Raw genomic sequence first — 144,179 nt, 5'->3', positions numbered from 1 at the left:
TGAATTTTCTGCTTAGTGTATACTAGACAAGACAGAAAGATGAAACCTGTTGCCTAATAACGCCAAATAAAGCATGCCTTCTACCAGGACTATATTATGATCTATTAGAGGATTCTAAAACTTAGCTTGAATTTTTTAAGTGTTTTTGATTGTGATTTAAATTTTCCCTTTACCTTGCTCTGAAAATAATATAGCAAATAAAACCCAAAGACATGTATCAACTCATGATCAAAGACAAAGATGTTACAATTATCTTGGAAAATAAATTGAGACATAGTGGTTAGGCTTTTTAATAACTGTTTTAGTTGGATCTTGAAATACCTTTAATAGCTTCGCTTAGGCATGGGCAGAAATGGTCTTCAGATTAATGATGTTCCTGATGTTCCTTGATGTTTCTTACTCCTTGAATTAATGAGATGGAACAAACTGCTGCAGTCAGCAACAAAAGTAAATATTGTACATCAATTCAAGGGGAAACTCAACAAGTTTTCTATAAGGAAGAAATGCAGCAAAGTTATTGCAACTATGTTTTGTTTTGATGTTCATTTGGAGGCCCAGAAAATAGGATAACCATACTTAGCTTATATTTCAGCAATCAATCATATAGTTTATTTTCTTTATCTATATTACTTTGCATATTCTAATGGCTTTTGTTTTACCATTTGGGGACTACATTGTTCAGATAAGTATATGCAAAATTAATAATTATTGAAGAAACAGTTTCAGAGAGACATTTATCATCAAAGTTTCTGTTAAGTTAAATAGTAAAGATAAAGTAGTATCTTGTGGAATCATATTTGGTGGAAATATTTGATAAAAAATATACATTTTGTAATGTTAACCCTATCTTGAGTATTTTAAATGGAATAAATACTTCTTGGCTATATTGCTTCTGTAAAAACCTTTGATTATTTAATAGAGAAAAGAAAATCACGAGCACCATGAAACAAAAGTTACTTTCACTGCATATTATTGGTGATAGAAACTTAGAAATTTATTTTCTTTGTGCTACATTTCATAAAAATGTTTTTGCTCTCCTAAGATATCTATATGTAAATATAGATAGCCATCCTTTCTTATGCATCTATTATAGCCATCCTTTCTTATGCATCTATTATAAGAATAAATATCTATTCTAAGGATAAGAATGTTTTAAAAATAATGATAGTAGCTGTGAAAGACCAGGAGTATAATTAATAGTTTAAAATGTACTTTGGTATAAATTGGAATTAATTTAATTTTAACATCACAAACAGAATATTATATTGCAGCTCTACATCATTAGTATAATTTTAATAATATGTACTAGAGTATACTACATATAGCAAATCTGGTGGCTGATCAGCAAATTATTTCTGATTTCATCCTGGGTACCACAGACTACATTTTCAGGACCCCTTACAGGTGTAACCATGTGACTGAGTGCTGGCCAATGAAACACCAATGGACACGATGTATACCATATCTACAGCTAATACACAAAATGATTATGCAATCCTCCAAACTTAATTTCAGCTGCAAGATAGAAGATTTAACTGAAGACTCCTGGAGTCTAGGGTTAGACAGAGTTGCTTGATAGAAACCTATACTCCAGAATGGCTAGATGGAGCAGAACCACCACCCATGCCCTGCCCTGTTAATTTGCACTGGTCAGTGAAGTAGACACAAAGTTTAGTTGTGATAAACCATGGAGATTTTGTGATTGGAACTGCACTAAAGTTAGGTATGCTAACAAACACAGTGAGAAATGTACATAGGATTCTAATCAGGAAAATAAGCATACAGGATTCAAGGCCACATTCCTCTTAACCCACTGGCCCTGTGAGGCAATTGCTGCTATCTGAATTCCACACAAATTTCTCCTCTTTTCCAATAGTAATGTATACCCTATGTTAAAGCCTTAGTATTTGGCACATAGCAAAATTCTACATTTCCTATTCCTAGTATTCCTTGCAGCTGGCTGTGAGTCTAAGTGTCTACAGACTGATCTGGAGCAGAAAATACAGGTATAATCTGCAGGTATTCTTAAAAACCTTTCTTGCTTTTCATCTTTGTATAGGCTGAGTCTTGGACTTGGAAATGTACCAGCTTTTACCACATATATTAAGAAATAATATCCCGGCCGGGTGTGGTGGCTCACGCTTATAATCCCAGCACTTCGGAAGGCCAAGGTGGGTGGATTACAAGGTCGGGAGTTTGAGACCAGCTTGGCCAACATGGTGAAACCCCATCTCTACTAAAAATACAAAAATTAGCTGGGCGTGGTGGCATGCCCCTGTAATCCCAGCTACTCAGGAGGCTGAGGCAGGAGAATCTCTTGAATCTGGGAGGTGGAAGTTGCAGTGAGCCAAGATCATGCCACTGTACTCCAGCCTGGGCGACAGGGCAGACTCCATCACCAAAAATAAATAAATAAATAAATAAATAAATAAATAAATAAATAAATAAAATAACATCCTAGTCAATAGCTGAGCAGTCAAATGGCTGAATTTTTTTTTTTTGTCCCTAAATGACAATGTGGTCTAGACCATATGAGAGGGAAATAAATTGCTATCTTACTAATGCTGCAGTATATTTTGGCCTCATCAGTATGGCAACTGAACATCTATCCTAACAAATAAATACATCTTATATATCAAGATAGTTTACCTCATTTGTTCAACTCTGAATTTGGATGAGGAAGTTCCAGAAATGTCTCCTGAGTTTCTAGTATTATCAATTTCTCTTAAACCCTGTTGTCCGCTGCCTTGGGTTGACTAATCTTTCTGATTAGTCTCCTTAATATATTGAAAAGAAAAACCACAACGTTCTCTTGCATATTCCAGAATAGATAATATTTTGTCCATACCTGCCTTTTTTCCTCTCTTCTTCTGAATAATTGTCCCCTATGACATTTCCCTCTTTTCTATTTACAAACTTCTTAAAAATATATGCCTTTTAGCTGTTGTAAGAAAAATTATTTCCTTCATTGGTATAGTATAATAGTCCATGAACACTATAGGATAGAAAAGGGAACAATTGCGGAATTGCTTAATTTTTAAAAAATTTTTGATGTAAATAAGACATAAAGGAAAAAAACACTAATCTTGTTGATATAGACACTTTACAGAAAAGAGATGACCAGAAAGTAAAAAAGATCCTGAAGATAAAGAGTACATCTACTTTCCCCTGTCTATTTAACTCATTACATCTAGGAAATATTTATTGGTTAAATTATTACTAAGCTTATTTGTCATTATCCAATCACTTATAATTTGCTTTCTGTGTCTGTGGTAGCAATGACTTTTGCTGTGAATAGCTCAGATCACTTCTAATGTTAAAAATACCTTAATTGATTTCTTACCATATTCCCTCAAGAAAAGCTTCTAATTACTACTGGTGTCATTTTTGTTCCTTCTTTGATGTTTAACTTTGATAATTGAGAAAAGACAAGCTCCACTGAAATCATTAAATTACAACGATCTTCTACTTTTCTAGATAATTTAGATTGAAGGCTGCATTTTAAAAGACACCATTGTATGTTATCACTGTTGACCTTCAAGTCAGAATACATGAGCTCATATTGGAGACTGTCACAAATCCGCTTTTAAAAATTATGTTTCATAGCACCAAACTCTTTAAAATGAAGGCACTAGACAAGATGATACTTATTTTTAATTAGTTGTTGAATGTATACAAGAGAATAATTCTAAAATACATCTGAGGGTCAATAAAACAATGAAATAAATGTCCGTGTGTGCATTCAGGTTAAAAAATTGATCAGGAAGTCCTAGCCAGAGCGATCAGACAAGAGAAAGGGATAAAAGGCATCCAGATTGGAAAAGAAGTCAAACTATCTCTACTTGCTGATGATTTGATTATATACCTAAAAAACCATATACACCAACAGTGTCAAAGCTGAGAATCAAATCAAGGACTCAATCTCTTTTACAAAAGTTACAAGAAAAAGCAAAGAGACAAACAAACAAAAATATACCTAACCAAGGAGGTGAAAGATCTCTACAAGGAGAACTACCAAACACTGCTGAAAGAAATCACAGATGATGTAAACGAATGAAAATATATCCCTTACCCATGGATTGGAAGAATCAATATCATGAAAAAGACCATATGTCTGAAATTATCTACAGATTCTATGCAATTTTTATCAAAATACCAAAAGTATTTTTCACAGAATTAGAATAATCCTAAAATTTATATGGAAACAACAAAGAACCCAAATAGCCAAAGTAATTCTAAGCAAAAAAAATCTGGAGGCATCATATTACCAGACTTCAAATTATATTACAATCATATAGTTACCAAAACAGCATGGTACTGGTATAAAAGTAAATACATAGACCAATGGAACAGGACAGAGAACCTAGAAGTAAAGTCAAATACTTACAACCAACTGATCTTCAACAAAGCATACAAAAACACAAATTGGGGAAAGGACACCCAATTAAATAAATGGTGCTGGGTAAACTGGATAGCCATATGTAGAAGAATGAAGCTGGATCACTACCTCTCACTGTATACAAAAATCAACTCAAGATAGAACAAAGACTTAAATCCAAGATCTAAACCCATAAAAACATCAGAAGAACACCTAGGAAAACTCTTCTGAACCATTGATCTAGGCAAAAAATTTATGACTAAGACCCCAAAAACAACAAAAATAGAAATAAATAATTGGGACGTAATTGAACTAAAAAGTTTCTGCACAGCAAAAGAAGTCATCATCAGAGTAAACAAAAACCCCACAAAATGGGAGAAAAATATTTGCAAACTAACAAATGCTAGCAAGGATGTGGAGAAAGGGAACACTACCACACTGTTGGTGGGAATGTAATTTAGTACAACCGCTATGGAGAACAATTTGGAAGTTTCTCCAAAAATTAAAAACAGAACTATCATGTGATCTGAGTATCCCACTGCTGGGTACATTCCTAAAAGAGAGAAAATCAATATGCCCAAGAGTTATATGCATTTCCTTGTTTGTTGCAGCTCTGTTCACAATAGCCAAGATTTGTGAGCAACCTAAGTGTTCATCAACAGAGAACTGGATAAAGAAAGTGTGGCACTTATACACAATGGTGTACTATTCACCCATAAATAAAGAATAAGATTCAGTCATCTGCAACAACATGGATGGAATAGGAGGTCGCTATGTTAAGTGAAATAAGCCAGGCACAGAAAGACAAACATCACGCATTCTCACATATTTGTGGGATTTAAATCAAAATAATCAAACCCATGGAGAGTGAGAGTAGAAGGATGGTTACCAGATGCTAGGAAAGGTAGTGGGGGCTGGGGCGGGAAGGAGGCAGAGATGGTTAATGGGTAAAAAAGATAGAATGAATGAATGAGGTCTAGTATTTGATAGCACAACAGGGTGACTATAGTTGATAATATTTTAATTGTACATTTTTAAATAACTAAAAGAGTATAATTGGATTGCTTGTAATACAGAAGATAAATCCTTGCAGAGATAGATACCCCATCTTCCATGATATGATTATTACGCATTGCATGCCTGTATCAAAACATCTCATGTACCCCATAAATACATGCATATACTATGTACCCACAAAAATTAAAAAATTAAGAACAGAAAGAAAATATTTGCAAACTGTACATCCACAAAGGACTACTATCCGGTATTTACAAGGCGCTCAAACAAATCAGCAAGAGAAAAACAAAAATCTCATCAAAAATGGGCAAATGACATGGACATTTCTCAAAAGAAGATAAATAAATGACCAACAAACATATGAAAATGCTCAACATCACTAATCATCAGGGTAAATCAAATTAAAACCACAGTAAGATATCACCTTACTCCAGCCAGACAAGTCCATGATTGAAGGTTAAAAAACAATAGATGTTGGCATGGATATGGTGAAAAGAGAATTCTTATACACTGCTGTTGGGAATATAAATTAGTACAACCTCCACGGAAAACAGTATGGAGATTTCTTAAAGAACTAAAAATATATCTACCATTCTATCCAGCAATCTCATTACTGCGTTATATACCCAAAGAAAAATATGTCATTATATAAAAAAAGACAACTGTATGTGAATGTTTATCACAGCACAATTCACAATTGCAAAGATATGGGACGCACCTAAGCACTCATCAACTGATGAGTGGATAAAGAAAATGTGATATAGTGTGCCGTGGAATACTACTCAGACATAAAAAAAAATGAAATAATGTATTTTGCAGCATCTTGGATGTAGTTGGAGGCCATTATTCCAAGTGAAATAACTCAGAAATGGAAAAACAAATACTGTGTGTTCTTATCTGTAAATGAGAGTTAAGCTATGAATATGCAAAGACATACAGAGTGATATAACGGACTTTGGAGACTCAAAAGTGGGGAGGGTGGGAAGGGGATGAGGGATGAAAACTACTTATTGAGTACAACATTCGCTATTTGGATGATGGATGCACTAAAATCTCAGACTTAACCATTATACAATTTATCCATGTAACCAAAAACCACTTGCATCCCAAAAGCTATTGAAATTAAAAAAAAAACACACCACGTGCCCCCATACACACACCCCCACACACGTGTACATACATATGTAATAAGTCATAACCATTATCTTTGTGGTCCCTATTGACACACCTCAATCCATTGCCTCTCTGACTTTTGAGAAAATATGACTATACTGAATTTTACATATTATTGGCATTCATTTCTATATAATTTTATCATATATCTTAGCAACTTGTACAGTGAAACAATTTTAGCCTTTAAGAAATTATAATTGTCAGTCTAATTGTATATCTATCCAGATCCATATCTATATCTGTATCTATCTATATCTAATCTAGAAAGATCTCTTAAATTTTTGACACTTTTAGGATTTTTCTGTAGTGGTCATATTCCCTGCGTATGAATTCTTTTCTATTTGATGACTTGGGATTCACTGGGATTTCTGAATTGGAGGATTACTGTCTTTCATCTATTAGTTCTGGAAACTTCTCTGATAATACTTTTTTCCTATTTTCTTTCTCCTCTTCTTTTCATAGTATCCTCCATAGTACCCAATCTCTTTTGCATGGTTTCTGTGCCTATCTTACCCTGCACTGCATTTGAGATAGATTCCTCAGGACTTTTTTCCCATATTAGTTTTATTGCAGCTATGCCTAAACTTATAATTACATCATCATTTTTATTTTTTAAAATTCTGTTCTGCCCAAATTTACCTAGGTATTTTCTATAGTTTCTTCATTTCTGACATTTACTCATACTGGAAATTCCCAGTTTTATTCAAGTACCTAAATTTTTTTTAATGTGAAATGTACTACGCATGTAGAAAAGTTTATAAAATCTAAATGTAGAAATTGATAAGTCATTCCAGAGTGAGACTTGTATGATTTTCACCGAGGTAAAAAAATAGAACATTTTCAGCACTCCTTTCCTCAAATCCTTTCCAAATCATGATATCCTCTAGATCCTGTAAATATAATTACTATACTGAACTTTATGGTGACCACTTATTTTCTGTTTTCTACACTTATACACACACCTATCACATATATAAATTAATGCTGTTGATTTTTGACACTAAATAAATAGAATCCTTTGACTTTATTCTTTTCCCTTAAAAAAATGTGTTGTAAATACTGGTGAGAATATGGAGAAAGGGGAACTCTTACACAACATTAGTGGGAATGCAAATTAGTACAGTCATCATGGAAAGGAACATTGAGGTTGCTCAAAAAATTAAAAATAGAACTCCTATTAAATACATAATCCAGCAATCTCATTAGTGGGTATATACCCAAAAGTATTGAAATCAGTATATCAAAGAGATATGTTTGTCACAGCATTACTCACAATAGCCAAGATATAGAATCAACCTAAATGTCTATCAACAGATGCATGTATAAAGAAAATGTGGTATAGCTACACAATGAAATATTTCCATTTATTAGCTATCAAAATACAATAAATCCTGTTATATAGGGTAACATGGATGAACCTAGAGGACATTATGTTAAATAAAATAAACGACAGAAAAAGACAAATACTACATAAACTCATTCATATGTGGAATCATATGTAAATTCATATTTGGAAAGTTGATCTCATAAAAGTAGAGAAAGCATAGTGGTTACCAGAGGCCAGTGGTTGGAATAGGGAGATGCTGATCAACAAGTACAAAGGTACAGTTAGATAGAAATAATAAGTTTTTGGGTTCTATTATGTAGTAGGGTAAACACAACTAATAACAATGTATTATATATTTCAATATAGCTAGAGAAGAGGATATGGAAATTATCACCACAAAGAAATGCTTAAGGTTTAACTTTTAACTTGGTGGACATGCTGACTACCCTGATATGATCATTATGCAATATGCATATGCATTGAAACATCACACTGTACCATACTGTGTCCATTACAAAGTACAATTTTTTAAAATGTGTTGTGACATTCATTCACCTTGTTGTGTTTGGTAGGAATATTTTCATTTTTATTATAGTATTAGATGGTGAAAATACCATAGTTTATGAATATATCTGATTCTCTGTTGAACATTATTTTGTTTCCTGTTTGGGGTATAATACAAAAATATTATGAATGTTCTTATTATGCCACTTAGAAAATATATAATAATTTTATTTTTGTTAATTTCCAGGAGTATAGTTACTTTCTCATAGGATACATGGAACCTCATTTTTGCTAGATGATGCCAAACTATAATCCAAATTAGCTGTACTTGTATCCACTCCCATCAGCAGCATATGATTATTTCCACTGCTACACTGTCACAAACACTTAGTGCTATCATTATTTAAGTTTAGCCATCTATATAGTAGATTCTTATTTGGGTTTTATTTTGTATTTTCTAGATTATGAATAACATTGAGCAGCTATTTATGTAGTCACCAGACATTGGATTTTGTATCTATTGAACTTAATATTTAAATTTCTTTTTCATTTTGTCAAATTTGATGTTTTAATGTTTTTAAAATGTGTGTTATTAATCACATGTTTTGTATCTATCTTTTACTCTCTGGCTTGTCATTTCTCTCACTGAATGGTGTTTTTAATGAAATAAGTTTTTAGTTTTAATGTTGTTCAAATAAGCTATATTTCTTTTAGGGTAAATACCCCCCCCCTCACATTTGAGAATTCTTTCTCTTTCATAGTTCATTACAGTTTCCTCTATTATCACCTACAGATTTTATTGTTTACTCTTTCACAAATGTCTACAATGCAACTAACATTGAAATCTGGGTGTACTATGTGTGACAAGTCTCTTTTTTTTCCACGTGAAAATACAATGTTTCTAGCGACATTTATTAAAAGAATGTTTCATCACTGTCCTGAAGTGATGACTTTGTTATAAATCAACTCTTATACATGAATGGGTCAGATTCTCTCTCATTGCCTAATTGTTCTATTCTAGTCCACTAGGCATTTCTATGTTTTCCAGCAAGTTTTGACATCCAATAGAACCAATAATCTGACCTAGTTCTTTAAGAGTCTTCACTATGATTGACTCTTTATATTTTTGTATAAGCCGTAGAATTAATTTTTGAATCTCTTCAATAAAATCTGTTGAGATTTTGATTTGTATCACATTGTATGAATAGATGAATGAGGATAATTGATATCTTTATAGTTAATGTTCACCTACTTATTTAGGTTTTCTTCTTTTGACTGTTTTATATGTTTTTGCATAGAAGTCTTGCAAAAATTTTGTTAGATTTTATTCTATACATTTGATGGCATTTGATGTAATTATAAATGGTATTTTGTTTAAAAAATTTCTAGAAATTTTTATTTGTGCATGGTAACACAAATGATTGACATATTAAACTTTTTCCTGAGAAACATGCTAATCTCATTTATTCCTTTCAATAATTTGTCAGATTATTTTGATTTTTTAATGTATACAGTTGTAATATCTGCAAATAATAAATCTTGTATTTATTCCCTTCTAATACATACCCTTTATTTTTCTTGCCTGCTCTACTGATTGGTGATGCCAATTCAATGTTGAATACAAGTGGTGAGTCAAATTGTTTTATTTCCAATTTTAAAAGAAAAGTTTTCAAGATGTTATTATTAAACATAATAGGAATATTTGTAATTTATGTAGATACACTTTATCAAATTAATGACATTATCTTGCATTCCCTATTTTACAGTTTTTAAAACATCATATATGCTTATTTTTAATCAAAAATAAGCTTTTCTGCAACTATTAAAATTACTAGATATTATTTCCTATATATAATGTGATGAATTATATTAGATGATTTTCTAACATCATGCTGACCTTATGCTATTGAAATAAATTCAAACTTTTCATCATACATTACCCTGTATATTATCTTTTCTGAATTTGGTTTTGTAATATTTTAAGATCTGTATATCCACACTTGTTAATAGTATTAGTTCATAATCTTCCTTTCTTAAAATGTTTTCTAATAATAAACAGTTTTCTGGAATCCTTTATTAAAATTTTATTTTTAACAAATTGTCTGGAAGAGTTTGGCAAAAATTACAATTTTTAATAATACATTTTTGTTTGAATTTGCTAGTGAACCTATACAGGCTTATAGATAGCATGGTGAGATTGCTTTATTAATAACGGATTTAATTTATTTAATAGTTATACGTTCATGAAGATTTCCTATCCCTTTTTCAGCCAGTTTCATAAACTTTAACATGCCTTTGATTTGCCCATATCATGTATATTTTATAGTTTATTCACTTAAAATTGTTGATTTGTTTGAATAATTAAAACAAAATGCTATAGAATTTGGAGCAATGTTCCTCGTCATTCCTAAATCCAACTATTTGTTTCTTATCCCTTTTTTCTTGACTAGTCTTTTACTTTTATTGCATATTTGTCTTGTATTTTATTAATTCTAATTTTCATTATTTTTGTTCTTCTACACTCCTTGCATAGTCAGTATTTTTTTGTTTTCCTGAGACAGCCCGTTTGTTTTTATTATTTATTTATGCCTAAAATATTTAATTAGAGCAATAGTGTTTCTCTAAGGATGGATTTGGTTGAGCTCAGAGGTTTGATTTTTTGTATTTTCATTATTATTCGACTCCAAGCATTTTCAAATTGCCACTGTGATAACTTTTTGATCCTTGTGTTATTTAGACATATATTTCTTTATTTCTAAACACATAGGAAATGTGTTTCTAGATTAAAGGTAGTGCATTTAGAGAATATACTCTGTATAAATTCAGTATTTTAAAAATGATTAAAATATGCTAACATGTAGTCATTTCTGTGAAAAGCCCATATGTGCACTCTGCTGTTGTTGGACACAGAATTCTATATACATAAATTAATTTATTAATGATGCTGTTCAAAATTTATATATTGTTTCTAAATATATATCTACTGTTCTATCAGTAATTAAAATACTCCATTACAGTTGTGAATTTGTCTATTTTTCCGTTCAGATCTACAATTTTTATATATTTTTAATACTGTATTATAAATTATATAAAGATTTTAATAGCTTTAAAATCTATGGATTTAATTCTTCATCAAGATGAAGTGTCACCTTTATATGTGATGTACTTATGTTCATTTCTTGAATTCTCTCAACATAGTTTCATGGACTTTCTTTTGGTTAGTATTTTTAAGTATATTATTTTCCATTTTCTACACTTTCTGTAAACTTGTATTTTAAATTACTTGCTTATAAGTAGTATATTGTTTGATTTCTATTTTACATACAGCTAGCAATCATTGTCTTTTCACTGATGACTTCACTTATTTATACTTAATATCATTATTATACATTAATAATATTAATATTGTAGATGAATTTAAATGACCATGTTATTGAGTATTTATACACAATTTCTTGAAGTTATAGTAAAATTTTTAACACTTTTGTAAAGTTGTAATATGGAGTGAATTGTGTCTTCACAAAATTAATAGTCACCCAATGTGACTATATTTGGAGATAGGGTCTTTAAAGAGGTAATTAAGGTTAAATGAGGTGTTAAGCATGGGACCCTAATCCAATAGGACTAGAGTCCTTATAAGAAAAGGAAAAGGAATCATGTATGCACACACCCAGAGAAAGGGCTACCTGAGGACACAGCAAGAAGGTAGCTGTGTGCAAGCTAAGGACAGAGACCTCATGAGACATCAACCCTGCCAGCACCATGATCTTGAACTTCCAGACTCCAGAACTGGGAAAATAAATTTGTCATTTAACCCACCCAATCTGTTGTATTTTGTTATGGCATTCCTAGTAGACTATACAATTCTTATTCAAGATTATCTTTAATTAATGAGCCTGCTCTATTATCTATATTCTTTTTTTTCCCCTTATATGTTGGACATTTTCACAATATCCTTTATGTCTATTTTAACATGTATCCTAGATTTTTCAATTCTCTTCATTCTTCATTCAGTACTCTTTCTACTAAATTAACTTCTAGTTTACTAATTTCTTTTTCAGCTGTGTCTACTCTCTTGACATTCCCACTAGCTTATTTCTGGTTTGTCTTTACTTTTATAATTGTCATTAGATTATGTTTATTTTAACATTTCCAGGACACTGATTAAATTGTCAATATACATTGTATTTCCTTGAATATAATAAGCAGTAATTTTAATATCTTTTCCATCAATATATATCATCAGTCCCCATGTATCAGTTTGATTATTTATTACTGCTATTGTTTTCATATCTTTTACCTTTAACAGATGACATGATTGTCTATACAGAAAATCCCAAAGAAACAACAAGAAACTGATGGGACTAATAAATGAGTACACCAAAGTCATAGGACAGAAGATCAATATACAAAAATGTATTGATTTTCTCTATATTATCAAGGATCAATTGGAATAGGAAATTTAAAATTAATACTATTTACAATAGAAGGTAATATAAAATAGATATAGATCTAACAAAATGAGGAAATAATCTATATGCGGAACTACAAAAAGAGCTCCACTTTTTTTACTCCAAAGTAAAAGAAATCAAGGATCTATATAAATGGAGAGATTATTTGTTAATGGAGAGAAAATTCAATACTGGTGTGTCAATTATTTTCAGAATGACTTACATATCCATGCTATCCCAATCAAAATGCCAGCAAGCTATTTTGTAGATGTTGACAAACTGATTCTAAAGTTTATATGAAAAACAAAAAAAGATCTACAATAGCCATCACCATACTAAAGAAAAACAAAATTTTAGGATAGAGTTTACAGCATACAATAAAGCTATAGTAAACCTGACAGCAAGGTACCATTGAAAGAATAAACATAGATCACTTATACAGAGTACAAGACCCAAGGGGAAGAGGATACACACACACACACACACCCCCCACATATATTATTTAAATTTATATTCATTTTATTATATAAAAATTAGTTGAATATATTTATATACAAAAGAACAAAGAAGTGCAATCAATTCAATGGAAAAATGGTAGTCTTTTCAACAGATGGTACTGAAACAAATCAGATGCCCATATTTAAAAAAAAAAAAAAGGAGTAGGAGGAGGAAAAAGAGACCATGTTCATCATCATGTAGCAGACCCGATACCTTTCACACACAAAAAAATCCCCTGAAAATGGATCATAGATCTAAATATAAAATGTAAAACTATAAAATCTCTAACTTCTAAAAGAAAATGTTGGAGAAAATGAGATAACATTGGGCTTAGTAAAGAATTTTTACATATATACAAAAAGCATGATCTATGAAAGAAAAAATTAATAAGTGAAAATTAAATAAACATTTCTGCTCTGCGAAGGACATTTAAAAAATTAAATATTAACCAGAAGTAGAAGAAAATACTTACGAGACATATACATGGCAAATCACTTGTATGTAGTATATGCAAAGAGGTCTTACAACTGAACAATAAGAAAACAAACTACACATTTTAAAATGTGCAAAAGATCAAAACATCTCAATAAGAAGATATGTAGATGGAAAGCAAGCATATGTAAAATGATGCTCAACATAGTTTGGCATCAGAGGATTGAAAATTAAAACAAAACTGACATAACACTACACACCTAGCAGAATGATTAAAATCCAAATATCTGACAATGCCAATTGCTGGTGAGGATGTGGAATAAAAGTAACTCTCATTCATTGCTGATGGAAATGCATACTGGTGCAACCATTTTGGATAACAGTTTGCAAGTTTGTTACACAGCTAAACAATTTTACCATACACTCCGAGATTTGTACTCCTATGTATATATCCAACTGATTTGAAAACATGCCCACCACAAAAACCTGCTCCTGAATATTTGTGTGAATAAACAAATTGCAGCACATTCATACAATGAACTCAGGTTTTTGACTAAAAAAATGAGCTAATTGAGTCATAAAAAAGAAAACATGAAAGACTCTTAAATGCATACAGCTAAATGAAAGAAGCCAGTCTTAAAATGCTACATGATGTCCAAATGTATGACATTCTGAAAGAGAAAAAGCTATAGTAACCACACAGATATCAATTGCGGCGTATGAGGGGAAGATGATTGAATAGATGAAGAATAAGTAAATTTTCAGGTGGTAAAACTATACTTCATGTTACAGTAATATTGGATATAAGACATTAAGCATAGAATTCTCCACCACATTGGGAGGCCGAGGCGGGCGGATCACCTGAGGGCGGATCAGCCTGAGACCAGCTGGACCAACATGGAGAAACCCCATCTCTACTAAAAACACAAAATTAGTTGGGCATGATGGTGCTTGCCTGTAATCCCAGCTACTTGGGAGGCTGAGGCAGGATAATCGTTTGAACCTGGGAGGCTGAGGCAGGATAATCGCTTGAACCTGGGAGGCTGAGGTTGCAGTGAGCCGAGATCGCACCACTGCATTCCAGCCTGGGCAAGGAGAGCAAAACTCTGTCTCAAAAAAATAGAAATTAAAATACATATATTTAATAGTTGCAGGGATCCCAGGATGGAATACAAAATGGGACAAAAAAATAACACTCTATTGCAAATGTAAGAAACAATCTCATTGAATGTGTGGGAGAAAAAGAGTGCTGACAAATTACTTCAAAAATGAGCAGAGTGTGTAAGACTAAGGGCAATAGAAGCTGTACATAAATTCTATACTCCAGTTGATAAAGATATTTCCCATAAGGGTACAGGCTAAGAATTCTGATGCCTCTATATATGTATACTGAAAATAAATGGATGGATGATGGGAGTCAGATTTTTCAGTCTTGGTGTGGGAGGTTACAAATAAGCAACAAGTGTAGTCTAGAAAGATCTACATAGTGGGTATGAATTAGAGTTAAAGACATCAGTACGAACTCAAATTTAGCTTAATATTGATACAAGTAGGGATATGCAAAAATATTTATATAAATGTGTGTTGTGCGTGTATGTATGCATACATACATTCCCTTGCTGTGTCAGATAACAGGACCTAGAAGAAACGACATTCAAGTAGCAGTTAATCCACATAGCATCTAGATTTTAGTTTTTAATATCATTCTCTGTATTAGTCCGTTTTCACACTGCTATAAAGAACTGCCTGAGACTGGGTAATTTATAAAGGAAAGAGGTTTAATTGACTCACATTTCAGCATGGCTGGGGAGCGGTTAAGAATCTTACAATCCTGGCAGATGGCACAGGGGAAGAAAGACACCTTCTTCACAAAGTGGCAGGAAGAACATTGAATTCTGGAGAAACTACAAAACATTTATACAGCCATCAGATCTCGTGAGAACTCACTCACCATCACGAGAACAGTGTGGGAGAAACTCCCCCCACCCCCGATTTGATTATTAATACCTCCACCTGGTCTCTCCCTTGCCCCATGGGGATTATGGGGATTACAATTCAAGATGAGATTACGGGTGGGGATGTAGCCAAATCACATCCTTCTCCAATAAAAGAAACCCATGCTTCTTGGAGAAATTGCTAAGTCTAGAACAAAGGCAGAAAAATAGGTAGCATGAGCTTTGAGCATTTTGTAGTGACAGAAAAAAAGAAAATGCTCCAAAACAAACAAACCAAATTGTTGGAAATATGTCAAAGGGACATTTGAGCCAACTGAAAGAGCTCCAATAGCCAAAGCTGGAGCAATTTTTATGAAAAAATATATAAAATAGTATTGAATTACATCCGAAAAAATAAATATTCATGAGTCCTACCCAATATAAATTAATGATTTAATAAATAAATAATTGAGAGAGAAGAGACAATGTTCCATGCAGAAGAATTTCAAGTAATATATGTTGATATTTTGCCCTCAAGGAGATAGAGCATATAACTCCCCACCTATTAAGTACAGAGTGTGACTTTCTTCCAAAGAGTACAGTATGGATAAGGAAACAATAACTAACAGTGGAGAAGAATGACAAGTACTATATATATCAGCTAGGTGATCAAGGTCAACATCAACAGTGATGAGTCATGCTAATTATATGTATCTTTGACGAAGAAGCAAAACAGATGCTTATTACCCACACTGTCTTCTGACTTAACAGTGGCAGATAAAGTGCTGGCTCCTCAAATATTTCCAACTCTAATCCTTGGAACCTGTGAATACGTTCCCTTACATTGTGGAGGAGGCTTGTTTACAGATTGTGATTAAGACTACAGACGCTGAGATAGATAGAGGAGTCTGGATTATCCAGGTGAACCCAATCTAATCACATAGGTCATTAGAAGTGGAGAATTTCGTTCAGCTGCAGCCAATTGGAGAGATTCAACATAATTGACCCACCTTTGGTGGTTTAAAGATGGAGGAAGGAGGACATACCAAGAAATATGAAGGTCTCAATAAACTGTTTCTGGAAGAGATAGATTCTTCAGTTGGGCCTCCAGCAAGAAACATGGCCTCATTACTACTTTGATTTTGCCCAAGAAGACACATGTTGGACTTACAACCTATAGAACTGGAATAAAAGAAAATTGTGTGTGTTTGAATGATGCTTTATATTTTTAAATTTTTAATTGTAGTAAAATATACTTAACATTAAATTTACTATCTTACCCAATTTTCAACGTATAATTCAGTAGTGTTATGTACATTCACATCGTTGTGCAACCAATCTCCAGAACTCTGTTCATCTCACAAAACTGAAACTCTGTACTCATTAAACAACTTCAATTTTCCCCTCCCCAAAGCCCATGCCAACCACCATTCCACTTTCTGCCTCTGTGAATATGGCTACTTCAGATACTTCATGTAAGTGGAAGCACACAGTCTTTGTCTTTTTATGACTGCCTTACTTTACTTAGCACAATGACCTCAATGTTCAATCATGCTGTAGCATGTGTCAGAATTTCCTTCCTTTTTAAGGCTGAATAATATTTCTATTCATATATATACATACATACATATATATGTACGTTCCATTATATTTAAATGTACACATACTACTTTTTGTTTATTCACACATCAATGAATACTTGGGTTCCTTCTATCTTTTGGCTATTGCAAACACTTGGGAATACAAATATGTATTATAAGCCACTAAGTTTGTGAAAATTTGTTATGGCAGAAATAGAGAATTAATATTTACTTTGTATGTTTTAGATCCTGTGTGTATACCTTTGTTTAATAGATCCTAAGTCACTTTTATATATTTAGCCATAAGGGAATCTGCTAAATGTAACAGTTAGAGTTTTAGTCTCCACAGTTTGAAGACTAGCTAAAATATAATTTGAATTGATGCTAAAGTATCACTCAGCAATAGCAACATAAGAATTATTGATGTAAATATGGTAGTTGCCACCACAAATGTGGATTAAGACTAAACAAAAATTTCATTTGTCACTTTCTATGGATTGAAAACAATAAAGCAATATTTCAAGGTAAAAAAGCATAGGACAAGGACCCAATTCATGTATCTAAAAAACATTTTCAGAATAAATAAATACACACACAGACATGCGTACACACACGAGGCAGGGGAGATGAATTAGAATATAGTGTGGAAGTCAAAAGAATAAGTTTGGGAAGGGTCAAATGGCCCAAATTGTCAAATAAGATTCAGAAAGGTAAAAGGCAGCTGGTGGGTGAGAACAGTTTCTAGAACTTGTAGAAACAGAAAAAGATTTTCATTGAGGCTAAAGAATGAGGGATGGAAATACCAGGTTGCAGTGTACTCCTGTGGGACTGCTTGCCTCATGACAATACATGGCGAACACTTGCACATCCCAAAGTGAGGTACTGGACTACCTATTCAGGACATTCAAAGAAGGTAGCTAGAATCCTTTCTGTGCCCCTTGGCCTCAAACACCTAGGGTTATAAGAGTTACATTACAGACAAAGAAGAAAAATTCAACCTTTTCTATCACGGAGAAGGGTGGTGGTTTCTTCTCTTTTACCCCTGGCCTAATGAGAGTAACTTCCAGGACTCAGTGATGGAACATTCCACAAAAGAAAAACATCAGCTTTAAACATACTCCAGTCTCATTGAACAGTGTTGCTGCTCAAAACAGCACCAGTGCAGTAGGTACCAATCTTTCCTTCTCCTTCATAAGGCTGAAAATCCAGAAAGAGTTGAGCATGTCGTTTTCTGCATGCCCCTACTTCCAGACTGTGCTAGATTTAATTGAGCGAAGGGGGAAGCTCTATCTTTGAATAATTTCAGAATTTCGATTATTATACTGGACTGAAGATACCTATTACAGAACTAAAACGTTTTTGACTCAAGTGACCTGAGGTCTTATCATCTAAGAGTGAGCAAATCAGCTTTGGAACCAGCTAGAGATTTTATTCTGGGGCAGAATAAATTTATTCCTAGGGAACAAATTTCAAAACAAGTATGAGGGAAATATATTTGTTTTATGATGACATTATATGAATCTTGCTCTTACAACAAACTATATATACTAAGCTTTTTCCCTTGTCTAAGAACAAATGTGTATACAGAGAAAATACTCTTCATCTCCGATATTGCCTCAGATTTTTCTCTTACTAATCTGTGTTGATCTTCTCTGGCTACCTACTTTCTTGTTTAAACATTGACTCTATTTTTCAGTTTTTCTGATCTTTGCTCAGTTAGGTTCCTGCTTAACACAGCTCTTCAGCACCAAGTGTATGTAACTACAGAAGAGAGATGCTCTCGCTGCCCACAATGGTGCTGAGTCATTGATTTGAACAAGCCAGCTTTCCCTGCTAATACTCCGCAAAACTCTGCAAGTGGAATATCCCTCACAATATATTACTGACCCCCACACATCAAATCCAATCAAATTAAGAAAACTCATCTGATTAGCAAGAAAAGCTATACCTCAGGCCAATAAATGATGTATACTTCCTTACTTGACCTGGTCTCTTGCATTTTTTTTTTTTTTTTTTTTTTAACTAAAGAACTGAAGAGGAGAGCTACTCTGGACACAGTTGCTTAATTTTCTTTTTTATTGGATTTTGTTTTATTCTCTGATTTAAAAGAAAAATGAGAGTATGGCTCTGATTGTGACAGTGTAAGTCATATGAAGAAGATGTTAAATATTTTTCCAATGGAAGAAATTTGTTCTTTAAGCCTCTTTTCAACACATAGCATTAAACTTTCAAGATTCCCTCATCTAATGATATATTTTGTTCAGTTCACCATTTACATCTGTATTGGCAATAACATTCAACACATTGCCAGCCAGGGCACACACACAAAAAGTGATGGTGTCACTTTGAAAACTGAAGTGTCTGTTAAATTTGTTGTGGAATTTTTTACATTATGTACAAGAAGCCATAATTACTGTTTTACTCCTTTATTTGAAATATTGAATTGGTACCTAGGCAGGTTCAATGCACATTAATATATTTTGAAGGGTTAGGGAAAGCACTATCTACTGTAAAATCTAAATGTAAAAAGTTAGTGGTGGGCAATACTCATACATTCTCAAATCTGTGCAATGGAACTCAAACCTTTACCCTTCTATACATTAAGAAAGGAGACTTTACTTCCTGAATCTCATAGCAAGCCATCTGGGAAGATTTTCTCTGATCACTTGTGTAGAATAAGGTTAAACTACTTATCACCTCTTCTCCAGAGAGTTTCTACTTTTGAACTGTTATCTTCTTTGTTCTCATATTCTCATTTTTCTATCTGAGGAAGGAGAGAAAGCATTGTAAAGGAAAAAGTTTTACTTTCTCTCCCACTTGAAGCCCAGTGTAGCTAGCAAAATAAGCTACTGCACTACTCTCTGTTTGCTATCTATAGCACTCCATTTTCTTAAATGTGCACCACACACACACACACACACACAGACACACACCCCTTGCAAGGCAAATTTTCTTTCCTTCACTTTTCTAACATCTATTCCATGTCCTACCTGAAATCTACTACGGTTACAACCACTCATCGCCTCCAAATAAAATTGTCACACTTTGTGCTACCGCTAGGAATAGATCTCTGTCCATTTGGTGGTACTTTACTACTACTTACATTGTATGACATAGTGGATTTTATGTTATAAAAGACAGAGCATGAGGTAAAAATGATATTTGACAACAAACAGATTCTTAAAAATCTAAAAAATCATTTCTGAAGTTGTTGATTATTGTACCATACTTCAGTAAATCCAGCACAACAAAATGTTTCAAAAGTTGTAATATGTTGTTTATTCTTAGTTGAATAATTAATACAATAGGGATCCATATTTGGACAAAAAGTTATCTGAACACTTGATGCACCTGTTTTCTGCAAGATGTTCACCCTGGTAAAGATGAGGGAACCGAGATAGGCTGAGAGGATTGCAGACTCAAGCTCTCACTTCCCTGAAAAAGCCCCTTGAGTTTCATGACAGGCAAAGAATTTCGCCATTTATTTATTTATTTAAATTGTTTTTCTTTCTGCCTCCTTTTGCCCAATTCTCTCTTCTTTCTCCCCCAACCTTCTGTCATTCTGAGTGTTATATTCTTTCTGCTGATTATATACCTGCCACTCTTATCTCTCCTCCTCAACTTCAGTCTTCTCAAGGATAAGCCCTGTGTCTGAGCTTTTATTCTTCCACATGCTTAGCAAAGTACAGGTATTCCAAAGACAATTATAGAATAAATGTTTACACTTTCAGAGTGACAAACAATAGTTTTGGAGTCGAGTGTGTTAAAATTTTACTAGGAAGTGACTTTAGCCTCAAAATCTTTGTTAAAATTAAATCATATAGAATATATATAGAAATAGAATATAGATGGAAGTAGAAAGGCAGTGATTAAAGTAAGATGGAGGTGGAGAGGGAGGACTGGAGACCATTATGGTTATATCTGCTCTCATTTGGAATCTCTTCCTCAAAGGGGCCCTTCAGAACTCTAAAATGATCAGGACTACAGTTTGGAAATCACTTTCTCAGGGTAATTACTTGTCTGTAAAATAGGCATTAATGCCTTGTGAGGGCATAGAGAAAAGAGGAGCTTTAAATTCAATGGGAGAAATCAATAAGGAAAGAAAACATTTTGAGAATTACAGGTAATGCAAATAAAAAAAAACTTCAAATGGAGTATTCATATTTTAGGCCTAAATTCTTGAACAAATATTTATGTCATATCCTCTATACAAAATACACTTACAAATGGCACAGTAGCACATGACATTCAAATGATTTGGAAACGTACTGCCAATAGGAAAAAGTGTTATTTCAAGAACAGCAGAGTATATAAAATTTTCTATTACACTGTATTATATCAAAATTAGAACAAATAACAAAATATAATAATTATGGAACTAAATATTTTCTTTCAAAGATATGTTACATCTCTAAATATTTAACATCTCTAAGCCTCAAGTTTTCTTAGAAGAGATAAGGAAAATGGTATCTATTCTGTAATGTTTCTTTGAGCAACATCAGTAAAATGAAAAGTAACTATTTGTCACATAGTATTTCCTCCATATGTAAAATTGTATTTTTTACTTTTGGAAGAAAGAGAGGTTTTGAACACATTAATGTTATAATTATTATTAAAGTATTAGCAATTAAAACTTTGAAAAAATACAGTAGATTTATTCAAAAGATATAAATCAAGACTCATCTTTGTATATATATTTTTTAGTTTTGGGGAAATATATATACATTTATAAGTTGTGTTTTAAAAAATGTTTACCATATCCTATATTCTTATATACTGATAATCATATGTGTGTATATTTATTCAAAAATACAGATACATAGATACATATATATAGAGAGAGTATGTGTCACTTAATAACAGGTATATGTTCTGAGAAATGTGTTATTAGGCACTTCGGTTTTGTAAACATCATAAGCTGTATGGTACAGCTGGTATAGCCTATTGTTCCTAGGTTATAAACCTGTATAGCATGTTACTGTACAGATTATTGTAGCCAATTGTAACACAATAGCAAGTATTTATATATCTAAACATTTAAGCATAGAAAAGGTACAGTAAGCATTGGTATAAAATATTTTTATAATGGTACACCTGTATATAGTATTTACTATGAATAGATCTTGCAGGACTGGAAGTTGCTATAGGCGAATCAGTGAGGGAGTGGTGAGTGAATGTGAAGTCCTAGAACATTACTGTACACTACTATTGACTTTATAAACACTGTACACTTGCACATTTGGGCTAGACTAAATTTATTTTTTAATATTGTTCTTCAATAACAAATTAACTTTTTTTTATTTTTTTGACTCTGTGATAACACTTAGCTAAAACACAAACAGAAGTAACTACACAGCTGTACAAATTATCTTCTTTTTAAATATCCTTACTGAATATGCTTTTTACTATTGTAAGTTTTTTCTGAACTTTTAAAACTTTATTTGTTAAAAATGAAGACACAAACATAAACATTAGCCTAGGCCTACATAAGAGCAGGATCATCGATATCACTGTATCCTACCTGCACATCTTGTCCCACTGGAATGTCTTCAGGGCCAATAACAGGCCTGGGATTGTCATCTTCTACAGTAACAATGCCTTTGCCTGTAATACCTCATGAAAGACCTGCCTGTGGCTGCTTTATAGTCAACTTTAAGTAGAAGGAGTACATTCTAAAATAATGATAAATCATATAGTAAATACCTAAACCAGAAACAATCATTTATTATCATTATAAAATATTACATACTATACATACTTGTATGTGCTATATTTTTCTATGAGCAGCAGTGCAGTAAGTGTGTTTATATCAGCATCACCACAAACACGAGTAATATGTCGCACTATGACGTTATGACACCTATGACATCACTAGGTGATAGAAATATTTCAGCTCCATTATAATCTTATAGAACCACTGTAGAATATGAGGTCTGTCATTAATTGTTGTTACGAAGTGTTTGACTGTATATCATTACATAAGGGTATCCAATGATAACGTAAATGTGCTCGTGACTCATTCATAGTCAATCAGAAAACATGGGGAAATGCTACTTATTGTGAAGCACATACAAAAATAAAAAGACAAATATGAGCATTAAATACTGCTGTCTATAATTGTTTTCACCTATTTGTATCTTTTACCTTTATTAGACTTGACAGGAGCTGTGTATTGGAACCACAGGGTCTGTTTTCCAGAATAGCCAGGCTTTGATCAGTTCTCTCCTTTTCTTTTCAAAAGAGAGTGGCTTCTTTTTAAAATAATATTTTTTTGCCATGGTTTTAATTAACTCCTTCATGCAGCTAGAAGGAAATAAAAGTACTTTCTTATGTGCTTGTTTTTGCTTGTCAAAACAGAAGCATATTCTGCTACTGCGTGGGTTCCATTGTTGCCAATTAGTCACCCATTCCCAACTCTGGCTTAAAATGATGGTATATGACTCAGCAGCACAGCTTTTGTTGTGTATATTTGAATATTTTCATTTTATGATGAAAATGTTTAAATGTAAGAAAGTAAAAATGATAGTATAATAAACTGGTCATATATTGAACACCTAGTTTCAACATTTATCAATGTTTGCTAATCTCTCTTCTATTTCCCACATATTTTATTTCAGTGTTTTAAAGCAAAACCCTGACATATCATTTCTCCTATAAATTCTTCACAATGTAATATCTCTAAAAAATAAAGTTTTTTTAAAGCTAACCACAACACCATTATCACACTTAATCAGGTCAACAGTATTTAATGTTAATTGATACCTAATCTGTGTCCAAATATTCCTGATTTTTGGTTTGATCAAATTAAGATTCACATCAGCTCAACTTATTGCATTTGCTTAAAATGCCCCTTACATAGTTTCCTTTCACCTGTACTGTCCCTATGGCCTTGCTATTTTTTCACAGCATTTATTTGTTGAAGATAAACTTATTTGTCTTATAAAATTTCCCATGTTCTAGATTTGGCCTACTGCTTCCACATTAGGTCATTGAACATGTTTCTTTAGCCCCTAAATTGCCTGTGAATGGGTATATATATTTAGTGGCATAAGACTTAGGTTGAATATTTTTTAGCAAAAACATATCATAGGTGGTAGTGTGTATTTATTGCATCATACCAGGAGGTACAGCATGTCTTATTGTCACATATTTAGAGATGTTAACATTAGTCAGTTTATTCAGATGTTGGCAGTCTAACTTACCATTGTAAATCTCACAAATTGAATTTCTTACTTCGTTTTATTCATTTTCTTCTTGGATCTGGATGTCCATATCCCTCCCAAAGTTTGGAAAGTTTCAGCCAGTATGACTTTAAATAAACTTTTTGTGCCTTTTTCACCCTCTTCACTTTCTGAAACTTCTATAATCTGTATATTTGTATGCTTGATAGTGTGTCATGTTTCCTTTATGCTTTCTTTACATTTTTATTCTTTTTTCTTCTTCTAATTGCCTAATTTCAAATGACCTGCCTTTGATTTTGCTAATTCTTACTTCTACATGATCAAGTTTGCTGTTGAAGTTCTCTATGGATTTTTTTTTTATTTCTGTCATTGTCTTCTTCATTGCCATAATTTCTGTTTGGTTCTTTTTTATAATTTTTATCTCTTTATTAAATTTTTCATTTTGTTCATGCATTATTTTTCTGTCTTTATTTAGTTGTCTATCTGTATTTTCTACATCTCATTAAGTTTCTTTAAAATGGTTATTTTGAATTATTTTTCAAGCAAGTTATGGATCTCCCTTGTTTGGAGTCAGTTACTGAAGCTTTATTAGTTTTATTTAAGGGTGTCACGTTTGCCTGTTTCCTCATTATTGAAGTAAACTTGCATTGTTGTCTCTGAATTTGAAAGAAGAATAACCTCTTTCAGTCTTTACAGACTTGCCTAGGCAGGTAAAGGCCTTCTCCTCTGAGATCCACAAGCTAACAGGATTGCTTCCAGGATCATGGTCAAGTAGAGTTGGAGCCAGATCATGTGGCTGCTGCTGAGTTTACAGTGGGGTCCTCACCTGGCAGGCCAAATTTTCATGGACTGTGGTAAGTGTGGATCCTGTCTGGTCTTTGGGGGAACTGAATTACCTCCAGGACCTTGGTCTTTAGAGTTCGCACTGGAATGAGGGTCTGCTTCAGAATCCACAGACAGTGGTCACATCTGTGCTATCTGATAGCTATCAGGTACACAGATAGCTATCCCTTTCTCTGGATCCCTGAGAGGGCTCCCAGTGGGTCATTTGTGGAGTCCCTGGATAAGGAATACTGGCCCAGGATTGTGGCTGAGAGAGCTTAGCACCAAGTCACAGGGATACTTTAGAGTCCACAGCCAAGACCAAGCTCTGCGGGCCTGCCTTGAGGCCATAGGCAGACATGTCTCCCAGTTGATCTCTTTTCAAACTGCAGGTAAGAGGTGTTGAAGTTGAGTTTTGGAGTTGTTTCAGGACCTGCTATAGAACTTAAATCAGCAAGACTGCCCTGGCGATTCATATGGACAATTTTTCCTTTGCATCCTGTGCAAACAGGCCTACTCTCAGACTGTAGTTGAGAGGAGCTAAAGCTGAATTTCAGGGCCACTTCAGGGTCAACTGGGACAGAGATTGGCAGATCTATGACTTGAGACATAAATGGGTGTGGCTTTTCCCAGTTCTCTCGAGAGGATGATTCTGGTAGCAGGATCAAAGCCAAATGTGCATGTAGCTAAGTCCACAGGGGGATGTAACAGTTTTCTGGTCTGGAGGAGGAAACTCACTTGATGATTCTACCACCTGGGCATGGGTCTGCCTTCTCAGAATGCCCCTCTTAGGTATTGTGGTCCTCTGGGCTTTCACAACTTCCTGTCTGAATACCAGGGCTCCCACAAAGGCACTTTAGTCCATGGATGTCTACAAAATTATTTTTGCTGTGGAAAGATATGAGTAGGGGACTTTCTCCTGCCCTCTTGCTAATGTCACTCCTCTCTATTATACTTTAATAAACAACACCCTCAAACCCTTTTCCACCAATTTTCATTTTCAGTCTTTCCCAGGCTATTCTTGCATAATTATTTTTCTGAATAAATTTTAAATTTGACTTATCTAGCTTCTAGAAAAAATGCATATTTTATTGTGATTCAGTCATATTTATAATTTAACATAAAAAACTAGGGACAATTGACATTCTATAAAGTTCAAATATTCCATACAAGAATACTTTGTTTCTTGCAGGCCAGGTTCAGCGGTTCCTGCCTGTAATCCCAGCACTTTGGGAGGCTGAGGAAGGAGGATTGCTTAAGCCCAGGCATTCAAGACCAGCCTAGGCAACATAGGGAGACTCTGTCTCTACAGAAAACTGTAATGATAATAAAGAAAGAAAAAAAAGAAAGAACATTTTCTTTCTTGCAAATGCTTTTCTTTTGTTCAACTATACTCTTGTTCCTTTCAAGAGCATTGTATTGACTTCCTTATTTGTTGTTTTATCCCCTCCACAGTGCCTATTATCTTTATACTTAGTTGATTTTTGTTTCTGTATGAGGAATTTTCTCCATTGTATCATTTAACTGGCTATTGTCTATGTATATAAATATCCTGCATTTCAGTGAAACCAAATTTTCTTCATATTAGTTGATTTTTTTTTTCCTGTAGGAGGAATTTTTTCCTTCATTGTATCATTTAACTGGTTATTTTCCGTGTACGTAAATATCCTGCATTTCAATGAAACCAAATTTTCTTCATCACAATCAACAATCCGTATCTGATTATAAATACACTTCTTCAGAGTTACAGTTTACCATGGCTCTTCCATATGATTGAATTCCATTTTTTTTCATTATACACATTTTTTTAAAATCCCAGCGAAAATTATTTGGCTTTTTCCAATTTTAATATATAGGTAGAAATGTATGTTGAAAAAGGCAATCTTCTGTGCAGTCTTTTGACCTCCTCTCGGTCACATAAGAATGGAACACTTTCCAACCAAGAGTGAAGAGGCTTCACACCCCGCGCCATACTTAACACCTTGTATATGAATCTCTTTTCTCGTTTTAGACTCAATGTATATGTCTTTGTTCTACTTTAGCATGCGAATTATATGGCACCTGGCCAACTACACTACTATGTCTGTCCCCTGTGGGGAGTGGACAGAGTCCTTCTGTTGCAGCACAAGAACAGTGTGCAGGCTAATTGCCCCGTGTCAGTTCCCAGGACCTGCTGGCCATGCGAGACCAATGCCTACTACTGAAGCTGATCTTCCTCTGTCTCTTTTCTTTGTGAGTAAAGTGTATTTACCCAGTGCTCGACTGCATTGTGTTTTCCTTGGCAACTCCAATACTCAGATGCAGTGGGGAGAAGTATTCCAACTTCTGCTTCTGATAACAGGCCACAGACACCACTTGTTTGACAATATACCATTGGATATGTTGAGGTAGAAGATTTTAAAGTCAATGAGAAGATTCTGAACAAAGTTCTTATTAGTATCTTTAATAAAGTTTTAAAGTTGATGTAGTGTATTAAACAGGAGTATTGGCTTGGATTCACTTTGTTAAGTAGAGAAAGGTAAAATGTATTCAAAAAATAAGGTGTTAAAATTTTACCAGCCAGAGAACATTGATATTTTGTGGTGATAGAAATACTTTCAAAACATATAACTTGGGCCATAATTTAAGAAATTATTATCTAAAAAGAAAACTTTTATTTTAGGTTCAGGAAAACGTGAGGTTTTGTTACATAGGTAAACTCAAGTCATGGGAGTTTGTTGTACAGATTATTTTATCAGTCAGATATTAAGCCCAGTACCCAATAGTTATCTTTTCTGCTCCTCTTCTTCCTCCTACCTTCCCCCTCAAATGGACCCCAGTGTCTCTCAATTCCTTCTTTGTGTTCATAAGTTCTCGTGATTTAGCTCCTACTTATAAGTGAGAACATATGGTATTTGGTTTTCTGTTCCTGTGTTGGTTTGCTAAGGATAATAGCCTGCAGCTCCATTCGTGTTCCTACAAAAGTCTTGTTCTTTTTTTATGGCTGCATAGTATTCTATGGTGTATATGTACCACATTTTCTTTACCCAATCCATCATTAATGGACATTTAGATTGATTCTGTGTCTTTTCTATTGTACATAGTGCTGCAATGAACATTAATATGCATGTGTCTTTATGGTAGAATGGTTTACATTCCTCTGGGTATATACCCAGTATAGGATTGCTGGGTCATCTGGTAGTTCTGCTTTTAGCTCTTCGAGGAACCACCATATGCTTTCCACAATGGTTGAACTAATTTACCCTCCTACTAACAGTGTATGAATGTTTCCTTTTCTCTGAAACCTCACCAGCATGTTATTTTTTGACACTTTAATAATAGCCATTCTGACTGTTGTAAGACGGTATCTCATTGTGGTTTTGATTTGCATTTCTCTAATGATCAGTGATATTGAGCTTTTTTTCATATGCTTATTGGCTGCATGTATGTCTTCTTTGAAGGTAGGTGTTCATGTCCCCTGCCTACCTTCTAATCAGGTTGTTTGTTTTTCTCTTGTAAATTTGTTTAAGTTCTTTATGGATTCTTGATATTAGACCTTTGTCAGAGGCATAGTCTGCAAATATTTTCTCCCATTCTGTAGGTTGTTCACTCTGTTGATAGTTTCTTTTGCTGTGAAACAAACTCTTTAGTTTAATTAGATCCCGTTTGTCAATTTTTGTTTCTGTTGCAATTGCTTTTTGCATCTTTGTCATGATGCAAAGACCTGGGCATCTTTGCCCATTCCTATGTCAAGAACGATATTCCCTAAATTGTCTTCCAGGGTTTTCAGAGTTTTGAATTTCACATTTAAGTCTTTAATCCATCTTGAGTTGATTTTTGTGTATGGTGTAAGGAAGGGGTCCAGCTCCAATCTTCTGCATATGGCTAGCTAGTTATCCCAGCACCATGTATTAAATAGAGAGTCTTTTCCCTATTGCTTGTTTTTGTCAGCTTTATCAAAGATCAGATTGTCATAGATATGTGGCCTTATTTCTGGGCTCTCTATTTCTGTTTCTTGGTCTATGTGCCTGTTTTTGTATCAGTGCTGTGCTGTTTTGGCTACAGTAGCCCTGTAGTATAATTTGAAGTCAAGTAACATGATGCCTCCAGCTTTGCTCTTTTTGCTTAGGATTACCTTGGCTATTTGGGCTCTTTTTTAGTTTCGTATACATTTTAAATTTTTTTTCTAGTTCTCTAAAGAATGTCATTGGTAGTTTGATAAGAATAGCATTGACTCTGTAAATTGCTTTGGGAAGTATGGCCATTTTAATGATATTCCTTCTTTCTATCCATGAGAATGAGATGCTTTTCCATTTTTTAAAAATTTTTTGTCTTCTCTGGTTTCTTTAAGCAGCATTCTATAATTCTCATTGTAAGATCTTTCACTTCCCTGGTTAGCTCTATTTATTAGCTAAATAAAATTCCTAGTTATTTTATTCTAGTTGTGGCAATTGTGAATGGGAGTGTTTTCTTGATTTGGCTCTCAGTTTGGCTATTGCTGCTATTGTTGGTGTATAGGAAGGCTAGTGATTTGTATGCATTGATTCTGTATGCTAAAACTTTACTGAAGTTGTTTATCAGCTGAAGAAGCTTTTGGGACAAGACTATGGGTTTTTCTAAATATAGAATCATGTCATCTGCAAGTAGAGACAGTTTGACTTTCTCTCTTCCTATTTGGAGGCCCTTTATTTCTTTCCCTTGCATGATTGCACTGGCCGGGACTGTGAATACTATATTGAATAGGAGTGATGAGAGAGGGAATCCTTGCCTTTTGCTGGTTTTCAAGGGGAATGCTTCCAGCTTTTGCCCATTCAGTATAATGTTGGCTGTGGGTTTGTCATAGAAGGTTTAAAAATAATTTTTAAAAAGATGATTCTATGGGGCCCTTTGGCTTTCTAGGCCTGACAATCATTAATGAAATTAAAGTAAAAATCCCTGGAAGAAATCAAACATTGCTTTTTTTGGATTGTTTAATGATTTTTGTTTTATCTACAAATGCATGTAGAAATTACTATTGATAAAAATGATATCTGTACAAACAACATATTTTTAATTACCTTTGCCTTTATTCAATGCGCTTTTGTCCCTATTCATTTAAAAATTGTATCCAAATTCATACATGTAAATTTAAAGAAGCTTAGTTGTCCTTATAGGAATATCACCTGTGAATAATTCCTCATATTACATGACATCTGCAGAGTTCACTATGCACTTTTGCTTACAATGCCTACTGCCTCAAGTTCTCTGTAGCTTCATTAATGTATCTGTTTATTAGTCATGTTTACAACTGAATTTCCACAGGTAGAACTGGACTCTGTGTTGTACTAGTGACTTGATAAAAGAAGTAGGGCAGAGAAATGAGAAAAATATCCAAACACATTAAAATATACAAATGAGAAAAGTATACAAACACATTAAAAAAGATATTTAAATACATCTGTAAAAATATATTACTATACATAAATATATATCAGTACAATAAAACTATGAAAAAAGTTAATATTTGCTTTTTTAGAATTAAAGGGTATATGTCTTATAGACTTAAGAGATTTTTGAAACACAATTCTGGCTATGAAGGATGTCTAAATTTAGCACCCAATCCATATATAAGATATGCTTAATTTGTACATGTAAACTCGACTTTGGAAGGGAAAGAAGTTGACTAGTAAAGAGGAGATGCAATAGGAGATAGCACTCTCTCTTCAGACAGACTCTTAATCTTCCCTGGTGGTCCTTGCTTTAGGAACTGCACTTAACTATAGATGATGAAGTTCACTGGACTGTAGTAAATAATTCTATTCAGCCCATACATACCCTTTAGGGAGAGGGGGGAAGATAGTTTAGCTGAAGGGTGCCTCTGCTCATTTATTCCTCCATAGTCACTACTTGATAAATGGGGCTAATCCTCTACAGAAATGTTCCAATCACCTTTGTAATTACTTACTATATGGAAACACAGTGAATGTGGCCCTAATTATAGTGCTATAAGATATGAAGTCTGAAATGCATTGTTATCTATATAAAATGGAAAGACATTGTGTATTCATAAAATCGAAGATTATATTTAGTGTGAACTGGTTTTGAAGGTCATAAGCAAACTTGCAAATTAAAAGTGACTGATAAGACCTACTCTCACGTTTCCCTTTCTATATAATAGAGTAAATAGTAAGATTTAAAAGTCATATTTCCAGGGTTAGAATTTGAAATCTGTTAAATTTGACTATGCTGAAATTCTTAGTCACATGAAAAATTTTAAATTGGGTTATTATCGTTAGCATTTTCTCCCTTAAACAGTCTACATGATTCAGTGTATCAGAGACAATGGAGACGCTCTAAATTAAGGTGAATTAATAATTCTGATTTAGAGCAGAGGCAATTTTAGCCTGGCTAATTTTTCATATCTGCTCAATTAACCTCACAGTGCTTTAGAACAAAAGGCAGCGTGATGAGTATCATTTAAATTAAACAAATGTCATTTATCTGTCAAGGTACTGAATTATATCAGCCACTCCAAGCCAAAACCACAGTATCAAATGGAGTGGACAAGCAGTGGGCCACTGGGATTTAATTCTCCAGCATTTGAGAAATCATGCGTAGCATCATATGTGAGTCTTCCTATTTAATGAGCTCTTCGAGATCATCTAGAAAAGCAAGACTAGGTTATCTACCCAGTAGCATTTGTAAAATACCCAGTTAATATTCCATTGTGACCCTTGTCACCAGGGAGAGGCACTTTCTTCTGAGAGCGATGTCAATGATTTCTAATTAAACATTATACCTTTCATTTTACATTCAAGGCATTTATTTTCAGAAATTGGAAAACAGATACCATTACGGGGTTGCCTGAGTATCTTTCTATTTAGCAGCTACAGTCACCAATGATGCTTTCCCAATAAAGCATTTCTGTTCCAAACAGATACAAAATTTGAAAAGAAATTAATTGAATATCACAGTTTACTAGAAAAGAGAATTAATTACTCCTACTCAGCATTCACACTCTTCATATGGACAGGCATTATACAGTTTAAAATCATTATCTATGTTTTGATAGTCAATAGTTTATTTATTATAGTCTGGTCTCTTTTTCAGTAATTTTTTAAAAGTCTGTCAAACAGAATTTGGAATAAAGTTTCACTCAGTAATCATTTTGTAGATACCCAGCTATATTTTGAATTTTAACACGAAATATCAAAATGCATTTTGTCACAGAGCCATTTTTATCTCTGTTCAATAATATGACATTTTCTTCAAAAAACCTCTATTAAACTTGTGAGACCACACAGCCAGCCTATGAGAAAGGCTGACTAAGATCTAGATGTGTGTAGTAAACATGACTAATGAACATGATGAGGCAGGAAGGCAGAGGCCCTTACTGAACAAGACCTAGCAGCTTCCCGAGTTTGGTTTAAGCTAGGAGGTAAGACATCAGAAGAGAAGGTTGATTATCTGTTTCTCAACACTGCTCCCTAATACGTCCTACAGAATCAAGTTCAACCCCAGTAATCAAGATTCTACAAACTAAAATGTACTTCTCTAAATTTCTGTGAAATGTTGACTGCCATTTAAAAAGGCATCACAAATTGAAGATAACAGTTATTCTGCTGCTGATGAACATAAGCATTAATCATAGAATTTCAACTGGTTTTTACTGCAGTGTTTGGGGCTCTGGGTACTGGAAGCACCAGGAGCACCAGCCATGACCTCCCAATATCAGAAAAAGTGGTAATTTTAGAGAATTCGGGAACTGACTTACCACTTTGGATAGCAGCAATATTTCAAGATAGTATCAAGTTAGGAAAGGAGAAATGGAGAATTTCATCTCTGTACATTACAGATTGAGTTCTCTTAGCATATCTCGGATAATCACTCATAGGTGATTCCAGAAACATTGGGGATGAACTTGCACAGGACTACAATCTCCAAGGGATCACTGGGGACAGAGCTAGAAAACTTTAGAGCTGTGCGTGGTACTCTTGTGCGACTTCTTCAAAGAGTACGAAGTGAGAAATGGCAGTTTGTCCAGAAAATTTCTGTTTTCATTTATTTATTTGTATAAGGTAGCACATAAAGACTACAATTATTTTTTAAGACTGTTTAGTATCTTATTAAAATGTCAAGTGCTGAGTCTAATCTCTTATAATCAATACTTCACTAAAAATTTGAGCAACACTGAATATATTAAAGATATTCAAGTGTATGTTTTTCAAATTTCTACTAATATATACTAGTATCAGCTTTCCCCACTCAACACTGGAAATAAATGGAGAAACATTACAAATTTAAATAAGCTAGGTTTTTCACAATTACTAAAAACCACAATTATTTTTACTACGTTTGTATATAATCATTTTTAAATTATTTTTTCACTTTGGATTTATAGGGCACAATTACATAATTTGAATTAGATATTTACTTAGGAATAGATTTAAATGTTCATGTTATTCAGAGAAACAGTTATATAAATATTAGAATACTAGGGACAACAAAAGATAAACCATCTCAAAATAATGGGTCTTCATCTATTTATATAGCTCAGAGTATTATTTCCAAATGACACTCATTACATAAATATATTATCCTGAAAGGATGGCTTATTCTATATTGCATATAAATTTCAGGAAAATCGAATAGGAAATAACTCAAATTTGATAGGGTAGGACAGTGGGAGTTATAGCAAGAAAACACAAGAATTACCTAGGTAAGTGAGTTCTTGCCGGATTATCAGGCAAAAAAAACATGAGACTAGAATAAGGGGAAATTTAAAAAAATGAGTAGAGGTATTAGAGTTATAAATTACAAAAATGAATTAAAATCTTGCACACAATGGCTAATACATTTTATTTCTTATGCCAGTCTTGATTTTTATTTTTTATATGAGAAATATCTAATGCTGTATTCAGATCAAATGGGAAAACATACTGGAATCAGTTATTGGTGTGTTTCATTGATAAGAGAGATAGTTGGTAGAGCAGTAGGACTGCATGTTTGACCTCCTTGGTATCGATATTCTTCTGTAAGAAAAACTCAAAACATATCAGGAATTCTATAATTCCATTTCTCAATAATAATACTTTTTTTTTTTTTTTTTTTTTTTTTTTAGATGGAATCTTGCTCTTTCGCCAAGTTGGAGTGCAGTGGCATGGTCTCGGTTCACAATAATACTTTCTATTATACATCTCAGTTCTATCATAGGTTTGGTTCTGCAAGATCTGGCATTTATTTAGATACATTTAGACTCTCCTCTTGTTCCCAGACACATAACAGTAATAGACAGAAAAGAAAAAAAAAAAAACAGATGAACCGATGAGAGAAGGAAATAATCAGGCTTATAAAATAGTCGTATCTCTGTGAACTAAATGGGATAGAAATGCAAAGTGGTGAGTTCTGAAGTGAGCTGAACTATAAGCAAGTTGGCCTTCATGTTGTTTAGAAGCAAGTGGACAGATCCAGCATGAACTTCCTCAGAGTATTAGATGTAGAAGTTGCTTTATGCAAGGCAAGGGCTCAGAGTCAAGTTGACACTTGAAACAAAGATTGAGACTGGTCTCAAGGGTTCAGTAGAGAAGGCTGAAGAAATCTATTGCAAACCTTTACCTGGGGCTATTCTTAAGTGAAGCTGCTGGCTTACAGAGGCAGGAGGAAAGGTAGTCTCATGACAGGAACTCAACACCCCATTTATTAAATCAGTGATGGAGTTTAAAACATTTTGCAATATCATTGCACTAGAGGAGCACTAATCTGTCAATAACAGGCCTGGTGAGGAATTTGGAGTCTAAAAAGATGTGAATAATTGAAAAACCAACAAAAGGTATGTAAAGTCGAGACAAAATAAAAGAGAGAAATATAAGCCTGCAAACAAAAATTCAAACAGAAGAAGATAGCTAATGTTCTGGGAGACAGAAAATGAAACTAATGCTCACTAGATTAATTTATTCAGATTAAATGAATATATTAGAACTTTTGATAAAGGTTTTGAAGACATGTTATTTAAGGAACACAGAGATTACAGAATACATGTTAGTGGTATTATAAAATGAGAACAGGCAGAAACAGGACAAGAAGAAGTGAAAATGTAGAAGGGAGGGAGATATGTAAAGGGAATAAAAGGGAGCTCTTCAGACTGAAATGAAAGGACACTAAACAGTAATTCAAATCTACATGAAGAAATAAAGAAATTCAAAAAACATAGCTACAGAGATAAATACAGGTATTCATAGTAATGTAGTCTAGTTTTACTACTCTTTATTCCCTAAAGAACAAATGCATAAAACAATAAGTATAAATGAATGGTGATGGACACAAAATGTATAAACAGGTAACTTGTGACAATAATTAAATAAAGAGATAGTAGAGCTATATAGGAGCAAAGTTTTGTACACTATTGAAAGTAAGTTGGTATTTATTTGAGCTAAATTGTTATAAATTAATACATTAATTATAATGCTTAGGCAATGACTAAGAAAATAACTAAAAATTATATAGTTTAACAAATGAGAAAAGGAATTGAAATGGTACAATAGAAAATATCTACCTAATAAAAAGGAAGACAGTAATGGAGAAATTGAGCAACAAAAAGACATGTAAAATGAATAGCAAAATGGCAGAAGTAATTCCTTTCTTACCAGTAATTACATTACAACAAATGGATTAAATGCTCCAACTTAAAGGCAGAGACTGGAAGAACGGCTTTTAAAAAATGATCCAACTATATATTGTCTATAAGAGACTCACTTTAGATCCAAAAACCCAAATAATTTAAAATTGAAAGGAGGAAAAATATATCCCATACAAACAGTAACCAAAAAACAGCGGTATGGGCTATACTAATGTTAGATAAAATATATTTAAATACAAACATTACTATAAGAGACAAAGAAGGACATTATATTCATACCCCCTTATCATGGAGATATGTTCCGATATCCCCAGTGGATTCCTGAAACCACTGATACTACCTATACATAGAGCAGAAATCATTTTTATCTTCTCCACAGTTTTACAGATATAACATTCATTTTTACTGTAGATCTTAGAAACCTTAGCATACAATTTTTTGTTATTAAATGTAGTACTTTCACCTTTACACTTAAAAGAAGCACTTTACAGCTTCTCTTTGGCATAACTGAATTGCTGGCATCACTACCTTAGTGCTTTGGGGCATTATTAAGTAAAATAGGAGTTACTTCAACACAAGCACTGAGATACAGTAACCATGGATCTGATACACAGCTACCAAGTGAATAACAGGCAGGTGATGTATACAGTGTGGATACACTCAACAGAGGGGTGGTTCCCATCCTAAGTGGGACAAATCTTATGATGACACAAGATTTCTTCACGCTACTCAGAATGCTGTCCCATATGAATTACTTATTTCTGAAATTTTGTATTTAATAATTTTGGGTCACTATTGACCACAACTGAAATCACAAAAGGCAAAAATTTTGGATAAGGAAAGATTACTGTAGGTAACAATAAAAAGGTCAATTCATCAAGAAGATATGACAATTATGTTACATTTATGCACCTAATAAGCCTCAAATATATGAAGCAAAACCAGACAGAATTGAAGGGAGGAATAGATAGCTCAATAATAATAGTTGGAGACTTCGGCACCTAACTTTCAATAATGGGTATAACAATCACGAAAAAAAAAAGAGAGAGAGAGAGAAACAAGTGCATAGAAGACTTGAACAATACTATAAACCAATTAGATCCAACAAACATATAGAGAATGCCCCACTCAACAGCAAAATACATATTTGTTCTCAAGTGCACATTGAATATTCTTCAGGATAAAATATTTTAGGATGCAAAAATCTCAAATTTTTAAAAACTGAATCATATAAAATATCTTTGTCAATCACAGTAAAATGAAATTAAAAATCAATAGCAGAAGGAACTATTACAAAAATGTGGAAATTAAACAACACAGTCTTAAAGAATGGATCAAATGATAAATTATAAAATTGAGAAATACTTTGAGCTGAATTAAAATATTAATTAATATTATAAATATTATTATTGTTTAATAAAATTGATATTATAATTAATATATTATATTAATATCATTTGATGATGTTGATATTATTAATATATTATATAATAAATAATATTATTAATAATGATAATATTAATTAATATTGATATTAATAACCTGTGAAAATAGTAATCAGAGGAAAATCCTTAGTGCATTTGAACTGCAATAACAAAACACCATAAACTGGGTGACTTTATAAATTATAAAATTTATTTCTTACAGTTCTGAAGGCTGGGAACTCCAAGATCAAGACACTGGTAGATTCAGTGTCTAGTGAGGGCTCACTCTGTGTTTCATAGATGGCATCTTCCAGCTGTGTCATCACATGCTAAAAAGGGGCAAAGTAACTCTCTGGGGGCCTACTTATAAAAGAACTGATCCCATTCATGAGGTTGGCTCCACCTTCATGACCTAATCATTTTCCAAAGGCCTTACCTTCTAACACCGTCACTTTGTTGATTAGGTTTCAACACATGAATTTTGAGGAAACACACCTTTCAGGCCACTGCAGAAATTTATAGCTATAAATGCCACATTAAAAAAGAAGGAAGGTCTTAAATTAACCTAACTTTACACCTCAACAAGCCAGAAAAAGAAAAGCAGACAAAATCAAAATCCAGTAGAAAAAAATAATAGTGATTAGAGATCAAATAGTGAAGAGAAAAATAAAAGGAATAAACAAAACCAAAATTGGCTATTTGAAAAGATTTAAAAAATCGACAAACTTTTAACTAGTGTTAACTAGAGAAAAAAAAAGACTCAAACTACTAAAATCAGGAACGGACATGAGGATACTACTACCACTATTATTGAAATTAAAGAGGATTATAAGAGAATAATGATATGAACAATTGTACACCAACAAATTGCATAACCTAGATGAAATGGATAAATTTCTTAGAAACAGAATCTATCAAAATGATTCAAGAAGAAATATGAAACTGAATAACCCTAGAACAGATAAAGAGATTGATTAAATAAGCAGAAAACTTTCAACAAAAAAGAGCCCAGGGTCAAATTATTTAACTGTCAAATACTACCAAATACTTAAAGAAAAATTGACACCAATGTTTCTCAAACTCTTCTGAGAAATGGAAGTGAACATTTCCTAATTTGTTCTATGAAGCCAGTATTAACCTACCACCAAAGCCAAAGGTATTACAAGAAAACTGCAGATCAATACTATTCATGAATAAATACAAAAATCTTCAACAAACTGAATCCAAAACATATTAAAAGATTTATACAGCACAACCAAGTAGGGCTTATGCCAAGTATACAGGTGGGTCAACACAGGAAAATTATTATATCTAATATGCTACATGAATAGAATGAAGAAAAATATCAGATCATCATAATCGATATGAAAGGCATTTGGCTTTTTAATTAAATATTCAAGATTTGAAATAATATAATTATTATTTGTATTTCTTGAAAAGATCTCCAGAGGAAGAAAAACTATAGCAAACATACTAATAAGTAAGCAACGCCTCTCATTTGCTGAAAGACTAGGACTACATCAAATGGGGCATTGTGATTCTAAAAACAAATGTGAGTGTTGTAAATCCAGACAGTAAGAATCTCAATGTTGTAAGTTGAAAGTGTAGAGAAAGATTGAGAAGGTAAAAATTAGTTTAGCATGGTTATATATGCATAATTTATACTTTGAGGTCAAATATTATCTTAAACTGATAATTAAAGTGAAAAAGTGTAATCAATTAAAATAGCATGGTAGCAGGGAAGGAACTTAAGAAGTAGAGGTAGGGAGGAAAACACTATTTTTATTAATGTTTCTAGAGAATAGTCTACAAATATAGTCCAAAAATATAAGGTGTCATATCATATTGTGGCTATAAAGTTAGCTTCAAAATACAGTACATATACACCATGGAATACTATGCAGCCATCAAAAAGAATGAAATCATGTCTTTTACAGGGACATGGATGGAGCTGGAGACTATTATCCTTTGGAAACTAATGCAGAAACAAAAAAACACATAAGTGGGAGAAAAATGATGACAACACATGGACACATAGAGAACAACACACACTGGGGCCTTTTGGGTGGTGCAGGGTGGGATGAGGAAGAGGATCGGGAAAAATAACTAATGAGTACTAGGCTTAATACCTGGGTGATGCAATACTCTGTACAACAAAACATCATAGCACAAGTTTAGCTATATAGGAAACATGCACATGTACCCCTGAGATTAAAATAAAAGTTAAAAAATAAAAAATAAAAAACATAAAACTGTTTATGTCCCCTTTTCTCAGTGGACTATATAAAGTTGTTAAAAAGTGTTAGATACCTCGGAGGAGCCAAGATGGCCGAATAGGAACAGCTCCGGTCTACAGCTCCCAGCGCCAGCGACGCAGAAGACGGGTGATTTCTGCATTTCCATCTGAGGTACCGTGTTCATCTCACCAGGGAGTGCCAGACAGTGGGCGCAGGTCAGTGGGTGAGTGCACCGTGCGCCAGCCGAAGCAGGGGCGAGGAATTGCCTCACTCGGGAAGTGCAAGGGGTCAGGGAGTTCCCTTTCCAGGGGTGACAGAGGGCACCTGGAAAATCGGGCCACTCCCACCCGAATACTGTGCTTTTCCGACGGGCTTAGGAAACGGTGCTCCAGGAGAGTATAGTCCGCACCTGGCTCAGAGGGTCCTAAGCCCACGGAGTCTTGCTGATTGCTAGCACAGCAGTCTGAGATCAAACAGCAAGTCGGCAGCGAGGCTGGGGGAGGGGCGCCCGCCATTGCCCAGGCTCGCTTAGGTAAACAAAGCAGCCTGGAAGCTTCAACTGGGTGGAGCCCACCACAGCTCAAGGAGGCCTGCCTGCCTCTGTAGGCTCCACCTCTGGGGGCAGGGCACAGACAAACAAAAAGACAGCAGTAACCTCTGCAGACTTAAATGTCCCTGTCTGACAGCTTTGAGGAGAGCAGTGGTTCTCCCAGCACGCAACTGGAGATCTGAGAACGGGCTGACTGCCTCCTCAAGTGGGTGCCTGACCCCTGACCCCCGAGCAGCCTAACTGGGAGGCAGCCCCCAGCAGGGGCAGACTGACACCTCACACGGCCTGCCAGGTACTCCAACAGACCTGCAGCTGAGGGTCCTGTCTGTTAGAAGGAAAACTAACAGAAAGGACATCCACACCAAAAACCCATCTGTACATCACCATCATCAAAGACCAAAAGTAGATAAAACCACAAAGATGGGGAAAAAACAGAGCAGAAAAACTGGAAACTCTAAAAACCAGAGTACCTCTCCTCCTCCAAAGGAACGCAGTTCCTCACCAGCAACGCAACAAAGCTGGACGGAGAATGACTTTGACGAGCTGAGAGAAGAAGGCTTCAGACGATCAAATTACTCCGAGCTACGGGAGGATATTCAAACCAAAGGCAAAGGAGTTGAAAACTTTGAAAAAAATTTAGAAGAATGTATAACTAGAATAACCAATACAGAGAAGTGCTTAAAGGAGCTGATGGAGCTGAAAACCAAGGCTCGAGAAATACGTGAAGAATGCAGAAGCCTCAGGAGCTGATGCGATCAAATGGAAGAAAGGGTATCAGCCCTGGAAGATGAAATGAATGAAATGAAGCGAGAAGGGAAGTTTAGAGAAAAAAGAATAAAAAGAAACGAGCAAAGCCTCCAAGAAATGTGGGACTATGTGAAAAGACCAAATCTACGTCTGATTGGTGTACCTGAAAGTGACGGGGAGAATGGAAACAAGTTGGAAAACACTCTGCAGGATATTATCCAGGAGAACTTCCCCAATCTAGCAAGGCAGGCCAACATTCAGATTCAGGAAATACAGAGAACGCCACAAAGATACTCCTCGAGAAGAGCAACTCCAAGACACATAATTGTCAGATTCACCAAAGTTGAAATGAAGGAAAAAATGTTAAGGGCAGCCAGAGAGAAAGGTCGGGTTACCATCAAAGGGAAGCCCATCAGACTAACAGCGGATCTCTCGGCAGAAACCCTACAAGCCAGAAGAGAGTGGGGGCCAATATTCAACATTCTTCAAGAAAAGAATTTTCAACCCAGAATTTCATATCCTGCCAAACTAAGCTTCATAAGTGAAGGAGAAATAAAATACTTTACAGACAAGCAAATGCTGAGAGATTTTGTCACCACCAGGCCTGCCCTAAAAGAGCTCCTGAAGGAAGCACTAAACATGGAAAGGCACAACCGGTACCAGCCACTGCAAAATCATACCGAAATGTAAAGACCATCGAGACTAGGAAGAGACTGCATCAACTAACGAGCAAAATAACCAGCTAACATCATAATGACAGGATCAGATTCACACATAACAATATTAACTTTAAATGTAAATGGACTAAATGTTCCAATTAAAAGACACAGACTGGCAAATTGGATAAAGACTCAAGACCCATCAGTGTGCTGTATTCAGGAAAACCATCTCACGTGCAGAGACACACATAGGCTCAAAATAAAAGGATGGAGGAAGATCTACCAAGCAAATGGAAAACAAAAAAAGGCAGGGGTTGCAATCCTAGTCTCTGAGAAAACAGACTTTAAACCAACAAAGATCAAAAGAGACAAAGAAGGCCATTACATAATGGTAAAGGGATTAATTCAACAAGAAGAGCTAACTATCCTAAATATATATGCACCCAATACAGGAGCACCCAGATTCATAAAGCAAGTCGTGAGTGACCTACAAAGAGACTTAGACTCCCATACATTAATAATGGGAGACTTTAACACCCCACTGTCAACATTAGACAGATCAATGAAACAGAAAATCAAGAAGGATACCCAGGAATTGAACTCAGCTCTGCACCAAGCAGACCTAATAGACATCTACAGAACTCTCCACCCCAAATCAACAGAATATACATTTTTTTCAGCACCACACCACACCTATTCCAAAATTGACCATATACTTGGAAGTAAAGCTCTCCTCAATAAATGTAAAAGAACAGAAATTATAACAAACTCTCTCTCAGATCACAGTGCAATCAAGCTAGAACTCAGGATTAAGAATCTCACTCAAAACCGCTCAACTACATGGAAACTGAACAACCTGCTCCTGAATGACTACTGGGTACATAACGAAATGAAGGCAGAAATAAAGATGTTCTTTGAAACCAAGAAGAACCAAGACACAACATACCAGAATCTCTGGGATGCATTCAAAGCAGTGTGTAGAGGGAAATTTATAGCACTAAATGCCCACAAGAGAAAGCAGGAAAGATCCAAAATTGACACCCTAACATCACAATTAAAAGAACTAGAAAAGCAAGAGCAAACACATTCAAAAGCTAGCAGAAGGCAAGAAATAACTAAAATCAGAGCAGAACTGAAGGAAATAGAGACACAAAAAACCCTTCAAAAAATAAATGAATCCAGGAGCTGGTTTTTTGAAAGGATCAACAAAATTGGTAGACCGCTAGCAAGATTAATAAAGAAAAAAAGAGAGAAGAATCAAATAGATGCAATAAAAAATGATAAAGGGGATATCACCACCAATCCCACAGAAATACAGACTACCATCAGAGAATATTAAAAACACCTCTACGCAAGTAAACTAGAAAATTTAGAAGAAATGGATAAATTCCTCAACACATACACCCTCCCAAGACTAAACCAGGAAGAAGTTGAATCTCTGAATAGACCAATAACAGGAGCTGAAATTGTGGCAATAATCAATAGCTTACCAACCAAAAAAAGTCCAGGACCAGATGGGTTCACAGCCGAATTCTACCAGAGGTACAAGGAGGAGCTGGTACCATTCCTTCTGAAACTATTCCAATCAATAGAAAAAGAGGGAATCCTCCCTAACTCATTTTATGAGGCCAGCATCATCCTGATACCAAAGCCTGGCAGAGACACAACAAAAAAAGAGAATTTTAGACCAATATCCTTGATGAACATTGATGCAAAAATCCTCAATAAAATACTGGCAAACAGAATCCAGCAGCACATCAAAAAGCTTATCCACCATGATCAAGTGGGCTTCATCCCTGGGATGCAAGGCTGGTTCAATATATGCAAATCAATAAATGTAATCCAGCATATAAACAGAACCAAAGTCAAAAACCACATGATTATCTCAATAGATGCAGAAAAGGCCTTTGACAAAATTCAACAACCCTTCATGCTAAAAACTCTCAATAAATTAGGTATTGATGGGTTGTATCTCAAAATAATAAGAGCTATTTATGAGAAACCCACAGCCAATATCATACTGAATGGGCAAAAACTGGAAGCATTCCCTTTGAAAACTGGCACAAGACAGGGATGCCCTCTCTCACCACTTCTATTCAACATAGTGTTGGAAGTTCTGGCCAGGGCAATTAGGCAAGAGAAGGAAATCAAGGGTATTCCATTAGGAAAAGAGGAAGTCAAATTGTCCCTGTTTGCAGATGACATGATTATATATCTAGAAAACCCCATTGTCTCAGCCCAAAATCTCCTTAAGCTGATAAGCAACTTCAGCAAAGTCTCAGGATACAAAATCAATGTGCAAAAATCACAAGCATTCTTATACATCAATAACAGACAAACAGAGAGCCAAATCATGAGTGAACTCCCATTCACAATTGCTTCAAAGAGAATAAAATACCTAGGAATCCAACTTACAAGGGATGTGAAGGACCTCTTCAAGGAGAACTACAAACCACTGCTCAAGGAAATAAAAGAGGATACAAACAAATGGAAGAACATTCCATGCTCATGGGTAGGAAGAATCAATATCATGAAAATGGCCATCCTTCCCAAGGTAATTTACAGATTCAATGCCATCCCCATCAAGTTATCAATGACTTTCTTCACAGAATTGGAAAAAACTACTTTAAATTTCATATGGAACCAAAAAAGAGCCCGCATCGCCAAGTCAATCCTAAGCCAAAAGAACAAAGCTGGAGGCATCACGCTACCTGACTTCAAACTATACTACAAGGCTACAGTAACCAAAACAGCATGGTACTGGTACCAAAACAGAGATATAGATCAATGGAACAGAACAGAGCCGTCAGAAATAATGCCACATATCTACAAGTATCTGATCTTTGACAAACCTGACAAAAACAAGAAATGGGGAAAGGATTCCCTATTTAATAAATGGTGCTGGGAAAACTGGCTAGCCATATGTAGAAAGCTGAAACTGGATCCCTTCCTTACACCTTATACAAAAATCAATTCAAGATGGATTAAAGACTTAAATGTTAGACCTAAAACCATAAAAACCCTAGAAGAAAACCTAGGCAATACCATTCAGGACATAGGCATGGGCAAGGACTTCATGTCTAAAACACCAAAAGCAATAGCAACAAAAGCCAAAATTGACAAATGGGATCTAATTAAACTAAAGAGCTTCTGCACAGCAAAGGAAACTACCATCAGAGTGAACAGGCAACCTACAAAATGGGAGAAAATTTTCTCAACCTACTCATCTGACAAAGGGCTAATATCCAGAATCTACAATGAACTCCAACAAATTTACAAGAAAAAAACAAACAACCCCATCAAAAAGTGGGCAAAGGACATGAACAGACACTTCTCAAAAGAAGACATTTATGCAGCCAAAAAACACATGAGAAAATGCTCACCATCACTGGCCATCAGAGAAATGCAAATCAAAACCACAATGAGATACCATCTCACACCAGTTAGAATGGCAATCATTAAAAAGTCAGGAAACAACAGGTGTTGGAGAGGATGTGGAGAAATAGGAACACTTTTACACTGTTGGTGGGACTGTAAACTAGTTCAACCCTTGTGGAAGTCAGTGTGGCGATTCCTCAGGGATCTAGAACTAGAAATTCCATTTGACCCAGCCATCCCATTACTGGGTATATACCCAAAGGACTATAAATCATGCTGCTATAAAGACACATGCACACGTATGTTTATTGCGGCATTATTCACAATAGCAAAGACTTGGAACCAACCCAAATGTCCAACAATGATAGACTGGATTAAGAAAGTGTGGCACATATACACCATGGAATACTATGCAGCCATAAAAAATGATGAATTCACGTCCTTTGTAGGGACATGGATGAAATTGGAAATCATCATTCTCAGTAAACTATCGCAAGAACAAAAAACCAAACACCGCATGTTCTCACTCATAGGTGGGAATTGAACAATGAGAACACATGGACACAGGAAGGGGAACATCACACTTCGGGGACTGTTGTGGGGTGGGGGGAGGGGGGAGGGATAGCATTGGGAGATATACCTAATGCTAGATGACGAGTTGGTGGGTGCAGCGCACCAGCATGGCACTTGTATACATATGTAACTTACCTGCACGTTGCGCACATGTACCATAGAGCCTAAAGTATAATAATAATAATAATAATAATAATAATAATAAAAAGAAAAAAAAAGTGTTAGATACCTCTACATATACAGGTGTTAAAGAACTTCTAGATCAAGGATCAGCAATTTTTTTTTTTCTGTACAATACCAGATAGTAAATATTTTAGCCTTTGGAGGTCATAAGGTCTCTGTTGCAACTATTCGGTTTTGGTGTTATAGCATGAAAGCAGACATAAACAAGACAGCAATAAATGAGTGTGGCTTTATTCTCGTAAAACGAAAGATGGGCTAGATTTGATCTGTGAGCTGCAGTTTGCCAAACTCTGTTACAGCTAAAATGGTAAGAGAAACAATCAAGATACAAAATAGTGTGTATAAATATGATGTCATTTATATAGAGAACAATATGTATATACTTATCTATGTATTAAATAAAGCTGTAAACACAAACAAAAGACTAGTAACAGTGATTTCCTCTAGAGAGGGTAACAGAGCTCAGGACAGGCTGAAAAGACAGCATACATTTTACTGAATACCAACATGCACGTTTTGAATTTTATATGATGTTCATGCATACCTAGTCTAAAACAATAGCAAATAAAATATTTTTTAAATAAAATAGAAATATATAAAATAAAAAAAAATTAATATAGAGTATTAACAAAGCCAAAAGTAGATTTTGAGAAACTGATAAAATAAACACATTTCTGTAGGATAGATGTTAAACAAAAGTAGTAGAAACAGGCCTCAACAAAATTTGCAATGTTTTTATTCATTAAAGACATCTTAAGCAAATTAATTCTCGTGACAGGTGCACACATTCCATGTAATTAGCAGGGATGCCTGATGAAACTCGTAAAGTGAATTAGCCATAAAAGTTACCGCGAACTTTTCTAACTAGAGCCATTTTGCATATTCCATTATTTATCCATAGAATCAGTCTCATTATGTATTTGTATGCCACTATGCCAAGGGACAACATGAATAATTTTGAATTTAATGTTAGTTTATGCTATGAATGTTAGTGAAAGTTTTTTTGTGTATGTTTTGTTTTGTTGTCACGGTAGGGTACATCACTAAGAAGCATTGATGTAATCTATCAGGAAATGGCGTAAAAAAGTAGACAACATTTTCCACACATTTTTCAATCCAAATGAAAAAAAAAATCCAGTACTAAAATGCAGGTTCCTTTATATTTTATTGGCTCTTTTACTATTAAAGTAATGCAAATAAGATATTCGGCAATAGTATTTTAGCCAAATATGGTTATTATCTTTACTTATATAAGAAGTGGTAACACAGGCAGATTTATCTTATTTCTTTCTTTCTTTTATACAGTACATTAGAGTACCCTTTATAGTCTCATTTAATTCATCCTCAAAACAACATTTGAAGATGGTCACACATTTTAAAGTTGCACATTTTACAGATGAAAGGTGGTTACTCAAATTATGCATCATGTTATTGCTACAATTTTGGTAGGGAGATTTTAGGCCCTTGATGGTAGAAGTAATTAAAAGCCTTCTGTGGGCAATTCACTTTGAGATAGACTGCAAAAACAGCAATGACCAAGATAAATTCCCCTGCCACATCAAAGTGAATCTGTCTCTCTCTCTAATTATTGTACGAGTTCCACTTAATCATTAGAAAAACAATCTTGCACGCTGAAGTTGTAAAAACCTTCTATTCCACAGTGAGATCAAAGGCCAAGCCACTTTGATCCCTTCACACCACCATGTGTTCCTAGGGACTGCTGAAACTTGACCCAGCTTAATCAACTGTGGCCACCACTTCTGCGCTGGCCCTCTTCATCCCCTCCCCATTCATGATACGATCTGCATTTTAAGATAAGAATTATAGAAGTCATTTCTCTCCAGTGGTGGGGAAAGCTCTGGAGGTCCTCCCTATTTCTCCCTATATGTCCATCCATGTATCTTGTATTTCCCCCTTTTTAAAATAAGAAAATCCATTCTGAAATTAGATGACATTATTATAAAGTTAGGTGGACCATGTGCTAATCATAGTTTGTCAATCTCATTTTTCTCTTTTCTTGGTACTACTAAAATATCTGGACAAAATACCCGCACGTAAATACTGATTGAATGCTACATGTTTTGGTTTTCAGATTGCAAACCACAAATAAGAAACTCATGTATCATTTTGTAAAGTCAAAGTCATCTTCAACAGAAAGTTTTTTTAAATGAAAGCAGTTGATACTATCAGTCTGTTACTAATTAATATGAAGCATTGATTGAAATGCTTTATTTTGGAAAATCACTTAACAATAGTATTTTTAACCTTGAAACAATATTTTATCACATTGATAATACAAGCCTAAATTAAATTGAATAGTATCTTGCATTAAATCTATAGATTGCTTTGGGTAGTATTGACATTTTAACAATATTGACACTTCCAATTCGTGAACATAAAATATTTTTCCTTTGTGTGTGTGTGTGTGTGTGTGTTCTCTTCAGTTTCTTTCATCAGTGTTTTGTACTTTTCACTATAGAGAGCTTACACTTCTTTGGTATAATTCCTAGTTATTGAATTTCATGTGTGCCTATTGTAAATAGGATTATTATTCATTTCTTTTTCATATTGTTCACTGTTGTCATATAAAAACGTTACTGATTTTTGTGTGTCGATTTTGCATCCTGCAACTTCACTGAATTTGTTCATCAGTTCTAATAGTTTTATTGTGCAGTCCTTAGGTTTTTCCAGATATAAGATTATATCATCTGCAAACAAGAATAACTTGACTTCTTCATTACTAATTTGGATGCCCTTTATATCCTTCTGAGGCCTGATTGCTCTAGCTAGGACTTCCAGTACTATGTTGAATAACAGTGGTGAGTGGGCATTCTTGTTGTATTACCAATCTTAAAGGTAAGGTTTTCATTTTGTCCCCATTCAGTATGATACTAGCTATGGGGGGTCTGTTATATATGGCTTCTATTATGTTGAGGTATGTTCCTTCTACCCCTAGTTTTTTTTAGGGTTTTTATCATGAAAGGATGTTAGATTTTATCAAATGCCTTTTCAGCATCAATTGAAATCATCATATGGTTTTTGTTCATTCTGTTGATATGATGCATCTCATTGATTGATTTATGTATGTTGAACAATCTTTGCATCCCTGGGATAAATCCCACAGAGTCAGGATGAATGATCTTTCTAAGGTATTTTTGAGTTTGGCTTGCTAGTATTTTGTTGAGGATTTTTGCATCAATATTCATCAGAGATATTAGCCTGTGGTTTCCTTTTCTTGATGTGTCTTTGTCTGGTTTGGTATCAGGGTAATTAATACTGACCTTGTGCAATGAGTTGAGAAGCATTCTCTCCTCCTCTATTTTTCAAAACAGTTTCAGTAAGATTGCTATTACTTCTTTAAATGTTTGCTACAATTATAGCAGTGAAGGCATTGGGTCCTGGGATTTCTTTCCTGACTTCAATCTCGTTACTTGTTATTGGTCTGATCTGGTTTTGGATTTCTTCCAGGTTCAATCTTGGTAGGCTGTATGAGTCTAAGAATTTTCCATATTTTCTAGATTTTCCAATTTACCATCATATAGTTGCTCATAGTAGCCACTAATGATGCTTCGATTCTCTGCAGTATCAGTTGTAATGTCTCCTTTTTCATCTCTAATTTTATTTACTTGGATCTTCTCTCTTTTTTTCTTGGTTGGGCTAAAAGTTTGTCAGCTTTGTTAACTTTTTCAAAAGCCAATTTTTTGCTTTATTGATCTTTTATATTGACTTCTTCATTTTATATTCATTTATTTCTATTCTGATCTTTATTAATTTTTTCCTTTATTAAGTTCAGGTTTGGTTTGGTCTTCCTTTTCTATTTCTTTAAGATGTATTGCTAGATTGTTTATCTGAAGTTTATCTTCTTTTCTAATGTAGGCACTTGTAGCTATAAACTTCCCTCCTAATGCCGTTTTTTCTATATCCCATAGGCTTTGGTATGTTGTGTTTCCATTATCATTTGTTTCAAACAATCTTTCAATTTTCTTTTTAATTTCTTCATTGACCCACTGGTCATTCACTAGCTTATTGTTTAATTTCCATGTATATGTATAGTTTCCAAAATTCCTCTTGTCATTGATTTCTTGTTTTATTTTATTGTGGTCAGAGAAGATGCTTGATATTATTTCAAATTTTTTGAATGTTTAAAGACTTGTTTTGTGACCTAACAGATGGTCTATCCTTCAGAATGATCCATGTGTTGAGGGAAAAGAATACGTATTCTTTAGCCATTCAATGAAATGTTCTGTAAAAGATTAATTTGGTGTATAGTGTGAATTAAATTTGATGTTTCTTTGCTAGTTTTCTGTCTGGAAGATCTGTCCAGTGCTGAAAGTGGGGTGCTGAATTCTCCAGCTATTACTGTATTGGGGCCTGTCTTTCTCTTTACCTCTATTTTCTTTATATATCTGGGTTCTCCAGTGTTGGGTGCATATATATTTAAAATTGTTATATACTTTTCCTGAATTGACATCTTATTATTATTATATAGAACTTTTCTTTGTCCCTTCTTATAGTTTTGGTCTTGAAATATATTTTGTCTGAATTAAGTATAGCTACTCCTGCTCTTTTTTGGTTTTCATTGGCATGAAATACCTTTTTCATACCTTTTTTTCAGCCTATGTATGTCTTTATATGTGAAGTGTGTTTGTTATAGGCAACAGATCATTGAGTCTGTTTTTTTCATACCATTCAGCCCCTTCAGCCACTCTCTGCCTTTTTATAAGCGAGTTTAGTTCATTTACATTCATTCTTATTATTGATAAGTGGTACTTACTTCTGCCATTTTTTAATTTGTTTTCTCATTGTTTTGCAGTCTTCTTTTCCTTCTTGTCTTCCTTTTGGTGAAGGTGGTTTTCTCTGATGATATGATTTGTTTTCTTCCTTTTTATTTTTGGTGTATCTGTTATATGGTTATTGGTTTGAAATTACCATGAGGTTTGCAAATACTATCTTAAAATCCATTATTTAAAACTGAAAACAAGTTAATATTGTTTACATAAACAAATAAACAAGCAAAAAGGAAATTAATAAAGACTATGCCTTAACTTTGTTTCCCTGCTTTTTAATGTTTTGCTGTTACTATTTATATCTTATTGTATAGACTATGTCTTAAAAAGTTGTTGTAATTACTATTTTTTATTGGTTCATCGCTTAGTCATTTACTTAGGATAAGAGTAATTTACACAACAATGATACAGTGTTATAATATTCTGTTTTTCTTCATATTTACTATAACTAGTGAGTTTTGTGTCTTATTACTTATTGCTCACTAATGTCCTTTACTTTCTGACTGAAGTATTCCCTTTAGCATATCTGGTAGGACAGATTTGGTGTTGATGAAATCTCTCAGCTTTTGTTTGTCTGGGAAATACTTTATTTCACCTTCATGGCTGGAGAATATTTTCACCAGATATGCTATTCTTAAGGTAACAGAGTTTTTTGTTTGTTTGTTTTTTTCTTCAGCACTTTAAATATGTCATGTCACTCTCTCCTGATCTGTAAAGTTTCCACGAAAAGTCTACTTCCAGATGTATTGGAGCTCTATGGTTGTTATTTGTTTCTTTTATCTTTCTTCTTTTAGAATCTTTTTTTTTTAATCCTTGACTTTTGTGAGTTTGAGTATTAAATGTCTGAGGCAGTCTTCTTGGGTTAAATCTGCTTTGCGTTCTATAACTTGTACTTGGATGTTGATAATATTTTGAAAAATATTGGATATTGATATCTTTCTCTAGGTTTGGGAAGTTCTCTGTTATTAACCCTTACTTTCTACCCCTATTGCTTTCTCTATATCCTCTTAAGGCCAATAACTCTTATATTTGCCCTTCTGAGGCAAATATTTTATTTCTTCTGATCAAGTATTTTCAAATAGCCTGTGTTCGAGGTTACTAATTCTTTCTTCTGCTTGATTAATTCTGCTATTAAAAGACTCTAATGCATTCTTCAGTACATCAATTGCATTTTTCATCTCCAGAATTTCTGCTTGATTCCTGTTATTTTAATCTCTTTGTTAAATTTATCTGAAGGAATTCTAAATTCCTTATCTGTGTTATCTTGAATTTTGTTGAGTATCCTTAAAAGAGCTATTTTGAATTCACTGTCTAAAAGATCACATAGATCTGTTTCACCAGGGTTGGTCTCTGGTGACATATTTAGTCCATTTGGTGAGCTCATGTTTCTTGGATTATCTTAACACTTTTATATGTTCATCTATGTCTGGACATTGAAGAGTTAGGTATTTATTGTAGTCTTTGGAGTCTTGGCTTGTTTGTACCCATCCTTCTTGGGAAGGCTTTCGAAGTATTCAAAAGGACTTAGGTGTTGTGATCTAAGCTGTATCTGCTTTAGGGGGCACCCTAAACTCATTAACACTGTGGTCCTTGCAGACTCGTAGAGGTAGCACCTTGACAGTCTTGGCCAAGATCCAGAATAATTCTCTGGATTAGCAGTCAGAGACTTTTGTTTTCTCCCCTTAATTTTTCCTAAACAATGGAGTTTCTCTCTCTGTTCTGAGCCACCTGCATCTGGGCGTGGAATGACCCAAGGACTCCTGTGACCACTGCCCCTAGGATTGCATTGAGTCAGACTTAAAGTCATCACAGCAATGAGTCTCACCAAAGGCCCACTGTAACCACTCCCTGGCTACTGCCTATGTTTGCTCAAAGCCCTGGGGCTCTAAAATCATCAGTTGGCAAAACCAGCCAGACTTATATTCTTCCCTTCAGGATGGTGAGTTTCCCCAGGCCCCACGCAGGCTCAGAGGTGCTGTCTGGGAGCCAAGACTAGAGTCAAAAACTTAGAAATGTACTTGGGGTTCTGCGGTACTGCAGCTGAGCTGGCACTGAAACCACAGGTGGCAGTTTTTCCCACTCTTCCCTCCCCTTTTCAAGGGCAGAGGAATCTTACTCCTTGGACACCGCTAACTGAGACCCACAGAGAGTACCTGCCAGACTACTGCTGATGTACCTTGAAGGCCCAGTGGCTCTTCCATCAGTTTGTGGTGAATGCTGCCTGGTCTGGGACTCAACCTTCAGGGGAGTGGGCTCCACTCTGGCCCTGGGTAGTTCCAGAAATCCTGTCAAAGACCCAAGTCCTGGAGTCAGGGAACTGAGGAATCTGCTTGGTGCTCTACCTTCTCTGGCCTAGCTGTTACCTAAGGTACAAGTCAAAGTCCCATTTACCTTTCTCTCCACTTTTCTCAAGCAGAAGGAGTCTTGCCCCATAGCCACCACAGCTGGAAATAAGCTGAGTCTCACCTGAAGCCAACGAGTCTCAGTATCTCACCCAGTGCTCTCAATGTACTTCCTGCATATCACTGCTGGTTATTTAGAGTCCAAGTTCTCTTAAATTAGCAGATGACAAATTCTGCCAAACCCAGGTGCTTCCCTTATAGGCACCAGGTTCCCTCCCCATGGCCCAGGGTGTCTAGAAATGCCTCAGAGCTAGGGCCTAGAAAGTGAGCCTCATGACCCTGTATGGTGCCTTATCTTGCTATGGATGAGCTGGTAACCAAGATGCAAGACAAAATCCTCCCCACCCTTGCATCTCCATCCCTTAGGCAAAAAGAAAGAGTCTCTTTTGGAGCTGTGAGCTGTTCAGACTGAGGTTAAGAGAAGGGTGATGCCAGCACTTCTTTAGCCACCCTGGCTGGTATCTCAGTAGGTCATGTGAACCCCCAGTCCACTGTCTCTGGGCCCAGTTCAGCCCTAGGACTCACTCAGATGTTGCAGTCTTTGTGGCCTAGACTGATTTTCAAGTTTATTCGGGGCTCCAGAGTACTTTAGCCCATGGTAACAAGATTTGTGGAAACTCAATGTCCAACCCCTGGGACCGGCAACTTCCCTCTGGCTAGGGCTGTTTCAAATGTTCCCTCTCTGGGTGGAGTTTAGTTGAGTTTGGTATAGTTTTGCTTTTTCCTATAACAAAGGCAGTGCTGAGTTCAATGCCTTACAACTGCTGGCTTTCCTTCATTCCAGGACACTGAAATGCTCTCCGCATAATGCCGCCACTGTTGGAGGATTAGGGGAGGAGTGATGTTGGCGATTCAAGATTGTTTTCCCTATCTCTTCAGTGTTTCTTTCAGTGATATGAAGTTAAAACTAGGTACTGTGAGTGTTCACCTAATTTTTGGTTCTTTTGAAGGTTTTTTTTTTTTTTCTGTGTAGGTAGGAGTTAAATTGATGTTCTTGTGGTGGTATGATCAGTGGAGCCTCTTATTCCACCGTCTTGTTCCATCCCCTCCACATTAAGCTTTCTTATGTTCTAATCTCTGACTTTGCATTTTCCACTTCCTAGAATACTCTGTTATCTTCTTTACTTCTTATCCTGAAAGATTTTCAAGGATAAATTCCCTCCTAGAATCTCATTTTAACTAGGTGTGAATCTGTTTTCTATTATAAGTTACATATAATATTTTACATTTCCTAGAAGTCACATTTCAAAAAGAAAACAAATAAATGTGATTTAATAGTTTATTTTACTTAACCCAATATATACAAAACATAATTTCAACATGCAGTTATTATGAATATTATTTATGAGACATTTTACTGCTGTGTACTATGTTTCCAAAATCCAGTGTTTATGTGGTGCTTAACAATTTTGGAGTAGCCTCCATTCAAGTGCTTAGTAGCCACATGTGGCAAGTTTCTACTCTATTAGACACCATAGACAATATTATACAAGTAGAAAAAAATTTCCATCCAGGCTTCCTTCAGTGTTTTTGAAAATCAACTTTATTGAAGTATAATTTGCATACAATTAAATACACAGGTTTTAATTGTGCAATCAGTTCATTGTGATGAATATATACACCCATGTAACAACAACCTATTACACAGTTCCCTATTGCTGCTGTAACAGATAGCCACACTTAATAGTTTAAAAGAACATACATTTGTGATTATAACTTATACTGAAGTCCAGAATCCTAAACTGAGTATTATGATGCTAAATCAAGCTTTGGGCCTGGCCGGTTCCTTCTGGAGGCTGGTGGGGAGAATTAGTGTCCCTGCATTTTCAGAGGTTGTCCTTCTCTTCTAGAGGTTGTCTGTATTCCTTATTACTTGGCCCCTTTTTTCATCTACATGTCTTCGGTCATCGTATTTACATTTCTAACTTTTCTAACTTGCTCCATAAGGAGCCTTGTGATTACTTTAAGTCAAGCTGAATAATCTAGGATAATCTCCCCATTCTCAAGATCCTTAATCTAATTGTAGCTGGAACTCTCTCCTGACATGTAAGGAAACATATTCACAGGTTCTGGCCATTAGGACTTAGACAACTTTGGGGAATCATTCTGTCTACCACACACCACAAACAGGATAGAGAACATTTATGTCATAACATAAAAGCTCCTTATTCCTTTGCAGAAAATCCTCACCAACTCCTAAGCCTCCAAATCACTGATATTATTTCTGTCACTTTAGATTAGTTTTGCTCATTCTACAGCATCATACAAATGAAATCATAAGATACACACTATTTGTGTCTAGTTTCTTATACTCAGCTATAGTGTTTTTGAAGCTCATTCATAATTTTGTGTATATCAGCAATTTCTTAAACTTTATTGCTTAGTGCTATTCTATTATATGATTATACCAACATTTTGTTTGTCCACTCACCTATGGATAGACATATGGGTTGTTCTCAGTTTGTGGCTATTTTGAATATAGCTGCTATAAGCATATACGTACAAGTATATTTGTAGATGTATTTTCATTTACCTTGTGTAAATATTGAGAATAATTTTTTGTTTTATTATTTAAGTTTTATGTTTTATTATTTTGTTTTAATATTAGAATTTTAGCTTTTATGATTAGGCCTAGGACAACCTAATTTATTATAGAAATAAATTAGATGTATGTTTAACTTTATAAAAAACTGAAATGTTTTTCAAAGTAATTTTACTAGTTTACACTCTCAAGAATGATGTAGAAGGATTCAGCCTTGCCACATGCTTGTCCACAATTGATATTTTTAATCTTTAACTGTAGCCATTGAAATGAGTTTGAAGTAGAATATCACTGTGGTTTTAATTTGCATGTTGATGATTAACAACTAAGCTTCTTTCCAAGTATTTATTGACCAATTGTATATCTGCTTTTGTAAACTGCCAATAAAATCTTTTGTTATTTTAAAATTTTATTATTTGTTTTTTATTTCAGAGTTGTAGCAATTCTTTGTATATTCCACATACAAGTTTTTTGTCAGAGGTATGCATTGCAAATATTTCCCCCCAGTCTGTCATCTTTACTTCTCATTTTCTTTTTTTTGAGACAGAGTCTCGCTCTGTCACCCAGGCTAGAGTGCAGTGGTGTGATCTCTGTTCACTGCAAGCTCCACCTCCCGCGTTCACATCATTCTCCTGCCTCAGCCTCCCGAGTAGCTGGGACTACAGGTGTCTGCCACCAAGTCCGGATAATTTTGTGTGTGTGTTTTTAGTAGAGATGGGGTTTCACCGTGTTAGCCAGGATGGTCTCAATCTCCTGACCTCGTGATCCGCCCGCCTCGGCCTCCCAAAGTGCTGGGATTTCTCATTTTCTTAAGAGTGTCTTTTGAAGATCAGATGTTTTTCACTTTGATGAAGATCAATTTTTCTCTTCTATGATTTTGGTGCTCTAAAGAATCTTGTCTTACTTTAGTATTATAAATATTTCCTTTTTTATTATAATAATTTTAACTTTTATAATTAGGTCTAGGGCAATTTTTAAACTAAATTTCTTGGTGGACTGGGGTAGGGATAAAGGTATATTTTTTCTTTATATGTATATCCAACCAATTTAATACTATTTGATACAAATATTTCCATTTTCCCCTTAAATGAATGGTTATCTTGGCAACGTTGTCTGTTAACTTGCATATGCCGGCCTTTTACTAAACTCTATGTTTGTTCCATTCACCATTTGTCTACCATTATACCACCATATTTTCTTTCTTAGATTTTTAACTATAACTCTTTTTAATTTTATTTTAAAGGTTCTTCTAGGAATTACAGTAGACACTTTTAAATTATTACAGTCTACTAAAAATTAATAGTTTAGCAGTTCATACTTCTCCAATCTTCAGAGTCCTAAGACTCAGACAATGATACACATCCATTTATGATTCTCTGACTTTTTGGCTATTGGTGTTTTACATTTTATTTCCACATATAAAACTCACCTAACAATTATAATATGTACTTTAGTCATTTGTCTTTTAAGAAATTAAGAAAAATAGTTAGTCTTATATATTTAACTACATACCACTTCTAACACTCCATCTCTTGTTATAGCTCTCATTTTCCACGTACCACCCTTTTTAGTTTGCCTGACAAGCTTCTTTCAGCATTTCTTGTATTATAGGTCTGCTGGGAACATATTCTCTCAATTTTTGTTTATATAAAAATGTATTTCACTGTCATTTTTGAAGGATAGTTATATTGTCTGTAGGATTCTAGATTGACATTTTAAGTAACTAAATACATTTTTAATAATTATTAAAGCCTTTTCTGCTTTCCAACATCTGGGAGGTCTTGGAGTTGGGGTCTGTTTCTATTGATTACATTTTTTCTCTCTATACAGCACATTATCTTACCTTTTTGCATGTCTTATTTCATTATATACTACATGTTGCATATTATATGTTACAAGAAGCCAACTTTTAATAAGTTTCTAGTTTTTTCTGGAAAACAGTCACTTTACTGAAGGCTTCATGTGTTTCTTTCAAATACTGATTCTAAACTTTACAATGGAAACTTGAGAGTAATCCTTACTCTAGGGCATGGTCATCATTTCTAAGCTGCAATTTTTTTTAGTGTTATAGCTAAATGACAAAGTTTCTCTACTTCGGTTGGAGGAGAACTCCAAAGTTTCAGAGTACTGTACAACCTCGAAGATTTCCATTTGGTCTCAGTGTTGTAACAACTACACTTTGCTAATGCTCAGTGTTTAATCCTGAGCTTGTACAGTTCAGCCCTAAATCTGTGGGGAATCGCCTCAGAAACTTTTTTGCTCCTTCTCTGCTTGGTTCCCTTCTCTCCCATACTCTACCCACAAGTATTAACTACTTTACCACCCAAACTCCGATCTCTGCCTCCACAGCTCAATGGGATTCTGCTTAAGTTCTACCTCCCTATGCCACAATCAGGAAACTATAACCAGATAGAGATCTAAAATGAACAGAAGGCTTATCCATGAGTTCTCTCCACTCATCAATTTTGTTTCTCTACTTCCTATTGTTCAATGCTTGAAATTGTTTACCTAATATACATTTTTCTAGTTTTGTAATTTTTTATAGAGGGACGACAAGTCTAATTACCTCATCATGGTGGAAGAGGAAATATTTTCATGAAGAAATGTACAAACATATGTAATCTTTATTTGTAAGTCTCCTTGTAAGAAAGTAGAAATACTATTTGACAGGACTGTGAAAAATATAAGATCATTTTGCTGCATATGGTATACTGAATATTTAATAAATGAGTGAACAAATGAATGATTTAGGATTCATTCATAGATTATTTTGTATTCTTTTTTGCTAATCTCTCATATTTTTGTTGCATGACTGCATTAATCACATCTCAGGCTAATGAAAAGTAATGTGTTACTATATTTACTTTTAAATTGTCTTGTTCCAAACTTTCCTTCAATGAAAATATACAATTTTTTTTAAAGAAAGATCTTCTCATCTGATTCTACTTAAATAAAAAGCAAATATACATCATTCCAAGATGGCCAAATAGGAACAGCTCCAGTCTACAGCTCCCACTGTGTGTGACACAGAAGATAGGTGATTTCTGCATTTCCAACTGAGGTACCAGGTTCATCTCATTGGAACTGGTTGGACAGTGGGTGCAGCCTACAGAGTGTGAGCCAAAGCAGGGCGGGGCATTCCCTCACCCAGGAAGTGCAAGGGTTCGGGGAATTCCCTTTCCTAGCCAACGGAAGCCGTGATAGATGGTACCTGGAAAATCGGGGCACTCTCACCCTAATACTGCACTTTTCCAATGGTCTTAGCACACAGCACATCAGGAGATTATATCAGTACCTGGCTCGGCAGGTCCCATGCCCACGGAGCCTTGCTCACTGCTAGCACAGCAGTCCGAGAACAAATTGCCAGGTGGCAGTGAGGCTGGGGGAGGGGCATCCACCATTGCTGAGGCTTGACGAGGTAAACAAAGTGGCCAGGAATCTCTAACTGGGTGGAGCCCACCACAGCTCAATGAGGCCTGCCTGTCTCTGCAGATTCCACCTCTGGGGGCAGGGCATTACTGAACAAAAGGCAGCAGAAACTTCTGCAGACTTAAAGGTCCCTGTTTGACAGCTTTGAAGAGAGCAGTGATTCTCCCAGCACGGGGTTTGAGATGATCTGAGAACGGACAGACTCCCTACTCAAGTGGGTCCCTGACCCCCGAGTAGCCTAACTGGGAGATACCTCCCAGTAGGGGCTTACTGATACCTCATACAGCTGGGTGCCCCTCTGAGACAAACCTTCCAGAGGAAAGATCAGGAAGCAACATTTGCTGTTCTGCAATATTTGCTGTTCTGCAGCCTCCACTGGTGATATCTAGGCAAACAGGGTCTGGAGTGGACCTCAGCAAACTCCAACAGACCTGTGGCTGAGGGTCTTGACTGTTAGAAGGAAAACTAACAAACAGAAAGGAACAGAATCAACATCAACAAAAAAGACATCTACACCAAAACCCCATTTGTAGGTCACCATCATCAAAGACCAAAAGTAGATAAACCCACAAAGATGGGGAGAAACCAGAACAGAAAAGCTGAAAATTCTAAAAACCAGCATCTTTTCTCCTCCAAAGGATTGCAGCTCCTCACCAGCAACGGAACAAAGCTGGACAGAGAATGACTTTGACAAGTTGACAGAAGTAGGCTTCAGAAGATCGGTAATAACAAACTTCTCCGAGCTAAAGGAGGATGTTTGAACCCATCGCAAGGAAGCTAAAAGCCTTGAAAAAAGATTAGAAGAATGGCTAACTAGAATAAACAGCATCAAGAAGACCTTAAATGACCTGATGAAGCTGAAAACCATGGCACGAGTACTACATGATGCTTGCAGATGCTTCAGCAGCCGATTCAATCAAGTAGAAGAAAGGGTATCAGTGATTGAAGATCAAATAAATGAAATGAAGCAAGAAGAGAAGTTTAGAGAAAAAAGAGTAAAAAGAAATGAACAAAGTGTCCAAGAAATATGGGACTATGTGAAAAGACCAAATATACGTTTGATTGGTGTAACTGAAAGCGACGGGAAGAATGGAACCAAGTTGGAAAACACTCTTCGGGATATTATCCAGGAGAACTTCCCCAAACTAGCAAGGCAGGCCAACTTTCGAATTCAGGAAATGCAGATAATGTCACAAAGATACTCCTTGAGAAGAGCAACCCCAAGTACATAATCGTCAAATTCACCAAGGCTGAAATGAAGGAAGAAATGTTAAGGGCAGCCAGAGAGAAAGGTCAGGTTACCCACAAAGGGAAGCCCATCAGACTAACAGCGGATCTCTTGGCAGAAACTCTACAAGCCAGAAGAGAGTGGGGGCCTATATTCAATATTCTTAAAGAAAAGAATTTTCAACCCAGAATTTCATATCCAGCCAAACTAAGCTTCATTAGTGAAGGAGAAATAAAATACTTTACAGACAAGCAAATACTGAGATTTTGTCACCATCAGGCCTGCCTTACAAAAGCTCCTGAAGGAAGCACTAAACATGGAAAGGAAAAACTGGTACCAGCCACTGCAAAAACATGCCAAATTATAAAGACCATTGACACTAGGAAGAAACTGCATCAACTAATGAGCATAATAACCAGCTAACATCATAATAACAGGACCAAATTCACACATAACAATATTAACCTTAAATGTAAATGGGCTAAATGCCCCAATAAAAAGACACAGACTGGCAAATTGGATAAAGAGTCAAGACCCGTCAGTGTGCTGTATTCAGGAAACCCATCTCACATGCAGAGACACACATAGGCTCAAAATAAAGGGATGGAGGAAGATCTACCAAGTAAACGGAAAACAAAAAAAAGCAGAGGTTGCAATCCTGTCTCTGATAAAACAGGCTTTAAACCAACAAAGATCAAAGGAGACAAAGAAGGCCATTACATAATGGTAAAGGGATCAATTCAACAAGAAGAGCTAACTATCCTAAATATATATGCACCCAATACAGGAGCACCCAGATTCATAAAGCAAGTCCTTAGAGACCTACAAAGAGACTTAGACTCCCACACAATAATAATTGGAGACTTTAACACCCCACTATCAACATTAGACATATCAATGAGACAAAAAGTTAACAAGGATATGCAGGAATTGAACTCAGCTCTGCACCAAGCAGACCTAATAGACATCTACAGAACTCTCCACCCCAAAATCAAGAGAATATACATTCTTCTCAGCACATCACACTTATTTCAAAATTGACCACATAGTTGGAAGTTAAGCACTCCTCAGCAAATGTAAAAGAACAGAAATCGTAACAAACTGTCTCTCAGAGCACAGTGCAATCAAATTAGAACTCAGGATTAAGAAACTCACTCAAAACCACACAACTACATGGAACTGAACAACCTGCTCCTGAATGACTACTGGGTAAATATCAAAATGAAGGCAGAAATAGATGTTCTTTGAAACCAATGAGATCAAAGACACAACATACTAGAATCTCTGGGACACATTTAAAGCAGTGTGTAGAGGGAAATTTATAGCACTATATGCCCACAAGAGAAATCAGGAAAGATCTAAAATCAACACCCTAACATCACAATTAAAAGAACTAAAGAAGCAAGAGCAAACACTTTCAAAAGATAGCAGAAGGCAAGAAATAACTAAGATCAGAGCAGAACTGAAGGAGATACACAAAAAAAACTACAAAAAATCAATGAATCCAGGAGATGGTTTTTTGAAAAGACCAAAAAAATAGATAGACTGCTAGGAAGACTAATAAAGAAGAAAAGAAAGAGGAATCAAATAGACACAATAAAAAATGATAAAGGTGATATCACCATCGATCCCCCAGAAATACAAACTACCATCAGAAATTCAACCTACACAAATGCACTAGAAAATCTAGAAGAAATGGATAAATTCTTGGACACATACAACCTCCCAAGACTAAACCAGGAAGAAGTTGAATCCCTGAATAGACCAATAACAGACTCTGAAATTGGGGAATAATTAATAGCCTACCAACCAAAAAAAGTCCAGGATCAGATGGATTCACAGCTGAATTCTACCAGAGCTACAGAGAGGAGCTGGGAACATTCCTTCTGAAACTATTCCAATCAATAGAAAAAGAGGGAATCCTCCCTAACTCATTTTATGAGACCAACATCATCCTGATACCAAAGCCTGGCAGAGACACAACAAAAAAAGAGAATTTTAGACCAATATCTCTGATGAACATCGATGCAAAATCCTCAATAAAATACTGGCAAACCAAATCCAGCAGCACATCAAAGAGCTTATCCACCACAATCAAGTGGGCTTCATCCTGGGACGTAAGGCTGGTTCAACATATGCAAATCAATAAACATAATCTATCGTATAAACAGAACCAAAGACAAAAACCACATGATTATCTCAATAGACACAGAAAAAGTCTTTGACAAAATTCAACAGCCCTTCATGCTAAAAACTCTCAATAAACTAGGTATTGATGGGATGTATCTAAAAATAATAAGAGCTACTTATGACAAACCCACAGCCAATATCATACTGAATGGGCAAAAACTGGAAGCATTCCCTTTGAAAACTGGCAAAAGACAGGGATGCCCTCTCTCACCACTGCTATTCAACATAGTGTTGGAAGTTCTGGCCAGAGCAATCAGGCAGGAGAAAGACAGAAAGGGTATTCAATTAGGAAAAGAGGAAGTCAAATTGTCCATGTTGGCAGATGACATGATTGTATACTTAGAAAACACCATTGTCTCGGCCCAAAATCTCTTTAAGCTGATAAGCAACTTTAGCAAATCTCAGGATACAAAATCAATGTGCAAAAATCACAAGCATTCCTATACACCAATAACAGACAAACAGAGAGCCAAATCATGAGTGAACTCCCATTCACAATTGCTACAAAGACAGTAAAATACCTAGGAATCCAACTTACGAGGTATGCGAATGACCTCTTCAAGGAGAACTACAAACCACTGCTCAACAAAATAAAAGAGGACACAAACAAATGGAAGAGCATTCCATACTCATGGATAGGCATAATCAATATGAAAATGGCCATACTGCCCAAGGTAATTTATAGATTCAATGACATCCCTATCTGCTACTGATGACTTTCTTCACAGAATTGGAAAAAATTACTTTAAAGTTCACATGGAACCAAAAAAGAGCCCACATTACCAAGAAAATCCTAAGCCAAAAGAACAAAGCTGGAAGCATCACTCTACCTGACTTCAAAGTATACTACAAGGCTGCATAGTACTGGTACCAAATCAGCATAGTACTGGTACCAAAACAGAGATATAGACCAATGAAACAGAACAGAGCCCTCAGCAATAATACCACACATCTACAACCATCTGATCTTTGACAAACCTGACAAAACAGGAAATGGGGAAAGGATTCCCTATTTAATAAATGGTGCTGGGAAAACTGGCTAGCCTAATGCAGAAAGCTGAAACTGGATCCCTTCCTTACACCTTATACAAAAATTAATTCAAGATGGATTAAAGACTTAAATGTTAGATCTAAAATCATAAAAATCCTAGAAGAAAACCTAGGCAATACCATTCAGGACATAGGCATTGGCAAGGACTTCATGACTAAAATACAAAAAGCAATGGCAACAAAATCCAAAATAGACAAATGGGATCTAATTAAACTAAAGAGCTTCTGCACAGGAAAAGGAACTGCCATCAGAGTGAACAGGCAACCTACAGAATGGGAGAAAATTTTTTCAATCTACTCATCTGACAAAGGGCTAATATCCAGAATCTAGAAAGAACTGAAACAAATTTACAAGAAAAAATCAAACAACCCCATCAAAAAGTGGGCAAAGGATATCAACAGACACTTCTCAAAAAAAGACATTTATGCAGCCAACAAACACATGAAAAAATGCTCATCATCACTGGCCATCAGAGAAATGCAAATCAAAACCACAATGAGATACCATCTCCCACCAGTTAGAATGGCAATCATTAAAAAGTCAGGAAACAACAGGTGCTGGAGAGGATGTGGAGAAATAGGAACACTTTTACACTGTTGGTGGGACTGTAAACTACTTCAACCATTGTGGAAGACAGTGTGGCAATTCCTGAAGGATCTAGAACTAGAAATACCATTTCACCCAGCGATCCCATTACTGGGTATTTACCCAAAGGATTATAAATCATGCTACTATAAAGACATATGACATGTATGTTGATTGTGGCATTATTCACAATAGCAAAGACTTGGAACCAACCCAAATGTCCATCAATGATAGACTGGATTAAGAAAATGTGGCACATATACACCATGGAATACTATGCAGCCATAAAATGAATGAGTTCATGTCCTTTGTAGGGAGATGAATGAAGTTGGAAACCATCATTCTAAGCAAACTATCACAAGGACAGGAAACCAAATATCACATGTTCTCACTTATAGGTGAGAATTGAACAATGAGAATACTTGGACACACGGTGGGGAACATCAAACACTGGGGCCTGTTGTGGAGTGGGGGAAGCGGGAGGGATAGCATTAGGAGAAATACCTAATGTAAATGACGAGTTAATGGGTGCAGCACACCAACATGGCACATGTATACATATGTAAAAACTTGCACGTTGTGCACATGTACCCTAGAACTTAAAGTATAGTAAAAAAATAAAAAATAAAAATAAAAAAATAAATATCACATTAAAAATCAATCAATAAATAAAAAGCAAATATTTGGTAATGATGAGAATTAGTTCCTAAAACTGATTTTTTTTTTATGGCTGAGGATTTGCCCCACATACTCTTTTCCTTTTTCAACATTACTCAGATTTACAGTCTTACAGTTATTGTCTTTTAAGAAAGAAAGTCTCATGTTATAAAACTGAAATTGACTTTGAGGGACAAATTTATAAAACATCATTTTCATACTTAAAGTGTTTCTAAAAGGTAGATTTTCTATGTATGTTCAAATGTACTGTATAAAATTATGTTAAATTCATACATGCTTTATTTGAAAACATATCCATGTAGAGTATTTAGGCTTTCAAAAGCATTCAGATTCTGCTGGCTTCTTAGAAAGTGGCTGCATTTATGAATGATATATATCCAAATACATAGCAAAGATTTCTCATGTATTGTCCCTATTTGTTGTGGGTGATTTAATTTCTAAAAATTTTCCATCAGTCCTATTTATTTCATTTCTTGAAAGAGGCTGATTGTTGCAGCCTACAATCTAATGTGAAATTGCAGAATGCTGGCTCATTACCCTCAGAATAAATCACTGCATTGTATCTTTTATTCAAAACTCAGTTTGGTATCTGCACCGTTGAAGTCTATGGTTTTACACAAAGTAAATATACTGACAAAACTGAATAAATTCTCAGGGTTCCTTAAAAAGAGGTATCAAATCTGTTTGTATTTTACAGAAAATTCCCAGGAGTAATTTAATTTAAGAGCATTACTTGAAAAAAAGAATGAACCTAAGTTAAGGGAGATACAGCATGGAAATGAAATTTTAATTCTTTTGGCAATTCAGATGGGCCATTTTATATTAAAGTGTTTACATTAGAAATAAGCATGAAAATTGAAACTTGCTCTTATGGGTAAGCTAGATTTTTTAAATATCATTGATATTTACAGGTTCTTTCTTTCTCAAATAGAATATGTAACATATTTGAGTGAGACGTTTTTATAGGTGACTATCTATATGTGTTATTTCTGTCAAAAGTAGAAAAGGGCTCAACACCCAAAATTATCTCTCTTACAACCTATAAAGGTGCATGAAAGGCCAACATTTGAGATTATTTTCTTGAGTCTTAAAGGCTATATTAATCTTTACTTTTATATGTTTGTCTTAGAATCTTTTATCCGTTAACCAAATTATTGAGCATTAACCTTTTCCCAGGCTGTGCCAAGTCCCCAGAACTCATAGAGTTTGAATTCTATAGTTTAAAAAAGGACAAAAAGAAAAAAACGTTTAGTGATATGAAGAAAATTAACACAGAGCATGGATAGAGGCATAGATGTGCTACTTTCTATGAAATGATCATGAAGGTCTCAGATGAAGTAACATATAAGCAGAGACCTGAGCGATATTAAAGAGTAAGCCACATGGATGACTTAGAAATGAGAATTCCCGGAAACAAGAAATACAGAAACACTGAAATGGTAGTATGTTTGAGAAACAGTGGGCCAGAGTAAAGTATCTGGGGAGATTAGGAAGAAATGAGATCACAGAGTCTGCCAAGAACACAGGAGGAACTAGAAATTTTGGGAGGATTTGCCACTCCTACCTTCATTTTCCTCATTACCAAAATCTCATCAATTCTGTCAAATCAAATGTCAATTCTTACATTATATCTCAGAGCCCACAATTGACAGTATCTCCCTTCTCCATGCCCACATTCACTACCTTAGATTACTTTGCTCACTTTCTAACCTAGCCATTGAAAGTATCTCCCAATTCAATGTTTTCCAAATTTTCATGACCATAAAAAAGAAAAATGATGTTAAACTCTATATCCTACAGCTCCACTTCCCATCCAGTGAGTCATAAATTTAAACGCAGGGCCTTGAGAAGACAGTTCTTAAACAGATGCCTTGGCTGGATCTTATGATCAGAGACATTTGGAGATTACTATTGTAAGTGTTCTACCTGCTTCCTGTTTCTTAGAACTCTAGTCTTTTTTCTATTTTCTTGTCAGACTTAAAATCCCTTCCTCCCATCAAAACATTCTAATCCTGTAGTTTTCTGATTCTTCCTTACTTAAATTTGTTGAAATACCTTCAACAAATAAGAGGGTATACTGTCAAATTCTTATAAATTTATGTAAGGCTTTTCATAGTTTAAATTTAATCTACATTCCTATCATATCCTGACTCTTCTGGGTACATGCACACATACAAACATATATGCCTTTTATTGGTTATCAACTAAACTGCAGTAGATTCTCAGAAATTATCAGATATGTTTATGATCCAGCATCTTTGTCTTTCTTTGTATACATATGTGCATATATCTCTGTGTCTGTGCCTCTACTTTGACAGCTATTTGACCTTTTAATCTACTGGAGAAAAAATCTAATTATCCTTAAAGAATCAGGTCAAATATATATTTTCTTCTATTTAGGCTTTATTGTTCCCCTTTTGCAATTGATAAGTCAGTTGACCTCCACAGTGCTCCACATTTGTTGTAGAACTTATGACAGTGTCATAATTTAAATTACGGAAATTAAATATGTACTATCAAATATTAAATATGTAAATTATTTTCTTCTCCATTAGAGTGTGAACTTCTTGAAAGCAAGACCGTATTTCATTAATTTTTGATTTGTGCTTATCAGCAAAATTCATGTGTTATGTATTGGAAGGTTCTACATACCAATCTAAATCCAGGCGTGCCGTTTTCCAAAGTATTCATCATCGGTTTAGGAGCAATTATACATATTCCAAAGCACTTGGTTTAATGAAAAATGGAGTAATCTGAAGAAAAATATTTTTCCAATTCCTGAGGAGGAATAGAAGGAAATTTAGAATAAAGTAGGGTCTTCCAGATAAATAAGAAGAAACATTGCCAAATATTTTGAAAGAGGATACAAAGAAAGGTGATTACGTAGATGGCAAAAATGGATATAAATTGATATTTCAAGAAACATGACTATATAGAGAAAAAAGATAAAGCAGTAAGTTGGGAACATGATTGTAACTTTTATTAATGTTGAGAGGTTAGATTTTTGTTTTTGTTTTGCTTTTAAGCACGCATAATTTGATCAAGTTTCCACACAAAGAAAAGAAAACAGATATTGGTCTGGGAAGTTAAGGATACACTTGTGGAAAGGGAAAACTGAAGACACCGAGTTTTCGAGAAATGAAATATATGTGGTGGAGGAGTGAGGGCTGGGGGAAGGAATCACTTTAGGACACAAAATAAGGAAGTCTCCTTGGACCGGAGATTTAAGAAGCAAAACAACATATTTTAAAAAGGTTTTTTTTTAAACTTAACTAATCTTAAAATTATTTTTGTATGATTCACTGATAAAATAGCATCAGCTTGAATTCATTGTGATTACTAGAACCTTTATCTATAATTTAGTCATTCATGAATCTATTCAATGTGCTTATCTATATATGAATCCATGTATTTGGGGCTATTTTATTCTTCTTAGATTTTAAAACCGTTTTATATAGTCAGCTACTCAAGAATGACTATTAAAATGATGTTATGAGAGACACCGTGGTTTACAATAGGATGCCAATGGATTTGGAGCCAATAGAGTTGGGACAAGTACATTCATTAGTTAGAAAAATATTAAGTGATTTAAAAACTTACTATAAATCTTAAAAAAAATCAAGGGAGTGTGAAATTAGTGTAGGGATACGCAATAATGTCAATGCTACAAAAGAGATGGTGAAGAAACAGATTACACATATTCACTAAATTTATTTTCAACAAAGGTAACTACCTAATTCAAAGATTGAAAAAAGTTATTTTTTTCCCTATTTTAACACCTGGATGTCCCTAAAGAAAGGGATAACTTTTAATCCCTACCTCACACCTTACACTTTAATTTAAGACGAATTATAGGCAGAAAGATGAAGACCATAACTGTACTGATTCTAACAGAAATAGAAAAAATATCTTCACAGCTTTAGGGTTGGGAAATATTTCTTATAGAGAGGAAGAATAAACAAAAAATATTATTTGTACTTGATTAAAATATAAAAAATCTGTTCATCAAAATAAACCATTGAGAAAATGAAAATGCTACACATGGAAGAAAATAACCATAATACATATATCTGACATTGTACCAGTTGTATCAGGGTATCTAATGAATTATAAATTACTAGTAGAAAGACCAATAACCCAAAAAAAATGGGCAAAGATTTAGACACTAAAAAAACCCACACATATAAATGGCCAGTAAACACATGGAAAGATTCTCAGCATGATTAATTATCGAGAAAATTGAAACTAAACCCAAAATATATTATGTGCTGAAATTGTTTCTTGGTTTATTAAAAATATAAATATATGCCTATGACCCAGCAATTGCACTCTTATATATTTAGGGGGTACAAATGCAGGTTTCTATATACATATATTGCATAGTGGTGAAGTCTGCGCTTTTGGTATACCTATCATGCAAATAGTAAACTTTGTACCCAATTGGTAATTTTACAACCCTTACCCTCCCCTCACCTTTTCATGTTTGTAGTCTCCAATGTCTATTTTCCCAATCTGTACGTATGTGTGTACCCATTTTTTAGCTCCCACTTATAAGTGAGAACATGTGCTATATGGCTTTCTGTTTCTGAGTTATTTCAGTAAAGATAATGGTCTCCAGTTCAATCTATGTTGCTGCAAAAGACATAATTTTGTTATTTGTTATGGCTAAGTAGCATTCCATGGTGTATAAATATATAACACACACACATATATATATATAAAAAACACATTTTCTTTATTCAATCCTGTTGATGAACATGTAGGTTGATGCCATATCTTTGCTATTGTCAATAATACTATGATAAATATATGAATGCAAGTATCTTTTGGATATATAATTTATTTCTGAGTATATATCCCTATATAGTATAGTAGTGGGATTGCTGGGTCTAATGGTAATTGTAGTTTTACTTCTTTGAGAAATTGCCATACTGTCTTCCATAAAGATTGTACTAATTTACATTCCCACCAACAGCATATAAGCATTCCCTTTTCTCCACATCCTTGTCAACATCTGTTGCTTTTTGACTTTTTAATGATAGCCATTCTGAATGGTGTAAGATGATATTGTTGTCAAAATGCCAGGGATTTGGTCTATGTCTCATCGCTCACCACACAGGAAGACAATCACTGAGACAATGAGTATTGCCAGAGAAGAAGACTTTTTATTTGGATGACATCAGCCAGAGAGATGGGAGCCAAACCTCAAATACATTTCTTTCTACTGACTGAAATTGGGTATTTACATAACAAGGAAGGAATGTAACTACATACAGGGAAAAGCAAAATTAGGGAAGGATAAGGAAGAAATCATGATGGATGGCCTGAGTCTTATTTTCTGGATGAGGTGATCTAATGATTTTCAGTTTCTTTCTTAAGGGTAGTTTCCCGATATAGGAACTCAGAAAAGACAAATGTGAATTTTAAGTTTTAAGACTAGGGAGTGTCAATTTTGATGTTTATTCAATAAAATGAGTGCATTCTGTGGAACAATTGGGCCAGTCTCAGTTTCTCATTGTGGTTATAATTTTCATTTCTCTGGTGACTAGTGATGCTGAGCATTTTTTTCAGGTTTGTTGGCTAATTATATGTCTTCTTTTGAAAAATTGTCTGTTCATGTCCTTTGCCAGCATCTTAATGGGGTTGTTTGTCTTTTTCTTATTGAGCTGTTTGAGTTCCTTGTAGATTGGTGATATTAGCCCTTTGTTGGATGCATATTTTGAAAATTTTTTTCCCATTCTGTAGGTTGTCTGTTTTTCTTTTGTGCGGAAACTTTGTAGTGTAATTAAGTTCCATTGTGTATTTTGTTTTTGTTGTGCTTGCTTTTGAAGACTTGGTCATAAATTCTTTGCCTATGCCAATGTCTAGAAGATATTTTCTTTTTTTAAAAGATTTTCTTCTGATATTTTTATAGTTTCAGGTCTTATGTTTAGGTGTTTAATTTATCTTGAGTTAATTTTTGTATATTATGAGAAACATGAATCTAGTTTTATTGTTCCACATATGGCTATACAGTTTTCTCAATACCATTTATCAAATAAGATGTCTTTTCCCCGATGTATATTTATGTTGACTTTACCGAAGATCAGTTGGTTGTAAGAATGTGACATTATTTCTGGGTTCCTTATTCTATTCCTTTGATCTATGTCCATTTTTATCCCACCACCATGCTCTTTTGGTTACTATGTCCATGTAATATAATTTGAAGTCAGGTAATGTGATGCTTTCAGCTGTGTTATATTTGCTTAGAATTGCTTTGGCTATCTGGCTCTTTTCTGGTTTCATACAAATTTTAAGGCTGTTTTATTGTAATTATGTGAAAAATAATGTTAGCAATTTGATAGATTGCACTGAATCTGTAGATGGCACTGAATCTGTAGATTGCTTTTGGCAGTGTGGCCATTTTAACAATATTGATTCTTCTAATCCATGAATACAGAATATGTTTGCATTTATTTTTGTAACATATGACTTTTTCCTCAGTGTTTTGTAGTTCTTATAAAAGACTTTTACCTGCTTCATTGAATATATTCATAGGTATTTTATTTGTTACCTTTTTTTGCAGTTATTGTAAATTCAGTTGCCTTCTTGATTTGGTCTTTGGCTACATCATTATTGATATGCAGAAATTCTACTAATTTCTGTGCATTAATTTTCTATCGTGAAACTTTACTGAAGTCATTTAACAAATCTCAGAGTTTTTGATGAAGTCTTGAGAGTTTTCTTGATATAATATCATATAATCAGAAAACAAGAATAATTTGACTTCCTCCTTTTCAACTTGAATGCCTTTTATTTTTTTCTCTTGCCTGATTGCTCTGGCAAGGATTTCCAATACTCTCTTGTAGAATGGTGAAAGTGGTCATATTTATCTTGTTCCAGTTCTTAGAGAGAATGCTTTCAAGTTTTCCCCATTAAGTATGATATTAGCTGAGGCTTTGTCATGTGTTTTCTTCATGTTGAGGTATATTCCTTTTTGTACTGTTATTATTTATCATGAAAAATTAAATTGACAGTTTACACAAGAATATTCATAACATCTTTATTAAAAAATAACCCAAAATAGGCCAGGCGCAGTGGCTCATGCCTGTAATCTCAGCAATTTGGGAGGCCAAGGCAGGCAGATCACCTGAGGTCAGGAGTTTGAGTCCAGCCTGGCCAACATGGAGATACCCCGTCTCTACTAAAAATACAAAAAATTAGCTGGACGTAGTGGTGCATGCGTGTAATCCCACCTACTTGGGAGGAGCAGGTAATTATTTAAATTAATTTTTGTGTCACTCTCAAATGATATCTAGACAGCAATACAAAGCTCATCAACCAAAATGATAAAATTTTGTCATAAGATGACCCAATGTGGAGCAAATCCTGTACTTTATTGTTTAAATTTCCAGTTATCAGCATTAAAGGAATAAAACTCCATGTAAAGAAAGATGGAATGGAATCTTTCATAATTGCTTTAACCCAAATTGAAAGATATTCAGTCCTCTCACAGGGCCTCCCTCCTAAACTAAAATTGGAACACAATCTAAAATTTAACATGCCAATCGAGGTATATCAATGAATATTTATAGAGTACTCATTTAAAGAATTACATAGGTCTCACTTTAGTTGGGTAATAAATAATTGAGAAATATTAACATGTTCAAATAAAATTTAAAAAATTTAAAATATTTTAACCCCCAGGTGTAAATAATTTCACCTTGCTATGAAATTGAATTCTACCTTTTTTGGATGCTTCTCTATACATTTTTTTAAGTTCTACTTTGCATTGCTTTTATTCTATTATTCGTTTTAGATTTCCTCTTTGTCAATAGCTCCTTAGTATTAGGGCCCACTTCCAATTCAGATATCTTTGTCACCCACTAGTCACTTAATAAATGTTTAATAAAGAAATCATGAAAAAAGTAACATAAATATAATTTATTGCATTCCCAGGATCTCAAACATATGTACCAGTGGGAGCTAACAGGAGTAGATACCTAAAAATTAATGAAAATTTTAAAGTTAAGAGATCTAAGGCATTACCTCATGGTTTGTGTGTTATGGAGATTAGCTAGTTTTTGTTTTATGGAGATTAGCTAGTGGACTTTTGGCACTTGATAGATGTGCGGACACATGAACATACATAGTATTTGGTGTTGTCTGTGTAAATGAATATTTATGAGGAAAGCCTTGAAGATTTATTCTACTTCTTTATAGATCTGACTGAATTTCACTAGTTTATTCATTGCTCAGGCTTGTCTGAATATTACTCAATTACTCAAATGTTTTGTTTTTATCTGCCTTAGACCCTCCCAACCTTAACTTAGATTAAAACCATAAAAAAGTCCATTTTTAAAGCTGTGTAAAGAAAACACTACATCAAAACTGTTAATATACACCTCAAACAGAAAACGTGCATATCTTCATTTGTCTTTCACCTCGTTTATGTCAGCCTATATCTTACTGGCAAAAATTGCTTTCCAGCTGCAGACAATCTAATTTGACTGTGATGCTCTCTGGCACTTGAGCATTACAGTGTTTCCTTGGTTAAGGTAAAAGATTTGCAAAACCAGTCCAAAAACTTTATTATCACGGCAGAACATCGATGCATTTCTTGAACATTCGTCACAACAGAATGTGTGAGAGCTGGAGAGGAATGAATCATCCTAGATTACCTATCTAGTACTTGAGAGGCCTACCAGAAAACAGCAGCAGCAGAGATTAACTTGCTGGAGTTCCCAGGAAATTTACCAAGGCTGTTCTACGGAGAAATAGAAACCCCATTTGCAAGATCCTTACCTGTGAAAGGTATCTTAAATCAGAGTAAGCCCGGACATGAAAATTCTGCCAGGATGCCCCAAAGGTCAAGGTAATCCTGATAATCTTTCTGACAATCTCCCTTTTCACTGGATATTTTTATTCTTTAAAATGTATGTGCATTCAAATGTGGATTAGTTTGACATAGGAATAAAAATTTAACACTTGAGTTACCCATGAGGGATTTTCATAGTCTCAGGAAGACAGAAAAGAAAACCATAATCTGAGATATCTGTGTGTCGCCTTTCTAGTCACCATTTTTTTTTTTTTTTTTTGCAATTACTACTGGCAAGTGATTCTTTCTAGATATTTTAATCAATTAATCAGAGTGCCCTATCATTCTATACAGTGAAATTCTCAACTGGTTAAAATATCAGCCTTTTTTATACTAATTATCTTTTTGATTTCTATTTTAATGACTACCTTCTTAATCATACTACACTGACAGGAAAAATCCAAAGCTATTAGGTATTTTCTAGGAAAAGATTTTGGAATTTCTCTCTTCATGTAAAAAGAAGAGGCACCAAAAACATTGCCTTCCTCCCTCTACCCCTCAAAAATATGCCTTTGTATCTAACATTCTCATTTGAGACAATCAGACTAAGGCACTGAGAACCCTGGATAAAATAATATTTAAACCTATTTTTTAATCCAAATTTAAAATATCAAACTAAGGTTGAAAGGCTATACAGGGCTGGTTGATTATAGTCAGAGAACCAATTGTTTTCATACTCATCACTTTCACTCTGTTGAGTCTTAGAAGAGGATATGCAATTCAACAATGTTTGCTTAAGGCTAATCATAGATTTCTCTATTATATAGAAATATGCCATGTATATGGATATATGTCCTATATGTGAATTTATATGTGATCTAATAAATCCATATATGATATATGATATATGATATATTTACATGTCCATGAGTATCATCAATTGCCCAGGTGCATCATCCTGAGAGAACACCACTCACAAACCCATAGAATATTTTTTTAATTCAATATTTTTTCTTTGCATCTCAAAATATAAAAGTCTTAACAGGCCCCAAATCAATCACTGTATTGGTCATAAGGAGGGAGGATATTACAATCTGCTGGATCTGGTGCTGACTAACAGAAGTAACTTACAAATCTCTACCAATCCTTTCAGTTTCGTGTGCCTTGCTATAGTTTGGATGATTTTCCTCCTCCAAAACTTTATGTTGAAATTTAATCTCCAGTACAACAATATTGGGAGGTATGGCCTTTGGTAGGTTACCAGGGCTTCACTCTGATGAATGAGACGAGTTGCCTTGTAAAAAGCTTTAATTGAAGGAGTATGTCCCCCTTTGTCTCGCAGTCTTCTGTCATGTGAGGACACAGTGTTTTTCCCCTCCAGAGGGTGCAGCACTAAGATGCTATCTTGGAAGCAGAGAGCAATCCCTACCAGACACTAAACATGCTGGTGCCTTCATCTTAGACTTTCCACCCTCCAGAACTGTCAAAAATAAATATCTGTTCTTTGTAAATTACCCGTTTTCAGATATCCTATTATAGCAGCTGGCATGGAGTGAGATGCCCCTTTACTCCACTATTGTCCATGGTGCTTTCAGACTTCTTGCTTCTTTGGGATCCTACATTATTCACTTTCCTTTGTCATTAAAATAAAGTGAAACTTTCTATTCAAAATGAAAGATGCATCACATTTACCTGGATTCTCAGACCATTATTTCCTCAAAATGTGTCTATGCTTTGTATCTCTTCAGAAATTTTTTTTTGGTTAAAAAGGTACAGATTATTGAAATAGTTTTCTCCTTATTCAGCTGACTATTTTTTGTCGTAGTATTTATATTTTAAAGTTGTGAAACATCAAATTGGGCACTAATTAGTCTTGAAAATGTAAGTAATTCAGTTTTTCTCTTTCACTAAAAAATGCTTATTCTGGTTGTTTTTGAAAGGACAAATGTCTACTATTTATTCATAAATCAGACTTTTACCAAGATGAAAATACATTGTTGAACTCTTCCCAGGAATCTCTAAATTTCTCGCAGATAGAAACTTCTGATGATATGAGCAAGAATAATTAATAATTAGAGACTAAACATTATGGTGAAACTGAGAACATTTCCAAGGGAATATGAACTTCTCTACCCCATCTTGAATAGAAGATTGATTGGGTTTTTCTATATGGTATTAGCTTCAATATTGTCTCTATTTCTATTTCTAAAACTGAAATAAAATTATTCTATTTATATTTTGATAAAAATAAAATCTCACAATGAAACAAATGAACATAATATCATTCTCTTTGTTGAGTCACTAATAAGAGAAATCAGAAGTTAATTTATACCAGAAACCACAGTCCAGATATGATTGCCTAATAAACATTATTAGCAGCAGTACTCAGACCATTGGTTAGCATGACAATCTTAAGTGCTTACTTGGTTATAACCCAGGCTTCTAGTCTTAACTTCATGGGTGTTTTTATAACTTAACACATGAGTCCTGCCACAATACATGCAATACTAAATATTTTAGTGAAGGAGATAGAGATTCTGGCTTTAAACTTTTGAATGCATTCATTTGAAGACCATTGTCCAAACATATTATAATTTCTGAGACCTGAAAAAAAGCACATGTATATTTTTTCTTTGACATCCTCAAGAGTTGCTTCAACTGCTCTGGAGTTTGGAGACCACTAGTTGGTCTTTTACTTATCCCAATGCCCAAATTAACTACTTCTCTAATGTCTCAATAACTATTGTCTTTCTTACTTTCCATACTATGTTCCATCTCAAATTATATAAAACTCTCATGATATGGTATATGTATTTACTTTTTAATATATAATTTGAATACCCATTTAATGAGAGTTGGGCAAGATGTATTAGAAGTAAAAATAAATATTTGTTGTATTACTAGTATTTATTATTTATATTTAATAAAAATTAAAGGGCTTTTATAAAAGACTACATAAAATATAAATGATAATCTATTTTATATTTTTCATATAAAACTAATATTTAAGTATTACAGAAAATGGGATTACTATTAAAAAATGGAAGGAAATAATTTGAAAGCACCCAGACAAACTCCTCACACTGGTGTCATGAGACAAAAGTTATTGCTTTATGTTTCAAATCATAATTTTTTCGGTGTTATAAGGTCACCCTCATTCCCAAGTGGAGAATAAGGATCAGTAACATGGGCTCTGTCTGTGTAATATAATGCAACATTAAAGCCCATTTAATTTTTGATGTTTGACAAAGATATTTTATATTTCACTAGTGACACATTTTTGATTATGTTTTAGTCATGGTTCAAGTTCCCTAGTAATGACTTACTTTGACTACTTGATTCTCTGTTGCCTTATTGCACTGAAACTGTGTTGCTTTTTGTCTGAAGTTAAAATATAAAATTTTCCATGTTTCTATAGCTTTCAGTTTGAAACATATTCTCCACCATTTTCTCAGAGGTAAGTAATTAATAATTTTTATTACAGCTATTACTTTGATGTTTTTACTGTCTGTTTCAATGTAAAAACAATTGGAATGATAAAATATACTTTAATTGGAATTATTGAAATTCTTCTTCTGTATGTCCATAATTATGATAATAGAAAGCTTGATAATGAATTTTATTTCTTTTTTATTTTTATGAATTTGAATTATAAGTTTTTACAAAATAAATAAATATATATCAGCATATGAATATTTTAGGTGGAAAACATCATTACTAACAAAATGCTTTACTCTATCAAAGCAAATAAGAAGGCCATTAGCCAAATGTTGTCTCTGTAACCAAAGCTTATAATTAAGGAACCTGAAATTTAATTTGGAGGCATTTCTTGTAACTGATTTAAGGGGAGAGAGAGATCCTCAGCCAATCACAACTAGTCAACCAGCCAATTGGTTATATAAGAAGAGATCTCCCATTAGACCATACATAAATAAAGCAAACACCTAGCTGTAGCCAATTAAGTAATTTATTTGTTTCCATGTTCAGCCTAAACAACCTTGCTGCTCAAGTTGCTGGAGCAGAGATTTCTGAACCTCTTTCAATTTTGAGTGCTGCCTGACTCATGAGACATACTTTGCTCAAATAAATCCTGTTAAATTTATTTTACCTGAAGTTTCTCTTTTGACAACTCTCAATCCAAATATATTGAGTGGATTACTAATTTACTTTCCAACAGTGCATAATAAATTTGATCCAGAGTTACCTAAACATTAACAAATAATAAAATAAATTTAACTTGTAATTTGGATCTAGAGAAATCTTGAGTTTAATTTTAAGGAGTCTGGTTTGATAGGATCTTTAATACTAATAAAAGAAACTTGTAGAATAATTTTAATTTCTTTTATTATTTTTCTACATATTTTCAAAAGGGAGAATGTTCTTTCTACAAAATAGCGCTAGTAACATTTTTGTTGAAGACTAACTTATGCAACTATTTTACATATATCCTTCTAATGTTTTTATACTACATTTTCTCCCTTTTTATTTGTGTTTCTGAATGACTTTAAGTTTAGCTATTTTTCAATAACACAAAGTTTGAAATAACTGGCTGGAATTGATATTGCATAAATGGCATGTATCAGTGTACTCCTGGTGCTTTCAAGTCTCCTTACATTTATCAAACATTATTTCTCCTTTATTTTAATATCTTTGGCTATTCTTTAGCTCTTCAGTGCATAAATACATTTGCTTACTTGTCTCTTCCCTCAGCTATCATGCTAATATAACATACAGCATGCACAAAAAGAAATAAGCCTTGTTACAGCTATTTTATTAATGCAGTCTGCGAACTAATTGTTGGTTAGAATCCACCCAATTCACATGTATGTGAATAATCGTACCTAGAGGTTTTTTTCTGATGCTCAAAGCTTTATTAAAATGCCTCCTGCTTAGCATCAAATGACTGAAAACACACAGTAAAATGAGTTTTCTAGACCTTCTGTACCATGACATACAATGAATTTCAATGTTAGTTGCTAGTATGTATTCTTGATTAAACTCATAATTAAATGACAAGGAGATTCAAGGGCAATAATCCAGATGGTATTCTTCTAGGCTCTTGGAATCAACTAGAGTGTGCTCTTGTGTCCTGGGATATCTGCTTCTTTCTTTAGAACTTTTGTCACTTGGCTCTTGGGCTTTCTCATACTGTTTCTTAGTTTCATTTCTGAAAACTGATTTCATGAAAAACATTGCTCTCTTTCACAAAGAAAATGTTGCAAATAAAGGTTGCTTCCAGCTTCATCTATTAATCCTAGAATGGTTAAAAAGTCCTGGTCCTCCTTGTGTACTTAAATCTGAGCTCTCTGTCTCTACCTTTCCTTGCCACATTTTGTTACTTGCTTTGTTGGAAAACAACAATGTAAACCCCTTTTGCATTAAATAAAGGATCAATCATTGCCACTAATAGAAAGGCGCTTAGCACCTCAAATGATTAACCATTTTCTGAGAAACACTAGGTAAGGAGCACGAATATTTTATAGTCTCTTTTCTCATATTGTGAAGGTTACATTTAACCCACTTTGTTTATACAAAATTAATTTATAGCGTCTATCTTTAACATCTGCCAAATGTTTCCATAACTAATACACACCAAATTTTATCACTTTCTCTTTATATTTTTCCTAGGTCTAAATGAGTATTCTGGAGCAGTAGTTCCTAAACATGAGGATACATTGACATCACCTAGAAATAAAATGAAAACTGATGGTTTCGGCCCCAGTTTCTAATTCAATAGGTCTGGTATAGGCCCTGAGCATTTTCTTTTCTAACTAGCTCTCAGCTAATGTGGATGATGTTCTATGAGGGGCCTCATTTTGAAGTCACAGCTCTGAACAAAGAGGCAAAACAGTTCTCTTTATTGAAGAGAAAAATCTACTGACATACAATAAAATAATTTTCTTACTTATACTTATTTGTTAAACTTATTATCTATAAACTCATAGAGCTAAAAAAAAGTTGAATTTTCATGTTTTCTTATTTATTTGTTTTGCCTAAGAGAAACTACAATGTGAAGCCAATTACAGAGCTGAGATTAAAATCAAGGCTTCTTGACTCTGAGTTCACTAGTCTTTCAAATTTCCGTACATTTTTTTAGATTTATCTAGTTAATAGTATGAAATGTGGCCTGGTGTGGTGCCTCATGCCTGCCTGTAATCTCAGCACTTTGGGAGGCCGAGGCGGATGGCTCACTTGGAGATCAGGAGTTAGACACCAGCCAGACCAACATGGTGAAACCCCATCTCTACTTAAAATACAAAAATTAGCCAAGCATGATGGCATGCACCTGTAATCCCAGCTACTTGGGAGAATCACCTGAAACTGGGAGGCAGAGGTTGCAGTGAGCCGAGATTGTGCCGCTGCACTCCTGCCCGGGCAACAGAGCGAGACTCTGTCTCAAAAAAAAAAAAAAAAGTATGAAATGTCACAAAAATATCAAATGCCAATTTTTATTACTATATTACCTTGGTTTTTCAGAACTTTACTATAGAGTTCATTTAGACAAAGTCACTATATGATTCATCATAACTCTCATGCTTTCTTTGAATGATAATAAAATTAGGAAGATTTACTAACATAACTTAATACAGGCTTTTCACAGAAAATAAAAAGGTTAAATGTTTTCTAAAAAAACTCCATCAGGGAATTAAGAAACCATAGTACTACGCTTGGCTTTATTACTAATTGGCTGTGAAACATCCTGAACAATTAAATCCCCTTTCCTAGGCAGTTTTGTTTTCTGACTTTGTCCTAGGTCACTGGCATCAGAGGGTGTTAAATACCTAAAAGAAGCCCAGGAAGCACTTTGCCACTTCTCTTTCTCTGTGGCTTTGACACAAGACCACAATATCCAAACGAGGGAAAGATGCGCTGTTTGTGCCATTGACGATGTAGGAGATAGACGCTGTTTCACAGGGTAGGGAGGACTTCAGTAGGAGTAGTGCAGAATAATTTGTCAAATTCTTCCTCTCAGAGATCATGAATGTAATAGCCTCCTCCATAAAGAAGTGTTATTTTCTAGCAGTGCCAAGTGTCCATTTTCTTTGCCTCTCTTTTTTTTTTTTTTTTATTATACTTTAAGTTTTAGGGTACATGTGCACAACGTGCAGGTTAGTTACATATGTATACACGTGCCATGCTGGTGTGCTGCACCCGTTAACTCGTCATTTAACATTAGGTATATCTCCTAATGCTATCCCTCCCCCCTCCCCCCACCCCACAACAGGCCCCAGTGTGTGATGTTCCCCTTCCTGTGTCCATGTGTTCTCATTGTTCAATTCCCACCTATAAGTGAGAACATGCGGTGTTTGGTGTTTTGTCCTTGCGATAGTTTGCTGAGAATGATGGTTTCCAGCTTCATCCATGTCCCTACAAAGGACACGAACTCATCATTTGTTATGGCTGCATAGTATTCCATGGTGTATATGTGCCACATTTTCTTAATCCAGTCTATCATTGTTGGACATTTGGGTTGGTTCCAAGTCTTTGCTATTGTGAATAGTGCCGCAATAAACATACGTGTGCATGTGTCTTTATAGCAACATGATTTATAATCCTTTCGGTCTTTGCCTCTCTTTTATGGTTCTAGAGGTATAACAAATTAATGCACATTTTCAATAGTAGGACATGATGGCTAAAAAATATTTAGTATTATTTAATAATTTATATTATTCTTACATAGTTCTAGACGCAACATGCATGAAGAATCACATCAGTCTTTAAATTGGTACCTGGATGAATATTGAATGCTAGAAATAAAAATGATTTTAATCTATCCCTAATAAAAAATTTAATTTAAAAATAAATTTAAATCCTCAGCATTATTAATAATATTTTAAAATATTGTTAAAAATAATCTTATGACAATGGCATTTACTTCATTCGGCTCTAAATCTAGAAGTGCAGTGTGTGTGTGTGTGTGTGTGTGTGTGTAGTGTCATATATAGTACTTAGTCTGAATTTTCTTCAAGGAGTCATGACCTCAGTTGTGCCTATATAGATGACACTTTTTGGAACAATTTATAGTTTAAATACAATATATTTTGAATTAGCCCAAAGATGAAATATCTTGATGAATGACACATATATTAAATTGAACTTACAGGCACTCTCAGGCACAAAATATAAATGTCAGCTAAATGCTGTTAAAGCAATTTGATTAAGTTTATCAAAATGCATAAGAAAAGTTACTAAAGTGGCAAATGATTCTTAAGCCAAAAGGAAATTTGAGTTTCTGTAAACTGTAAATTATGCTCATTTTTATTTTTCTGTACATAGTAATTGGATATGAACTTTTGTTTACTATTAATGTTAGTAAAAACATAAAAGAACATATTTACATTTGTCTATTGTACTTAAAATAATTTTTTAAATAATTATAAAATATTTTAAAGATAGAGAATGTTTTAGGAAAAAAATAGAGGACTATGGGACAAAATTGACTTTCAAATATAAGGAAAATAGAGCAAGGAAACAAAAATATTTTTGTGACTGTGGAAAAGAAAATTTTTCAGAGAAGTAATGTTAAAAATAATTACTACAGACACTCTTTTTTTTTTGCCATTATATGTCAATGTATATTCCCGACTGAAGAGAATTTTTATCAAAGTGATCAACATACTTCTTTTAACATTTTCTTTATAATATTCCAGCATTAAAAATATGAAAGAATTTCAGAAATATTGTATGATTCTTAAGTGACTTGAAAATTATATGAAGAAATTAGAATAATTTGTGGTTTCGGTAATGAATTTATGATCTATAAGCTCATTACAATGTTTGTACACAATTTTTAAAATGAATTGTTCAAGTCCAAATCTAAGTATGACTATGCTGTTTAATTATACTTCCAGTTGCCATCGTCTCAGCAGAGTCAAGTTTTGCCATGCCGAAATTAATGTTGAAGAGCTACCTAAGAAGTAAAATCGCTCAAAAAAGTGTTCTAATTTGGAATTACTTGCAACGGAGAACAAGTTACATGAAATGTTTAATTATAAAGACAGAAATTTTGATTTTTCTGAGATTAAAACAAAAACACCAAAATATTTATCAGTTTTATTGGGATATAATTGGCAAATAGAAATTGTAGATATTTAAAGTGTTTTAATCTAGGTATACATTGTGAAATAATCGCCACAATCAAGCTAGTTAACATATTCATCATCTCACATAGTTTTTATTTTGTCGTGGTGAGTACACTGAAGATCTACCTGCTTAGCAAATTTCAAGTATACAATACGTCATCATTAACCACAGTTCTTGTATTGTATATTAGACCTCAAGAACTTATTCATGCTGCATGACTGAAACTTTCTACCCTTTGACACAACTTTAATGAAAAATATGAAACAAAAATATAACTTACATGTCTTTATTTTATTGCTTATCCAAATACAACCAAAATACTCAGACATGTAGTAATGATTAAATTCAATTGTATAAAATATTTTACCAAGTATAGTTCATTGTAAGCCCATAGGTTTTCAAATGTTATTTTGACATTATAGGTTAATTGTCAAGGAAAGAAGAAAAAATATGCTTACTTAAATTTCACTTAAAATCTGTGGCTCAATTCATGATTCTTTAAGATTTACATATATGTGGGCCTCTCTTTCCTCTCTTGCCCAAGGTGTTTCAAATGTTAAAGATTAGAGTTTATGCCTCAGCTTCTTATGTAAGAATTATGACTGATGATATTTAAAGGCATCATATATAAGTTTCTGTGTTCATATTGAGAAAAAACTTACCACCAGTCTTTCCTGGAAAGGCTGACTGCCTCTCAGGGCCTCAAGCCTCCTTTGGACTTAGTAGAGCTGTGATTAGGGCCAACAATATAATGTAGTGATGCTGATCAAGTTCTCTTGATTGTATACATCTCTGGTTCTGCAAAATAGCTTACTTATCCTCTGTACAACTGTCATCTTTCCTAACAACCATGCAGTTAATTTTAAAAATAAAACAGTTAAAAAATTTTTTTTCTTGAAAAATCATAGTAAAATCCCTGGTTTTCTCTCTTGGTTTTGTCTTTTTAACCGCACTGCAATTATTTCAGAATTTTTCTATGCATTTTTTAATATTTCAAAGCACTTGCACTGAAGTTATTTCAGTGTCAATAAACGGACCCAGCTACAGATTTTTGCCCAATTCTATGCCTGCTAATAATAATCGTATATAGTAGAACAACATGTTATTCCATTTACGTATTTTACTTAAAACAGTAACAAAAGTTATGAACTTTTGTAGCTCAGAGAGGATTTAAAATGGGTGTTTTGTTTTGTTTTTTGTTTTTTATGATTACTATTTTATTCTAAAGGATATGACAAAGAATATAGATTAAGAGATTTGTAGGGGGAGGTATGGGGAAAGGGGCCTGGAGCTTCCTTGCCCTCCTTGGCGCACCACCTTCCAGGACACTCCATGTGTTCAGCTATCCAGAAGCCCTCCTAACTCTGTCCTCTTGGATTTTTATGGAAGCTTCATAAAATCAGCATTTCATCCCCTAGGATGGGTGGGACCCTCTCAAGGGAGGGGTCTTCAGACCCACAATCAGAAAGATAGGTGAAGATTAGAGTTCTGCCTTGAGGCAGGTGAAAGGAGAGCAGAAGAGAGATTCTGTTTCCTGAGGCCTAACACAGCCAGCATTATAACAAAAGTCTATAGCAAGGACTATAGGAGTTATGAGCCAAGAACTGTGGACAAATCATATGCAGATGTATGATTAATATATATTATACCAGGCCATGCCTGGTTTTCAACCACTGATCCCTTACATCGAAAGGATATATATAATCATTAATAATGAGTCCAGTCCATCATATTGTATGAATGCCTCCCAGGGTGAGGCTACTCAGGAGAGCAGGGTTCCTTTCAATCTTGTCAAGTTTTGAAAGCGGAGTGGTCTCTGCAAATACACAGTTTCACCATTTCAGGCATCTGGAATAATGGAGCTAAGAAACAATGTCATTGCTTCCTCTGAGCCTCTTTCAAAGTATTAATGTAATGTTGGATTTCTCTCAATTTATAACCCATTTATTCACTCCTTTACACTTCTCTCCATTAATACTCTACCTAATGTTTTCACTTTTAGAAGGGACTTTCGAATCACCACTCTGCTGGTCTAGATTGCAGGCAGCTGTCAAGTCGGCCAAGTTTCTTCTCCCCAGTCCACTCCCATTCAGATACAGTAAAGTTACAGAGCTGCAGAACCACTGAGCTGTTTTTACCACCAGGCAATACAGCTGTGTTCATTCTCAATCCCAATTTTGTTAGATGGGGTAAAGGCACACCCACTGCCATCAGGCCCTTAGGAATTCTGACATAAGGCTTAAAACCATAGTTACAGTTTATTACTTAGAAATCATCCCTGCTTCCAGCATTTGTAGTTGCAGCCCTGGTACTATGACCACTCCATCAGGTAGGAGATAATTTTTTTTTTTTAGGTGAATTGAAAGGAAAAAATTATAGTCATTGTACCATTTTACTCCTCCTTTGATGAGAATTGCATAGTCATACCACCATCCTCCGTAACACCTGTTTTCAGATAACCCAGGAAAACAGAGAAAAATCTAGTGGGGACAGCAGTCCCAATCATGTTGAGTGTGAGCACACACTAGTGAAGGCGTGCAAGCCACCCTTCATGCTTTTATCTCCCCTTGTTTTAGACAATCAATGTTTCAATTGCCCCATTCTATTTCTCTACCAAACTTTTACTCTAAGAAGAGTATCTCTCTGCCCACTGTTGACATTACATATGGGCTGTGTGTTCCACGATCTGAAGAAATAATGGGCCAGGGACTGTGGCTCACAGCTGTAAATTCCAGCACTTTGGGAGGCTGAGGCAGTTGGATCACCTGAGGGTCAGGAGTTTGAGACCAGCCTGGCCAATATGGTGAAACCTCGTCTCCACTAAAAATAAAAAGTTAGCTGGGCATGGCGGTGGGCACCTGTAATCCCAACTACCCGGGAGGCTAAGGCAAGAGAATCACTTTAACCTGGGAGGCAGAGGTTGCAGTGAGCTGAGATCGTGCCACTGCACTCCAGCCTGGGCAACAGAGCAAGATTCTGTCTCAAAAAAAAAAAAAAGAAAGAAAGAAAGAAAGAATGGTAAGCCATCCAAATTAATGCAACATTTTCTGTTTCAGTTTTCTTTTTTTAATAGCACCGTAAGCATTTTCATCTTCTACTGGGTAAGCAAACCCAGTCCATAAAACTCACTGCCTATTACTGTCAAGACCCATTTGTAGCCCCCTCAGAGCTACTGGCCTCAGTCTCAATTGCAAGCTTTGTACATGGCCTTCCCACCAGGGAATCTGCTCTATAGACATAAGCAGTCTCTGCCTTTCTTGCTGAGAAGCAAAACAGTTTTTACTGGTATTATGTGCCTGAGAGGGTGGAAAAGACCATATCCACTCATTTTATGGACACAGGTGGACACCTCAAGGGAGCACATGGGGCTATCTGCTTGTCAATTCCTGTCACCTTCTGAACCTGAAGGGAGTTCTTCTGATAGGCATTGACTTGTTCTACTCTAATGCACCCCTCAAACTTCCATAGGGCTATGCACCTTATAAGCATCCGTTTAATAAGCTGGTTTCCATTGCCCGCTTGCCTGAGTGTATGGCCAGGCCATTGGTCACTGCCCATGAGTGAGTAAAAACCTAAACACAGGGGCTTGTACCATTCTTTAATTCTTCATTTCAAAATAGCAAGCAATTCACCCCATCAAGCTGATCTGTTTTTACCTTCTTTGATCAAAGCAGCAGAATTCCAAACAGAATGTTGTTCATTCCCTTTGGAACTGCCATCCATAAACTAAGCAGCTCCTTGTTTGTCAACCGAGAGCTCTTCATAGTGCATTGTCCAAGTGTCAATAGGATCCAGCAGCACCTCACACAGTTTCAGAGTCAGTCCGAGAGTTAAAGATGCTCCTAGCTTGTGAGTGTTTTCTCCTTGCATTCCCTGGGTAGCATGCTCCTGTATAAACCATTACTATTATCTTATGGAACACTTCTGGGCACTACCATCCCCATTAAAACATTTCTCCAACATCCAAAACAGTACTGGTATTTCAGGTGTCAAAATTACTTAATATACTTCAGCCATAAAGGTAGTTTCAGTCAACATCTCATGCTAAGGCAGTTAAGTGCACATCAAGTGGAAATTCTCTAGTTCAAATCCTCAGTACTCGTATTGCTGGGAGGTGCTCACAGCTTTTGAAAAAAGCCCCAGTAAACACTCCACAGAGGACTAACAACCTCCTGTATGTCTGGATCATATATACCCATTGCTGAATTTTGAGCTCCGGGTTCTGCATCAACCCAAATGTGCTCTTCCACTCTGCATTGTTTGAAACCAAAGATATCACTCCATGAGAGAGAATTATTCACTCTCATAATTCATTTTAGTAAAGGTTGTTCAGAAAGCTGATAATACTAATGTATAAAATGAAACACTTCCTTCACACTGTACCCTCTGGGTATATTAGTTTGTTCTTGGGTTACTGGGTGTATTATCATGTTCTTGCACTTCTATAAATACCTGAGACTTGGCAACTTATAAAGAAAAAGGTTTAATTTGCACATGGTTCTATAGGCTGTACAGGAAGCATGGGTGGGGAGGCCTCAGGAAACCTTCAATCATGGCAGAAGGTGAAGGGGAAGCTGATACATCTTACATGGTTGGAGCAGGAGGAAGAGAATGAAAGAGGAGTTGCTACACACTTTTAAACAACCAGATCTCATGAGAACCTTCTATCATGAGAACAACAAGGGGGAAATATACCTCCATAATCCAATCACATCCCACCTGGCCCCTCCTTAAAAATTGGAGATTATAACTGAAGACATGAGATTTGGGTGGGAACACAAATGTAAGCCATATTATTCTGGCCCTTCTCAAATATCATGTTCTTCTCATCTTGTAAAATACAATCACCCCTCTTTAACGGTATCCCAAATCTTAACTTATTTCAGCATTAACTCTAAAGTCCACAGTTCAAAGTCTTATCTGAGACAAGGCAAGTCCCTTCTGCCTATGAATCTGTAAAATAAAAAAAAAGTTAATTACTTCCAAGATACCTTGGGGGAACAGGCATTGGATAAATGAACATATTCCAAAAGGGAGAAATCAGACAAATGAGAGAAGCTACAGACCTGTGCAAGTCCAAAACCCAGCAGGTCAGTCATTACATCTTAAAGCTCCAAAATAATCTCCTTTGATTCCATGTCTCACCTCCAGACCACAGTGATTCAAGAAGTAAGCTCCCAAGGCCTTGGACAGCTCTCCCCCTGTGGCTTTGCAGGACTCAGCTCCCGTTGCTGCTCTCAAGGGCTGACATTTAGTGCCTGCAACTTTTCCAGGTGCATGGTGCAAGCTGTTGGTGAATCTAACATTCTGGGTTCTGGAGGATGGTGGCCCTCTTCTCATAACTTCAATAGACAGTGCCCCAGTGGGGACTCTATTTGGGGGCTCCAATATCACATTTTTCCTTCACACTGCCCTGGTATAGGTTCTCCATGAGGGCTCCAAGCCTGCAGCAGACTTCTGTCTGGACATCTATGCATTTTCATACATCATCTGAAATCTAGGCAGAGGCTCCCAAGCCTCAACTCTTGCCTTCTTTACACTGACAGGCTTAGCATCACATGGAAGCCACCATGGCTACTGGCTTCCACCATCTGGAACAATGGCCTGAGGTATACCTTGGCCCATTTTAGCCATGGCTGGAGTTGGAATGGACACGATAAAGGGCACCGTGTCCCAAGGCTACACAGAACATCAGGGCCCTGGGCCTGGCCCAGGAAACAATTTTCCCCTCCTAGGCCTCTGGGCTTCCAATGGCAGGGGCCTCCATAAAGGTTTCTGAAATGCCTTTGAGGCATTTTCCCCATTATCTCAGGGATCCTCCTTACTTATGCAAATTTATGCAGCAGGCTTGAATTCCTCTCAAGAAGATGGATTTTTCTTTTCTACCACATGGCTGAGCTGCAAATTTTCCAAACTTTTAAACTCTTCTTCCCTTTTAAATATAAATTCCAGTTTTACATCATTTCATTGCTCACAAATAGACGTTTAGGCTGCTAAAAGCATCCAGACTACATTTTGAACATTTTGTTGCTTAGAAATTTCTTCCACCAGATACCCTAACACATCTCTCTCAAGTTCAAAGTTTTATAGATCCCTAGGGCAGGGGCAAAATGCCACCAGTCTTTTTGCTAAAGCATAGTAAGAGTGAACATTATTCCAGTTCCCAGTAAGTTCCTCATCTCTATCTGGGACCACCTCAGCCTGGACTTCATTGTCCATATCACTATCAGCATTTTGGTCACAACAATTTAACAAGTCTCTAGGAAGTTCCAAACTTTCCCTTATCATCCTGTCTTTTTCTGAGCCCTCCAAACTGTTCCAACCTCTGGGTGTTAGCCAGTTCTAAAGTCACTTCAACATTTTCAGGTGTCTTTTTAGTAGTGCCCTATTCCTTGGTACCAATCTTCTGTATTAGTCTGTTCTTTCATTGCTATGAAGAAATACTTGAGACTGGGTAATTTATAAACAAAAAAGGTTTCATTGGCTCGTGGTTCCACAGGCTATACCAGAAGCATGGCAGGAGAGGCCTCAGGAACCTTCAATCATGGAGGAACATGAAGGGGAAGCAGGCATGTCTTACAGCCAGAACAGGAGGAAGAGAGTGAAGGAGGGGGTGCTACACACTTTTAAACAACCAGATTTCATGAAAATTCACTATCATGAGAACAGCAAGGGAGAAATCTACCCCCATGATCCAATCACCTCACACTAAGCCCCTCCTCCAACATTGGGGATTACAACTGGGGGCATGAGATTTGGGCTGGAAGACAAATCCAAACCATAGTGCTTGATTTTGCCCTTCCCCCACATTAACTACATTCTTGGTAACCACAGGTCTCAGAGGTAGTTTCTTTTGTCCTGGTATAATTTTCTCCATTGTGGGTGGCATTGAGGCTAGTGACCTGAGCTCAGACAAACTCACATCTGTGCTTGGTCCAGCCTCAAGGCCCAACCCAATGCTCTCTTAGTTTCATTTTAGCTATTATACGTAACAATAGCCAAGGGATTGAATATTTTGCTTTTTTTCATAGTTTGCATTTCCTTATATATCCAGTGAACCAATTCACTGAAAGTTAGGTTCATCTCTAAAGTCCACTGGTAACTTTTACCTTTAGTAGCTGATCTCAACTCAGCTGTAGCTTTATACAGTGGGTGGCCACGTGGCCACATAGGAATCAATGGTTCTTCATCCCTTCGCCTTTTGATCCTTTCTCTTCCCAAACCAGATGTTTCTCTGAGCCTGTGCCAGACCAGAATATCCTACCACTACCGCCAAGTATGTCAGAAAAAAACTTTCTCAAGCTGTTTTTCCTCTGCTCTCACACGACCACAACAATCATCAACACAGAAGACTTCTATGACCCATTTGTAGGGGTTTTGCCCCACACACCAAGCAGCAAACACCAGCTCCATGTCCTCCAATTCAATTCCAACACTATCTACTTGGAGATAGTGTCAGATCCCATGGTTTGAGGGCCCAATCCCCACAAATGCCCCCCAAATCCCCCCCACACACCAGTCACAAGTCCAGGCCTCCTGAATGGCCAATGGACTGGCTTCAAGTTGGAGTTCCCACAGCCCCACTTTGGTTTCTATTAATTTGCTGGAGCTGCTAACAGAACTCAGGAAAATACTTACTTACATTTACCAGTTTATTATAAAGGGTATTACAAAGGATACAGGTGAAAAGATGTGTAAGGCGAGTTATAAGAAAGGAGGCGTGGAGCTTCCACACCTTCCCTGGGCTCACCACCCTCCAGGAACCTCCAGTGCTCAGCTCCTAAAATGCATGTTTTCTATCAGAGACAGAGCCTCATTTTCCAGCTTCCAAATCTGGAAACAAATAATCAGTGAGACTTTCTTCTTTGTTCAAAGTAACTGGATTCCCCTGAGAAATATTTGTACAGTTTTACTATCAAATGAATTGCAGGAATAAGCCATTTTCTTAGAAAATGTCAGTAGAAAAATAAGTAACTTCTCATTGTGGAATAGTTTCAGAACTCTTAGCACAAATGGAATTTTCTGATTTGCTAACAACAGCATCCCCAAATTAATAATACACAGGGAATGGATCCAGTAGTTGCAGATGTTTCCATTTCTATAATTTCGATTTTGAATAGCATTAGGAGTTTCAAGTATTTTTTTCTTTGAAATTATTGCACTGTTCTGATGAATGAAATCACTTGCACTTCAGCCTTCATTCTTGTAAATATTCCATGGAGTCAGAGGAAAGCGCTTGCTGTTGATGTCTTATTGCTCAATTATGAAGCACAGAAAATGCTCCTTCATGTGTATTACAAGAGCAAAATGGCCTCATACATAATAAATCATGAAACAGGCCCTACTGTTGCTGGTGGAATTCACATGCAAAAGAAAAATCATAGATTTATTTTTTTTCCAGAGAGTCTGAACTTCTCATTAGTTCGCTTTGAAAATAAGAAGACCTATACTGGTGACGAAACACTGATTAGGTGCGTTATTTAGTAAAATAAAGCTTAAATCAAGAATTATGTTCACTGAAGAATTATTTTTAGAGCAAGGTGAAGAAGAAGAAATATTTTTTAAGGACATGAATTCACATCTCACTTTATTTACTTACAATAGACTACATCACAGGCACAGCCAGACTGTCACATCAGAGTAATAATCTTCTAAATTCTGAAATTCTGCTTTGAAAAACTACCTAGGAGAATAGTTTTGGAGTGGAATATAGTCATCTTTCAATAAGTTCTTTCCACGGACTCACATAAAGTCTTATTTATTACCTTATTATTGCCTGGTTGGCCTGAAGCAACCTCCAAGAGAACAATTTCAGTTGATTTTTTTTTTCTATCAGGCTCAAAGAGATAATGAAAGTCTCTTTTTCAGTCATGCAAATTACCACAGACCTGCATGTTTTCTGGCCTGAACAAAATTAGGCTTGGTCTAAAATGAAATATAGTCTAGAAAAAAATACCAGTGCAATTGATACCATCACTCAGGAAGGAGGACACATCCTTCAATATTCTAATATTAAGTTTATTTGACTCTACTGATAATCAAGACTTTTCCCATAGCCATTGTCAGTTTCATGACTATTTATTATTTATTTTTTATTTTTTGAGGAGGAGTTTCGCTCTTGTTGCCCAGGCTGGAGTGCAATGATGAGATCTCGGCTCACCGCAACCTCCGCCTCCCATGTTCAAGTGATCCTCTTGCCTCAGCCTCCCGAGTAGCTGGGATTACAGGCATGTGCCACCATGCCCAGCTAAGTTTTTGTATTTTTAGTATAGATGAGGTTTCTCAGTATTGGTCAGGCTGGTCTCGAACTCCCCTCCCGACCTCAGGTGATCCGGCTGCCTCGGCCTCCTAAAGTGTTGGGATTACAGGCGTGAGCCACCGCACCTCACCTCATGGTTATTTTATTTGTTTTCTGTTTGTTTGTTTACTCCCTGTCCCCTCCAATAAAATGTAAGCTCAGTATCTATCAATTCATACCAAAATCATGACACTTGGCATAATCCCTAGGAGTGATAGGTTGAAAAATGTAATAAACAAGTAGGCTTGTAATTTTAAACTATGGTGATATTCTTAATTTTCCACACTTTCATTATAGTAAAATTTTTGGCACTATTTTTAGATCCTATATGCTTTTTTCCCCCCTCTGAGTATTTCGAATTGGGTTGTTTCAAGGCCTAGGCATTTTATGACGAAAAATTCACTCTGGCACTGCATGATAATGAGGTTGCAATGGAGATCATAGTTTTTTCCTACTTAGCAAGATACTGTCTCCTTTTATACTGATGGAAGTAAATAAAATATTAGAAATTTTTGTATTTCTTTTGTTAGAGTTTAGAAGAATGGGGATTTGGTGATTTTTATTTATAGAATGAAGTCTTGATGTTCCACTAGATGAAGCATAAATAGCATTAATCAATGATGAATGGCACTACATCCCAAACACTGGGAGGATCTTCCACGTTAGAAGGAATTTGCCCTGATTCTGGTGATTCACCACTACAATCAGTTAGCTCATCCATTCCATATGATAGTCTCAACTTTATCCTTGGATTTGTCTAGAACACTAAAGAGCTCTGGATTTGGATTGCACCATTTGAGCTTTTCTCTTCTAATTGTTTTTATTAAATTGAGGTTTGGCTTTAGGCTACCAGCTTACACTCAAGGACATGAAAAATAATTTTAAAAAATATAAATCTGTCATTGGATCTATTGCGCAGATGCTGTTGAGAATATCCTACATTGTATCACACAATGTCTTTTGTATGAAGACCCACAAGAGACATTTCTTTCAGATATATTTTTTTAAAAGCTTATTCTTAATAGCTGTCTGTTTGTTTTTTTCTCTGGGCTTGAAATCTTGCAACCAACTGCCTTTTCTTTTCTAGTTTTTATCTAGGAAACTCTTTTTCTCATGAATATTAGGAACCTTGCTAGTATCTCCCTTTCTTTTTCTACTTTGAACTCAGTAAGCTCAGAATAAAATTTGGTCCTCTTCCCTAGTAATTGTATATAGGAAATGTATTACACATTTCTGTGTGTAAATAAAAATATCCAATAATTTAAATAAAATGAAAATAAAATTTAGCTCTCTGTATAGAGACATCATAATATACAACATAAGATATCAAGCTCAGCATCTGAATTAATAACTGACTATAGAAAAGAAATAGTCAGTTGCAATAGTAAATTAGGCATAATATACACAGTGGTTCCAACATTCTTATTACGTTATGTTTAGTTGTTTAGAAAAATCACTGAAACAATTCTTGGCTATTTTAGTTCATAAGAATAATAGACATGGCTTATAATCTGGAAATATAATGAACCTATATGTAAAAATAAAGTGTAAAATACAGAGAAGTAATTTAAATTTTTATATGTATTCACACAAAATTATTTTTAAAAAACAGCATCAGGTACATGTGAAATAAAAATGGAAATGAAAAAACAGCAAACATAATGAAAACTAGTCTATATCAAATTTACCAAAAGACAATCTTTATAGATGTATATATTCATATTCAATCTTAAACCTAAAATTTTTTAACTTTCATCTTTCCCACAGATAATTAGAAACTTGTTATTTTAAAGTTGAGACAGACTTTTGTTTTGACAATTCTTTACATTAATTTTGTTTCAGAGAAGGATTTTATTTTATAACAAGAGACTGAAAACTATATAGACAAAATAAAAAAATAAAGTTTGCTCTAATGAAAGCATGGTACTTCAAACCACATTTTCTGACCTCCTGTCTTTCTAACGCTTATTGGCAAGAATCAAGGCTCACTTAATAGCATTTAAAACCTCCTCCTATCACATACTTCCAGCCATTTTTTTCATTTTATCTTTGCAAATAGATTTAATGCAAAAACGTGTGCTGTTAAAACACAACTTAATAAAAGTGAAACTTTGGTAGATAATTCATAATAGAGATCATTGCTTCTACAAAAATCTTTCACATTTTTAATATTCCAATGTGAGTTGCCTGCTAGATGACTTAACTAGTGCTAATACTTACCAATAAATTGAATTGCCTCAAGTTAATCCAGGTTTCTTGTATCTTTGTCCATTTATTTTCTATAGAATAAGGGTAAGATTTTCCTTTAAACTAGGAGGATGCACATATTTTTGTTATCTTTGATTTCCTACTATTGGAGTAAAATGTATCCTCAGGGCTCAAATACTTATAACATTGTGTAGACAAAAAAATACCATTATAATAAAAGAAGCACTGAAATAAAGCTGAACACCTGAATGGTGGTTGTAAGAGCTTAATCTCTTTAGAGCTCTTTCCTTCTCAAATTCTCAGAATGCAAATTTGAGGACTGCAAACTCCATTTCTTGATTAATCAGACATTCCTTTAAGAAATATTAAAAGTCATCCTTTACCAGCATTACGATGTCATTAGAGAGAACTTATAATTCCCAAGCCTTTAGATAATAAGCCACAGACCACTTGAAGTTACTACTGAGAGTAAAAGTTTGGCATTAGTGCATTTAGTCACAGATGGTAAATGAAACTTCCACTGCCTGCTGCATCCCAGATAACAGAGATTAAATCTCTTTCGCTCACATTTCTCTCCACATCTTTTAAACTTTTTTTTTTTTTTTGGCTCTATGAAGTTTATTTTGTTCTGCGGCAGTTTTAAATTTGAGCTAAAGAGATTGATACTTCTCACTTTCTTGGGAGGACATGTGATAGATTGCCTTTGTAAATGAAGACTCACACTGTTATTGTCTATAGTTTGGAATAGTCGTGTTAGATTAAACACCATTCTGTTTTGGTCCCTTATTAATTATGATGCTTTCTGCTGTCATGCTGATTCCTTTATTCTGATGGCTCCACTATGGAGAAGCACAGCTTCTTTCAAATAAGCCATCGCAATGCAAGCAGCTCATTAACTTCAGCCTTCCTCCCAGTTTCCTATGACAGGCTGAAGAACCTTCCCTAACTAACTTTAGAGAGAGATAATAAAGTTTTATTTCCCTTTCACAGCAACTCAAGGGCAGTTCATCATGTTCTTTTCTTCAAGACAGAATTTTGAACCGAAGCAGAGGGATCCAAATTTTTTTTTTTTTTTAATGTTCTGGATGTCACTAAATTGGAAGTTACTGTGAATGAGCAACAACTCCTTCCATTTGGTAGTTTCCATATTTTATTTTTTAAAATGTGGGCATGTCTAAGTATATATTTGCTTCAGAGAATAATGAGATAAAACAAAATCCTCATGGGCATGTGCCCAAATTCAAATTCTATGACTGTTTTTTCTTTAGTTTTCTTGTTTTGTTTTTTACGGATCCCGAGCAAGCAGTAGAGTATTTGCCTAATGTAGAACCCTTCAAATATTAATACTTTTTAGGACTCTCAGTTGTTAAAATTCTACCACTATGTATTCTTTCCTTTGGATTCTTTCCAAGCGTTTTCTAAAACTGTAAATACCATTGAAAAGGGGTATATACCTGGGTGGTTTAGGGAATATGCTTGATTCAGTCTGATTAGGCTATATTATGTTACAATAACAGACACTTTCCAAAATTTCAGTAACCAAACACCACAACAAAAAGTGTTTCTCTCTCATGCTACAAGTTTAATGTAGGTTGGCAGAGGGTTTTGCCCATCATAGTCTCTCAGGAACAAAGGCTAATGGAGACTCCATCTCCTCACATGTCTCCGTGACTGCTAGGGAAGGAAAGGGGAAGGCATTGGATTGTACAATGGCTTTGAAAATTCCTCATGGAAATGGCAAATGCCACCACTTTTAATTGGCTAGCCAAAGTGACTCCCATGCCTATGTCTAATCTCAAGAGGGTGGCAAAGTGCAATCCTACTCAGAAGAAAAACAGCACATTTGTGAACATCTTAGTGATCAATACCACACCATTGTAAGTTACTTCTTATACCACATTCTGGCTGAAAGCTAGTTGGGTTGAGGGTTAGAAATCCGTATGTGAGGGGTAAAAGGAAAAGACGTGTTTGGAGCCCAATAAACAAATGTAGGAGGCACAGAAGAAACACAAGGCCAACCACCTATTTCTGTGACAAGAAAGGTCATGCAGAAGCAATGTCCCAGCTCACTAGCTTTTAGTGCTCTTCACCAAAAATAGTCATTCTCAATCTAGGTAAATAATTTGCTGGATTAAAAAAAAAAGTAATGCACTGTATCAATAAAATATAAGAAATCTCTTAATTATTATATAATGAATGCCATTTATAAATTTACTTTTTTTAAGTCATAGCTTTCAGAGGAGGAAACACTATAAATTGTTGCTGATGCAATGATTGGGAACTACTGACCTACGGTATAAGATCTATAGTTCCCTAAGATAAGGAGCTCTGTTTTACATCTCTCTCCATTTGCTAAGTTACAGCTAAAGGTATTCATTGAAGAACATAACAAGGATAGTATGGGAACTAAACGACCTGAGTTTGAGTTCTTGCCTGATCACTTTGCTGACTTAATTATGAGCAAGTAGCTATTGCTTTCACCTGCTTTGCATCTGTTTCTCCTTGTTCTGGTAACAGTTTCATAATCCCCCACTCCCACCTCCTAAATTACTCCTACCAGTTACTACATCCATATGGTTCCATTGAGGTTTCACCTCCTGCTTTCCAAAATAACACATATCCTAACATAGGCCATCCCCATGGTCACATTATTGTTTCATAGAAGGGGTACATGTTCCATATTTTTCATGGATTGACAACATTTTCCATTGGGAATTTTTTTTTTAACCATTTGGGAAGAGAGTTCTATTTTTACCCAGCGGCTGCTGAGAAGATACGACGTAAGTCCAGAGAGTTTGGCTGCCATATTGCCCACAAAAGGGAGACATCTAAACTGAATGGTGGAGAGAGAGGGAATACAAAAAGCGGCTAGATTGAAGTAATTGAAATCTCATGAGGGCTTTTGAGCTTTGAATTATGGGACACAATTTATACCCTTTTCATTAAATCTACTTCAAGTTGATGTTTCTAAAATACAAAACATCTTGAAAAATAAACCTTTCTGAGCCTGTTTCTACATATGTAAAATGAAGTATTGCCATAATAACACAAATGTTCCTACAAATCCTTAAAAATGCTATATGCAATGGGTTTGTGGAAGATTATAAATCCAATTGCAGAAATGTTGGGTTTGAGATAGCTGCAGTACACTTTAGCAGAAATAAACATTGCAGTTTGATGTCCCTGTCTGGAGTCCAGGAAATATATACTGGAGGGAGATATAGATTTGGGAGTCATCAACATAGAAGTCATAATCAAAGCCAAGGAAATAAAAGTGCCCTGTTAGAGTATGTGTATACTAAAAGGAGGAGAAGGGAATACTGTGTAGTTTAAATTTGTTAGACCATAAACCACAGTGGGGTCAGGAGCAGAGATATTTTGATCTAAGGTTGGCAAAAGAACACAGTGGCCAATTTGTGTAGCACCTGGAGCTGGAGTGAGTTTCTAAGGAATTTAGTGTTTATCACTTAGGCGAATGAATGGGAGTCACTGAAGGCTTTTAAGCAACAGACAGAATAACATTTTAATTTTTATTAAGATCACTCTTGTGGAAGATGGATTATATGTGGAAGTGAATGATGTCAGAGAGACTAATTATTTCAATTTTTCAAACTGAAGATAATGAGGACCTGAATTAAGGCAACAGAAGTAAAACTTAAGATGGGACTAAGGCTGGAAAAAGATTTAGAAGAGAGAATCTTACACAATTAATGGTATTTGAGGGCTGAGGGAGAGAAAGCATTTCAGTATATGGGTTTTTATAGAATAATTGAAAGAATAGTGACAATTTCATCAAGAGAGAAAATATAAAATGAAGAATAAGTTTGGAGGCAAATCTCAGTTTGAACAGGATGATATTAAGATCCAAAGCCAACAGAAGAATCGAGGGGTAGGGAATTCATCCAGAAATAATTGTTAAAATCTGTGACATTGACAAGAAAAATCTATGAGGTCATTTAAAATGATAAAAGAATGAAATCTATGGCTGGAGCCCTAGAGAAAGCCAGGACTCTGAGAAGATTTAACAATGAAAGAACATAAAAGTAGGAGGAAAGAGAAAACAGGAAAGAGTTTGGATGCCCCAAAAAGGGGAGAACATCAAGATATAGCAGCTAGATGGCCTGGTTTCTGAATAAGATAACGATTGGGAAATTATATGGGGAAACAAGCATTCACTGATAATATAATTCAGATTTTCTTCATAATAACAGTATAATTCTCAAATAAGTTTATTCACTTTAAATTCCCTTATAATTTTAATTTACCTATCAATAAGAAAAAGCTAAAAATAAAATTTTTAAAAAAGATTCTTGAGAGTTTGGAGTACAGTCCTATAAAACAATTAGGGCTTAGTGTTTATTTACTGAGTAGATTATTACCACTGAGTCAACTACTGTCTCATTATAGTTATTTTCAATTTTTAAGAGTTATTAAAGAAATTCTTCATTTTATTTAAATTTTCAAATGTCATGTCATGAAGACCCTCATATTAATTTTCTACTCCCTTCTAGTTCTGTAATTATGTCCCCGTTTTCATTCTTGATGTTAATTATCTGTATTCTTTTTTTCTCTGATGAATCTTCCTAGAAGTTTGTTTCTTTAAAGGAAACAAACAAACAAACTTCATATTCACCTTTTCAAGGAATAAACATTAAACTTTGTCCAAAAACAAACAAGAAAAGGAAGGATTATGCTTTTATAATTTATGAGAATTTATATTTCATTCTTTAAGCTATTCCTGAAGTTCTAATGCCTCTTGAAATTGTCTTACTCCTGCCCATCAAATATTAAATGTCCTATTCCCTGGGCTCTTGTCACTGTGTGAATACCTTCTTCTTCATACTTACAACCCTTCATTTTAACCTTATAAAAAATATAACCTTACATTTATATTCTTTTACTTTTCTAAGGAACTGTGAACTTTTTGAGGGTGGGATCTATTTTCTTTCTCCATGTATTCATAGCACTAAACACCTGGCTTGGCTCAGAGGACAGTTTACTGAATGTGTTAGTCTAATATCTACCACTCTTTTTTAAGCGTAATTGCCGCTAACCTACCCAGCCAATTAAAAGGCTTAATTTTTTGGCTACTTTTACATGTCTTCTGTCTGATACTTCCACGTTGTAAGTTGCCCCACTACTAATTATAGCCATTATTCTTCATGGTGTAGACCACTGAATGGGACAACACCCCTTCTTCCATTGAGCCCTGAAGGAAATTGGATGAAGCAGAACCAAACCATTGTATCATATCAGGTTTCACAAGACAGATGCAGTGGACTGGAATTCAAATATAAAATGTATTGCTAAAAGGTAAAGTGAATTATAGAAGAAAACTATAATACAGGAAGGATTAGGTGGAAATTCTAGCTGACTTAAACTTTTCCTAGTACCAAACAAGGGTGGAAGATTTAAGATAAAGGCCTTCACAAAAGGAATAGATCTCGTGAATTCTCTCATAGGTCTGCATGTCTCTACCAATGCATCTATCTCTCTAAATGTCTTTGTCCAATAGAAGTCATTCACCTTCTTCTGGAAAATGTCTACCTAATTTACAGGTAAATATCTTGGATAGCCCCCTGAATCTTTGTTACAGTCTAATACCTGGAATTTAGCCATATAAGCAATGATATCCACCTCTACTCATCTCAATAAATAAAAGGGAGACGCCAGGCTGTGAACAAGTGGTAAGCGGGATCTCCAATTCTAGGTCAGTTTTTCCACCTGCAAGGATCATGAGTCATTGATTTCTTTACCTCATAAACAATTCACCCTCTCCAACGTATATTGTATTATTTTCCTCTGGGACATCAAAATCTAATTCCATTTTTTAAGAAAGAATATGTTGCAACTTAACAAAACTATGGACATGCCATTACAGAACAAGGAATATGAATGAGCTGGGCATGGTGGCTCATGCCTGTACTCTCAACACTTTGGGAGGCCAATGCGGGAAGATTTCTTGAGACCAGGAGTTCAACACTAGCCCTGGCAAAATAGGGAGATCCTATCTCTTCAAAAAATATAAAATAATTAAATTTAAAAAAAGAAATATGGATGGATTCCTCTCTGCTCTACCGACACTTCACTAACATTTAATGCCTTCTCTATTTATTGGCTATTTTCATCAAAATTGGGTCTATTTAATTATTTTACTTCAGTAAAATAATTTACTGTGATACTTGGCTACTTCTGCCCACTGAGAATGAATGAATACATGAATGAATGGGTAGATCTTGTTTATATTAGACACATCTTGTCACATTAAATAATTCTTACATCTTAATACATAATACCTACATCTGTTGTTTGTTTTACTTGTTGCATAGAATAGCAGGAGATCTAGAACTCATTTAACTGTGTTTTCTGTCTCTAATAAAGCAGGGCTTGTCCTCATAGACAATGATTTTGGGAGGGAGCTTTATTACACATGCAAACACTCTTGCCTGCTGAGACTAAGTGTTTAAAAAGAAGAGGCAACTGTAATTATCTGCATGCTAATTTACCATGAAATGTTTTCTGAGCCCTAGGGACACAAAAGCTTTATGCTTAATGTTTTAGTCCAGTGTAACAAATAATTTCAGAAATCATTAGGACCAAAAACTATTCTTTCTTTTTTTTTTTAACTCCAGTAACCTCTGTATTTATAACTACCACCCTTATACCAACTCTTAACTACAAGACAGAAACCTAGAATTTATCCTTGTCTCTTTGCTTTTCTTTCTACTCATATTCATTGTCAGGTCCTGTTTATTTTTCTTAATGGCTCTAGAATTAGTAGCTCTCTTCATCATAACTGGCACTGTTTAACTCCATGTCCTTATTCATCGCAATTGGATTATTATGACACACCATGAACTGCCCTCCTTGCCTCTTAAACATTTCAAGTTACTTTTCATACAATAGCATAATATCACTCATATAAATTTTTTGACTGCTTACTATTGCCTCGTGAATAAAATATAAACTCTTTCATTATTTATTTCCTTTTCAATTCTCATATGTAGCACCCTTTTACTCTCCAACATTGACTTTGTTCTCCAGCCACGCTAAACTATTTGCAGTTTTTGTAATGAAGAACAAGCTTTAAAATTCATATGTCTTTGCAGATACTACTGTCTCTGCTTGACGAAGGCTTTTCCCTCCTCTATACTTAGTCTAACTACTTTGCAATCTTTAAATACTTCAGTGCCACTGCCATTGAGCTCTATGAATTCTCCTCGTCTGGCTTTTTCTAACATACTCCATTTTCCTGTAGTTAATTCTTTTATCAGTGTGGTATTTGCTTCTTAAGTAAAGAAGCAAATCTGTCTAAGCATTTGACCCTTTAGAGCAGTGGTCCCCAACCTCCGGGGGGCCATTCCATGATCTGTTAGGAACTGGCCCACACAGCAGGAGATGAGCAGCTGGCCAGCGGGCATTACCACCTGATCTCCACCTCCTGAAAGATCCGTGACCGCATTAGATTCTCATAGGAGCCCAAACCCTATTATGAACTCCACATGCGAGGGATCTAGGTTGTGCACTTCCTATGAGAATCTAACTAATGCCTGATGATCTGAGGTGGAACAGTTTCATCCCCACACCATCCTCCCTCCCCACCCCCAGACCCGTCCCTGGTGCCAAAAAGGTTGGGGACCACTGCTTTAGAGCACTAGCACTTTATCTTATTCCACTGTATACCCTTGGGTATTAGCAGAGAATTATTAAATAACACTTAGGCATGAATTTATGAGTTAAAGAGTGAATACTTAAAGAACTTCTTTTAAATCTTTTTCTTCTGTTTAATTTATCAATGCTAAGATGATGTAATATTTGTCTGAATGGCTTTTAATATTTTTCTTACAAGATTTCCAGGAAGATTAAGTTATTTAAGGAAAATAAAGCAGAAGAACATCAAGTAGATAAAATTTCCCTATTTTTACGATGCTTCCTAACATGTATATACATCACTCTGAATTCACCTTTCCACATCCTGTGGAAGATCAAACTTTGTCCAAGATTTCTTTGAGTTCTTAAGGGGTTGTAATCTCACAATCACCTCTCGATCTAAATGTCTTTTCCTTGCCTTAAAAGGTTTATGTATTATATCTCAACCCTGAAACTTCTGTCTGTTTCAGTTTGGGTCAACCAAGATATAAAACTTAGGCTTTGTCTCGGTTTTCTGAAAAAGTTCAGACTCACAGGTAATCCGTAAATAGAATAGACTTCACTTAAGTTATTGGGAAGGCTAAGAGAGAGGTAAGATGGAGATTTTTAAAAACATGTCAATGCAGATATTACTACACCTCTTTATGTAAGTTTCTTCAGCCATTCCTCAGTTCATTTCACTTCAAATTGTTTCCCTGTGTTTAAGTCATTTCATTAAATAATTTCTTCTCCATCACTTCTATTGTGTGAATAACCCAGCATCTTCAAATTATTTTCTTTTCATTTTGCAGAGTAATTAATTCCTTCCTAGTCTCTACTGCCAAAATCTTTTTGAAACACACTTTTGCATATTGAAATCTATTAAGAAGCTCTGCAAAGTAGTAAGAGATTTCCATTGGATAGAGTCCACCCTTGCATTAAATTTCAATTTGAGAAATAGAAACTATCCAGTCTAAGTAAGGGAGAGATTTAATATAGGTAAATAGGTACCTACAAAATCATTGGAAGAGATGGAGAAATGGACCCTAGACTGAGCCTCAGGAATTACTAAGAAATCTGCAAAACTACTGTACCAGACAACTACTACCTCTGAGAATACAATAGAACTATTGTGTTAAAGACCATACTACTTAGCTATAATCTCAGATTATAAAACTGCAGTCTGGAGAAGCTATTGTCTGTGGTGTGCTACCACCACTACTCTTTCTAGACACACATAAGCTGATAAAAGATATTGGAACATAAAACCTTACAACTGCTCTGCCTCAACTGTCTCTCAGCATACAAGAAGGCTGAGAATGGACACCAGAATTTTGCCATAATATCATATTGTCACAGTTTTGCTTGCAAGCAGAAAATAGCAATAGTAAAAACACGGCTCCACTTTAATTCTTCATTTAAAATTACATGAGTGCAGCTAATTGTTGGGCTTTAATTCATACCCAGAACTCTCTGGCCATAAGGGAGTTATACGAATGCAATTTTAAGCCTTCCAGTTTCTACAATATGATAGAACACACTAGAAGAAAGGTGAAATGGTAGCTGGTCAAACTAAATTACTTTTGTCATTGCTTAAACCTATATGTGTCCTTCTGCGTTTACCTAAATTCCAAACTCCAACTACAGCAATAATAATACACTATCACCTAAATTAGGAAGTTATGCACCAACAAATGAAAACATGTCCCCAAAATTGGCTTCATGAAGTCCCAACAATCATTTATTTCTCATTTCTGTGTGATGTTTATCTCTCTTCTGTTCAGGCACAATAATGCCATTATATTCTATTACTTTAAGAATAAGTTATTTTTAAGTACTATAAAGACATATTATATAAAGCCATGGGGGGTGGGGGAATTGTTAAACTTACACGATTAGTATAAAGCAAAGATGGAAGAAAATAGAATAAGAAAATAAATAGCAAGGAAAAAACATAGTGGTGAGTAAAAGTTCTCATTTTTAAAAATGGTCTTGAGGTCACAGCCTAGAGTTGGCCTTCATAACTTTCTTCATCTTATACCTCTTCGTTGTTCCCTTAGCCTGTATCCAGCACCTCAACTGATCACATTTCTTTACATGATGGGTGAATTACTTCTTCATTCTTAAAAGGTAAAAACACTTGGGTGTCCCACCAGCACCACATTCCAGTAGTCTTCCATTAAATGTTTCACTGTTATGGGCAAGTGAGAGGTTCCCCAGAGAATCACTTGGGAAAATGAATGACCCTCTCTTTCCCAGTTGAGTAGCAGTAATTCTATTTTTCTTTGATAATTAGAACCATTGCCCCAGTCTAAATTTACTATCTTTTTCTTTTTGTTTCTTTTGTCTACAGTTTCAGAAACATGAGAAGTTTCAAATGTCTGATAAAATAATTGCTGATTTCCCCTTGCAATCACTATGACTTTGAGGGTTTTGGGTCTTAGTAAGACCCTAAAGTAAGACCCTTAGTAAGCCCCAGAAAATGTTTAAATCACAGAAAGAGAGGGCAAAAATTTTGTTAATTGTTCCTTAGCTATAACAATACGAGAGGATACAGCCACATTTACCTAGAAACTGCAAGATCACTCATCTACAACAGTTATCTTTATTGATTCAACCATTCTGATTTTGCTTCTTGTTAACTTACCTATAGCAGAAATCACATGCACATTGCTCCTGGTGGTTAAGCAGCCGAGTGCCTTCTAACACTCTAGAATCTATCATGCCCATTGAAATAAAAGTACTTATTTCAGTGGTACCATTGTTTGTCTTCACCTTTCACCTATAGAGGACAGATATTAGGATGATATTCGAGGATGGTGATTGTTTCCTCGTCAAGTATTTTTCAATGTACTGGCTAAACAAGTGTTTTTTCTACCTTCCCAATAAATATTTAGAAGCTTTGAGGAGAGTTCCATTTTTATGTTCCTCAAACTTTAGACTCCTTCACCACCACCCCAATTCTAGGAATTTTTAGGATCTTAAATTAGTTTATTACAGGCCATAGTTAGGTCCAAATGTCAGCTAATATGCCAAGCAAAGTTACAACTACTTCAAGATGCCCTAGCCAAGTCCTTGAATTCAGATTTTCTGGGTGCTGATTATACTGTATCTAAATGGGTGAGATTTTCTGGTAATCTTACCTATATAGAAAGAGTAGATTAAATTAAAATATTATGTTCCTTTTCCCTCAGTGAATCACTCCTAGAATCTGTCCCCACACATGTTCTCCAGCATTCTGCCAATACATTATAGTCTACCAATTCTTAAGCCTTTGCTTCTTTTAGCATGCTAGGATCTTATTTTAGTTAAAAATTGGAAGAAATGAAAAATAGAAGGGAAAGGGCATAAAGGGAAATGGAATTTGCTTACAAGAAAGTTATGTCAGGTATAATCATCATAAGCAAGGAAGTCCCAGCCTCAAAAGATGAAGTCCTGAGTGATGGGGAGTAAGAAGTTGCTTCTTTTAGGCCGGGCATGGTGGCTCATGCTGATATTCCCAGCACTTTGGGAGACCGAGGCAGATGGATCACCTGAGGTCGGGAGTTCGAGACCAGCCTGACCAACATGGAGACACCCCGTCTTTACTAAAAATACAAAATTAGCTGGGTGTGGTGGTGCATGCCTGTAATTCCAGCTACTTGGCTTGGGAGGCTGAGGCAGGAGAATCACTTGAACCTGGAAGGCGGAGGTTGCAGTGAGCCGAGATCACGCCATTGCACTCCAGCCTGGGCAACAAGAGCAAAATTCCACCAAAAAAAAAAAAAAAAAGAAGAAGGAGAAGTTGCTTCTGCTGTCAAGAGAATCAGTAGGTCTGGAATTATTGGACTATAATATATATCCATCTGAATTTACCCAAGGTTTCCATACATTTTATTTCTTAGGGCTTTAGGCATTCCTTGTCAATGCATTGTTTCAAATAAGAAGGCTTAAAGGACTATGGATGAAACTTAAATTGTGTCTGATCTCTAGCTACGTCAGCTTTTGTGACTAAAGAGAAAAGAGATAAGAGATTATATTAGTACAGTATTGTAGCTCCCTGGCCTTCTGTATATTTCTTGAGTCAAGAATTTAAAACCTGATCAAGACATATTATCTTTCTTTCACCTCTCCAATTCAGTCAAAAGTTGCTGGCTCATCCCACAGTACTTATATTCGCTGTTCCTATGCTAATGATCTACAGCAACAGCCAATTGGTCCATCAGTGCTTCGTCTTTCATAGACACTCATTCCAGGTAACCACTAACACAATGTTAAAAACTCATTAGCCACCTCATTCCATGGACTTTCAGTATACTATTTTCCCACGAGAAGCAACTTAATACTGCTGCTAGTAAACATGCCCAGTACCAAGCACTAAATCAGTCAGGTTTTGGTAAAGAATGTAGAAACCAGCTTAAATATTCTAAAGGAGAGACTAATTTAACATAAGAGTTAGATATTTACAAACTTATTAGAAAGAATGGGAGAATGAAGTCTAGCCTGAGTTTCACACTGTCTACTACAACCCATTTTAAGGCATATAGGTATTTTAAGAACAGGTTCTCCAACCTCCAGTTGCATATTATAATATTTCCAAATTGTGATACATCACTTTCTGAAAGGTTGTTATTAAATTGATAATGTCTTAGAGTTATGGAAATGTAGCATTTATCATCTAGTCATCACTCAATTTTCATTCTGTTCTCAGCAAGGCTGTCTTGAGCAGCATTCACCTTAATTTCTCTAATAACCACTTCAGTTAACTTCTTCATCCTATCCACTGCCCTAATGCCCTTAGTCTTTAAATGATCTCTTTTCTTGGCCTGTGTCCTTTTAGCCTTTTATCATACTTTTTTCCATATTTATATGAATGTACAAATGGATTATTCTTTAAAAATTCATCAAATCCAGGGATAATTTCATTTTTGGATGAAGTCATGATGTTAAATTTTAATCTTTTAATATCAGGTGACCTTTGTTTACCTCTAAAATCACATGTTATGAAAGGTTCTCTAGATACATGCAAAGAAGCCATGTAAAACTTGTTATATTAGGCTTTAGGATTGTCAATTGTATTATGAATTTTTGATGTAGATGTTGCTGCTATTATTTTCAATGCCTGTTTCAAAGTAATAAAAGGCAAAGACAATATGGAATAAAGAGCTAAAACCTTATTTATTAAAAGGATTAACTAGGTAGGGGATATGAATGGGGAAAATGCATGTAGAGAGGAAGAGCTGTTAAGAAATATGACTTTGATCATAATGTTCCTTATCTGGAAACCTTCACTGGATGCCATTATTTTTGGTGTTTTGGAAGGAACATGAATTTGTAGACAGAAAAGCCATGCTTACATTCTAAAAGTGACTGCAGGTGGGCCATCAAGTTCCTCAAATCTTCAACCTGGTCTTCAGTAAAAATGGTAATAGAAATATCAATTCTGATTCTGAAAGTTGTTATGAAGAGGAAATGTGATTATGCAATTATACTACTTGACAGTATGGCATCTAGTAAGCTCCAGAATGCAGGAGGCCTGTGTTCTTCTAGCCCGTTTGTATTTCTAATAAACACAACAATAAGTAGAGAAGAGGACGAATAACTATTTCTTGCTGCTATGAGCAAGATACTTCATACTGGTTGAATTCTAAAAACAATGTGTATATTTCTCTGAAAAGCCTAATTTCTCTCTGATGTACTTTTTGTTTGTGCTTGCCTAGCATAAATTAAAATTCTACAAACAATAAAAAGAGATCAAAAAACACAGAGACAATATTGCCTTGAAATTTGCATCTTTACATTGTTTGTCATTAATGAACAGTGTTTGTCATTAACAAACAGGGTGAAGCCCACATCCTTCAAAATCAGATACAGGGACATCTCCTTTCTTTGCAAATTTATATCATGAAAGAATGATCGGTATAGCTTCCCTACTGTGCAACAAATTTGCTAAGTGGAACAGATTGAAAATATTATGGCATTTCCCACAGACAGGGAGCATGTAAATCAGCTTGCAAATTGAATGGAATCACAAAGAGTCCTTTGAAAACGACTCTGAGACTGAAGGTTAGAGGACAGAATGTTAAGTGATGGGTAGGAAGTAAGTGCCAGCTATGACTCAAGTAAATGATACATAAACTGTGATAAAGGATCTGTGCCAACAGGTCCGATATATTTAGTATGCGTGTGTCTGTGGTCCCTGCAAATTGAGTCTGTAGGAAAGGATAACACACTAAATTATTTGATATCAATATTGTTGGATTGGGGATTTGCATTAAAAAATATTTGTGAAGTATATTAAACCAACCAACCAAACCAAAATTCTGAACTAACTAATCTTTTTCAGGAAATTTAGTTTGAGGATGGAGTAAGATGGGAATTAATGCTAGTTTTATCACCAAGTAAAAGAACTGCCCAGCCACTAGGTTTATCATTCTACTAAAACCAGATGCATAATGCAACAAAGTCAGAGTTGTCCCTATAGCAAAGGGACCATGATACTTAATTCTACCTTGCTAGAGCTGAGGTTGACTCAGCCTTGACTCAGGAAAAAAAAAAAAAAAAAAAGTGAATGAGAGTCTGCCTCTAGGAAGGCTGTACCTTTGATATAATGAGTGATAAAAAAAGAGACGAGTCAGAGGGCCTACTTTTATTCTAGGACAGTTGGTTACTGTGTGCATTTAAATTCACAGAATCTTAATTTGAATGGATAGTAGAGGTCACTGAGTCAAACCTTCTTAAGTGCGTGGCTTTGTTCAACAAAATCACCAATACATGGTAATTGGATTCTGTTTGGCTAACTATGGGAAGAGAAACTCACTGATTTGTAAGGAAGCCTGTTAAATAATTACAGCTTTGTAGTCACTCAATCTCTTCTTTATAGATGACAATTCTACTTCAGTATAACTTTTATTCAGTTTTCACATACACAAACATGAACAAACTCACCTATACAAACACAAACTTACTCTTGCCTTTTATCTACAGACCTTCAAATATCTAGTTGTAGTTCTATGTTCTAATTCTATTTTAACCAGGCGAACACTCTCTCAGAATTAGTGAAACTGTCTTTTTTTTTCCCAGCAATGGCAACATAAAATATGCCCAGCAATCAGTGCTGTGTTGGGTTTGCTACATATAATTCCCACAACTTGATTTTACCAAATAATGAAACAGAAGCACAGAGAGGCCAGCAACCTGCCCAAGATCACATAACTGAATATTGGTGGCAGGATTTAATGCCAGACTTCTATCTACAAGGCCAGTGCTCTTAACTGCTTTATTTGGGTGACAAAATAAGGAAAAAAAAAATATTTCATCAGTTTAACACTTTGCACTTTCCAAGAAACAAACTCAAAATTTAAAAAAAAGAAAGAAAATGTGAGTGACAAGTAAGAGTCCATAATAAGGAAATGATTAGGGAACTATATAACTAGTATATGTAAAAATCAATAGACATTAATGTTATTCATCAGTGGGTCAGTATTATATTAATGGAATCTGAAAAATTTAGTCAAACTCAGAAAGTACAGAATAAAATTTGGAGAAATATCAGTCTAGGCAAAGAGCAAAAAAGTTATTAATTTTTCACTTTTTATATAATTTATAAATTTAGTAGTGTTGGCATCAAGTTACCTTCAAGAAACAGGACGAATGAGCATTAAAATATTCAGCATATGTAGAAACCTACCAAAACCGAAGTAAAAATTACATAGATCTTACAAGTGTGATTAGCTTAATTAGCTTTTGACTTTATCTTTCTGTAGCTTTCTCAAGGGGTTATCATCTGAATTACAGAACACACACAAAAAATTCAGTTCTGCCAATGATAGCATCAAGTCATTATATACTATGTAATGAGTCCAGGGTCTTCTGAAACTGCTACTGTTGAGAATTAAGATACCCTGAATACATGTTCTGTTAGATATCTTTACCATGTGCAGATACTTTAGAATTCACAATTAAGGTTTAATAATGGAATGAAAGCTAGATGTTAATCTAACAGCAATTTTATAGGCCAAGAAGAAATGATACTTTTGCTTTTTAATGTGCGTTCACATTTCTGAAAATCTTGTAAATAACTTTCTGACTTTCTGTATAATTAGCCTTCTATAAAATGAATGATCTTTGGTTTCACAAAATATATGTAAAACAGTTGTTATCACAAATCATAAATCCATGTTGTAGCCTAAAAATCAGTTTGTTTGTTTTTTTGTTTTTTTTTTTGAGACGGAGTCTTGCTCTGTCGCCCAGGCTGGAGTGCAGTGGCGCAATCTCGGCTCACTGCAAGCTCCGCCTCCCAGGTTCACGCCATTCTCCTGCCTCAGCCGCCTGGGTAGCTGGGGCTACAGGTGCCCGCCACCATGCCCGGCTAACTTTTTTGTAGTTTTAGTAGAGACGAGGTTTCACCATGTTAGCCAGGATGGTCTCAATCTCCTGACCTTGTGATCCGCCCGCCTGTTCCTCCCAAAGTTCTGGGATTACAGGCGTGAGCCACCGCACCCGGCTCAGTTTTTAAAATGGCAAAAAATAGAGTATACGCTATATTGTTCCCCTGTGAATTCTGTTATTCATCATCTCTTTCTTTTGACAGTTAATCGCTAATTATTTTCCGTAAACACGTCTGGTGACTAAATTTCTCTCAAATTATAAAATAAATGTCTTTGGAAGCTACGTTAATATTTTCAAGTAGTCACATCACTATTGATTAACAAAACATTATCAACTTACTACAAGACACTCCCATCTGGTGATTATAATCCACAAATAGTGCATTCCTAAAAATTCCATTAGAAACATCAGCATTCTAAAGCGCCATTCACAGGTTCCAAACACCTGAGATTTGTTTTTTCTCTTTTGCTTGTTATTCTCCACCAAAATATTTCAGTCCATATGTGCTTACTAAGCCTTTTCAATTATGCTTTCACTCTAGCTCTCACAAACGTCCTTTATTCTATATTCCCAACCCACTCTGATTTATTTCCATACTATTCTAATGATTGTCATGTTTTTCTTACCCAACTATCCAAAAACCCTTCCCAAAACTTCTAAGAAAAAGCTCCCTCTACCCTCAATTATTGGCAGAAATGGTATTGATAGTGAAAACTCTTAACTCTGACAAAAATATTGTTTCCCAATGTACCTACATTTTTCTGAATGCTAATAATTTTGTTGTCTGTTACACTTGTTTGTCATTTCATCTTGTATCTATTTGGTTTGTCATTTAAATACTTCTTAATTCTTTTTCTTATTTTTCCAATTTGTTTATAATTATCAGTGAGTTCCGTTTCTTTTTCACTCCCTAAGTTTGATTTGATGAATATGCAAATGCATAAAATCACCACAAATTTGTCTGTGCTTTAGTTTTCTAGTCTTGAAGCGGGCAACAATAGTACATATCTCACTGTGTTATTGTAAATATTGAATGAGTTAATACACGTAAACTGTTAAAATAGTGCATGGCACATGATAAAGACTCAGTAAATATCAGCTAGCACTTTTATTTTATTTGCTTTTCCATTAATTTTGTGTGAGCTTGGTGTAGTCAGCTCTCTGGTTTATTCTCTGTGTGCACAACCAATAGCACACATGGATTCATCAGTAAATGTAACAGAATAAAATTACTAGCATTCAGAAAATGTAGATTTATTGGGAAACAGAATTTTGTCAAAATGTAGAGTTTGCACTATCAATACTATCCCTGCCATGAGTGGATTACTGGGGCTGGGGTGCTTGCCAATAAGAGCTATTGATTCCAATTACCCTGCATACATGTCTAACCCAAAACAAAAATCTGATTAGGGTTTTACTTTGGTCAACCTAATCAAGTGGGGACGTAACTTAATCCCAAACAGTGTCTGGACTAGTTTTTGCGTAGCAGAAAATAACTAAAAGTAATTTTGAAGTTGCCTAATTAGAATAAGTGAAGAACTTTGGGTACGGGTGTGTCCTTTATTTTTTTCTTTTGGCAAAATGTACCAGGTTTGTGTGGCAAGGTGGAAACTAAAGGGATAATTAACATTTCATAAAAATTGTCTACCACTTCCAGATGAGATGGAGCAATGGGCACAAGATTTACTGCCCAAAATAACTATAATATGTACAAATTATGTGAAACAATAGTTTTTTAAAATACTTGACATCGGGTAATTAAGGATAGTGAGCCCTGAACGACAATAAACAAGCCAGGTGAGTCCTACCGTCCTCCTAGCAATGATACGCCCTGACTGTGAAAAAGTTTCCAGGATATAGCACTGGGAGAAGAAACCCAGGCGGTTTCTTCATCGTAGGCTCCATCGGTTGAGACAGAGCTGAGCATCCAGGGAGTCCAAGCCACAATGAAACATGAAACGGGAAGAGTTTTCCCTTATCATCCATAGCAGGGCATGCTATGGGGGTGTGGCTTGCTTCTTTGGTGCCCTGTTGCTCAAATCCCTAGAGGGAGCATGCAGATGGGCAGGTCCTGGGACTCCGACCCCACAGTGGCATCTGGGATTGAGTGTTTACAGCTCCTGCAGCCCCAGTGGGAGTGTGTTACAATGTGTTCTTTCAGCTTAGCCGTCTGCAGGTACCTTGTGTCAATCAGCTCAATTGGACCTTCTGCCTTATTGGAAGGACAGAGGGCTTTCTGTATCCCAGGGTTGTTCCCCTAGTGTTCCGGAAAAATCAGATCACATGTGGGCTTAGAGAATGAGTTTTATTCACTGGAGAAGGTTTTACTGAGCGGTGGAAGCAGCTCTCAGCAGATGGATGGGGAGCCAGAAGAGGGATGGAGTGGGAAGGTGGTTTTCCCCTGGAGTCAGGCCGCTTGGCGGCTGGGCTGTCCTCCGACCACCCCTGGCGGAATTCTCCTCGACTTCCACCTCATTCCGCTGTCAACGGCCTGCCGGCGTCTGTCGGTGTGCTCTTCCGCTGGTGTGTTCCTCTGGGCTTCCAACCGCTTGTATGTGTGCCTGCTAGGGTCTCGGGATTTTTAGAGATATGGGATAAAGCAAGTGGCAGGCCAGAGTGGTCTTGGAAAATGAAATATTTGGGCACAAAGATAGGAGTGCCTGTCCTCACTTAGGTCTGTGGGCACAGGCCCGAGGGTGGAGCCCTCGCCAAGGATCCCGCCCTTCGCTACCCTCCCATATCAACCAGAGTTTGCGAGTCAGAGTACAAGAGAAAGAGCTTTACTCTGGAGATCTGCAAAGGGTATCCATCTAGTACAGATGAGTACTGAGCAGATCATGTATGTCAGAAAATCACCCCAGGCAGGGGATAAACTACCCAAAGGATTATAGGTAACAGTGCCAGACACTCACACAGACTGGAAAACCTCATGATTCACAGGCATTTGGTGGAAAATACACGAGGTTTGGCCTCTGCATTGGAGAACAATTAGCCCAGATTAAGCACTGTCCTTGTCCTATCCAACAAATTTTAAAAGCAAAATGTCAAAGGATCAAACTGCCTCTAAGTAACTTAACTGTCCCAAAGCTCCTGAATATTTATATGAATACGAAAATATCAAGGACCCAGCAAGACAAAAATCGTAATATGTCACACCAATTGAGTTACATACATTTTACTATGAAATATTTGCAACTGTTGGAGGATGAAAAACATGCTTGGAGACAAAGGTATGAATATTATTGATAATGGTCTATTATGTATTCCAGTATTACAACACTATAAGAAGGATTGTATCAGATGATTAACCATTTCTCAGGTTTTATTCTTCTGTCTGATATTGGGGAGTCAACAGATAATATATATAACTTGAATTTTCCTATCTCTTTTCATTATTCTTACATTATAAAATTAATGAATTTATGTAATCATAATTTATTCTGGGATATCTATTGGCCATTCTTTTTACATAAAATCCTCACATTTTACTTACTCATTTTCTTCCTTCTAATCCTCAGCTCCAATCTTACCAAATAAAGAGAACAAGTTTCTTCTTTTCTATTGTTTTCTAATTATCTTATTTAACTTGAGTTTCAATTTTACTTATATTAATTATGATAAAATTACATTCACAAAAATAATAATGAAAGCCTTAAATTTTTTCTTATAATTTTTCATTATTAATATATCAATCTGTTTATTCAATTTAAAAATTTTACCCTCCAAAAATTTGGAGCTAAGCCCTAATATTGTTCTTCGAAATATCCCTTACCATCTAATAATTTAGAATGACTTTGTGTATTCTTTATCCCAACTAAAATTAGTCGACAGTATTATTCCATTCCTTCTTTTTAGAACTAAACTCAACCATGCTTATTCACCAAACATTTTTCTTTAAAGAAGGAAAAAACATCATCAGAACATGTCTCATTTAAAATTAAACAGGAGAGCTGATGCCCTAAAATATCCTTCAGCTTAAATAATCTTTTCTTAATGAGATGAAGGAAATAATTGTGTTGTAAATGCCACATGCAGTACTATGTTATAAATATGTTATCAATTTCAACACCCTCCAGTTTCTTATTCAAGAGACAAAATGGCGTCATCTTTGGCAGTTAAAAAAATCCTCAATACAGAAGCGTAATTTTTCATTGAGTTTGAAATGACTTTTTTGTGCCTCTTTGAGTGTTAGCATATTCCTTGGAGTCAAATCAGGCTTTATTCAGGTGTAAGCACAGTGTATTGTTATGAGCATTTTAGTCCATGCTCTGACAGAGGGCAGAGATCCACGGCAGGTGAGGCCATGTTGAGAGGTATAATGGAGAATGTGGAGCTTGAACATAGAGAAGGCGGGGAAGGTAACAACTCATACTCCTGGGCTGAGCAGCTCCAAAGCAGCATAAAGAAAAGGGGCAACTGAAGAATGAAATGACATGTGACACAGTGCTGGCATGGGAAATAAGACAAATAGGGAGTGAGGAAAAGGGAAAAAAAAAAAACATGTGAAGGGTGCACTAGTAATTTTGGAAGTGAAATTTCTGTTCTTTTGTTCTGGATCACTCTGATAAAAAGAAGTAATATACATTATACTTTCTGAAATGGCTCCTGTATGTGAGGTATATAAACATTGCAACTGTGCTTATAGAATCTTTCTAAAGACAAAGTATACTTTTGAGTGAAAACCTGGAGAAATTTTATTCCCTATATGTCATAGTCTATTTTTATCACCAGACTATGGTCTAGTAGTTAGGTTTATGCTGTTGTATCTGTCATAATTCTGTGTAAATGTTTTGAGCTCCAATATGAAAGACAAGATTCCAATATGATAAAGTTTGAACCTCATATAGTAGTAGCCATATTGTTGATTTCCTTCAACTCAGTAATATCAAGTTATTACCTTTAACTAGAATGTAGACTTGCCCTTAGTTTATGTTTTAGTAAAATGTGCTATTGGTCATTTCTTAAACTACATCAGATGCCAAGCAGCATGAATGGTGAAAAATCTGGAAATTGATATTCTATTTAAATAGGGAAATGAGGGACAGTGTCAAGCACACATTTACAGTACTCTTGCTATTGTAATATGGCCACAAATGCCCTCTTTGTAGTAAGTGTTTTGACGCAGGCTCTCTTATAAGCCATATTTGCAGGTCCATCAGAGTCCTATGGGTCCTGTTCTATGAAATACACTCTTTTACTGACCTCTTTCAACTACATTCACCTCCTGTTCCCAGCAATTCTCCTTTCACCTCTCACTGTAGAGTTCCCTTACCTAGATATTCTTTTGAGTTCAGTAATTTTAAGATGACTCAAACCTGGCTTCCTTCCAAGCCATTCAACTTTCCTAGTGGAAAACCACATAGTAGGAATGTAAACGGCTCTCCTTTTGCTGCTTTCTTTCTTTTCCTTGCCATTAAGGACTACTCCAGGCAGCCTTAGACTTCCAGAATTTTCCAGACAAAAAGAATTTAGTCTCCATATTCATATACGTTCCCCCAGATTTCAAGATCTCAAGAATTCTTCCACTGTGCTTCAGTCCTATAGAATCCAGGAAGGGGCCTGTGTGTCACCATTGCAGAAAGCACAAAACACCCAGCCGATCTCTTCTGGCTGGTGCTGGCAGTCCCACTCATTGGTTTATTTGGAGCCTTCTCCTCAAGCACGTTAAGATGACATTATCAAAAAGACGAGACAACAGATGTTGGTGACAATGTGGAGAAAAGGGAACCCTAATACACTGTTAGTGAGAGTGTTGATTGGTACAACCACTATGAATAACAATATGAAAGTTTCTAAAGAAATTAAAACTAGAACTACCATATGACTCAGCAATTCCTCTTCTGGATATGTACCCAAAAGAGATGAAATACCCTCTTGTAAAAATATCTATACTCCCTTGTTCATGGCAGCATTATTCACAATAGCCAAGGTACAGAAATAAACACTGTCCATCGATGGACAAATACATAAAGAAAATGTGGTGTATGCATATGATGGCACATTATTCAGCCTTGAAAAAGGAGATCCTGTCATTTGCCACAACATGAATGAACTCAAAAGGCATTATGCTGAGTGAAATAAGCCAGGCACAAAAAGAATATTGCATGATATTACTTATATGTGGAATCTTTTAAAAAATAAGTCAAATATATACAGATAGAGAATTAAACTCTGGTTATCAGGGGTTGGGGAAGAAGTGGGGAGGAAATGGGGAGATGGAGCTCAAAGGATACAAAAAAATAGATGTGTAGATGGAACAAGACTAGAAATCTAATATAAGAACTATGGTTAATAAAACTGTATACTGGAGACTTTTGTTAAATAAGTACATTTTAGCTGCTTTTGTCACACAAAAGGTCATTATGTGAGATACTAGATATTTTAACTTGCTTTATTATAGTAACTATTTTACTCTCTGTAGGTATTCTATGGCACCATGTTGTAAACCTAAAATATACACAACAAAACATATTAAATACAAAGATTTTAAATAAAAATAAATAAAATAAAAAGTAAAGCACAGGGTGGTTCAGGATGAGCACACTTTGGGTTATTAGGGCAAGTGTCATAATTTATTGACCCTGTGCTTTAATAAGATCACAGGCCCTTTAACATGAATTTCAGTGCTGAAGGAGCCGCTTCTTTTTTATTTTTTTTGAGATGGAGTCTCGCTCTGTCGCCCAGGCTGGAGTGCAGTGGTGCGATCTCGGCTCACTGCAAGCTCTGCCTCCTGGGTTCACGCCATTCTCCTGCCTCAGCCTCCCAAGCAGCTGGGACTACAGGCGCCCACCACCATGCTCAGCTAATTTTTTGTATTTTTAGTAGAGACAGGGTTTCACCGTGTTAGCCAGGATGGTCTCGATCTCCCGACCTCGTGATCCAACTGCCTCGGCCTCCCAAAGTGCTGGGATTACAGGTGTGAGCCACCGTGCCCGGCCAGGAGCCACTTCTTAAATGGACAGAATGAGTGGTTCACCTAACATCTGTTCATGACCTATATACTTAATTTGATCATTCATTTACACATTTGCCAAATTAGAGTACCTACCAACTGCAAGATACTCTATCTATGAAATTAACTTTCTGGTTAAAAGGCAGTTATTGAAATCAAATAAATTGCAATATTGCTCAAGTGTTATACTAGAGGTAGACAGATGGCTATGTCAACTCATAGAAGTCATTAATAAACTCTGGGACATTAAGGTAAAATTTGCATAAATTGTGATTTTAAGATTAGTTTTAAAGGATGATTATGACCTTGATAAGAGGAGAAAATGGATACATAGCATCATGCCCATGTTTTTGCAGGAAATTAATCAGGTTAGGTGTATTTGACATGAAATAAAGTCAGATGTGTGGATTTTTTTATGGTTTTCACTGTCAAACTAAATATATATTCAAATAGGATAGATTTCTGGCCTTAAACCCTATTAAAATGTCTTGGCCTAAGACTCATAGTAAATCTTGTAGACTTTAGATATAACATCAAAAGCTACTATAATTCTAAATCTGAACATTCAATGTAAAATACAGCACTCAGTGTGTTTTTATACATTCCTTTTAAAGACATCAGATATCTATATACTTGTATCATGAAGGATTGTTCACTGTAGCTAGGCAGGCATCTCTAGCTATAAACTGTAGAAGGAGATTCTTAAGTAACATGTTTTTTTATTATATGGATATCAAAGTCAAAATAGCTAAACCAATTTTAATTTTGTTATTTGCCCTAACATCATATCTTTATCTAGATATTTTAACTCAGATAGAAGAAAAAAATTATTTTTTTCAGTGCAGCCACCTGGGAAGAAATGTTTTTAAATGATGTAAGTTTCTATCCACAGAAATAGTTTAGTGATGGATACTCATTTAGTGTTTATATTTTAAAGTACTTTTGGACCTATCATATTGATTTATATTTGGTTGGTGCAAAAATGATTGCAGTTTTTGTTACTGCTTTTAATGAAAAAACTGCAATTACTTCTGCACCAACCTAATACTTTAAATGTACTCAACATCACCACAAGAGATTTATGTCAGATTTTAATTTAAAAAATATATCAAATATTCTAAAATTTCCTAAACCTTATTTTCTTTACTAGGAATCAGTGAGTTGGAAATTACGTGAACAAGGCTAGTAAATGCATGCCGATTCTCAACCTTGTATTGTCATGTCCCATTAACAACTTCAGAGAAGTCATCGAATTTTTTAAAATTAAGTTTTCAGAACTTTTTTTAGACTAGTCAAACTATCCCTCAAGAAGATCATTCAAATTATTCATGCAAGTCAAAAATTGATCTATGTTAGAGATGATAAGAACGTAAGAAACTTTTGCCATATTTTAAACTGAAACTATTTTTAAGTTCAAAAAGATTATGTTTCTCTTCTTCCAATTATAGGACTTACATGCTGGATTCTGTCTTTCTTTTCACCCTCTCACACTTTTATCCTTTTTCTATATTTCATACTTCTCTCTCAATACATAAATTACACACAAATACACAAAATTAGGGTTCGATTTTTAAATTTATTGTAGCCTCCTTTTATCATTGACAACATATATATTTTAAATGCATTTATTTGTAAAAAGGTATGTACACTCAGAGAACGATGTACTAAGACACAAATTTGACTTGGAGCCCAATATTTCAACTAATTTTCGTACTGGAAAAGTTCTCTGTTAAATGTCAGCAGCACCAAAACTTTTGATATAAAAACTTTATATTTTATATAAAACTTTAACAGTATTAACATTGAAAATGTTCTGAAAAAAAAGAAACTGAAATAGTCTTTGTATAAGGAATTGAGAATTGGAAGCTATATCAATTCTAAAATATAATGTATATGTGTTTGTATATATAAAACATGTATTATGTATGTGCCTATATATAACTACATGCATGTATACATAGAAATACATGTGTGTGTATATATATATATATATATATATATATATACACACACACATTATATTTGGTTTTTTTTTTACTTACTCTAAACATTTTCCTCATCAGGATTCTAAATCGTGATTCACATATTTCTGGGTTATTTTATGCTCCTTAACCAATGACAAAATGGTACATTTGGTAGGAAGAGGAGTTTAAAAAGTGAAAATAAGAACTTTTGTTTTTGTTAAGTTAGAAAGCATTTTTTTTTCGGTGCTTTACTTGAAGTCTCTTTAGCCCATTTGTTTTCCAGGTCTTATTTAATTTGCAAATTTATTTGGCATAAAACATGTCATATTCTAGAAATCTAATTTTGTTTTAGCAGTCTAAAAATACTGATATTCAATTTTTTCCACTTCTAAAATCAGTTAACTATGAAGTGGGAGGAAAGAAATGACTTTTATTCTTAAACATATTTTATTTACTCTTTGAAACTGACCATGAAGTTCTTAAATTTCAGATTTTAAAAAGTTGCTCCGTATGTCCCCTGTAGAGAGTTTCCTTTAGAGAGAAAATACTTTTTGTTTTATGATATAAATATTTACCATTATAATACCATAGAGTGTCTCAAGCATTCTGTTATTTATTTATGGATATGAAAGTAGAAGTCTCTGGATGGAGAAAGGAAAATGAAAGGCTAAAATTTGCTTCTCTCAGCTCTAAATTATAGAAATACACTCACTATGTAACAAGTAAATATCATATTATTCCTCCAGTGTAAACACCAAAGATTTTCCAAAGAACGCATATATAAAAGAAAACCAGAGAGCTACACATTAACTACACAGGCTGAAAACCCTAATGTCAAATTTAACCTGGAAAGGAGTAATAAAATTAATGTCACTTGCAAAGTACCTTAATGATCATACCCATTATTATTGTAAACAGCATAAATACAAAATGATCCAGAATCTAAAGTCTTTTAATAATGAAAATTCTACTGTCTCAAACAAAAAGTGCTCAGTAGAACATCACTGGTTAAACATGCTCTCAGCACAATTCTGTGAAGTATCATGAGTGATTGCATCTGATTTCTATTTATTGTGCTTAGAAATGGAGTTCTTACACTGCACTCATCACAGCCATGTACTGTAGCTTAAATAATGCATAAGGAACATAGCAAGGGACTTATTTTCACAGATCATAACTACACACTTCTTGTTGATACCAGATTCTCCAATTAATCATCAAAATTGCAGATCAATGTCTTCTTTCTGGATTGTTTTGATACCTGTTCTTGGCATGTTCCTATCAGGAAACCTCCAAACATCAACAAACATGAAAGGAAAGAACTTTTCAGGTGTTGTGATTTGCCATTCAATACTTTCCTGAAGCTTCAGGGAAAGGAAATTGTAGTAGAATGTGGCAATACTTTTTGAAAATTAAAAGAGAAAGGGAGAAAAGAGGAAAGGGAGAGAAAAGGAAGGCAGGAAGGGAGGAAGGGAAAAAGGGAGGGAGGGAGGGAGGAAGGAAAAGAAGAAAGAAGGAAGGAAAAAAGAAATGAAGAAAGGAAGAAAAAAAGGAAGAAAAGAAGGAAAAAGAAAGAAAGGAAAAAAGAAGGGAAGGAAGAAAAAATAAAGGGAAGAAAGGAAGGAAGGAAGAAAAAATAAAAGGGAGAAAGGAAGGAAAGAAGGAAAAAAGGAGGGAGGGAGGGAAGGGAGGAAGGAAGGGAGAAAGGAAAGAAGAAAGGAAAGAAGGAAGGAAGGGAGGAAGGAAGGAGGAAGGAAGGAAGGAAGGAGGAAGGAAGGAAGAAAATATTACCACAATACTGTCATAGTGTTATAGTTATTTGGAATATATGCCCTATGCTAATTTTTTTTTTTTTTCCTTGAGATGGAGCTCTTGTGGCCCTGGCTGAAGTGTAGTGGTGCGATCTCAGTTCACTGCAACATCCACTTACTGGGTTCAAGCGATTCTCCTGCCTTAGCTTCCCAAGCAGCTGGGATTAAAGGCACTCGCCATCACGCCTGGCTAATTTTTGTATTTTTAGTAGAGATGAGTTTCGCCATGTTGGCCAGGCTGGTCTCAAACTCCTGACCTCAGCTGATCTGCCTGCTTCGGCCTCCCAAAGTGCTGGGATTACAGATGAGAGACACCACATCCAGCCAAAAAGTTTTAAAGTATTCTCTCAGCATTCGAAGATTGTCAGTTTATTTTTCTCCTTAGTTGCCTTTGATCATCCTTAGCCATCAGAGCAAGGCCTAATTTTAAGTTTTTAATCTATGCATTTACTCATATCAATGTAACTGGGTGGGTTGCTGCCTATAGAAGAGAACAATTTCAAATCAGTGTTTTTAACTGGTTATTAAGCCCCAGTGAAGATTTGATCAAGGGAAAAACAGCTTAAGGGGGCTTTTAAAAGATAAATTATTAAAAAGGGAAATTGTTTAATAATTAATTACAAGAATCAACCATTTGCCCCGAACTCAAAGTAGAGTAAAAGAAAATAAAGTAACATTGTGTACATACATTTTCTTTATCTATTCGTCCATTTTTTAATCCATTCATCCATTGATGGAAACTTGGGTTAATTCTATATCTTGGCTATTATAACAGAACTCTCAAGTTTATCTAGGCTTATTGTATTTTTTTCTTATTTTGAAGGTGCAGATTGACTTCAATCTTTTTGCTTCTTTTTTATTCCCTGTCTATCCTTCCTTCTTTACTATTTCAAAATCAATGCCACTTGGCTCTCCTGGCATCCCTTTCTGTGATTTTATGTATTTACATTTTCTTAGAAATTTAGGAATAACGTGTTGTCAGAAATTTTTCATTTTAAAAGTTAAAACAATTTTATGATTAAAAGAAGTTGCCCTGTCCAAAGATTCCAAAATTTAACCAAGAGAAAGAGACGCATTTTAGGTAGTCACGTCTTCCCTGTGATTCTTGAATTTCTATCATAAAGGCAACCACTTTTCAACGAATAGCTACTCACTCATCAGCTATAAATGTGGAATTATCCCATATATCCGGGCTTGCCCCTTAACACAACAGAAACATCATCACTGACCTAACATCCATAGGGTGGGTGGTAAAACCCATCTTTTGCCCATCTTTTTGCATGAAGATAGGCAAAAGACCCCCAAAGATTACGAGGGGGATGTTTATTAGAACAGAGCTCAACTGCAGAAAGAAGAGATGGGAAAGAGGTAGCCATCGTTTTTTCTTGATAAAGTTGAAGGCCAAAAAGAGGAGGCCTTTTGCAGGTAGCTTCACGGATATCCCTCCCTGGGTTATGTTATGCACGCCTCCTTCACGAGTGCCTCAAATGGCAAAAACGGTAGCCATACTGTTAAAACAAATGACAACTCTATTGATGGCAGCCGCTGCCATCCCACCAGCTGCAGCAGGGAGGCTACAGCGAGGAGGCATGGAAGGGGGCGGCAGAAGCAGCTGCGGAAGCAGCAATGGCAACGGTGAGTCCCCTGTGCCCCATATCCCCGAGGCAGCCAACTGTGCCGCCATCATCCTCCACTCTGGCATGGCCAGGTGGGACTTGCTCCCAGGCCCAGAGCCTTCATCGCTCTGCACACTGGTTCCGTTGCTGCTCTCCCCTGCTGTCTCTGTGGGGAGGGCTCAGGGAGGAGGCAGAGCTGGGCCCGGGGCAGGGCGCTGCCGGTGGAAGCCAGTGACAAGCAGGAGACCCCCAGAGCCCAAACCAATGGGCCACCCTGACAGGGCCGGGCAAGCCACCCGATGGCGGGGGGCACAGGGAGGTTGGGCATAGAGGGAAGGGCAGAAAGGGGCCCAGTGAGGACCTGGAGTCCCCACCAGAGCCTGCAAGGAGGCATGGCTGGGACTGCCTGCACTCTCCATGGAGCCTGCCCTCCCAGGTGCAGGACCTGGGTGTCTCTAGACCCTGCGCCCTCAGGTGCCTGGGAATGCCCTCTATGTCCCCGCAGGCTCGAGGGTATCTCCTCCGTCTTCGTGGACTCTCCTCGCTCCCAGCACCTGCTCTGATCTTAGACTGAAGTTGGGGCCAAGCCTGGGTGCTGTCACAGCCCAGCTGGGTGTGTGCAGGCTCGGGCAGTGCTGACACGCCAGGCCCCTGCCTCCTCGGCCCAGTCTGGACATTGAGCACTGACGAGCATGGAGGGGAAGCCGAGGGGGAGTGAGGGCAGCTGGGTGCTGGCCTGCACATGCCCTCTTGGCACAAGCAGTCTGAGTGCCATGGACGGTAGCGGGAGGCACAAACATTCCTGGGTGGAAGGTCCCCGGTGAGGCACCCCCCTCAGGCCAGGGAGAGCCTGAAGGTTGGGGCCAGGCTGACAGTCCCGCAGACTGGATTGGGAACTTCTGATGCCTTTTCCAGGCCCACTCATGGCAGCCCATGGACCAATCAGCGTGCATTTCCTTTCCTCTGAGTCCCATAAAAGCCCCGGGCTCAGACAGAGCAGAACAGTTGATGGAACGACCAGCTGCAGAGAGAAGCTACCCTCTTTGCTGGAAGCTGAATACTTGGTAGGATGACCTGCCTGCAGAGAGGAGCTACCCTCTCTGCAAGAAGCTGAACACTCATAGGGACACCTTGACTGTGGAAAGGAGCTGTCCCCTTCGGGTCTCCTATGAACTGTTCTATTTCTCAATAGTTCCTCTTCCTCTTACTCACCCTTCAGTTGTCTGTGTACCTCCTTCTTCCTGGTCTCAGGAGAAGAACTCGGGACTTGCTGAATGGCAAGGCTAAAGGAGCTATAACACAAACAGGGCTGAAACATGCCCATTGCTAGCCACATTGCTGGCGAAGAGAAGGAGAGAAGAGCCGCAGCCCTTCGGGAAACCCAGACCTGGGAGTTCCCTGAGCCAAGGCTATGATTCCCTCTTTGGAGCCCTGCAGTTCTTGGCATCTCCAAGCTTCCAGGCACCATTGCATTCCCCCGTGCGAGCTGGGGAAGCTGTTTACAGTGCGCCTGGTCCAGCTGCAGCCTTGCAGAGAGCCAGCACCCATGCTGGCACTTGGAGCTGCTCACCCCAAGGCAGCAGCCAGCATGTCTGACTGTGCTGTGGCTGGACCCTACGCTCTCTCACACACCCTTCGCTGCTCCACGCCTGACTCGCAGTCTCCCTTGGAGGCATGGGATCCAGGCCTGTAGCATGAGTCGTCCAGCATAGCCTGCCGGGCTGAGTGGGCGGAACCAGCCCAGCAGTCCCAAGCAAAACTCGGGCAAAGGTGCCACCTGCCACAGGTTTCTGGCCAGAAAAGCAACATCCCAAAGATCCTGTAACACTATCACACACACAAAAAAATCTATATAAGGAGAAAAAAATGACAAGGGAAAAGTATTTGCTTAATTTGCTTCAAGGATGTCCATACCAAAAATTCAGAAACCACTAGAATCTGTGCATTCTTCTGTTTTCATCAGTGAATTTATCGACTGTGTTGCTTTATTTTTTTTCTTTGACAAAACCTGCTCATAAAAGAGCTATAAAAGACTAGGATGTTTTCAGAATAGGCAGTCTGATTGCTTCCATTACATTTTCACTCCACTTAGAAACTGCCGGAATCATACTCAGCTCCAAACGATTTGGAAGTGATAAGGTGCTCAGTGTTTTAATGTCTATAGAAAACCATGAATTATCACCATATTTTCCAAATATTTTAGTCTCTACTACACACTGTGAAAACCTCTGGGAAAAAAAAAAGTGAGCCAAAAAGACTTTCTATTTTATAGCAGAGCAACAATTAAATAATATCATTAATATTTTAAGCTAAATAAATAAAGGCAATCTGACAAGTTAAAAAACAGCATAATTTCAAGGAACAAGCTCAAAATAAGAAGATATTGTATAATGCACTGGATCTAACACCAGCGCCTTGAGAGTTGCAGGATAAGTAAAGAGATAAGTAAGCCCATGGATTGTTTTAAGGAATAAATTTATAACGATGGTATTGATAAGATTAAAATGTTGCTTAATGCTATTATCCTTATGCCCTTGGACCCTTTTCCAAGCCATATAAAATAATATTTTTTCCTATATATTTGCATTATTTATCTATTTTAACATTTAAAAAAGAAGTTCTCCAATGAGGAAATTATATAAGAAAATATCTTTTTATAATTATTCTATAGAAAAAAATTTTTTTCTCCAAGCATTGAAATCTAATTCAATTATAAATTAATGAAACTGAATTACCAAAGACAATTAAATTTGACATGCATTTTATTGAACTACAATTAGTTGCCAGTTTTCATTATATTTGAATGTATTTCACTGTGGGAATTTTATTAAAATTAAATTTTAAAGAAAAAAATATACATTTTCCACCTCTGAGTTTTACTCCTTCAGGGAAACTTCTTTCATGTATATTTGGTCCAAAATTTGCTAAAGATTTTTTTATTAGCTTAAATTTAAATAAAAAACTTATCGAACAGCTTAAAGACAAATCTCATTAGACATTAAAACTATTCACCATGACTTTTTCTTGTCATAACATATTATTTTTGTAGTTCTTGATTGTTTAAACACAGAATCCCTGCTCTACTTTTGAAACAGTGCCACTAGGGTTGTAAATAATGGTCAAAGGCAGAACATACCTAATATAAGAGAATCCTATTTCATATTTTTGTCCCAGATGGTTGTAGCAAAACTGTATTTGGATTAAGGCAATTTCTTTTTCTACTCTGATGCACACAACCTTTTAAAATGCCTGTAAGAAATATAGGCTTCAATGTGAATTGCAAATGACCTTTTAATGCTTTAAACTATTGCTTATATGTCTTAAGCTCCTGCAAAATTTCACAATAAGGAAACTTTTTGGTTTCCAATGTTCTTTACATTTATGTATTATTTTACATTTTTAATATTCGAATATGCACATGTGCATATGCACATTCCCTTTTATAGCTATAAACGTCATGTTCCTGGAACCAAAGTACAACCTATTTCTTAGAGTTACTTGGGTACCTAACAGGATCTTCTAACTCTAATATCACCCTTGTAAGTTTTCTTTATACATCATAGCCAGGTACCATTAACAACTGAGAAACATAGATATAGTCTAGTTAACATCCACTGGATTGGAAATGACAGGAAAGCTCCTACGCTTCAATTAGGATTCAAGAAACAATGTCCTTTATCTTGGGCAGAACAGAACAGGGGAATATAAAATTTGAATAGCTAAAAGGAAGATCTTTCTCTCCTTCCAAGAACCAAGAATGAAAGACATTTTAAAAAGTTATATAGAAATATTTATCATTAAATTAAATATATGAAAATGATCTTTATTAGTATCTTAATGTAAAATATCAAGAGGGAGATTTACAACATATTTCCACCCATTATTAGTATTTAGATTAAATAAGGCAGTCATGCCATTGATTAAACATACATATTTTTAACACGGTAATTTTTGTATATCAATCTGAAAACATAATGTCCTACATATGTGATGCTAAACTCAAAAATGGAAATGCTCTAGTCTAGTTAAACCAGATATTTTATTACAGTTTATTTTATTTCAATTATATTGGCCAGTTATGGGGAATTTTATTTTAAAATATGAGTAATCTGATCATTTTAATAGGTTGTAGTAAAGGAGCTGGTAAGGTACAAAATTGGACCTGCAGAAAATAGGAAAAAATATAGAAAACACTGCGCTCACCACATATATAAACACTTCATATATATTATCCCGTTTATTCCTCACAACAGCTCATTGAGAGATGTATCATTATAATCATTTCCTTTTATAGATAAGAAAACCAGCATATATGAAGGTTATATACATGTTACATATAGAAAAGATATGTAACTGTTGCCCTGGTTACTAAGTGGCAGTGTGAGAATTTGAATTCACATAGCCTGATATCAGAGTCCCTGATCTCCACCCCTACCCCACATCTAGCCTGAAGAACATCACAGAAATTGAACTCTTAAGGCAGACAGGTTGATACAAGGAGAACAGAGGTCATATAGACAGGACCTTAGCCTTAGAAGGCAGAGGAGTGTCAACGTTTTTATGGAGAGGGGATAGAAGATGAGGAAATGACACACAAATATTCTGAGGTGCTGTGGGAGTTCTGACTGTTGAGGCTGATGAAAATTTGGTAACTTAGGGCAGTGTGGATTCAATCATCTATGAGAAGATCATTCTATGAAGAAAGTTCAAGAAAGATGTAGGATCCAGGGCCTCTGATTTCTCACTAAAATATTGTGAGAAAATATTTGAAACAGTCACTCTGGGAAAACAATTGGGAGAAAATAAATAAATAAAAGAATAGCTGAAAAGTAGTAAGGACTTAACTGAAGCTGCTTAGCATGACATAATTGTAAATGCATTAAGAAAATATATGTGGTGACAGGAATCAATGGCTTTGATCATTTTTTTTTTAAAAGACATCTTATTAACATGTGTTAATAGGAGGTATAAAATTAGATCTGGGAGTCTGGGCTTTTTTGTATAAAACAGGGAATTCTAGTCAAAAGAACTTGGGTATTAACGTACACAATCTGCCATCACTGTGGATGACATACAACCAGATACCATAACAGAGAGAAGGAAGAAAGAGAAAATGGAGACCTGAGTGTTACAGTTATCTAGAGAACTAGAGAGGTCCTTCCAAAGTCAGGAGAAACAAGGACACAGATGCGGAGAAAGTTCTAAAATGTAGAGTCTGACTCTGTAATGTAACTTGACACTTCAAAATAGTGAATCTTTCGAGTAATCAAGAAGACAGAGCAGTTGGAAGTGGAGCCCGGTCGGAGGTGTTTGGGTCACAGGGGCAGATGTCTCATGGCTTAGTGCTGTGCTTGCCATAGTGAGTGAGTTCTCAGGAGATTTGGTTGTTTAAAAGTGTGTGGCACCACACCTGCCACAGGCTCCCCCTGTGCCTTCCATGATGACTGTAAGCTCTCTGAGGGCTTACCCAGAAGCTGAGCAGATGCCTGGTAACAGGTTTCCTAAACAGCCTGCAAAGTGTAAGCCAACTAAACCTCTTTTTTCATGAATTAAAAAAACAAGAAGACAGAACAGTGATCTGGAATTGGCAAACGGGGTAGGCTCATTGGTCTTCTCTTTTGGAAATTTGCAGCTACTGGAGAAGGTGAACCCTCCCTGAGGTCAGACTCTGGGAAAAGTGTAATTTGTGGAAAAATTACAGATTGCGGACAGGGATATGTGACAGACTAGCTGATACGAAGAGTATTTTTGGAAAAGAAATGTTTTCCTAGGGCAGAAGGTAAGGTATAGAGAATTCAGTCATTTATTATAAGAAGCTCCCTCCTTTGCAGCAGAGAAAAATGGTAGACAGACTCATCATGAAAGACATGAGAGTTCAGGGAAAATGACAAGAAGTTGGGAGTTGGCCGATGGATAAAAGAAAACTAACCCAGCCAAAAAGTGTTCAGAGAGAAAGTTGAAGGGTGAGTAGTTTCCATTACCTAAAATATTTGAATGCCTAAATGTTGGAAAGGCAAGAGTTATGAATGGTAGCACTTTGAAAGTCTAGTCTACAATGGATCCGGGACCTAGAGGGTTTCTTCAAAATATTTGAGTGGGAGAGAAAGGTTGGCTAAGGATTGTGTATCCACAGTGCTGTGAGCTTGATCTTCCTACATTTCTAAGGCACTAAACAGAGGTCCTAGCCGCAGTAATTTTATAATGCTTTGAAATTATCTTTTACATTCATTAATGTTTTAAATATTTTAAGTCTAGGGAGCTAGGTACAAATTACTTCTGATATTTATGCTACAAAAACTTCATTTGTCCCCGAAATACTTAGTGACACTCTATCCTATCATATGTGGTATCAGTAGATCTGACTCTAGGACATGTTTGCTACATAAGTCCCTAGGTAAGGTAGAAACTTTTCACCTTTCACCTCACACAATATGTATTTTTTTTTTTTTTTTTTTTTTTTTTTTGAGACGGAGTCTCGCTCTGTCGCCCAGGCTGGAGTGCAGTGGCAGGATCTCGGCTCACTGCAAGCTCCGCCTCCCGGGTTCATGCCATTCTCCTGCCTCAGCCTCCCGAGTAGCTGGGACGACAGGCATGTGCCGCCATGCCCGGCTAATTTTTTGTATTTTTAGTACAGACGGGGTTTCACCGTGTTAGCCAGGATGGTCTGGATCTCCTGACCTCGTGATCCGCCCGCTTCGGCTTCCCAAAGTGACAATATGTAATCTTATAGTAGTTTCATACAAGTACAAAATACATTTACTTTGAGCAACATTGTTTTCACGTTTTATTTGCCTCTGTAAAACATCAAAGAAGGAATTTTCATTATTGTTTCAATTTTTTCACGTGGGTTGTTTCTGTGTTTGCCCCGAAGGTTATTTAAAGATTTTTTGTCTGTCTAGGCTAATCTTTTGAAATTCTGTTGTTTCTGTCACCTAGCTCATGTCTACATGACAGCAGACAAATATTTCAGCAGGAATAATTGGTTCCTAGAGGAATGAGAGGCATTATCCGATGTCCAAACAAAATCATTAAAGCAGTTCTTTCCGTTTGGAAGAACCGAAGAAGATGTTTCTGAGTCTTTTTTGTAGCATTTCAATAATCAAAAATATTATATAACCTTAACATGAAGCTGAAAAAAAAATTGCATTCGGTGTTGTAAGGTCTCTCGGACTGCCCACATTGTAATTCTCCTCCCAGCACTATCTCTAACACCTTTTTGGAAGCACCTACCCCTTTCTCTCCCACTCTACATCTCTCTTTCTGATCCCCAGTCCTAGACTTTGTCTCAGAACCTGAATTAGCATTTTAAATTTAGTTAGTTCGAGCAAATATCATGAATTCTCCATTATTTTGACAGGATTGAAATTGTTCTGGTGATTCATTAATCAACTTATCAAACACGGAGTGGGATAGTGCCTTTACCAATTGAAAGTCAAGAAATAAAGCTTAATTGTTTAATGTCAAAAGCTCAGGGACAGAGTTCAGGTAATTGCCAGGCAGCCTATTCACATGAGTTTTAAAATATAAGGACTTGATCTAGGTTAAACTAAAGACACTTTCTAATTATTTGGAAAGGGCTTCTCATGCACACACTTCAATATGTATTAAATAAGTAATTTAAATAAAATGATGTGCCCAATTGGGAATAAAATTTTAATTGAAAGCTGGTATAAAACTACAAAAGTGAAAACAAATTACATGTATGCAAAAAAGAAGAGAAATTGTGCTGTTAAAAACATGCATTTAAAACAAATTATGCTCTCTAAAGCAGTGCCTATTACCTGTTTTGAAGATATAATTTGTTTTTAATATATACTGTAGAGCAACTATTTATTCTTATGTTGGTAACACATATAAAAATGACAAGGTCTCTAAACTTTTAACTTTCTGAGCAGAGAAATTTAAACATTCAAATCTCAAGTTAAGGAGACTCTAATTTCTATTAAAACATATAAAATTGGCCTACATATATCAAGGTGATTTACATACTTTAATTATTTTTTCCTCTGTTATAAGTCTAGGAAATGAGAGTATGAGCCGATGAGCCTGGAGCACTTTGAAGTTTAAGGAGGTAGTTGTAAAATACAAAATCGTAAATGATTTCAATATCAGTGCTACTGAGAATCACTTCCATCAAGTTCAGATACATTTCTGCATATCAAGTTTTACATTTCAACCTGCCTAATAGACCCAAAACAGGATATCTTGCCAGCACATCAATTTAAAAAGTTCTCAAAAAATTTTAGCACAATTCCTCCTCCAAACCAGGCCCTCTACTCTCCTTTTTTCACCATATATTTCTACTGATTATACTACCCTCTCAGTCTTTAAGACTCAAAATCTTGGCATTGTTTTTATAATTCAGTTTGTTCTTGAGTGTTGAGTGAAAAAGCAAGATGTGAGTGATTTTTTTCATGTATATGTAAATGTACATTAGAAATACCAAATATGGCAGATATATAGAGACATAAATTACATACATCAAACTCACAATAGCAATTTTGACTAGGAGGGTAGTGAATAATAACATCTTAAGTTTTATTTTGTACTTATTTATTTTAAGGAGATTAAAAATAAAATCCAGTTTTTGAAGATTAGTCTGTGTGATAGGAATATAGATGTTTAATATCTTTCTGCTTTTTAAAATCATATTTCCAAAGCAAATATGTATATACTTGTAAGACAAAAGTACCAAAGAATAAAGAACAGAAAAAAGAACAGAAGAATGGGAAGAGATAATCAATGCAGGACAGAATTAATACTGAAAATATATAGAAAAGGCCCTGTATAATGCAAACCATGCAGCCACCAAGCTGCTCCTCTGTACTGCTTGGCCTCTGTCTGTTCTCACCATTCCCACTTCCCCATCCTGTTTTCTAACCTTATTATCTGTGGTTTGCACTGTGAAACACAGCCTTCCGATGGGTCACCATGATTATAAATGCTCTTCAATCCAAAGCAAGTTTTACATGATGTCAGATTATACTCCTTTATATCATTTATAGGATCCTTTTGCAAATGGAATGAAAAGTTTAATTTTAATTTAATATTCAAGGCCTATGGTGATTTGGCACATGCCTTCCTTAAGTCTTCTTATCTCTCTCATCTCTATCCTTCTCAAAAATACTATACAATGTCACCCAGGTCCATCCTCTGCTTTCTTCTTTCTCTCGCCTTAGTTATATCTACTGTTCTCAATCATGAATGCCTTGTTCTAAGTTTCTATATCATTCTAATCTATACACTTCTTATATTTTAAAGTTTAAGGTTCTACGTAAATGCCATCTCATCTGTGCAATCATTCCCAATTGCAAATAATAGATATAATGCTTCCATTTTCTCCTTTGATATAAAAATTAAGCTCTAAATTTGGTGATTACCAATTTCTGCTTCATAATATAATCATTAACTTGTACAACTTTTTTTTTTTTCTGGCACCTAAGATCGTGACGCAGGGTTTGTATTTATAGTCACTTAACACCGCAAATACATAGGACAGTATATTGTATTTACTAAGTAAACAAAAATATTGTCAAATATGTATTGGTTACCCAAAGCTGTCAGGAAATATTTCTGGATTCAGCAAAACATCATGCTTCTTATGATGCCCTTTCTCTTGCCAACTCAAACAACATATTAAGTACTTGTCAACCAAATTTGTTCACAGCCCTTTCTCATTGTAGAATTTTGTATCCTTTTCTACTAGTCAGTCAATAAGTGCCTTCGTTTTCAACCACTGTAAATATACTTATGATAGTGAAATTAAAGAAAAAAGTGGGAAACTGTTAACCTTTTTCTCTCAAGGGGCTCTTTGATCACCATGTAAATTTGCCCATAAGTGCTCCTAGAGATCACTGGATTCTTCATCCCACAAGCTGTGGTATTGTACAACTTTTTGCAAGCCAAAACCCTGCCTAGTCATGTGTGGTTTTAGATAGTGGACATATTGTTTTCATAGTAATTATGCTGATCCTTTAATCTTCTTCTCTAATCTCCCTTGTAATTTTTTAAAAAGGCGGTTGCAGAAAATAAGATTTTTAGTTTATGAACAGAGAACAGAATGAAACGACCTACTAGTTGCATATTATCTTTTCCACATTTATTTATAAGATTACTTAAAAAGAGTAATCTCATTTAAACATGAGCCTCAGGTTCACTGTCTGAGAAATGAATCAACATTTAACTGGACTAATTTCTTTTCCAAAATAGTGTTCATCATATATCCCTTAAGATAAACAACTTTGAATTTTTCAAGGCATTAATTTGTGTGTGGCCAAATTTTATTATCACAGCATCATTACCCATTAGGTAGAGCAGAAACGGCATTGACAAATCAGGAAGACTATACAAAGAGAGTTCACTGATTTACTTACATTCATTAGTTGTGGCAGGGTTAGGAGAGAAGCTGGCTCACCTCATATCTAAACAACAAACCTAGCGTGTGCATAGTCTTTTGTTCAATTTAATCTCTGGTATGTCTCTTGTCACTACAAAATAAACTCCTTAAGAGTAGAGATAATTTTTATCTTCCGCAAATTACTATGCAAATAGGATAATTTATTAACATTATATTAAGCAGAAAAATGCATGCTCCAGTGATCTCAGTACATTTCTCCCATATTATCTTCATTTGACTAGAGAAGGTAAATGCTTCCCTGGCAGCCAACACAGAAACATTACCCATTCTCCTGACATTATTTCAAAAAATCACAAAGATTTTACTAAAAGATTTGTATAATTAAGAAATTATTTATTTTTTTCTCAAATAAAAATGTAATACTTCATTAGAGAAAAATATAAAATTATTTATAAATCTATATAAAATAAAAGTCATCTTTAATTCTGTTACACCACGATATTTTTTTGGTATTATACAAGGATAGTCACTCTCTGTCTCTACATATATATATATCTCTTCACACACATATGTGTGTATAAATATATGTATATGTATATATACATGTATATATGTATATGAAGATACAGAAGTAACATATATATTCATATACATATATGTATATATGTATATTCACACACATAGATATCTACATAAAATATTAATTATAATCTGCATATTACTTTGTGGTCTTGCTCTTTATTTGCTCACTTAACACTTGGCAATTACTTTCACATATTATTAATTACAACAACATATTAGCAAAGAAAATCTTTAATGGTTCCTAGTGAAATATGGTTTCAGATTTATACTATTCTGACTGGTGCTCAAGCAAAGACCTACTTAATTTCATATGGTTGACATAGATGAGTTTTCTGTTTCCCAGTAGGGTAGCATAACATTTTAGGCCAAAATTAGGTAAGAATTAGAAGTCTGGGATACACCATGCACAAGAAGTCAGCCAATATTTTTAAATAAATAAATAAGGTAATCAAAATATAAACGAGGGGGGAGGAGCCAAGATGGCCGAATAGGAACAGCTCCGGTCTACAGCTCCCAGCGCCAGCAACGCAGAAGACGGGTGATTTCTGCATTTCCATCTGAGGTACCGTGTTCATCTCACTAGGGAGTGCCAGACAGTGGGCGCAGGTCAGTGGGTGAGCGCACCGTGCGCCAGCCGAAGCAGGGGCGAGGCATTGCCTCACTCGGGAAGCGCAAGGGGTCAGGGAGTTCCCCTTCCAGGGGTGACAGACGGCACCTGGAAAATCGGGCCACTCCCACCCGAATACTGTGCTTTTCCGACGGGCTTAGGAAACGGTGCCCCAGGAGAGTATAGCCCGCACCTGGCTCAGAGGGTCCTACGCCCACGGAGTCTCGCTGATTGCTAGCACAGCAGTCTGAGATCAAACAGCAAGTCGGCAGCGAGGCTGGGGGAGGGGCGCCCGCCATTGCCCAGGCTCGCTTAGGTAAACAAAGCAGCCTGGAAGCTTGAACTGGGTGGAGCCCACCACAGCTCAAGGAGGCCTGCCTGCCTCTGTAGGCTCCACCTCTGGGGGCAGGGCACAGACAAACAAAAAGACAGCAGTAACCTCTGCAGACTTAAATGTCCCTGTCTGACAGCTGTGAGGAGAGCAGTGATTCTCCCAGCACGCAACTGGAGATCTGAGAACGGGCTGACTGCCTCCTCAAGTGGGTCCCTGACCCCTGACCCCCGAGCAGCCTAACTGGGAGGCACCCCCCCAGCAGGGGCAGACTGACACCTCACACGGCCGGCCAGGTACTCCAACAGACCTGCAGCTGAGGGTTCTGTCTGTTAGAAGGAAAACTAACAGAAAGGACATCCACACCAAAAACCCATCTGTACATCACCATCATCAAAGACCAAAAGTAGATAAAACCACAAAGATGGGGAAAAAACAGAGCAGAAAAACTGGAAACTCTAAAAAGCAGAGTACCTCTCCTCCTCCAAAGGAACGCAGTTCCTCACCAGCAACGGAACAAAGCTGGACGGAGAATGACTTTGACGAGCTGAGAGAAGAAGGCTTCAGACGATCAAATTACTCTGAGCTACGGGAGGATATTCAAACCAAAGGCAAAGAAGTTGAAAACTTTGAAAAAAAATTTAGAAGAATGTATAACTAGAATAACCAATACAGAGAAGTGCTTAAAGGAGCTGATGGAGCTGAAAACCAAGGCTTGAGAACTACGTGAAGAATGCAGAAGACTCAGGAGCTGATGCGATCAAATGGAAGAAAGGGTATCAGCCCTGGAAGATGAAATGAATGAAATGAAGCGAGAAGGGAAGTTTAGAGAAAAAAGAATAAAAAGAAACGAGCAAAGCCTCCAAGAAATGTGGGACTATGTGAAAAGACCAAATCTACGTCTGATTGGTGTACCTGAAAGTGACGGGGAGAATGGAAACAAGTTGGAAAACACTCTGCAGGATATTATCCAGGAGAACTTCCCCAATCTAGCAAGGCAGGCCAACATTCAGATTCAGGAAATACAGAGAACGCCACAAAGATACTCCTCGAGAAGAGCAACTCCAAGACACATAATTGTCAGATTCACCAAAGTTGAAATGAAGGAAAAAATGTTAAGGGCAGCCAGAGAGAAAGGTCGGGTTACCATCAAAGGGAAGCCCATCAGACTAACAGCGGATCTCTCGGCAGAAACCCTACAAGCCAGAAGAGAGTGGGGGCCAATATTCAACATTCTTCAAGAAAAGAATTTTCAACCCAGAATTTCATATCCTGCCAAACTAAGCTTCATAAGTGAAGGAGAAATAAAATACTTTACAGACAAGCAAATGCTGAGAGATTTTGTCACCACCAGGCCTGCCCTAAAAGAGCTCCTGAAGGAAGCGCTAAACATGGAAAGGCACAACCGGTACCAGCCACTGCAAAATCATACCAAAATGTAAAGACCATCGAGACTAGGAAGAGACTGCATCAACTAACGAGCAAAATAACCAGCTAACATCATAATGACAGGATCAGATTCACACGTAACAATATTAACTTTAAATGTAAATGGACTAAATGCTCCAATTAAAAGACACAGACTGGCAAATTGGATAAAGACTCAAGACCCATCAGTGTGCTGTATTCAGGAAACCCATCTCACGTGCAGAGACACACATAGGCTCAAAATAAAAGGATGGAGGAAGATCTACCAAGCAAATGGAAAACAAAAAAAGGCAGGGGTTGCAATCCTAGTCTCTGATAAAACAGACTTTAAACCAACAAAGATCAAAAGAGACAAAGAAGGCCATTACATAATGGTAAAGGGATTAATTCAACAAGAAGAGCTAACTATCCTAAATATATATGCACCCAATACAGGAGCACCCAGATTCATAAAGCAAGTCCTGAGTGACCTACAAAGAGACTTAGACTCCCACACATTAATAATGGGAGACTTTAACACCCCACAGTCAACATTAGACAGATCAACGAAACAGAAAGTCAACAAGGATACCCAGGAATTGAACTCAGCTCTGCACCAAGCGGACCTAATAGACATCTACAGAACTCTCCACCCCAAATCAACAGAATATACATTTTTTTCAGCACCACACCACACCTATTCCAAAATTGACCATATCCTTGGAAGTAAAGCTCTCCTCAATAAATGTAAAAGAACAGAAATTGTAACAAACTGTCTCTCAGATCACAGTGCAATCAAGCTAGAACTCAGGATTAAGAATCTCACTCAAAACCGCTCAACTACGTGGAAACTGAACAACCTGCTCCTGAATGACTACTGGGTACATAACGAAATGAAGGCAGAAATAAAGATGTTCTTTGAAACCAACGAGAACCAAGACACAACATACCAGAATCTCTGGGATGCATTCAAAGCAGTGTGTAGAGGGAAATTTATAGCACTAAATGCCCACAAGAGAAAGCAGGAAAGATCCAAAATTGACACCCTAACATCACAATTAAAAGAACTAGAAAAGCAAGAGCAAACACATTCAAAAGCTAGCAGAAGGCAAGAAATAACTAAAATCAGAGCAGAACTGAAGGAAATAGAGACACAAAAAACCCTTCAAAAAATTAATGAATCCAGGAGCTGGTTTTCTGAAAGGATCAACAAAATTGATAGACCGCTAGCAAGATTAATAAAGAAAAAAAGAGAGAAGAATCAAATAGATGCAATAAAAAATGATAAAGGGGATATCACCACTGATCCCACAGAAATACAAACTACCATCAGAGAATATTACAAACACCTCTATGCAAATAAACTAGAAAATCTAGAAGAAATGGATAAATTCCTCAACACATACATCCTCCCAAGACTAAACCAGGAAGAAGTTGAATCTCTGAATAGACCAATAACAGGAGCTGAAATTGTGGCAATAATCAATAGCTTACCAACCAAAAAAAGTCCAGGACCGGATGGGTTCACAGCCGAATTCTACCACAGGTACAAGGAGGAGCTGGTACCATTCCTTCTGAAACTATTCCAATCAAGAGAAAAAGAGGGAATCCTCCCTAACTCATTTTATGAGGCCAGCATCATCCTGATACCAAAGCCTGGCAGAGACACAACAAAAAAGAATTTTAGACCAATATCCTTGATGAACATTGATGCAAAAATCCTCAATAAAATACTGGCAAACAGAATCCAGCAGCACATCAAAAAGCTTATCCACCATGATCAAGTGGGCTTCATCCCTGGGATGCAAGGCTGGTTCAATATACGCAAATCAATAAATGTAATCCAGCATATAAACAGAACCAAAGACAAAAACCACATGATTATCTCAATAGATGCAGAAAAGGCCTTTGACAAAATTCAACAACCCTTCATGCTAAAAACTCTCAATAAATTAGGAATTGATGGGATGTATCTCAAAATAATAAGAGCTATTTATGACAAACCCACAGCCAATATCATACTGAATGGGCAAAAACTGGAAGCATTCCCTTTGAAAACTGGCACAAGACAGGGATGCCCTCTCTCACCACTCCTATTCAACATAGTGTTGGAAGTTCTGGCCAGGGCAATTAGGCAGGAGAAGGAAATCAAGGGTATTCAATTAGGAAAAGAGGAAGTCAAATTGTCCCTGTTTGCAGATGACATGATAGTATATCTAGAAAACCCCATTGTCTCAGCCCAAAATCTCCTTAAGCTGATAAGCAACTTCAGCAAAGTCTCAGGATACAAAATCAATGTGCAAAAATCACAAGCATTCTTATACATCAATAACAGACAAACAGAGAGCCAAATCATGAGTGAACTCCCATTCACAATTGCTTCAAAGAGAATAAAATACCTAGGAATCCAACTTACAAGGGATGTGAAGGACCTCTTCAAGGAGAACTACAAACCACTGCTCAAGGAAATAAAAGAGGATACAAACAAATGGAAGAACATTCCATGCTCATGGGTAGGAAGAATCAATATCATGAAAATGGCCATCCTTCCCAAGGTAATTTACAGATTCAATGCCATCCCCATCAAGCTACCAGTGACTTTCTTCACAGAATTGGAAAAAACTACTTTAAAGTTCATATGGAACCAAAAACGAGCCCGCATCGCCAAGTCAATCCTAAGCCAAAAGAACAAAGCTGGAGGCATCACACTACCTGACTTCAAACTATACTACAAGGCTACAGTAACCAAAACAGCATGGTACTGGTACCAAAACAGAGATATAGATCAATGGAACAGAACAGAGCCGTCAGAAATAATGCCACATATCTACAACTATCTGATCTTTGACAAACCTGACAAAAACAAGAAATGGGGAAAGGATTCCCTATTTAATAAATGGTGCTGGGAAAACTGGCTAGCCATATGTAGAAAGCTGAAACTGGATCCCTTCCTTACACCTTATACAAAAATCAATTCAAGATGGATTAAAGACTTAAATGTTAGACCTAAAACCATAAAAACCCTAGAAGAAAACCTAGGCATTACCATTCAGGACATAGGCATGGGCAAGGACTTCATGTCTAAAACACCAAAAGCAATGGCAACAAAAGCCAAAATTGACAAATGGGATCTAATTAAACTAAAGAGCTTCTGCACAGCAAAGGAAACTACCATCAGAGTGAACAGGCAACCTACAAAATGGGAGAAAATTTTTGCAACCTACTCATCTGACAAAGGGCTAATATCCAGAATCTACAATGAACTCAAACAAATTTACAAGAAAAAAACAAACAACCCCATCAAAAAGTGGACGAAGGACATGAACAGACACTTCTCAAAAGAAGACATTTATGCAGCCAAAAAACACATGAGAAAATGCTCACCATCACTGTCCATCAGAGAAATGCAAATCAAAACCACAATGAGATACCATCTCACACCAGTTAGAATGGCAATCATTAAAAAGTCAGGAAACAACAGGTGCTGGAGAGGATGTGGAGAAATAGGAACACTTTTACACTGTTGGTGGGACTGTAAACTAGTTCAACCCTTGTGGAAGTCAGTGTGGCGATTCCTCAGGGATCTAGAACTAGAAATTCCATTTGACCCAGCCATCCCATTACTGGGGATATACCCAAAGGACTATAAATCATGCTGCTGTAAAGACACATGCACACGTATGTTTATTGCGGCATTATTCACAATAGCAAAGACTTGGAACCAACCCAAATGTCCAACAATGATAGACTGGATTAAGAAAATGTGGCACATATACACCATGGAATACTATGCAGCCATAAAAAATGATGAATTCATGTCCTTTGTAGGGACATGGATGAAATTGGAAATCATCATTCTCAGTAAACTATCGCAAGAACAAAAAACCAAACACCGCATATTCTCACTCATAGGTGAGAATTGAACAATGAGAACACATGGACACAGGAAGGGGAACATCACACTTCGGGGACTGTTGTGGGGTGGGGGGAGGGGGGAGCGATAGCATTGGGAGATATACCTTATGCTAGATGACGAGTTGGTGGGTGCAGCGCACCAGCATGGCACATGTATACATATGTAACTTACCTGCACATTGCCCACATGTACCATAAAACCTAAAGTATAATAATAGTAATGATAAAAGAAAAAAAATATATATATAAATGAGTTTTTAAATTATGAAATTAAAGGTAGATTTGAAAATATATGTATATAGCTACTTCAGTGAGAAATTCAGAAGAAAATATTTGAAACAGCTCATGACAAAACTAGTGAACTGTGAGAATTGAAAATGTTATCCAGAATATATCCCCAAAATCAAAGCATCAGAAATAGGAAGGAGGGCCTAAAAAGCTCAAAAGATGGAGAAGATTTAACAAATGAGAGAAAGGAAATGGGGTAGAGGTAATGACTAAATGTTTTCTGTTGATGACAGACATAAGTAATCAAACTAAATTAAAAAATGCAAAAAGGGTCAATAAAAAATAAATGCACATCGAGACATATCATTTCAAAACTAAGTACCAAAGACAAAGAGAATATATTAAAGGTCGGCAGAGGCAAAAGATAAATTACCCAGAGTTAACTGCATAGTTCTCAACACCAAAAACAGAAATGAGAGACAATGGAATAAAATATGTTTTTCAATGAGTAGGAAAATGATGTAAAATGAAGTTCTGTCATACAAGAAAAACGGTGAATAAGAAAGTGGTAAGACCTGGGGCAAATCTAACCATATACTGGCTATAAAAAATAGCAATAAAAATGACAAATATGTTAAAATATAAAGGGGGAGAAGATAAAACTATGACATTTAATTGAAATGCCATGTGAGCCAGAATAAGGAGCATGACCAGAGACAGAGATGTCTGTAAGTCCTTGAATTATTTTTAAAAAGATATAAACATTAATATACAGGCCTGAGCCACAGTACTTAGCCCAATACATTTTATTTTTTATTAAAACACATGTGGGATTAAAAACCAAAGGTAACCTTTAAGGAAAAGAAAAAAACAGAATGTGTACCTTGCAAATGAATGTGGGAATAATGTTACATTAAAAAAAATTTATTCAAAAGGGCTAAAAAAGGCCAAAAATGTGATGAAAAATCACACTTCAGGTAATGTCTGTTCTGGAATAGCTGGGATCAAACTCACTTTCCACAGAGGACAATGATATAAGCTAAATATTAAAAAAGCAGATGGTAGAGAGATAGAGAGATGGATTTATATATATACATATGTAAAATATATGCAGTGTTATATTTGCCATATAAGTAGATAATGTAAATCTATATTTACATTTAAATATTTAAACATAATGTACACATATGTTTGTGTGTTACACATCTCTATTAATGCATTTATTTTATGTATTATATGATCTATATGCAATATATACTTCAAACATACAAATACACGTACACACACATATATTGTTCTTTAAAAATTATTAAGAAACAACCATAACAACCAGAATTAAGAGGCCAAGAACAGGAATAAGGGTACATTGATCTGAGAACTGAATTCTGCTTGTGGTTTTCCTTTTGGAAACCACATGCGTCTACCTACCTGAGCTAAGAGCACAAAAGTGGAGATTAAAGGATCAGCCATATCACCAGTTTGAGATAAGAAAAAATTAGACTTCAGAGTTATCAAGGACTCAGTATTTGACAAAACAAAGATCCTGAAAATATGTGTGCAAGTCACTTGAAGACACATGTCAACTTCTAAACAAAATAATAATTTTTTTAAAAATGGTAAAGATAGAAGTAAGTCTCCAAATAGTTCGTGGTCATAGGAGAAATCACACTAAAAATTACAACATTCTTAAAATTAAATGATAATAAAAGCATTATGCGTAAAAACTTATAGAAAGCAGCTAAATGATATTTTAGAAGAAAGCTCTAAGTGATTATATTAGAAAAGACAAAATAATAAAATGTAGAGAAGAAATTGATGAAATTGAACATAAAAATAAAATAGAATGCACAGACTGGACAATTGTTCTTTGACAGATGAATTGTAGTGGCTATGAGAATGCACTTCACAGACCTCCATGTGAAGGGAGCATAATTTACCAACACTAACTGTCATGTTTGCTGTAAATTCCATTCATGCTCGCACTAAGACCAAGATGCTCCTGGACTTCTCCCACTCAGTGACTAAGCACATCAGGATAATAATGTAAGCCTGATCTTGAAATGCCATGTGAGCCAGGATAAGGAGCAGGACCAGAGACAGAGATGTCTATAAGTCCTTGAATTATTTTTAAAAAGATATAAACATTAATATACAGGCCTGAGCCACTGCACTTAGCCCAATACACTTTATTTTTTACTAAACCACATATGGGATGTCTGACTTTAGCTCAAGGACTCCCCAAAGGCCTTGCCATATCTTCTTTAGAATGGACAACAGTAAAGGACACATTGGTCTAACTGTTTCTTCTTTTCTTCCTTTTTTTGGATGAGACTTGCCTGTGGTCTGACAGCTGTCTCAGTTCTTCACCAGCTTCCTCACTATATTTTCTGCACAGGCATTTCTCTTAGTTAAACCCCTGCACATTTAATTTCATCTTGTTATCTGCTTCTGATAGGACCCAAGCTAATACATAAAATAAAAGAAAATAGCTTTTCTGAGGTTAATCACAAAAGAGAGCAAAGAAAGCATGAATAAATATCGGTAGAAACAAACACGACAATTGTAGATACAGTGGGTTTTTTTAAAGATGACAGAATTATGAACAAATTTGTGCAAATAAAATTGAAAATCTAGAAAAAATGAACTTACTGAAAAAAAATACAACTTACTAAAACTAACCAAAGGGGATAAGGGAGAGGCTAATTAAGTGTAAGCAGCAAAGAAGTCAAACAATGTTTTAAATATTTGACAAAATGAAAGATGAAACTCAAATAATGTTACTGAGAGTTCTATCAAATATTTAAGAACAAGATATCCTAAATGTTATAATTATTCTCAAAATTGAGAAAGGGGAGCCAAGGAGGCAGAAAAAACTGCCAGGCATGTTTAATATTATCTTTATGATAATTGCATTTTAATTTACGTATATGTTCCATTTTGAGTTATATTTCTGTGAATGGTTTAAGGTCTGTGTCTACATTCATTTTTTTTTTCTATGTGAATGTCCAGTTGTTCCAGCACCATTTGTTGAAAAGATTATCTTTTCTCCATTATATTGCCTTTGCTCCATTGTCAAAGATCATCTGACAGCTGGGTGCAGTGGCTCACACTTGTAACCCCAGCACTTTGGGAGGCCGAGGCAGGAGGATCACTTGAGACCAGGAGTTCGAGACCAGTCTGGGCAACATAGTGAGACCTTGTCTCTACAATTTTTTTTTTTAAAGTAAAAAATTAGCTGGGCATGGTAGCACATACAAGTAGTCATAGATACTTGCTTGAGCCCAGGAGTTTGAGGCTGCAGTGAACTGTGATTGCACCTGCAGCATGGGTGACAGAGCAAGACCCTGACTCAAAAAAATAAATAGATAAAACACCAGGTGACTATGTGTATGTAGGTCTATTTCTGGGCTCTCTATCCTGTTCGCTGATCTGTTATATTTGTTTGTTCTTTGCCAATACAACACTGTCTTGATTAATGTAGCTTTGTAGGAATTCTCAAATTCTAGTAGTTTCTGGTTCTTTGACATTGTTCTTCTCCTTCAATATTGTGTTGGATACGCCAGACCTTTTGCAAAACTATAAAACAACTAGAAAATAGCATAAGAGAAAATCTAGATGACCTTGAGTATGGCAATGACTTCTTAAATCCATCACAAAAGGCACAATCCATGAAATAAATAATTGATAAGCTAGACTTCATTAAAATTCAAGACACCATCATGAAACAACAAAACAAGCCACAGACCAGGTTGAATTATGTGCAAAAGACAAATCTGCTGAAGTATCCAAAGTATACAAAGAACAGTTAGAATTCAACAGTAAGAAGACAAACAGCCTGATTTTAAAATGGGCCAAAGACCTGAACAAACACCCTAGTAAAGAAGGTATACAAATTGCAAATAAACATGTGGAAAGATGCTCAATATCATATGTCATTAGGGAGCTGAATATTAAAAACAACTGATATCTACTTCACACCTATTAGAATGGCCAGAATCCAAAATATTGACATCACTACTGGTGAGGATGTCACCAAGAAGAATTTTTATTCATTGCTGGTGGATATGTAAAATGAAAAACCACTTTAAAAGACAGTTTGGCAGTTTGTAAAAAAACTGAACATACCCTTACCATACAATCCAGCAATCATGCTCCTTTGTATTTACACAAATGAGTTGTAACTTATATCCACACAAGAGACTAAAAACAGATGTTTATAGCAGCTTTATTCATAATTTCCAAAACTTGGAAGCAACCAAGATATATGTTTGTCAAAATCCATAGAATATACAACACCAAGAGTGAATCCTAATGTAGACTCTGGACTTTGGGTGATAACGGTGTGTTATTATAGGTTCATTGGTTATAACAAATGTACCACTGTGGTGTGAAATGTTGATGGTAGGGAAGGCTAGGCAGCGAGGGCTAGGGAGTATATGAGAACTCTCTGTACTATTCAATTTTGCTGTGAACTTACAACTACTCTGAA

Source organism: Pongo abelii, chromosome 4, assembly GCF_028885655.2.
Source record: "Pongo abelii isolate AG06213 chromosome 4, NHGRI_mPonAbe1-v2.0_pri, whole genome shotgun sequence".
NCBI lineage: Eukaryota > Metazoa > Chordata > Mammalia > Primates > Hominidae > Pongo > Pongo abelii.
The sequence above is the reverse complement of the archived record's forward strand: the minus strand, read 5'-3'. Positions refer to the sequence as shown.